Genomic DNA, 122,469 nt, shown 5'->3' on the forward strand with positions numbered 1-122,469 from the left:
AAAAAAGGCTCAAAGAAATATTACTTTGTAATAAGTCAAACCGATGAAAGCTTAAAAGTTATTGACAAGTGGGAAGAGGAACTTTTAATGGATATGAACTGGCCTAGCTTATTTATCAGAGCACACAAAACTACTCCAGACCCTAAACTTAGATGGTTTCAGCTTAGATTGCTACATATAATTCTACCTGTTAATATTTATCTACTCAAGATGCATATTGTTGACAACTGTCTATGTACTTTCTGTAACGCCGAGCCAGAATCTATCCAACATCTGTTTTGGGACTGTAGGGTAAGCAAAAATTTCTGGAAAAGATTTTCACAATGGATTGAATCCAAGTGTCCACATACTGGCAAGATAAATTTTACTTCAGACCTAATTCTTTTTGGCTTTTCAAAACATTTCCACACTGATGATATTTATGATCTGATACTCTTATTGGCCAAATTTCACATTTATAAACTAGTGTCCAAAAGAAACGATACCACCTGTTTGCAACGACATAAAAGAAAAACTAAACAATGCAGAAGTTTAGGATTGGTGTTATGCTTTTGAGAAATCCTTTCACAACATCTGTACAAAAATTTCATTTCAATAAAATCTGTACAACCAATATGACAAGCCTTTAAAGATGGGTGGGGTCGAAAAATGAACATTTCGTTAGAGCACTGATCACAGAAACAACGGGAAATGTCACACCACACGTCTCAAAGTCAAGTCAGTAGCGGGTATGTCCACCGTGAGCATCAATACATGCCAGAACACGCCTACGGACTGATGCGTTGCCATTCCTCGAAGAACATCGTTCCAAGTCCTGGACGTTGACTGGAGGCACATGGCGACGTCGGATTTGCCGATCGAGGTGGTCCCATAAGTGCTCGATGGGATTCATGTCCGGTGAACATGCGGGCCATGGCAAAACCTGTGCGTTGGCGTTGGCAAGGAAGTTCTGTGTCAATCTTGCTGTGTGTGGCCTTGCATTGTCATGTTGTAAAAGGAGTCCACGAGGCTGTTGCTGAATAAAGGGCACCACAACAGGCCGTAGGATGTCATCAAGATAACGCTGTGCATTCAGGTTTCCACGAATTACGACAAGCATCGTTTTGACGTCACCACATATGCCACCCCAAACCATTAACCCTCCACCTCCAAACGGCCGGACCTGTTGGATACAGTTAGGCGCCAAACGTTCACCAAATCGTCGGTATACAAGCTGCCGTCCATCGTTTCTGAAGATGAGAAATCTGCTCTCATCAGAGAACATAACACGTGCCCAGTCTCGCCGTTGCCAACGTCGAACTCGCCTGGCCCAGATCAGTCTGTTGTTCCGGTGTCGAGGCGTCAGGAGCGGTCCGCGGTAGGGATGACGTGGCCGGATACCATACTGCCGTAGTCTCCTGTAGACGGTCTGTCGACTGATCCTGTGTCCCAGTGCTGTAGCCGCCGTGGACGTCGCTGTTACGGTGCGGTTCCTCAGGTGTAATACCCGGATGTAACGATCTTCACGGGGCGTGGTTACTCGTGGTCTTCCACTCCTGGGCCTGTCTGACGTCTGACCTGTCTGACGTAACCGCTGCATCAACCTGGTGATAGTGATGCGTGCGCAGCCCAACCTTCTGGCGACGTCGACGTGTGACGCTCCTTGTTGGACCATTCCAACGGCTCTCTCTCTCTCTCGATGGCTGTCAAACGTGGCATATCTTGTGTTCTTTTTGTTGCTGTGATATCAACGTGTCTGATCAGCCGTTTTATACAGTTTTTCTGCACGTGCAGAACATGCTAGAGAGGGAAATGTCACTTTCACGAAATTTACGTTTTTTCCCCGGAAGTGATCACGTGTTCCCGGTATTCTTTATCGATTATGCTGTGTTTGGGATGTGCAATACGAATTGGCATGTTTCATACTTGACAATTCACTTAGTAAAAAACAATTTTGAAAATAAGTTGGTATCGTTTCTTTTGGACACTAGTTTAGATGCAAAATGAAAAATAACCAACCAACCATTACACATTTCCAAAATGAGGTTAAATATTATTACCAACTAGAAAAATATAGACACTTTAATAAAGCCAAACAGACTGAATTCTATACGAAATGGGCTCCTTATGAAAACCTTTTGAAAATATAAACATTTGCTATTCCAAAACTTTACTAAATATATATCCTGCATTCTGTCTTCATAAGTACTAAAGCTTCTAGTGAGTGTGAATGTGTGTATGGATGTGTGCGAATGATATGTACTTTCTTAAAAAAAACCTGGTCATGTATTTGGACTCTTATCCAAACATGATGTACTTTTACCAGGAACAATAAAAAAAAAAAAAAGAAAAAAAAAAAGAATAATGAAAGGGCTCTCTCATATATCACTACACTCATACAACAGACTCTGCGGCAAACTACGAGAACGGACAGGGTTAGGGTAAGACAGCAAAATATGGGTGCATGGGTTTGTACCATCAATATTCCACGCCGCTAAACAAATCGAGCCTGGACCATGAAATCCTGGGGTTGACAGCTTCAGCACGCTGTCGCCGAACGATGACACACCGTCAGTCAAAAGTGTGATTACCAATTTACCACGACCTCCACAAAGCGATCGTAGCACTACAACTGTCGAAAGTCTATGTTAAAGTATGGGAGTTACGGTCACCTTAGCGCTGAGATCTCTTTGTACAACGGCGCCCTACTCTTTATTAGTCGGCTCCCGCGACAGTCAAGAGCCTGGGGACCTATATTTTCCAAGATGGAGGTCGCTACTTTCGTATACAGTAAACTACGGTAATAACGAACACGCTTATAACGAACTGACGGATATAACGAACTTACGTTTTAGTCCCGACTATTTGCTGTAGTTATGCTGTATATATGCTTATAACGAACTACGGTTATAACGAACTAAAACTAGTAGTTCATTTGAGTTCGTTATAACCGTAGTTTACTGTACTTTCAAAGTTACAACACTGTACATGCGAGCAGAAACGTACTTACATGAGACGGTCAGTAGGAGAGACAGCAGGATGGGTCCTCCCTCCATGCCGTTATCTTGGATATCTGATGCCAGTCACTAGGACACTCATAACCTAGACATACGGACAAACATGGGGGTAAACATGACCTATATATAGGTCATGACCCGTTTTGATCGTGCTTAGAAAAAGTCATCTTCCCGTGGCAAGGTAGTTAACTGACTATAAAAGTCCAGTTTCAATCCTTGCCGAACTTGGCTGGGATTATGGAGTGAAATTTTGGCAGGACTATGCCTAGTCCAATCAAAATCGCGTAACGAAACCGACATCCGGTTTGTAAACTGCCGTGTTGATTTCCGTCGATTGCAGGATTTGTATAACATGTGTACCGTCAACTTAGCGTCAACAGATATTTCCAAATCTGTTCATGTTTTTAATCAAGGTGCTCACGTTATTTGATCTCTTTCGCGAAGTAAGTCCCGTTTTATTACATAAAGATGCTGATCACCTATCACTGTGCGCCGCAATATTGTTTGGAGAAAATGCAAGTGATATGGGTGGAATCTGATTGGTCAATAAGAGTGACATAGAAGGGACATAACTCGTAATAGCCACCGATGGCGCTACGATCAAACCCAGAAATTCCAGCCTAGTTCGGCATGGGTGGAAACTGGACTTTTACAGTCAGCTGACCCCCTTGCCTCGCGAAGATGAGAAAAAGTAGATTCTTCGTGTTGCACCCATCAGAAAGGTCGTGCTGAAAGGTTATATTTCGTTGTTTGGTTATTGCACTCAACATGGCGTCGCAGACATGACGTCATCATATCATGTGACAGGTGGCTAAAAACAAATATGTACAAACAGTATGATACATTGTACAAACAGTATAGGTATATCACCTTACCGTGTACAAGTATTTCAGAATGTCAATCTGTGGTATCATAGTCTATCATTAGCCATTATTGAATAACAAATCAAAAGAATACTTAAATACTAAATTGGAACACGGCTAACCAACTCCATAGTAATTATACATTGAATGACCTAAGCCTCCACAGTAAACAAGTAGGGAATAAAAGGCAAAAAACTGCTGAAAATTTTATGCATGGGTGAGTGAGTATGGTTTTACGCTTCTTTTAGCAATATACCGGCAATATCACCGCGGGTGACACCAGAAATAGGCTTCACACATTGTACCCATGTCGGGAAACGAACCCGGGTCTTCGGCGTGACGAGCGAACGCTTTAACCACTAGGCTACCCGACCGACCCGAGTGAGTCAGTGTGTGTGTGTGTGTGTGTGTGTGTGTGTGTGTGTGTGTGTGTGTGTGTGTGTGTGTAAGAGAGAGAGAGAGAGTTTAACGCCGCTTTTAACAGTATTCCAGTTATATCACGGCGTGTCAACTTAATGTGGGAGGAAAGCCCGAAGTGACGTTTACCACTTCGGTGAAACCCACGAGCACGGGTATGGTGCTGACAAACCTAGAAACATAATCGGGCCGAATCGGAATTTGAACCCACAATCATATGTTTCTGGCATGCCCAAGGGACGCAACTCTACACAGCGAATCGCGGCGCCTTAGACGACTGGGCCACCCGTGCCCCCTCTTCAGATGAAACCTCTTCTTACAAAAGCTCATGAAAACACATCTATCGACAGCTTTCGCATCGATGCATATCACAATTGCTGTTGATAACCCATCAGAATATGGTATACGGTCGATGTCAGAATAACAGCTTATCAAACATGATGAAACCTATTTGAAAATACACAATTAAGGAGTAAAACACTCACCTACCACTGTGTCACAAAAATTACCTCTCTCGAGTCGTCGACTGCAGATAAAATTCAGCAAGGTCGAGGTTCGTGGTGGAGAGACCGCCATTCGTAATATGTATTACTGCTGGGGAATTATTTCAAACCAACAGAAATTAAAACATGTATCTTTGGAGGGTTTATTTGCCAGCTTCTTTTTGAAAAACTGTGTGTTTTGAAACGTTATCTTAATCTTGATCTTTGCAATATTTGTACATTAATAACAAACTGTGGCACCTTTTCGAATTGTTCTAAGATAGCGGACCTCGGTACCTATGTGTTTTATTACGCGTTACAAGAGAGCACAGTTTTCAAAGCGCTCTTGCCGTTATGGTAGAACGGAGATAAACATAACTTGTTTTGAAATTTGGTGGAGTCCCACTTGAGATTAGATACGTTTGAAACTTCACGCTGAAGCACTCGTTGTTTAGTGGTGAAGACCAAAGCATGTTTAATGAGACTCATTTTATAAAGATAAACAGTTTCTAAATTATGCTCCCGAAACGATCCCAACCCTCATTTGAACCTAAATTCAATGTGTTTCCCCGGAAAGAAATATTAAATAATCTCTGTATATATATTATAAAACGTTTCAAGGAGAAATACTGGATTTATGAATGATGCTGCGGAAACGAAACGTGAACAACAGTTGGAACCCTTTTCTCAAATCCCCCGCAAACCCGATACCTGATACACATGACTGCACTTTCTAATCAGGGCGTGTGTCATATGAAATATAGTATAGGATGACACTATTGTGAATGAGTGAGAGGAATTGTAACGCCACTTTGAACAGTATTTCAGTACCATCATGGCGTGTCAGCTTCATGGTGGATGAAAGATCCAAGTGATGCATATCTTTGAGGTTTACCACCTCGGTCACGGATGACGGGGAGACACCAGCGCGGATGTTGGATTCGAACCCACGATCCTAAGTTAGAATGTATGGACTTGCGGCGCCTTAGAAACACAGAGCAATCGACCAACCTTGTTTACAGCTTTTATTTACCTTGCTTATTAACAACATTTGCCACGTAACACGTCGGGGACCATTTAATATTCCAAAAGGATGGGTGTGGGCTTTTTTAAAGATCTATGTGTTGGGCAGTCGTCGCTTCAAGACATACACGTTCGTTTGTATGGAGGAGCCAAGGGAGCTCTCCGGGTTCACAGCCACATTCTCTTGGGGATAGATGAAGTTTACTTCTTTACTTCTCACTATCAAATAGTTTAGCCTCTAAATAGAGGTTTGAGACAGTAAAAAATTATACGCTTCTTCATTGCCTGCTGCCAATGCTACCTTTGCTGCATTGAATCCGAGCTTATTGCTGAGGGTTAGATCTACAATCGCATTGAAAACGATGTATTTCACAATGTCAAAATGGGTTCCCGAACATGCAAGATGAAGTATGTTGTTGCCGTCTTTATCTACTAGTGATGGGTTAGCTCCTTTCCTCATGAGCAACTCAAATACAGCCTTACTACCAGAACATGCTGTCACCATCAATGGCGTCGTACCATTGCTTCCTCTACTGTTGATGTCAACAATGTTGCGAGAAAGGAGGAATTTCACTATCTTCCAACTTTTCATACAAGCCATATGAAGAATAGTGTTGCCATCTTTATCTAGTTGTGCCAGATCAGCACCTTTCTTCACAAGTAAATCAAACACTTCTTTGTAACCCTGGAATGCTGCAACCATCACTGGTGTCCAGTCGTTCCAACCTGTTCTGTTGATGTCCTGTAACATGTTGTCCTGTGCCAGGACATACTCCACTATGTCCACATTTCCTCCTGAACAGGCCGACTGAAGAATGGTGTTACCTGCAACATCTCTACTTGAAAGATCAGCTCCTTTACTAACCACTAAATCAAACATGTCTATGCATCCATTTTCTGCTGCCAGTGACACTGGTGTCCTTCCATCCTTGTCTGCACCGTTGATGTTGACAACGTCCTGTGTTAGGATATATTTCACCATCTCCATATCTTCACACAATAAGGAAATATGAAGAACGTCTTCACCATGACTATTAACTAGGGACAGATCAGCTCCTTTATTCACTAGCAGCTTTAACATGTCTTTGTGTCCCTTGGAGGCTGCTATCATTGCTGGCGTTCTCCCATCCTCTGTTCTGCTGTTAATATCCACACTGTTCAGCGCGAGGACATACTTAACTAACTCCACATTTCCCCCTTCGCATGCCATGTGGAGAAGGTTGTTATCATGGTCATCAGGTTGGGACAGATCAGGTCTTTTCTCCAGAAGTAAATAGAACACAGCCTTGTGTCCCCCAACGGCTGCTTCCATTGCTGGTGTCAATCCACTGTATTCTTTACTGTTGACATCCACAATGTTCTGATTGAGAACGTACTTCACTATTTGGACATTTCCTCCTCTACAAGCCGCATGAAGGATGGTGTTACCGCCATCGGTCACAATTAACAGATCAGCTTCTTTCTCAACAAGCAGGTCAAACACTTCATCATGTCCATTTAATGCTGCCAAGAACACTGGTGTCATTCCTTCAATGTCTCTGGCGTTTATGTTTACAATATTCAGCGTGAGAACATTCCTTACTATTTCGATATTGCCTCCTAGACTGGCGGCGTGAAGAACACTGTTATCGTCATCACCCAATATGGTCAGGTCAGCTCCTTTCACCACGAGTAAGTCAAAGACGTTTCTATGTCCAGCGGTGGCTGCAATTATTGCTGGTGTGTAGTTGTTTTCGTCTGTACTGTTTATGTCCACAAGTGCCTCTGTTAGGAGATAGTTAACTATCTCGATATTTCCTCCTTTGCAGGCTAGGTGTAATATGCGGGAACGGTATGATTCCGTAAGTGACAGCTCAGTCCCTTTTCCCACAAGTAGGCCAAACACGTCCTCGTGTCCCTTGAATGCTGCTTTCATTGCTGACGTTTGCTTGTCTTTGTTTGCTCTGTTGATGTCCGTCGCGTTCTGTGTGAGGAGATACTGCACTATATCTATGTTTCCTCCTTCACAGGCCAGGAGGAAAATCGAGTTGTCGTCATCATCCACGGGGAGCAGATCAGCGCCTTCCCTCACAAGTAAGTCGAACACATCTTTGTGTGCTTTCTCTGCTGCAAACATCACTGATGTCCTCCTGTGTAGCCCTGTAGCGTTGATGTTTGCCAGGCCCTCAGACAAGAGGCATTGGACTCGGGACAGGTCTCCATCCATACTGGCACTGATAAGTTGGCTGTTAGCCCGTGTCAGGAGGTGCGGCTTCTTTTCTTTTGCTGTAAGACAACAGTGAGTGAGTGGGTGGTTCGGTCAGATTGTCAGTCGGTCGGTCGGTCGGTCGGTCGGTCGGGGTGGGTGAGTGAGTGAGTGAGTGAGTGAGTGAGTGGGTCGGTGGGTGGGTGAGTGGGTGAGTGAGTGAGTGAGTGAGTGATGGAGTGATGGAGTGAGTGAGTGATGGAGTGAGTGAGTGAGTGAGTGATGGAGTGAGTGATGGAGTGAGTGAGTGAGGGGGTGATGGAGTGAGTGAATGATGGAGTGAGTGAGTGATGGAGTGAGAGTGATGGAGTGAGTGATGGAGTGAGTGATGGAGTGAGTGGAGTTATATCACGACATTAAGACATAAAAACATCGTATAATAGATCAACATAATTATGCATTGCTGCCTTTCACATGTTGGATATATTTAGCTACATTTAATGTCTGAAAATAACACAAGCGACAGATTTAATGTCTGCCAAGTTTGGAAAACACTTTAGCTAATCTATAAAATGTCAGGTTTCTATCAGGCGGGTGTACAGTCACATGCGATGGCATGTCCCCTTCACAGGCCCGGGTTCGATTCCCCACATTGGTGCAATATGTGAAGCCCACTTCTGGTAACCCCCGCCGTGATATTGCAGGACTATTGCTAAAAACGGCGTAAAACCATACACACTCACTCTAGGTGTGATACTGTTATTAGTTGACAGGCGTTTATATTATCACAGAAATACATGCATGGGCCTTATGCCAACATAACTGACGGCTGTTTTATGCTCTCATTCACTCACGCTTTTAGGACACTCGTTGATTGGTTTGTTTGTTGTTTTACGCCGCACTCAGCAATATTCCAGCTACGTGACGGCGGTCTGTAAATAATCGAGTCTGGACCAGACAATCCAGTGATTGATATCATGAGCATCGATCCACGCAATTTGGATCGATGATATGCTTCAACCAAGTCAGCGGGCCTGACCACCCGATCCCGTTAGTCGCCTCTTACGACAAGCATAGTCGCCTTTTACGGCAAGCATGGGTTGCTGAAGATATATTCTACCCCGGATCTTCACGGGACAGGACACTCGCTGAAGGCTTAAAATTCATTGCCATAAAAGCAACAAACCAGGAAAGGCGGACCTTTCTTTTGCCTTTTACGCCCAATGGAATCTGTTTCGCAGAATAATCGAGTCAGGTTATTCTGTTGCGTTGCATATAGTGAGTGAGTGAGTGATTTTGGTTTTACGCCGCTCTGAACAGAATTCCAGTTATATCGCGGCGTGGTAGCCCGAAGTGATGCAGGTCTCTGATGTTACCACTTCGGTGAAACCCACGAGCACGGGTATGGTGCTGACAAACCTAGAAACATAATCGGGGCGAATCGGAATTCGAACCCACAATCATAGGTTTCTCCAAGGGACGCAACTCTGCACAGCGAATCGCGGCGCCTTAGACGACTGGGTCACCCATGCCCCCGTTTTATATATAGAGATCCTTATGGTTGACTTCATCACAAGGCAATCTCCTCAATGAATTTGTTCAAAGACCCGGGTTCGATTCCCCACATGGTCATGTATGAATCCAATTTTCTGGCGTCCTCCTGCTGTGCTATTGCTAAAAGCGGTGTAAAACCATATTCACTCACCCATTCCATAAATGCCATTGCGAAAGATATGTTTTAAAAATATTTTAAACTAAAACAAAATATGTAATTACACATTGTGGGTTCAATGGGTGTAGATAAAGATGACAGTCTGTAGGTTAACTAAACATCATGTTTCAATGGAGACGTTAACAGGAACCGACCAAAAGACTGACATGCACAGAAGATGGATGAATGATTAGATACCAGTTTAGAAGAAAATATTTCGGCAGTTACCTTCCACACAGACAACTTTCCCTGTACGGGTCTCGAGGCATCTAACACCTTGGCATGTTGAGGAATAGCTTCCAGTGTGGGCCTAAAGAATGAAGTGATTTGGAAAAAATGGCAAATAATTGGTCTTGTTTTGACTTGGTAGATAACTCATTATTTCTCCAGCAAATACACGATTGTCTTTGCAACACACACGCACGCACGTACTCATACACTTACGCAAGCACGCACGCACACGCACGTCGCTATATATAAATGCAATAATCCTGGTCGCGACGTAAAACCCCATTTCACCTGATCTCATTATTAACAGAACACCGTCGAAAAAGCTGGAGTATTGTTGAGTGCAGCGTTAAACGACAAACAACAGACAGACACAGATACACACACAGACACACACAGACACACACACACGCACGCGCGCGCACACACACACACACACACACACACACACACACACACACACACACACACACACACGCACGTTGCTATATATAAATGCAATAATCTAGGTCGCGACGTTAAACCCCATAGTTGTTTCCTCAAAGGATATCCTTCGGTTTTACTTTGGCGTTGAGAGATTACTCACCAAACACAATAATACAGGATGACTAAATCAAACGAACTTTGAAAACAATATTGATGTGTCCATCAGTCCATCGGGTATACTGACATTTGACTGTGGAACTGTTTTTATCTACCTCGTGTACACAGCGTAGATTGTTTTTGTTGGTGTTTTTGGGATGCTACTTATCATCAGAAAAGGTGGATTTTGAACAAATGTCCCCTCTTATTCCATACAGAATATTTATATTAAATCATGTGGTTGACAAAATACTTAAATGCAGTATTTATGACACTTTACTAATGTGCCATCTTATGGAATGGAAGGAACCAGAAAATTGAATATGTTTAAAAGTATATTTCTACATGGGACCCACTGTGTCTTAAAATACTGAAATACCTCTCAAAACCATTTACTCAAGGATTTGTTCTTTTCAATAATGCCTGGTTAGGTTCCTCGACAACAACGACTAGGTATCCTGCACACACAAAACAATGTCTGTATAGCGAACATCATCTACATGTTCAAGGTAATCATTGCACTGCTGGGTCGTTGTACTCAGATCATGGAACTTTCTGCTTCATGTTGCCAAGATCAGAAAGAGAGCACGACCATTGCATCCGAATCACACAGTGTGGTGGCTCGTTGTAGCCAGGCCACATGGCAGACTAGATCAGCGAACACAGATAAATACCTTGCTAGATCATTGAACACAGATAAATACCTTGCTAGATCATTGAACACAGATAAATACCTTGCAGGATCAGCGAACACAGATAAATAACTTGCAGGATCATTGAACACAGATAAATACCTTGCTGGATCATTGAACACAGATAAATAACTTGCTGGATCATTGAACACAGATAAATAACTTGCAGGATCATCGAACACAGATAAATACCTTGCTAGATCATTGAACACAGATAATACCTTGCTGGATCATTGAACACAGATAAATAACTTCCTAATTCGTTGAACACAGACAAATACCTTGCAGGATCATCGAATGCAGATAAATACCTTCCAGGATCATCGAATACAGATAAATAATTTGCAGGATCATCGAAAACAGATAAATAACTTGCTAGATCATTGAACACAGATAAAATACCTTGCTAGATCATTGAACACAGATAAATGCCTTGCTGGATCATTGAATACCTATAAATATCTTGCTAGATCATTGAACACAGATAAAATACCTTGCTAGATCATTTAACACAGATAAATACCTTGCTGGATCATTGAATACCGATTAATACCTTGCTAGATCATTGAACACAGATAAAATACCTTGCTAGATCATCGAACACAGATAAAATACCTTGCTAGATCATTGAATACAGATTAATAACTTGCTGCATCATTGAACACAGATAAATAATTTGCTAGATCATTGAACACAGATAAAATACCTTGCTAGATCATTGAACACAGATAAATACCTTGCTGGATCATTGAATACAGATAAATACCTTGCTAGATCATTAAACACAGATAAAATACCTTGCTACATCATTTAACACAGATAAATAACTTGCTAGATCATCTCTTAGATAAATACCTTTCTAGATCATCGAACACAGATAAAATATCTTGCTGGATCATCGAATACAGATAAATAACTTGATAAATCATTGAACACAGATAAATACCTTGCTAGATCATTGAACACAGATAAATACCTTGCAGGATCATCTAACACAGATAAATATCTTGCTTGATCATCGAATACAGATAAATAACTTGCAGGATTATCTAACACCGATAAATAACTTCCTAGATCGTTGAACACAGACAAATACCTTGCAGGATCATCGAATACAGATAAATAATTTGCAGGATCATCGAAAACAGATAAATACTTTGCTAGATCATTGAACACAGATAAATAACTTGCAGGATCATCTAACACAGATAAATACCTTCCTGGATCATCGAACACAGATAAATACCGTACAGGATCATCGAACACCGATAAATACCCTGCAGGATCATCGAACACAGATAAATACCTTGCAGGATCATCGAACACAGATAAATACCTTGCAGGATTAACTAACACAGATAAATACCTTGCAGGATCATCGAACACATTTATGATACCTTATAGGATAATCGAGCACAGATAAATACCTTGCAGGATCATCTAACACAGATAAATACCTTGCAGGATCATCTAACACAGATAAATACCTTTCAGGATTATCGAATATATTTATAATACCTTTCAGGATCATCTAAAACCGATAAATACCTTCCTGGATCATCGAACACGGATAAATACCTTTGCAGGATCACCGAACACATTTATAATACCTTGCAGGATCATCGAACACCGAAAAAAACCTTACAGGATCATCGAACACAGATAAATACCATGCAGGATCATCGAACACAGATAAATACCATGCAGGATCATCGAACACAGATAATACCTTGCATGATCATCGAACACAGATAAATACCTTGCATGATCATTGAACACGGATAAATACCTTTGCAGGATCATCAATCACATTTATAATACCTTGCAGGATCATCGAACACCGATAAAAACCTTACAGGATCATCGAACACAGATAAATACCATGCAGGATCATCGAACACAGATAAATACCTTACAGGATCATCGAACACAGATAAATACCATGCAGGATCATCGAACACAGATAATACCTTGCAGGATCATCGAACACCGATAAATACCTTGCTGGATAATTGAAAAAGAAAAAATACCTTGCATGATCATCGAATACCGATAAATACCTTGCAGGATACGGCACTCGTGAAGAGCAACCTCCTCGTGGTGAGTGCTGGGTAACGCTAATAGCTCTTCCCCCTTGTGGAACCGGGGCAGAATGTTTCTACAGCACCCCATTGCTGGTCGTAAAAGCCGACCGAATTGGGCAACCAGTTTGACGTGGGTTGCGCCCCTGTGTCGGAGGAGGACGGGATTCTGGTGGTTGAGGTCACTGGAGCCTGGAACAGTTTTCCTTTTGCCCAACACACCATTTCGACCCTTACTTCACCTAGACGGGTGGTAGAATGGGCCCGATTCTATCAATCGGCTGGTCACGCCATGCCCTGTGCATTGAAATTTGAATTTCAAAAACATTATAATCACAAAAATGATCTTAAGTAATGAAATTGTTATTTTGATGATATCTATTTTGCCTAGAGTCCTATGCTAGAAGGCGGTGGCTCATGGGCCAATCTGGTTATATAGACGTCTGAATTCTGTGTTCTTGAGAAATGTGTCATGGGCCGAACCAGCCTGGCACTTGTTCTTTAAGTATGACACCTTTGTAGCCCTGATGTTGCAGACTGGCTTCCGCTGCAACATCGTTCTTGTTGTCACTCGATGGTGGGTTTGGTGAGCAAGGGTGTTGAATTCTCTTCTTCTACCATGTCTCACCACGATTCTTCTGGTTCAGCAAAGACCTACAAACGTAGACATGTCGACTGTATTTCATCTGGCGATGAAGCTAATCCTCCAAATACTGTTTCTTGGCCTCGGTTTATAGTTATTGCCTCTGCCGATGGCAATCCATTGAAATTAAACCTGTTTGCTATCTCCAAGGGCATAGAAGGTGCCTGCGGAGTAGTAAAAAATGTGACCCGACTCCGAAGTGGTTCAATTCTGGTGGAATGTTTACAGAGGCAACAATCTGTTAACCTGCTGGGACTACAGCAGTTCGTTAACACCAAGGTTGTCTCTGTGCACAGGACGCTGAACTCCTGTCAGGGTATCGTTAGAGACTATGCTCGTTGTCCTTCTGACATGAGCGAAGAAGAGATTGTTGATGAACTAAAGGTACAAAGTGTAACCGCTGTAAAGCGTTTCACCAAAAAACAAAATGAAAAAATCATCAAAACGAACACGTACTTGTTCACTTTTGACCTGCAGAAACTCCCGACTTCTCTCAAAGCTGGCTATTTCAACATCGGAGTGGGGGTATACGTGCCAAACCCACTCCGATGCTTCAAGTGCCAAAATTTTGGCCATGGTGCTAAATTCTGCACCCGCAATTCTGTCTGCGTCCGTTGTGGTGGAGCTCATGAGAGCTCCGACTGCACAACTGAATCTATCAAACTGCGATGGTGACCATGTTGCTTCATCGAAAGTCTGCACATCATATATATACGAGTCCCAAATTCTGAAAATAAAATGCACCCAAAATATCTCGTATCACGACGCAAAAAGATTAGTTCAACCGCAATCCCAAACTACTGCTGCAAAAACTTATTCTGCTACAGTCTCTTCGCCAAATCCTGTCATGAAAGTTCATACAATTTCCACTTCTTGTCAAACAACTTTATCTTGGGTGACAGAACGGCAGATCACCCTTGAGGATGTGGCTCCCATCACTAGAGCACCGTCACATGTCTCAACATCAGCTTCACAGACTGAATTCGAACATTATGACCAAGAAACAGTTAAAGAAACGGAACAAGTCAAGAGCGATGCCCACTTGACCAATAAAGGAAAAAAAAACAGATTAAGAAAAGAGCCAGGGCCCTCCAACACCTGGAGGTGCCTTCTCATACGCCTAACCCTGTTGAGGTTCACAATTCGTTTGAACCTCTGGAGATGGAGGTCACTCCTTCCAACTCCATACCTGGGAGTGGTCCTCCCTCACGTTCCAGATCACCAGTTGAGCCACCATGAGTAGCTCTCCAAATATCATCCAGTGGAAGTGCAGAGGACTTAGAAATAATTTTAATGATTTGCAATTATTAATACAAGATCATAAACCATCAGCATTTTGCCTTTTGCTTTTGCAAGAGACTTACTTGAAAACCACTGATCTAATGGATATCAGACAGTATAATTCGTATCATTTCTATTCACCTCCGGGTGCTAAAGCAACTAGAGGTTCTTCTGTCTTGGTGAGGCAGAGTATTTTCACAGCCCTGTAACTCTTGATACCCCACTTCAAGCTGTCGCTGTCCGTATAACTATGCACATTGTTCTTACCCTATGCTCTGTTTACATCCCTCCATCGTCTTCTATGACGCAGACTGACCTTCAGGCCCTGTATGACCAGCTCCCGAAGCCGTGTATTATTATGGGCGATTTCAATGGACATAATCCGCTTTGGGGCAGTGCACATACAAGTAACAAAGGAAAGACCATAGAAGATTTCATTTCTGATAACGTTTTGTGCATATATAATGACGGTTCAGACACTTATCTACATCCTGGAACAGGTACTTACTCTTCTCTGGATTTGTCAATTACAGATTCAGAAATACTGAATGAATTTGAATGGTCAGTCCACAATGACCTCTGTGGAAGTGACCATTTCCCTACTATTTTAATGCCTGTGACCCCATCTGATGTTCCTCCATCATCAAGAGGGAACTTTAATAAAGCTAACTGGGCCTTCTATGGAACTCTCTGTACAAACAAACTTAAACCTAATCTTTTTATTGGTGTTCCTGATCCTATCAAATGTTTTTCTGATGAATTAACAAAAATTGCTGATGAATGTATTCCTCACATACGAAAACCATGGTTTAATCATGCTTGCAAACAAGCTAGGAAGGCCAGGAAAAAAGCCGAGCATTATTTCCGACGCCATCCAATGGTGCATAATCTAAATAAATTCAAGATTATGAATGCTAAAGCCAGGCGCATATTTAAACAAAACAAACGCCAATCTCCATTGTCTAAAGTATGGAACATGATTAAAAGAATTAAAGGTTCGAAAACTAGCATCCACCATCTTAAAAATGGGGATGACTTGTTGACAGATACTTCAGATATTGCCATCGAACACATTTATAATACCTTGCAGGATCATCGAATACCAATAAATACCCTGCAGGCTCATCGAAAACCGATAAATACCTTGCTGGATCATCAAAAACCGATAAATACCTTGCAGGATCATGGAACACATTTATAATACCTTGCAGGATCACCGAACACCGATAAATGCCTTGCTGGATCCTCGAAAACAGATAAATACCTTGCTGGATCATCGAACACAGATAAATACCTTGCTGGATCACCGAATACCGATAAATACCTTGCAGGATCATGGAATACAGATAAATACCTTACAGGATCATCGAACACAGATAAATACCTTGCAGGATCATCGAACACAGATAGATATACCTTGCAGGATCATCCAACACAGATATATACCTTTCAGGATCATCGAAGACAGATAGAATTCCTTGCAGGATCGTCGAATACAGATAAATACCTTGCAGGATCATGAAACACAGATATAATATCTTGTTGGATCATCGAACACAGATAAATGCCTTGCTGGATCACTCCAAATTGGTTATTATAAGGGTAATGATATTTTTCAGGGCATTATCATTTGCAGAAGTCTGAGGTCTTCCATTAACTGCCAGACGAAGGAGGGCAGTTGAAAAGACCGAGGGCTTCTGCAAATGATAATGCCGTGAACAATAGCGGTACCGTTATCATAGCTAAAATGGGCCTACCTTTAGAATACAGTACCACAAACTTTTCAAACACGTGACAATACCCTATGACGTAATTTGTAGTATTTTGTTGCCAGTCACATCGGCGAAACAATGCCCTGTGACGTCAGGGGCCATTGAGTGTGCATAAGCTCCTCCCAGTGATCTTTCATCTCTACACGAAATGTCATTGAATACGCCAAGCGCTGTGGAGAGTTTTGAATATTTGTTTACTGAATGTAGCCCGCGCATTTTATAGCAAGCGCTAGTTTACGAAAGCACTTTTATTTTTTATATATTTTCTATTTCGTTTTTCTCGTAATTCAGGTGGCTAAAAGGGTTATAAATGGGAACTAATATACATATATTATTTTTTCGGTTCATTAATTTTCATTATTATGAAGAAGAATGTAGTTTATTAGGGATATTATATTGACGCTGAACCCGCTGAACACATCCAAATATCGCTAGTGTTAGGGTAGGTTACCCCGAACTCTGTCCTCAGCACTTGGATCCCCTTTACGATCAATCATCCCTTTACGATCATGAGGGTTGGGCAAATCTACCCGTTTAGTTTCTATTACAGATTCTATAGCGGCTCCTAATATTCTTCACACAAAAACGTCGAGTAAAAAGAATGAAATGTTTTTGTGTCGAATACTTTGGCTACTGGAAACTGTCCTGGAACATTCACACAAGCCACTTTCACTGGCTACATTTTTTCAGTACTGATTCAAAAGCGAACTCACCGTTGTGTCGTCACTAGACATGCACATGCCCCCCTCGTTCCTTACTATTATCCACATCATCCTTACAGTGTTCCCTACCACCCTTTTTTGTCACAAAATCCACCCGACGAATTATTAAATACCATGCCATTCATGCTTACTCGCGAGTTCGACGTCTGACGTCTGACGCCTGGAGCCGTTTTCAGTTCGCGCCATATCGGATCATTCCTCGCCACTCGGTATCTTGTAGATTCCGGAATGGAACGAGTGTGCCAAATGGCATCGGGATCATTCGTAAGTGTCGATTGACTAAAGTCACGAGACACCATGCCTACCCGTGACCTTCGTAAGGGTCCGTCACCTATTCGACCCTTTTCGTTTAGTTCTGTAACGTCGTAGGCATGACTAGGTAAATTTGCACTTTGTTTAACAGTGTGAACGTAGCTTAGTCGGTTAACAATCCGAAGGTCGCGAGTTCGCGTCCGACGGATTCTCACAAAAACTGGTTGCTTGTCTTTGAGACATGTGACCTACGGCAGAGACCGTCCTCGTGAGAAGTTGTGGTACTGTATTCTAAAGTTGCTCCCTAAAATGGATGGAATTTTGTATCAAATTAAAAGAAACAACAATATCGGTTTTGAAACATTTACTATAATCAACACAAATGTCACTGACCCACTTTTACAAATATGGAAACGTCATACAACAAACCAGATGACGCCAATATTGAACGTGACGTCACCTATGCCTACCCTATGACGTCACCTAACAACGGGCATGATAATGGCCCATCGTCAAGCCATATGAGGGCATTATCAAGTTACAGTGGCCCGCTGATTCTTGATAACATGCGGGCGGTTTATGATAATTCTATCCATTTTAGCTATAAAACGTGTTGAAATATTCTTCTGCGGACAGATCCCTGTCATGCAAGTCACATTACAGAATCCCTTAACTACTTACATTTGTGTTTGGTTTTGGTATTAAGAGAAATCTTCCACATTTCACTGTCTGCTCCAGCTGCAGTCTCAACAAATAACACATCAGGTTAACAGAATCGTAGCCAAAGCTTCTGCATAAACTTCTGGTTGTACATCTTTCATGACACAACTTGATGCCAACGCTGTCGAATATTTCTTCTGCCTTATTTTCTATCATTTCTTCCTTAATGTGAGAATGTTTCATTAGTCCATTGCTGGCACTGAAGAACCCGATTAGACAGGGTAGAATCAGATACATGATCCTGGACTGATGAGTGATTGGTTGTTTTTATATTGTATCAGATCCTTAAACCTTCTTAGGAAACAAGTGCTTGTTGTCTTCACGACGGGCACTGGTGTTTGTCCCATAACATGGATCAACATCTCAGCCTTATAGTTTATTTAATAGACTATAGTTTACTAGTATCTATATCGTAAATTTAATTGTAAATGAGCCTTATTTTAAAACTAAATAATGATAAAAAAGGATATTTTATATTCATATTTTATTTACAAATGCACTGTGATTAACATTTACTGCTCTGTGCCCTTGCAATGGATACTTTAGATAATGTGGACTCTAACTCGTCCTATGAGTGTCATAGTTGCTGTCAGCAAAGGTCATCAGACTGATAGTTCTGAGATTGTTTATAGATATATATATATCATCGCAAAATATATTTTACCACTCTGAAAGACGCAAACATGATACTGTTCAGAGTATAATCCCTGTAGTGTTGTTTAAATGTTACAAGTCTTGCTTGTAGAGCTCAAACCCATGCACTTATACTGTAGATATGTTCAAATCAAGTTTATATACATACACAAAAGATAATATAAAGGGCCTGCTCAGCTTTCACATCAGTTGAATCAATATGAAATGATAATACCGTATTCGACGTAATAAGCCCCCCGCTTTATAAGCGCCCGCGGCGATATTTGCGAATATATTGGCCAGTGAACAATCCCAATTAGCACCGCTTCCGATTGATGAATGTACACAAGACATATTTATTCGTGTATAATACGCACTCGTGTGTTATATGCACCCTTAATTATGGGCGATTAATTTCTGGAAAAATATATCTGTCGTATATAAACAGTCAGAACGTCAGCATAAACCACGAAATTTATCTTTCAACTCTGTTTTTTCCATCCAAATAATATTCTAATAAGAGCCCCCTATTTCTAATTTTGAGAGCGCCCTGGACGCTTATTACGTCGAATACGGTATGTATATAAGGTAAAAGGAGTATTTACATGAAATATCTAAATGGTGGATGGAGGCATATTTCAATACGTCTGAAAATAGCCTACCGGAGCAGCAGGACAATCTGGTTTAGTGGTAGAGTAGTCGTCCTGATATACTGCTCAAAATAAGTTAAGGGCCAAACGTTTATTCCTGCACGATCGTTAATTTGACAAATTAGAAATTTCTAATGGCAAGACCGGTTGAAATGAGTTTAATGTGGCCTAAAGCTTTCAATTGTGTGCAAATCGTATTCACTATGCAACCACATCGACTGTGAGAATCTTTTGACAAATCACCAATTCAGCCTGAAAAACATGGGTCAACGAAACTGTTTGCATCGCCCGAACGCAGTGTTGCCCGATCATTGTGCGTTTGTTTTGTCAATGCACCCGCAGTCTGTGTTCACTGTGAACAATTAGGACATACAAATCGCTACCATGGTCGTGATGTTATCACTTGAAAGTTCATCATGGTCATGAATACGTCAACTGAGCAATGTTGTGAGAGGAAGAGCCATTGCGCGGCTGCAGGAAGGTTATGCACAGAGGACTTTGGATCAGAGAATTGGTTGTAGCCAAAGTGTGCTTGGTTGACTTCACTAATTTCATTCAGAATCGTCCTCGCTCTGGTGGGCCAAGATCAATATCACAGCGCGATAACCGGTATATCCTACACATGGCATTACGTCATGCCCCGTCACAGCTAGATATCTGAGCGATGAACTGCGACATGCAACTGGTATTCGGGTATCGGACCGGACCACACGGAATCGTTTGCGAGCCCACACTATTCGATCTCAGCGGCGAGCTGTTCGACCACCGCTTCTCCAACGTCATAGGGCTGCTGTGGGGTCAGGTACACACGTCACAGAGACAGGGCGAGTCGTCAGTGGGGGCGGATAATCTTCACGGATGAATCTGGGTTTGCTTTACAATTCAACGATGGCAGAGTTCGCGTCTACTCACAGTTTGGAGAGAGATTTGCTGACGTCTTTGCTGACGTCAACGTCAGACAGCGTAATCATTTTGGCGGCGGTACAGTGATGGTTTGGGGTGGAATTTCTGTGTTCCAAGGGCTCCTCCTTATGTCGTCCAAGGACATCTGACCGGTATCAGATACAGAGATGAGAGTTTACCAATCTCATTAAAATAAAATCTTAGTTCTCGCTATCGCTAAACAAAGTTCTGAGGACATCCCAGTAGGGGTCATGTCAGAGTGACCTTTCATCCGACCAATCAGAGCGTCGCTTACCAGATCATGAAAGGGACAGTCGGAATGTGATTTCTAATCATGCATCGACGAAAACTTTAACACGGGGTATTCCGAACGAAAGTTATGTGTTTAACGACTGAATCCATACAATCTGGACCATCTATTAGCGATTCCAGAATGTTCGTTTGTTCAGGTTTCAAATTTTTAATCGAGAATTTGTCAAAATATGTTTCGAAGCGTAGTCGCCAATTTGAAATTAGTGCCGTAAAACACGAGAAAGCTGCCTTCTGATTGGTCATTCCATTGGTCAGTCAAAGTTCGCGCAAGGTCGCTCTTGCGTGACTCGTAATGGGATGTCCTCGGATCTTTGTTTAGCGGCAGCGAGAACTTAGATCTTATTTTAATGAGATTGAGATTTTACACCCTTTTGTTGTTCCCCCTCGCCAAATTGGAGCTGTTTCGCTCTTCAAGATGGTAATTCTAGACCCCATTGTGCCAGGCGCGTGAATAATTTTCTCAACCAAAATGGTATTCAGCGAATGGATTGCCCTGCATACTCGCCTGATTTGGCACCGATTGAGAATGCATGGGACGAGTTGGGCAGACAAGTGAAAGACAATCATAGACAACCTGATACCCTTTCAGAATTGGCCCAGTTCCTTCATGCAGAATTCCACAACCGTTCTTTCAACATCTGATCGACAGCTACCTGAACGGTGTGTCGACTGTTTACGAGCACGAGGTTGTTTCACTCGGTATTGACTTGGTAAACGTTGTGTAACCGAGTTCGGTTTGACTCCTCACTGCTGACGTATTGTCTGGGACTTTCATGGCGTGTCTCACGTGTTGATTTGCATGCTTCTGGTACTCACATCTGACCAAACTTTATTACAATGAATTAATAATGTTTCTCTTTCTGTATTGTATCAAAATATCATCAGTAAATGTTATTACCCTTAACTTGTTTTGAGTAGTTTATATCATGTTACATAGTAGACCCTCTGTATTGTATTTGTGGTATTAAATATGTCAGTTGATACATTTGCGGCCTCGTACAGTTCTTTGATCTGCATCTGAAGAAAAGATGTCCAGTTACTTTTCCAATATTCCCCTTTGCACCGTGCATGTTTGCACCTTTAAACTCCTAATATCAGAATCAGGTCTTATGAACATTCACATACTAAATAGAGAATACTGCACTCATTCTCGTTAGATACCAGAAAGTTCACTCGTTTCGTAAACATACATATGCCAATTTAGATACTGATACTAATACCAGTATACTAAATTTCATACTAATACTAGTACTGATGTTCATACCAATACAATTTCTAATACTAATTCTAATATTAATACTAATTCTGCCAATATTAATACTTATACCAAAAACTAATTATAAAACTAATTCTAATACTAGTCCTTATATTAATATTAGTCCTTATATTGATACTAGTTCTAATACCAATATTACTACTTACACCATTACTAATTCTAATACTAATTCTAATAAAAGTCCTTATATTAATATTAGTCCTTATATTGATACTAGTTCTAATACCAATATTACTACTTACACCAATATTAATTCTTAAACTAATTCTAATAATAGTCCTTATATCAATACTAGTTCTAATACCAATATTACTACTTATACCAATACTAATTCTAAACTAATTATATAATTCTGATACTAGTCCTTATATTAATACCAGTTCTAATACAAATATTACTACTTACACCAATACTTATTCTAAAACTAATTCTAATAATAGTCCTTATATTAATACTAGTTCTAATACAAATATTACTACTTACACCAATATTAATTTTTAAACTAATTCTAATAATAGTCCTTATATCAATACCAGTTCTAATACCAATATTACTACTTACACCAATACTTATTCTAAAACTAATTCTAATAATAGTCCTTATATTAATACTAGTTCTAATACCAATATTACTACTTACACCAATACTTATTCTAAAACTAATTCTAATAATAGTCCTTATATCAATACTAGTTCTAATACCAATATTACTACTTATACCAATACTAATTCTAAACTAATTATATAATTCTGATACTAGTCCTTATATTAATACCAGTTCTAATACAAATATTACTACTTACACCAATACTTATTCTAGAACTAATTCTAATAATAGTCCTTATATTAATACTAGTTCTAATACAAATATTACTACTTACACCAATATTAATTTTTAAACTAATTCTAATAATAGTCCTTATATCAATACCAGTTCTAATACCAATATTACTACTTACACCAATACTTATTCTAAAACTAATTCTAATAATAGTCCTTATATTAATACTAGTTCTAATACCAATATTACTACTTACACCAATACTTATTCTAAAACTAATTCTAATAATAGTCCTTATATCAATACTAGTTCTAATACCAATATTACTACTTACACCAATACTAATTCTAAACTAATTCTGATACTAGTCCTGATATTAATACTGGTTCTAATTCCAATATTACTACCATTTCCAATACTAATTCTAAACTAATTCTGATATAAATCCTTATATCAATACTGGTTCTAATATTAATACTAGTTCTTATACCAATATTACTACTTATACAAATACTAATAATTATTCTAAAACTAATTTTGATACCAGTCCTTATATATATGTAATACTATTGCTGGAACTAATACTAATGCTGATACTAAAATTACGTCTTATACTGCTACTTATTCTAACACTAATACTAATACTAGTTTTAATTTCAGAGTTAATACTAATACCAGTTCTAATCCTATTATACACACGCACGTGCACATGCATATACTTACACATATTCAAAATCATCCAGATATTTGTTTCTTGTTTCACGCTGCACTCAGCAATATTCCAGCTACATGACCGTAATCTGTAAATAATCGTGTCTGAACCAGACAATCCAGTGGTTGATATCACGAGCATCGATCCACGCAATTGGGATGCGACGATCCCGTTAGTCGTCCCTTCCGACAAGCATAGTCGCCTTTTATGGCAGGCATGGGCTGCTGAAGACCTATTCAACCCCGAAACAAGTGATGACTGTCGTGACGTCGAATACCCCAGCTAAACTATTTTCTTTGTTTGTCAATTTGAATTTCTATTTAATTTCAACTAACATGTAATTGGTATTTAAGAATGTATTGTGGGAATTTGCGTGCTTTTCTGTTAGACTCTAATTTCGAATCGATCTGATAAAACAAACACACGTAAATTTATCAGGAAAATAGTAAGTCAGACTGTTTCATCACGTTTTGGGAAGTGGTTGAATCGCACGTACAATCTATTCGCCTACACGTGATTTCATGTGTACAAGGATAATGTGTTTTTTGTTAAACGCCGCGCTCAGCAATATCCCTGCTATATGACGGGGTCTGTAAATAATCGAGTCTGGACCAGACAATCCAGTGATTGATATGAGCATTGAGCCACGAAATTGGGATACGATGAACATGCATCACCCAAGTCAGCAAGCCTGACCCGTTCCCTTCAGTCGACTGAGAGAGAGAGAGAGAGAGAGAGAGAGAGAGAGAGAGAGAGAGAGAGAGAGAGAGAGAGAGAGAGAGAGAGAGAGAGAGAGAGAGATTGATTGATTGATTATAGAACAGTTTTAACCAATATGATATACATATAACTAAAATATATGTAGTTAACTTCAAGATTCTAATGACATACTTAATCAAGTTGTCACAGATGATACAAGTAGCACACCTTGACCAATGGGACAAACACAGATATATACAGATACAAACTCCCAGACGGACAAACTGACACACACCCTACAGACAGACAGTAATACACAGACACATACTGCCACTTTTCTTACTTGAGGCAGTGGCCGAACATACTGATTTCTAACAAAAATCTAGACCTTATAGTTAAAATTGCTTTAATATATATTGCAATTAATGAAGCAGAATATCAACAGACCCAGATGAGGTATTAAAATGGCCCAGGGTCCCGATCGTAACGCTGAGGTGATCGTAACTCCTATACTTTAACATAGACTTACGACAGTCATAGCACTACGATTGCTTTGTGGAACGGGGCCCAGGTCCCGTTCCTCAAAGCGATCTTAGCGCTAAGGTCCCATATTTTAACATAGGCTTACGATCATCGTAGAGCTAAGATCGCTTTGATGAACAGGGCCCTGGGTACTAACTAAAGGGTTCGTACTGTGCAACGTTAAACATGTTGCAAGTTAAAACATGATTAGTAAAACGTTAAATATTGTCATGTGAAAGCATGGCCAGAGTAAAGACTGCACAACATATAACAGCACATGGCCTGTGTACATGCAATAAGGTAGCTGGTTGCTATCACAGTACATCTCATTAATCAGTGCCATCTGCGTCCTGTCGTAACCTTTGTGAGCACGCGCAGACCGCCAGACGTGTTCAACACGTTTTTAGAATTTATGCTTGCTATCTGAAGCAATCAAGTGCCCAAACATTGTTCTCAGGACTCCCTGCTTGTGATACGGGGTAATTATGTGGGTGGTGGTGGTGTCAGATTAAGCTTTCATTTGTTTCGTATTGTTGTATTTATTAAGTTGAAATATAAATTCTTATGGGATCACTTTCATGGAAATTTTACAAGATTATACAACACAAATGTCAGGCAAAAGAAGCCGTGTGTTGTAGAAATGACATGTTTGAAAAAGAATTCCCTTGCATGCTTTAATCGTTATCAGCTGTGACAAAATTTGATATGACAATAATGTCACAAATATTTATTAATATTTGAGAAATATGTATTGTAAATCTTTGAGCAAAATGTTTGGGTCTTGGACTCTTGTCCTTACTATTTCCTGAAGAGTTGCATCTTGAAAAGAACACTAGGATACAAATGACCTTGTTTGACTTTAAATGAAATTTGAGACATGAACCAAACTAATTTTAACCATGATACGTATTAAAATATGTCTCCAATAGCAGCATGCACCCTTACATGTCACACAATTGAAAAAAGACTACACTGCCGGGCAGAAGAAAGTATACACTTGAAAATTGGATTTGAAATTGCGACTCCATGTTCCTTGAGACGCCAGTGCACACGTATTATGAGGTTCTCATTGATATGAGGCATGTAATATTGCCGGTGGTACTCGTTTCAAATGTATCACGATCGATTAAGCATTTCTTGTTTGTTTCATTTTAGCCACCATCAAACAAGGGTGGATAGGTTCTTTTTCCCGGCAGTTTACTCAAATGCATCAGGGTCGATCAGGATAAGTTACATCTTCCCGAGGCAAGGGAGTTAGCCGACTGTGAAAGTCCAGTATCCACCATTGCCGAACTAGGCTGGATTTTCTGGGCTCGATCGCAGCGCCACCAGTGGCTATGACCCTCCTATGTCCATCATGTTGACCAATCAGATTCCTCCTCTCATATTACTTGCATTTGCTTCAAACAAAATGGCGACACCCAGTCAAAACGATCTGATCGATAATCAAAATCTATGTTGTGATAGAACTGGTCTTACTTCGCGAAGTTCATCAAATCAAGTAAGCACCTTTATTAAAAGCATGAAAAGATTGGGAAACTGTCGATTGACGCCGACTCGGCGGTACACATGCTTTTCAAATCCTGCAATCGACCTGCACGATAGTTTACGAGCCGGATGTCGATTTCGTTACGCGATTTTGATTGGACTATGAATAGACTCGTTAGTCCAGCCAAAACATAACTCCGAAATTCAAACCTATTTCGTTAAGGGTGGAAACTGGACTTTTGTAGATTGATAAGTTAATAGCCGCACTGAGAGAGACACAGAGAGAGAAAGAGAGAGAGAAAGAGAGAGAGAGAGCACCCAATCCACTCAGACGACAATCCTATCTTGCTGTGGACCAATTCTAACCCGCACGCTGCAATTAAGTATTAAAAGAACACCGCCTGCTATTTTAAAAGCCGAACTTTTACAACAAATGTTTCATGACACCAAAACACCGTCAGCAGTGACAAACAACTATCTACAAACACAGTCTCCTCCATTGTGTCAGTGAGTAAATAAATAACACACGCTGTATCTTTGATATGACAGATTTATGGTGGGAACGGACTACGGACATATGCGCTGTCATACAAACATAGGTATAATGTCGAGTACAAGGCTACACGTCAGGTTCTGGCACTCTCCAAGACGTTTACGTCTCGTACAATATACAGCAGCTAACGATCAGTCACCAGGGACGACACCGCCATGGGATTCCTGTTGTTTTGCCGGGCCCCGTTCCCACAAAGCCAGTTTAAGCACTACGACAGGCGTAACTTTTAAACATATATACTTTATAATACTTAATAAAATATACTTACGATGTTCGTAGCTCTGAATCTTTTTTGTAGTTACGATACTTCGTTCCTCAAAGCCATCTCAGAGGTATGTGTGTCGTAACTCCCGTATTGAAACACAGACTTACGATGGTCGCAGCCCTGAAATGTCTTTGTAGTTACGATACTTCGTTCCTCAAAGCCATCTCTGAGTTATGTGTGTCGTAAATCCCGATTTGAAACACAGACTTACGATGGTCGTAGCGCTGAAATTTCATGCTCATGATAAAGTCGGAAGAGAGTTCTTATGATCTCTGCTTCTAGTTTGCGACCGCCTTCGTGGTCTAATGGTAGAGCGTCCGACCGGATAGCGCAAGGTCTTGGGTTCGATCCCCGGCCGCGTCATACCAAAAGACGTTAAAAGATGGTACTTGTTGTCACCCTGTCTGGCGCTCGGCATTAAGGGGCTAAAACAAGGACTGGTCGGCTCGGAGTCAGTATACTGTGTCTGAGTGGGGTATTCATGTTAAACTGCGGCATGGTATCTCAGTGAGCTAGCACTATAAATCGGCATCAGTCCGGTCTAGTACAAGCAGCCACACACACACACACACGTACATGCACGTCGCTATATAAGTGCAATAATCTTGGACGCGACATTAAACCCCATTTCGCCTCACCACCTGCTTCCAGTTTGCAGATACGCCGCCTCATCTCAGCGCTCCGTATGCCGTAACTCCTCTACCCAAACAGAGACTTGCGATGTTCGTTGCTCTGAAATTCCTTTGTAGTTACGATACCTCGTTCCAAACACCCATACTAGATCATAGGTTTACTAACAAATTCTACAGAATACAACTGTGAGTGTGTGAATTGAGTTATACGCCGTTCTTGGCAATATTTCAACAATAGCACTGCGCGAAACTAACTTTACACATTGTATCTATGTCGACATAAAGACTCGAACTTGGCGTGGCGGACGAACGCTTTATCTACTCTGCTACCCCCATCGCCCCTCCATCTGGGAAATAAGATTACGTGAGTTATGAGGGTATCAAGCTGAATGTGTATATTGTATAGTATAGTGCAATAAAAAACTATAACTCTACCATGAATTTGGGAAATACTCGATTCTGATTGGTCAGTCAGAGACCTCACAATAACCACCTCTGGTTGAAACTGCCGATTTGACGACCGAAAAGTACATTTGTACCAAATAAAAAAATCAGATCTTAGCTCTCGCTACCGCTAAACAAAGATCTGAGGACATCCCATTAGGGGTAACGTCAGAACGACCTTTCATCCGACCAATCAGAGCATCGTTTACCAGATCGGGAAGGTTACAGTCGGAATATGTTTTCCGATCATGCCACCCAAGGGAATGTATTTCAAGTCAGCTCGGGGACATCAGAGAGCTTGATATTTTGCGCTTCCCTCTAAGCGACTGCGACGTCATATTTTCTGAGTGCAAGTCTTGCTTAAGCATTCTTTTGGGGTGTCCACTTCATGCTTGCTTACGAAGTTGTGTTGTTGGTTTGTTTTTTAACTCCGCACTCAGCAATATTCCAGCTATATGATGGCGGTCTGTACGATGACATTCATCAACCAAATCAGCGAGCCTGACCACCTGATCCCGTTAGTCGCTTCATGGGTTGGTGAAGAACTATTCTCGACCCGAATCTTCACGGGTCGACATACGAGGTGGCTGTGCTACACACTTTCTCTGGCTGACATATATGTGAGTAAAGCACATTTATGTAACAAACTGTTCAAGCACATAAAGTACCTATGTTTGTTTACAGGCAATTGTAAGTGTCTCCTGGGTTCGTGTTTAATTTTGTCCTGGTAGAATGGAATAAATGTACCGTGCTGCCTGTCGGTTCGAAATTTAATTTAGCGGGGTGAAATCTACAGATGTCCAGGCTGTATATTTAAAACATAGTATGTTTATCTCCTAATTTACCAAACTTTGTCTTAATATGTCAAGTTCCTGCATACCCGCCCAGTGGTGATTTGACCTTGACCTTATCTGCTTAAGTTTGTCTCTTCTCATTTCAAATTCAAAATAATTATTCATTTTTTATGAGCAATATATGTTTGTAGTGAATGTAAAAACGCCTCAGTGTTATTTCATATAGTTATAATGCAAAACAGAAATGGAATGCAGATTTAAAGTATCATGAATACGATGATGGTGATTAGCATTTGTGATGTTTTGTATTTGTCTGCATTTAACTGGACGTGTTCATATTTCCTGGTGGTTTCACGTCCATGACCATATTCTTTAAGGAGGACATAAGATGTGGAGGACATTTCCAAATTTCACGCATCGGTGACAAAAATTAAGTCAGATGCAATTCCCTAATTTGACTTGTACCATATGTCCCTGTATTTTCTTCATGTGAACAGTTGACTTGCCTTTGCGTGTGTTTGTGCGGGGTGTCACCGTAGGGGCAGGATTCGCTAACCATTTGATAGTGATTAAAGAAAACACATGGTCATGATACAGTCAATAGACATTGCTGCTTTTCTTCTCACTGAGATTTCTTGTGGCCATGGAAAGGTTTTTGTCGCTTTTATTATTAAGATGCTGTACTTTGAAGTCGTACATTTTCTGACTGTTATTGTCGCGAGTGTTACAGACGGGCGTTATTTTTTGTCTGTAAATGTATGTGTATGTGTTCCTAATATGGGAGCATGGTTAGCCCAGCCGCCCAAGGCGTCGCAGTTAAGCCTGCAGAGTCACGCCCCTTAGAAGTGCCGCAATCCTGTGATTGTGGGTTCGTATTCAATTTCGCACAAACAATCGTTCCTAGTTTGTCATCTCCATACTGTGGACGTAGGTTTCACTAAATATTGTAAACATCTGACACGCCGTTATGTGACTGAAATACTGTTCAAAGAGGCGTTAAACGTGCAAACCCCATTCCCTATGGAATCCTAGAAGGGAAACTGTCACGCTTTGGTAAATTGTGACACTCTTTGCCAGATTTTTGGAAGGCAACAATGCGACGATCCGACAACGGAACTATGTCTCCTCTCGGATACCACGCCCCCCCCCCCCCCCCCCCCCCCCGCCCTCCCCCGCCACACCACACACACACACACACACATACACACACACACACACACACACACACACACACACACACACACACACACACACACACACACACACACACACACACACACACACACACACACACACACACACGAGGTACAGCATTGATGCATCAACATATACATAACTATTTACAAATATACACTATACATCAACAGATTTACCCAGCACTGCTTCAGTAAACAAAGATACAGGAAAGGGTTCAGTTACGAGACATATTGATAGGGTTAAATAGCAGCATTTTATTTTTACAAAATTTGGATAATTTTCTAAGTGTTTGTAATCTTTCATTATTAAAAAGCAAATTCATTTTGTACATATTTTGTGAAATGGAAAAATATTTTTCTAATTAGCTGTTTTCTCTTCTTTTGAAATAGTGGACAGATAAATAGAGAGTGGAACTCATCACCTAAATCAAAGGATTTACCAAATGACATTTTCTTTCAGTTAAAGCGTTGCTCTCGTGTGCTGGTTTGGCTGGTCGAACACCAGATCGAGGATAAAAAGATTCATTTACATCACGAAAAGTAAATGCAAGTAGTTGGAGATGGGTATTTTTCTTTTCGAACAAACTTTTTAATATCCAGCGATTAATTCCAGCTTCTTACATGTAGCTATAATCACTCTGACAATCCGCGAACAATATCCCTTCCATCCAGTCCTTATAATGGTATAGCTCTAAACAAGGTAAGTCTTCCACAGGTTCTGAATATCTCATCTCACTGGGGCGCCTTTTCAATAGTAATGTATTTGTTTGTTTCATGTCATATTAGACGAAGGCTATAGACTACACCTTCAACAATACACCTTTCAATACAGATGTGTTGATTTTTGTTACCCACTCAGCTTGCATGATCAGTCATCACTTACAGCTTATAGGAGATCAACGAGCTAACTACCAGTCGCTCACACATGCTCTTCAATACTACCCCCCTACAGCGTTCAGAGTCACTGACCCATAGTGCACTAAATAAAGGGGAATGGTTTCTTTGTATTTCAGACTACTAAATGTGTGAAAGGGCTGAATTCGTGAATACAGGTTATTTGAATGCATCCACCATATCGGTGGTGTGTTGAGCGGGTATTGTAGTTTGTATCTTTACCAGCATAGGTGTGCAACAAGGAGCTGTTTTCTTCTTTGTATTTTAAAATATATATTTCAATAATGTGTTTATGTTCCCGTTTATATACAGTAACTTTTAAATGTGATATCATATCTCATCACACGGATTTGAAAGACAGTAAACGACAATAACAAGACTGCGGTGGAGTGCTAGACTAACATATAGTCTCTGAAATGAACATATCATACAGAAAAAACAGTTGTTCAGTTATCTTAATAAAAATCTAATAAAAAGGGAGCCCAGTGATTCTCTTCATTTTCAGATACTGAAGTAATCTAGACTTGCCAAACATTATAGACTTGCATGGGCTGTAGTTGATATAAATGTATCAGGGTCTGTAAGACAGACTAGTGGAGTGCGACAAGGACATGTAGTGTTTCTATGACTCTTTGCATGTTTTGCATACAGCGACAGACTGTCACGTACAATCCTCCCCGGCACAGTGGGGTTGGTGATACCCATCCTTCGTAAGGCAGGGTTGGTTTGAATATGAGACTTTTTTGTTTTATTGGCGTTCTAGAAGTTGGTGGTTAAAAAAAAAGAAACATACAACTTTATGAAAAAGAACTTTTTTATTGTATATAGCGATGTTCGATGTAGATTTTTCAACCCTTTTCAGACGTACCCTCTATATAATTAGTATCCAATCCGCTTGTTGCAACTTTTTAACCTTTACCCTTATTGAACATCTGGCTTCATAACCAGGGTGCTATTTGTTATCCTTACTGTACATCTGGCTTCATTACCTGTGCTCTATTTGTTATTCTTATTGTACAACTGGCCTCATCCAACCCCCTGATTGGTACTTGTTATCAATTACCTGTTTGTGTGCTGGCGATTAGGTGCCTCACTCTGGCAGCGTGGGTTCGAATCCCGGACGGGACGCAACCAAAAAAAGTACGAGAATCTGTTCTTTACTCATAACGTGTTATCCCAAATATAACATTTGTTACAATTACCTGTTGTTGTTAATGTTAACCTGCTGCTTGTCACAACATAAAACTTATCTATCCCTCTAATCACTTGGTTGTAGTCACTCCAGCTTGATAACGGTGTTAAGAATCTCCATGGAAACGTCGCTATGGGCAATAAACCAGAAGTTTCTGTCCATAAACTTGAGAGACTTGTATTACTTGTTAGGACGCAATTAACGCTCGCTTAAAAATACAAAAGAACTGTTGAATTACATAATAACAAGGTGGCCTCCATTCATGTCCATCTTCTTACCAGCATTACACCAAATACGGCGGAACCCATGCTGATATCAGAGAGAACATGTGCCTAAGAAAATATAACCATTATCATTTCATACAATGGATAGAAATAGGTATTTTTCTTTTACGATACCAGTTAAATGATATGCCTTCAGCCTAGCCGTTTAGATTGTATATTCCCTATTATTCTTTCCCTCTAAAGTGATATACACACACAGCGCGTAATGGGCTCATTCATCGCACGATCCTCGTTCTGTTGAAACCCATATTAAAACGCGCGGAACATGTCAATCATGCCGGATATTCGTGCCTTGCCTAGCAACAATATGGAAAGGTCACTACGAAAGCTACTTGTATACACTGGTTGGCTCTTATCAGCTGCTTGTTCGGACTGAAATCAATTCAGGTATGTGTTACTTTGTTTCTTTGTGAAGTGGTAGTAGTGGTGGTATTTCAACATTGTTTGCTAATGAGTGTATACACTGCCGGACAAAAGAAAGTACACATTTGAAACCTGTCGCCGAACAGTAGCCTTCGTTTGCCTTGAGACGTCATGTGCGGGGCACCTGTTGTGAGCTTCTCATTGGTATGATGCATGTGATATCGCCTATGATACCCGTATCACCATCGAATGACCATTTATTACAGTAAACTACGGTTATAACGAACACGCTCATAACGAACTGACGGATATAACGAACTTGCTTTTTTGGTCCCGACTATATGCTGTAGTTGTGCTGTATATATGCTTATAACGAACTATGGCTATAACGAACTAAAATTAGTAGTCCCTTTGAGTTCGTTATAACCGTACTTCACTGTATTTGTTTTATTTTTAGCCACCATCAAACATGGGTGCTTTTATTTGCTCTGCAGTTTGGTTGGTATTATGATGTGTATCCTGACACCGATAATGGTGACGTGGTCCGCGGAATAAGGGATTTGATAATATCACCTTTAGTGTATGTTACTGGCTAACATGTCACAATACTAGAAGATTCGTGAACATCCGGGCAACACGCCACAAACGTATTTTGGATTAACATGGAGCCATCTTCACCTCTTTTGACGATATCATCAACGTCTTGAGTATTATTTAGAATCAATTATTTGATCTATTTAAAATTGAAAACAACTTGTGTTAAATTACTTATCTGCATAGCTGGTCCCCGTTCATCAAAGCGAGTTTAGCACTATGACTATCGCCATCCTATGTCTAGATATATCTAGGCACTAAGATCACTTTGTGGAGTGGGGCCCTGTATCTTTGTGTTGTAATCAACTGAATAATCACCGCTTCCTAATAAAGAATGTCTACGTTTGCCTTATTCTGGGGGTCTAGTAGTCCGAGGCGCCGACGTTCGATGTGCAGAGTTGCGTCCCTTAGGTGTACCAGACATCTATGATCATGGGTTCGAATCTCACATTCGTCCTGCTTATATTTTTTAGATTGTCAGAATCCTACATATGCTCGTGGTTTCACCAAAGCGGTACACGTCACATAACCTGCATAACTTGATAGTGTCCCGACATCAAACTGACGCTGAAACTGAGAGAATTAACATGTCTCAAAGCGGCATTAAACCCAATTCAGTCACTCACACACACACTCACATGTTGAGACCACACGAGGTCCCTTTCATTTTCTTTCGTATTTTGGACCAAAATTATGTCCGATTCAATTCCCCATTTTGACTTGAACCATATGTTCCCGTGGGTTTTTCTTAGGTTCACAATTGACTTTGACTTTGCATGTGTTTGTGACGGGTGCCACAGGTGGGGCAGGATACGCTCACCTTTTCGCATACACCTGGTATCATCACCTTTTTTAGTGACTCATAAACACATGTTCATGATATAGTCGTAATCGTATTATCGACTCCGCCTTTTGCAAAACTATGTTATGAACATGGAAATAGTTTTGTCGCTTTTATATAAAAATGACACTTGGTAAAATATAAACTTCACTTCACTTCACTTTAAACACTTAAAACACAATACGTCGTATGTGTTCTCTCACCCACGTACAGGTTATCGGGAAGAGCAAATACAACTGCAGTATGCCTTATCAGTGTACGCCTGGGTATTTCATAAGCATGAGTACTGTGCAAAATTACGGGTGTATTTGCTCGATCTACAACACTGAGTGCCGTCTCTATTTTTTTCATTTGCGTAAGAAGATTTTCCCCTTTGACTGCGCATAGCATTGAAAACCTAACTGTCAAACATTCATTGGTCTCTCAGTACACAAACACAAGTATAATCTTTAGTAACCTAGACTCTAGCTTCATATCCAGCTAAATGTGGGAGGAAAGCCAAAGGTGATGCGTGTCTTAAACCTGACCCTTCCAATATTTCAAATGTTTGTCGTATAACGCTGCACTCAACAATATTCCAGCTTTTTGGTGGTGTACCGTAAATAATGAGGTCAGGTGAAATGGGGTTTAACGTCGAGACCTAGATTATTGCATGTGTGTGTGTGTGTGCGCGCGTGCGTGTGTGCGTGTGTGTGTGCATGCGTGCGTGCGTGTTTGTGTGCGTGCTTGCGTTCGTGCGTGCGTGCGTGCGTGCGTGCGTACGTGCGTGCGTGTGTGTGTCTATTGATAATCTGATCACACTCAGCGAGCTGCGATCCATCACAGGATTGTCAGGTTTAATGGTATACCAGTTTTGGTCACATCTTGCATTCTCTCACCTTTGACATATGTAGCTTGATTCCAAAGGCCGCGCGATAACGCGAGAATGTCCCTTACAGTATTCCATAGAAATCAGATGTTAACACACAAAAAATGAATCGACCAGGAATTTCGTCTTGTCCAGTTGAGTAGAAACGGGGATTTCAACTAAGTCTTCTTTATTCCTTCAATGCGACGTTTTGGTACAATTCTAGTGTTTTATCAAGTTTGTAATCAACAACTGGGTATGACTTGGTCGTATGACCAAGATTACCTTACTGGACATCCATAAGTCTGTCTTATCGAGAGAATGCAGTAACTTTGGGGGAGATAGTCAAGTGCAGAACGCTTAACGAGAGTCGACAGGGCTCCTGATCATCTGTAGCCATTGAGTATTCACACAACTTATCTTTCACACTTTTCTGTTTTGTTTCGGCATTCAATATATTTGTATTCCCTTGGTTCCAGTGTATTGGATAGTTTTACACCAGAGTGGCCATTTTTAAATAATTCTGCTTAGATGCCGTTTCGGGTGATTTCTAGTGCGTATCTGTTGCTGAGCTGTCTCGTGTGGCTAACAGGCCGCATAAACACACAACAGTTGTGTACATGTTTCATAAACAATAAGAGGCGTAGCCGTTTGTTTATGCATTATTCAAGGCAGTAGACTAGAGTTCGTGTATATGAGATGCATGCTATATGTATCTATTAAGAAATGCAGGCACGCAAGTGGAAATGCATACATTGTGTTATAACGCATAGTGTTGCCATACTGTTGGGGTTGGGATTATTCATGTGTTTGGGTAATTATTATCATTATTATTATCTTGGTATTTATATAGCGCTAGTTTCCAGACTGACTGCTCAAAAGCTCTCTTGAAGCTCGCACAGTTGGTATGGCCGTATATATTTTGCTGAACAAGTGTCTCTTCATATGTTTTTTTAAAACTGTTAAGTTCACTGAGCATTCTGAGTTCTTTGGGCAGGGCGTTCCAAAGAAGAGGACCAGCCCTTGCAAAGCAGCGATCCCCGTTGGAGATTGTTCTTGATGGTGGCACTTCAAGCAATGATTGATCACAAGATCGTAGGGTTCTTGTTGGCTGGTATTGTATGATGAGATCCTCCAGGTAGCTTGGAGCAAGACCATGCTGTGCCTTGAACACAAGAACGAGAACCTTGAACCCTATTCTCTGTTCTACTTTATGGTGCGGTATTTTGCGTATTGCACGCATGTACGCAGCTTACCTCGAGCCCTAGTCTGTCATACAGACCCTAAAACAAATATTTCCAAAACAGCTCATGAAAGTCTATAATTGTGGGCAAGTCTAGATTTCTGCAGTATCAATGAAAATGAAGAGTCTCTCGGCTCCTTTGTATTATATTTTATTAAGATAATTTAACAACGGTTTTTTTCTGTAATATGTCCATTTCAGAGACTAGATATTAGTCTACACTAGCCATTCCATACAATAGTTAAAGGTTTATTTGTAAACTTGTCCTTTAACCCTAAAAGCAAATTGAATGTGATGTCAGTTTAGTTGTTTGTGGAGTGATGTTCTTATCCCATATTGTGGGTTCGAATCCCGGTTCGCCCGGATTATGTTTCTTGGTTTGTCAGCACCGTGCTCGTGGGTTTCACTGAAGTGGTAAACGTCTAAGACCTGCATCACTTCGGGCTTTCCTTCCACATTAAACTGACACGCCGTGATATAACTGGAATACTGTTAAAAGCGGCGTTAACCACAACTCACTCACTCTTATCCCATATGACCACACCTTGGCATCCCTCAAGATAATTATATCAAATCGATGAGCGTTGTTTGACAATGTGACATAATGTGTTGTCTGACGACATTCCACAAGCGTTCCGTGTACACAACGAGTCAGCTAAGGGTGGATACAGTTGAATGTCGTCTATCGACATGGACTGCCTGCTATTATTAGTCTGTGGAGGAGTTCTGTTTTACGCCTCTGTGTACGGTGAGGCAATGACATGTGGTGGTGGTGGGGGTGGTGGTGATTTTTCTTGGCAACAATTTTTCGAAACCAGCTTGTAGGCATTATTTTCATCTCTGAAAGGAGGAGCTGAATCTTTTTCACAACACAATCATGTCAATCGAACAATATTTTTGGTCCTTAAAAGCCCAGCCCCCTATACACCCATGTCATCGGTCCCTTAAATCAAAGACTAACAGCTGAATTTTGGAGGAATGCCACCCCACCCCCTCATATCTCTCCCCCACACGCCAACACACCAACACACATATGTACACACACACCAACACACACCCACACCCACAGACACACATAAGTACTTATATATGTAGATGTCTCGTTTAGTGGTTTTTTATCTATAGACGTCTCGTTTATTATCACGCGTGTGGTTCAACATGACAAATAAATACGCATTATCGCTCCATAGATGCCATGTTATTTGGGCATGATTCATGACATGCAGAGGGTGGACAAGGTAACACATCACACTCAATGCATGTATAAACAAGGATATCCCGCGACAACGGCTGACACCAGGAAGTGTGTATCTACTGGTCTCGGGTAAGATTAATGATCCTGTAGGACGGGTATGGCCATTGTTATCTAAAACCACCTTTCGTCTCAAGGCGAAACAGTCTTCGGTCGAGCTTATGTACACTGCTGGTTCCGCCTTCTAGACGACACAAGAGGTAGGCTAAGTGCTGGTGCGGCGTGCATGAAGAGGATGGGGAGGATAGGAAACGTGGGTGGTATGTCATGAATGGGGCGCATGAAAAGGGTGGGGTATGGCATGGATGGGGCGCATGAAAAGGGTTGGGGTATGGCATGGATGGGGCGCATGAAAAGGGTTGGGGTATAACAGTGGCGGGGCGCATGAAAAGGGTGGGGTATGTCATGGATGGGGCGCATGAAAAGGGTTGGGGTATGGCATGGATGGGGCGCATGAAAAGGGTGGGGGTATGGCATGGATGGGGCGCATGAAAAGGGTGGGGTATAACAGTGGCGGGGCGCATGAAAAGGGTGGGGTATGTAATGGATGGGGCGCATGAAAAGGGTTGGGGTATGGCATGGATGGGGCGCATGAAAAGGGTGGGGTATGTCATGGATGGGGCGCATGAAAAGGGTGGGGGTATGGCATGGATGGGGCGCATGAAAAGGGTGGGGTATAACAGTGGCGGGGCGCATGAAATGGGTGGGGTATGACATGGATGGGATGCATGAAAAGGGTTGGGGTATAACAATGGTGGGGTGCATGAAAAGGGTTGGTGTATGGCATGGATGGGGTGCATGAAAAGGGTGAGATATGTCAGTGGTGGGGCGCATGAAAAGGGTGGGGTATTACATGGATGGGGCGCATGAAAAGGGTGGGGGTATGGCATGGATGGGGCGCATGAAAAGGGTTGGGGTATGTCATGAAAGGGGTGCATGAAAAGGGTGGGGGTATGTCATGGATGGGGCGCATGAAAAGGGTGGGGGTATGGCATGGATGGGGCGCATGAAAAGGGTGGGGTATAACAGTGGCGGGGCGCATGAAATGGGTGGGGTATGACATGGATGGGATGCATGAAAAGGGTTGGGGTATAACAATGGTGGGGTGCATGAAAAGGGTTGGTGTATGGCATGGATGGGGCGCATGAAAAGGGTGGGGTATTACATGGATAGGGCGCATGAAACGGGTGGGTATATGACAGGGGTGGGGCGCATGAAAAGGGTGGAGTATGACTGGGATGGACGAGGTGGGTAGCATGAACGGGGTGGGTAGCTGGGTAGAAAGAACCGGGTGGGTAGCATGAACGAGGTGGGTAGCTGGGTAGAAAGAACCGGGTGGGTAGCTAGGTAGAAAGAACGGGTGGGTAGCTGGGTAGCTTGAACGGGGTGGGTAGCTGGGTAGAAAAAGAACGGGGTGGGAGCATGAAATTGGGGCGGGTAGCATGAGGGGCAGCCTTCACTTACTGAAACAAGCAAATATTCACGATCGCGTTTTCAAACATTTTCATCAAGGAGCACACGTACCGAAACTCGTAACAAGAGACTACAGAGAAACCGGTAATCCTGTTAACACCTGTTGTCGTGTCCTTTTCTGGCCGACGATGTAGCGTGAAAGGGGTCAGGAGATGCGGGGTCCTGTTGCCGTGTCCTACATTGAGTGAGTACAACACTTGACAATACTTGACAATACTTGACAATACGTACTCGTATGTAACAATGACCGGCTATAACAAAGTCGTCTAAGCGTATCAGTGCCACAGTCTAAAATAAGGTATAATCTACGTAACGGATACTTACATCTACGAAGCGTATACTTACATCTACGTAGATGTTGCTACTCACATCTACGTAGAAGATACTTTCATCTACGTACATAATACAATAATGTACGTAGAAGAAAGTATCATCTATTATGAAATGTTCGACTTTGGTAACAATATTTTCTAGAGTAATCGACAGTAGTTCCGGGTCAGTATCACCTCTGGCTTAATTAATAATCCCCTGTCTGCTCTAACAGTGCTGAAGGAGAATCCCGTATGTTCTATCAGCGCTGAAGGAAAATCCCGTCGGTCCTGCAATAGCAACTACGTCACGTGTTACACTTCATGTGTACCACCTCGTGGCATCACTGATTTAGTCTGTCATACAGACCCTGAAACAAATACCGTATTCGACGTAATGAGCGCCCAGGACGCTCTCAAAATAAGAAATAGGGGGCTCTTATAAAAATATTATTTTGGTGGAAAAAAAACAGAGTTGAAAGATAAATTTCGTGTTCATGTACGACAGACATATTTTTTCCAGAAATTAATTGCCCATAATTAAGGGTGCATATAACACACGAGTGCGTATCATGCGCGAATAAATAAGTCCTGTGTACATTGATCAATCGGAAGGGGTGCTAATTGGGATTGTTCACTAGCCAATATATTAGCAAATATCGCCGTGGGCGCTTATAAGTGCGGGGCGCTTATTACGCCGAATATGGTATATCCAATACAACACATGTAAGTATATAATAGATGGCCAGTTGAGACTACTGCAGTCTCTGAACTCTGGGCTCGTTTTTATTATATTGTATTAAGAAAATTTAACAACTGTTTTTTTTTCTGTAGTGACAAGTTGTTAGTCCATCACTGATGGTCCATCCATATACTTTTCATCATTATATTGCCTATTGCGCCCCGTGGAATCTGTTTCGGCAGATAATCGAGACTGATTATTCTCTTGCGCTGACATTTTCATTTACGTTGTGGCTCTACCTGCCAAAGGCAATGTTGATCATTTCTAAAAACCAGCCGTTCTCAAACATAAAACTAACGCCTCGGGGCTGATTATATTTGTATTAATGTCTGCTCGCCCAGTCACCAAGGTATCCAATTTGTACTGGTAGACAGACTAGACGTGCAGCAGGGGTATATGCTGGGCCCTTCTCTTTTCACTTTCAGCGCTGTCATTTTGACAATTTGGTCCAAACATGACCCAGTGAAGTAACTCTTTCATCGATAGGGATTTACGCTACTGTTGCATTCTTTGTAAAATTCGAAATTAGTCATTAATATCACTCATGTATTTGCAGTAGGCGATGCGTATCTGTTTAGTCAAGCAGAGATTCTGTTGTAGGTAAAACTTTTGAAATGCATGCAAATCATATGACTTTTAATTCGCTTCATAAATGTGAAAATGTGACATCCAAAATCCATTTAGAGCCTGGACATTTGATATAGTTTACTGCCCCCACCCCCCTCCCCCATTTCATATAAAAATTACATGGACCCCCACCTCCCACCCAAATACATGTAACATGTTTTTCGTGAAGCCCCACCCCTTACCCCACCACCTGATGTTAAATGACCAGTCCTAAACTAAAATTCAAATCTAAAAAGATAGTTTTGAAAAATTACAGTTGTATCAAAATTTCACGACACTGACTCATCCGTCGCAATTGCGGAGTTGCTTCCCTTAGGCGTGCCAGACAACTATGATCATGGGTTCGAATCCCGGATTCGCTCCGACTACTTTTTCTTGGTTTGTCAGAACCATCGTGTGTTTCACCAAAATGAAGGCCTAGGCCTGCAGCACTAGGGGCATTCTTCCGACATCAAACTGACACGCCATGATTTGAAGAAACAAATCGGCATTACACCATACTCATTGATATTTAACTTTCAATATATACTCACAGTCTATCTTTCGAATAATAAATATTCAAAATCAAAATCGAAGACCACTTGCGTTTATGTCTTGATCTGATATTGAATTATGCTGAACATTTATGTACAATAATAGACAAATAGATACGCCTTAAGCATTTATATTATATATGCATTATACATCTTTCCAAATTCACTCGTGAAATTTCCGTCAGAACGTAAAGGCATGGAAGCAGATAATATGTTCCCATATATACACACGTAAGATGGCCAGAACACGTTCATGGGTGTCTCGTGACCTACTGTGGCTTTAACGACATACAAGCTCATGTGGCGCTGTAGTCGACTGGATCCGCCCTATTTACTCGCTACAACTACGCACGGTGAACCATTCACTGCCTTATTCAGTTGCCGGCTTATTCAGTTGTCAACCACGCGAAAGGCGGACGCTCTTGCCCAGGTGAGTTCAAACAGAGTAGAATGTTTAGCCTGTCTGTAGGTATAGTATAAATTGCAACGACAGATTTGATTTGCAGACATATCCGTTTGAATGTCTGGGTGATATGATTATTATTCAGCGATTAATATGTTTTTATGTGATGACATAATCAGTAATGGGAAAATAGCCAAGGAATGTGAACATGTACGGAGAACATGCATGTTTTTATGAATGAGTGCTTTCATTCTCGTCATTCCGAGTCTACATACCTCAGAGGAAAGTTTTCAACGTTCGTTAATGGGATAGTTTACCTTTGTACAATGCAAATAGGAAACACACAACTAGGAAACACACTACACCGTATGCTGGTACTATGCTTTAAAGGTGTTAAATCACGTTATCATGCATATAGACACTGATGGGGAACATGAAACCAAAAGTAACTGTAATCACGACCTGGGTGTGTTTATGTCAACTCTGACATGCCAAAAAATATTACAGAAATACTTGCCAATCCTGGATGCACACCTGGGTGTACCGGAGCTTCCCCGCCTGACAATGGCGGTATTCATGCAATACGTGTAATTACAGGTGCATTTATTTATCACTTGAGTATGTCTGGGGTATGTCGAGGTTGATGTGCTGGTTTGGTTTATGTGTGACTGATCTGCAATGATGGGGTATGTTCATAACGAGCTGTGCACCAGCCATAAGGGATATTCGGGGATATTTTATCATTGGCAATTAAAACAATAAAAAACACACCTTGGATCAATGTAATTTATGTGGCTGACAATTTATTGCTTTTCAATAGTCAGAAGCTAAAATATATTTTTGTCAAGAATTTTTGGCGACACTTTTTTTCTCTCGATAAAACCCGGCGTCTCAGAATATCAAATGGTCGGTCTGTAATATAGTTATTGAGTTGGAGTCACCATACCCGAGGTGTGAGGATCAGGTGTAGCCTTGTATGGATCCCACTGGTAGAAGAGTAAATATGTTTGAATACCTGTCTTAGAAAGCACATTCCACACCCTCGTTAGATACCAGAAACTTATCCTTATGTGGAGACCAATCACTTTGGTCAGATAGTGCTGCTTATTACACCCAGGTGTGCAGCCAAGCTGATTTCAATTGCGTGCATTCTTTCATTTTACTACCGGGTGTCAATGAAAGGCAATCCTCTTAACTTTCAATGTAACTTACATAAAGACGGACACACATTAACGTATCTGGCCCTTCCATATGCAGTTCATGTGAGAAGACGGAATGGGTGTTGGGTTACAATAGTTCATTTAAAGGCTATGAATGCCCCAGTTTAAAAGATTCGATGATATATTTGCCTAATGACTTCATGATTAATATAGTTATGACGACAATAGGTTATAAATTAATATATTGACGGATTCGACTTGAGTTCTTGGGCAAACTGGGGCAAACTGGGGCAAACTGGGGCAAGTTGGATTTTATCTTGTACTTCTGACAGGTCACATTTTCATTCGGGGCGGTCGGGTAGCCTAGTGGTTAAAGCGTTCGCTCGTCACGCCGAAGACCCGGGTCCGATTCCCATGTGAAGCCCATTTCTAGTGTCCCCCTCCGTGATATTACTGGAATATTGTTAAAAGCGGCGTAAAACCTTACTCACTCACTCATTCATTCATTTCTTTGTAATTGATCACTGCTTCAATGTCATGTTTCAATGTGTAAAGTATGAAAGTCGAAATTTACATTGTTATTATCTGCGATTCTCATGATTAATATCTTTCAATTAGTCTTCAACTCGGATGGTGAAGTGAGGTAAAATGGGGTCATAATTTATGCGACGTGCATACACCGTATACTGACTCTGAGCCGACCAGTCCTTGTTTTAGCCCCCTAATGCCGAGCACGAGCTAGGGTAACAACAAGTACCATATGTTAACGTCTTTTGGTATGACGTGGCAGGGATCGAACCTACGACCTTCCGCTCTCTGGGTCAAGTTAGAAGGTCTGCGTGTACTCATTAAAGATGACCTCCTTGAGGGTGTGTAGTTTAATACAGTCGACATTGTCAATAAACAACATATCACTTCTTCCTTTTCGCTGCAGTCACATAACTTCTGTAAATGTATAAAACCTGGGATCAATTCAAATGTCGGGTAAAATGGTTTTGTGACACAATAACCATGGTTTCCTTGACATACAAGATACGATTTTCGACCTAGAAAATAAAGATCGATGACCATCGGTGTCCGATAGTACCTGTATCTGTGATCTGACATTAAATTGAAAGGGTGGTACCGTGGTCGAATCCCAACCGTTTTAATAGACACGGGATGAGTATGACCAACAATGGTCAACCTTACTGACCAATCAGGGCCTGCTGGCGTTATAATGAAGTAGTGTTATACGTTAGTCATGACAATCTTTATTTGAAGTTTTAGGTGATGATTCAGGAAACAGGTTAGAAATGTGAAATGTACGACAATGCTCTCAGTGCCATCGGCGGAGCAGGATACGCTTCACTATTTGATATGGATCGATAAGCACACGCTCATTATGTTGCCGGAATCGTACATTGTAAGATATTTCTTATGATTATGGAAAGGGTTTTGCCACGTTTCAAAAGTGGCTGTTGGTAAAATAAATACTTCACTTTTAGAACCTGGCAAGACAACCTGTGCCTTCAAACACTTAAAACCCAATACGCCATACGTCTTGACCCGTGAAGATCCGGGGTAGAATATGCCTGTCGTAAGAGGCGATTAACGGGATCGGGTGGTCAGGCTCGCTGACTTGGTTGATACATGTCATTGTATCCAAATTGCGTGGATTGATGCTCAAGATGTCAATCACTGGATTGTCTGGTCCAGACTCGATTATTTACAGACCGCCGTCATATAGCAGCAATAGTGTGAGTTGGGTTTAACGCCGCTTTTAACAGTATTCCAGTTATATCACGGCGTGTCAGCTTAATGTGGGAGGAAAGCCCGAAGTGATGCAGGTCTCAGACGTTTACCACTTCGGTGAAACCCACGAGCACGGGTATGGTGCTGACAAACCTAGAAACATAATCTTGGCGAACCGGATTCGAACCCACAATCATAGGTTTGCTGGCGTGCCCAAGGGACGCAACTCTGCACAGCGAATTGTGGCGCCTTAGACCACTGGGCCACCCGTGTCCGCCAGGATATTTGTGGACAACCGAAATCTTATGCTCCTGTACATGAAAACTGATGACAATGATTCTGTTTGCGCGTTCGTCGTTTAATCCTTCACAACGAGTAGCACAGGGCGACATGTTTGACCCGAGTCAACACAGTGTTTGACCAGAGCCGACATGACTCTCTGTAATTCGGGATCATGTGGTGTAGGGTTGTATATTGAAGTGTAATGATCCCTGATGACACTTCAACTAGTATGACAACGCATGCCTACCAGCACTCGAGGAGCTGGTAGAGTAGCACATCCGAGATACGTGTATCACAGGTGACATTGATCGCAGAGTCATTGTTGCAATTATTGTTGGCTGTTTTCGATGGGATCGCCTCTGTGGTTTGATGGATAGAGCGTCTGCCTGCAGAGCGAAAGGTCGGTAGTTCGATCCCTGGCCGCGTCATGCCAAAACATGTTAGAAGATGGTACTTGTTACCCTGTTTGGCGCTGGGTATTAAGGGAATAATACGGACTGGTCGGTTCGGAGTCAGTATACGTGTCCGAGTGGAGTATATCACACGCATAGTGAAGCAAATTCATTGAAACTATATATCCTAGGCGATATCGCTTGTTCTCGTGGAAGCCAATTTTGGGTGATATTTTGACAAGACGCGGAGTTTTAAACTTTTGTAACCTTTTTTGATATATTTGATATCAAAAGACAGTCGGGTGATATTCTATATGTATCACGACATCCTGTAACTAATCGAGTCCAGACAATCCAGTGATGGATATTGTGAGAAACGATTCACGCCGTTGATGTACGGTGACAGGTCATCAACCAAGTCAGCGAGCCTGACCACAGAACCTGACCACTTAAATCGCCTCTCACGACCAGTAGAGGTTGCTGGGACCAGTTCTAACCCGGAATTCGCATTAAACGCTCCGGTACGTAGAACGTTGGTAATACAGACCTGATTACGAATATGATGCTTGTCTTTTATGCTTGTGCACATTTGTACGTGAATGATCCACGAGTGAGTTAAATATGTCAGATAACCCTCTGTAGTGGAGTGGAATGTCAGTGCAGATCTCTACAAGAATAGGCTAACAGTAAACTGTGTTGAAGTTTGTGTATCTGTTGCATTTATCCAGTAGTCAATACCACAGACAATGTGGTGGAAACAACGGTGTTCGTATATATAGAACGATGATATGACGGTCATGTCTGTCACATTTAAAGCGCACAGGCCACAAATCAGGCGAAGTTAAGCAATGATGGTTGCGGAGAGTAGGTGGATGGTTGACCGAGTTCGGCAACTTGAATCCTAGGAGTTCCTAGGGCTTTTTTAAAAAAAACATGTGGTGTCTCCTGCTGCGGGAGATTTTGTTTGAAAAATGCCTCTGTTCACTAAGCCATGTATTGGTACCCGGCAGGACTGTTAACATTCTAGCGCATCAGTAGGCAACTTGGGTTGTATATATAATTGGTGTTCTGACTGACGGGCAATATGCTGTTCGACGGAAACTGGTGATGATTTGAACCCAGCAACACGTTGATGGGTGTTATTCGAAGTGTCGACAGTGTTATAAAGACATAATACGATAACTGGTAGCGAGGATTTTAAGGCATATCACCCTTTATCCAGTTGCCTCCCCGACCATCTCTTACCCAATCCCCAAACAAACCCAGCCCACAATATCAAACCCCACCCTTGTCCTGCCACCCCCACAGCCTCAACTACCCTTCACCACAGCCCACATCTACCCACCTCTCCCGCTCCTTATGCCCCCCCCCCCCCCCCCCCCCCCCATCCCCCACGCCCTCCACCACCACGCACCTCTCTCCAAACCCTGTACAACGAGTTTCACCTCCGAACAATTTCATCCATAAACAGATCCAAATAGAAAGATTAGGCCCATTGACAAACAATACCTTGTCAACACAGGAAGGTTTGCATGCACCGAATACACAGTGTTCTTACAGGCCTAGACTGGCTGACATAGCTCAAACAGGCCCCTTCCATGATGAGGTCAGCAGTGTTTATAATAGGTCCTATAGTAAAGCTACAATGCGGAACAATAAACGGTCCTACCCTGAATTTCCCCCGAGATGGAGAGGGGCCAAGCCATGTCACGGTCTGCCTGCAATATACAGGTACTTTAGTCTTCCTTTCTCATATTAATTCAGTTGACTTATCAAGCATACATTTGTGTAGTTGCTGTATATATTTTCCATCAATCCTGTCACTGAAGAGGTACCCTCAAAATTATATAAATGGTAGATAGTCGTTTAAGAATATATACCACCTGCCGTGACCTCCACGCAACATAAACCGGTTTTTGTGATGCTATGGACTATAGTCCGTATGATGGACAGGCAGTGGAAATCGGGTTGGCGTTGTGATATAGATTGTGTTGTAGCGATACCACGTCCATACAGCGATAAGACACAAAGGCTTCGTGTATTTATGAGAAGGGCAATTTATGTAGTTTTAACATTTTAATAAATTATTGTGTGTGTGTAATTCGATACTGATGTGAGATGGTGTGATCGCCTGTGTTTGTGTGTGGTGGTGTGATGTGAGACGGTTTGGCGTGGCGTGGCGTGGCGTGGCGTGGCGTGGCGTGGCGTGGTACACTTCAAAAAGAGAAACGCAAAAGTGGTAATCGATTATTCAAAATTGGCCCACATCATTGACCCAGGTTCCATATGGCACAATCGGAACAATAGATTCTCAAGGTGAAGATCATCTGTTCTCAATATATTTTATGGCCACAATTAGAGTCCAAAACTGACTGACATAGACGTCCGATGGAAGCAATCAGATCCCGATTTGTGCCCAGTCTTGTAATGAATGGGGCTTGGTGCTACGTGGGAAAACCTGACTGCAGCTGAAGATTATTCTCGGCCTGTTGAGGCGTTACCAGGGGCACCCGTCAGTCGTTGCATGTTTTCGCTGTTCACTTGCTGTAAGATTGTTATGGCATGCAAATAAAAACCCAACGTGATTTTATAGCCCAACAAGTGTTGTTGCACGTGCATGTCATGTTGGTGTGTTTCGGCGCCAGGATCTCACGTGGTTATGTTTTTTCGATTTTTCCATCTTTTCACCACATTTCTGCAGTACCCCATTCTTCGACACAAATTAATCCCAATCCATGCAGAAATCCCAATTCATTTTTGATATTAATTTGGCATGGATGTCGGCAACACTCTGTCATATATTTACGATTTAACGAATTTTGCGTTTCTTATTTTTACAGAATATATATGAAGACATATCAAGTGTGTAACTGAGCATGAGATATGAAGATATCCCAATATACCGAATTACTGGGTTATTTCAGAACAAAAGAACGCTGTTGTCGATGAACCAAGCCGTACTCCCGATGACAATAAAACGGGTATTGAATGTACACAGTTTGAAGTCAGTACAGATGACAGACAACAATAGCTATCTGTCAGTCACATGTACCCGGGTGTCTGTTTCAATCTCTCCCGCTTACATCAGCGTTCAGATAAGCCAGCGACGTAATACAATCGTGCACGGATCACTGCTCCCATTGGGCGGAGTGAAGCTGGTCACATTAGAACCGACCATTGAATGTCCCGGAGTCGGGGGGGGGGGGGGGGGGGGGGGGACATGTGAACTTAATCATGCTTGTACAATCCTGCAGTTTATAAACAGACTCAATCACGTGACGTTAAACTAACTACTCCATGCGATATAAACGGGCGCTTGATTTCAACTCGAGTGAGTGAGTGAGTGAGTGAGTGAGTGAGTGAGTGAGTGAGTGGGTGAGTGAGTGAGTGAGTGAGTGAGTGAGCCGCTTATAGCAATATTCAGCAAGACCACATCTATGTCAGAAATTGGACTGAAACATTGCACACATGTTGAGAATCGAACCCGCGCCTTCGAGTGAAGAGCGAACGCTTTAACGACAATCTTAACACCCCACACACCCCACACACCCCACCCCCACCCCCACCCTCACCCCCACTCCCTAGATCGAGACCTCGTTCATGGATGCATATCGATCATTGCAACCCCCTATTAGAGTAACAGTCGCATTTCCTGCAGCCTTACAGTCTGGGACACGGGTGGCCCAGTCGTCTAGGGAGCCGCAATTCGCTGTGCAGAGTTGCGTCCCTTGGGCACGCCAGAAACCTATGATTGTGGGTTCGAATCCCGGTTCGCCCCGATTATGTTTCTAGGTTTATCAGCACCATACCCGTGCTCGTGGGTTTCACCGAAGTGGTAAACGTCTGAGACCTGCATCACTTCGGGCTTTCCTCCCCGACAAGCTGACACGGAAGGGTATAAAGAGAATACTGTTCAAAGCGGCGTTAAACTCAACTCACTCACTCACATTGATGTCGGCAAAGGCGAAGTAACAGCAGACACCAGTATAAGATTCTTGCGAAGCTGTTCGTTTTACCATGTTATTATCACGTTTCCATATACCAAAAAAAGAGAAGAACACCCGATAACCAGCCCTAACTGTGGATAAGGTAAATGTCAATCTAAAGTCTATTCAACCGCCGAAACACACAATCGCGAAATCGGTGCTTCCCTTGTTGTTCGCCGCGCTCATTTGTTCCGCCGGAGACTCTGCTCTATAGTAGAATGTATGCCGCATAGATAAGACTCAAAGGGTGATAAAGAAATCTTGTTCGGAGTCAGTGAATCGTCCACAGGCACTTGTTGACACGCAGTCTTTAATGACACGAACACGCTTGTAGACTGAAGTTATTTATTACGAAATACGAGAAGCTTGTAAGCATCACATTATGATACTTCAGACACTCATGAAAGTGTGATTTTAGTGCACACAACGCCTCCGTGGTCTAGTGGTAGAGCGTCCGCCCGGAGAGCGGAAGGTCCTGGGTTCGATCCCCGACCGCGTCATACCAAAAGACGTTAAAAGATTGTACTTGTTGTCACCCTGTCTGGCGCTCGGCATTAAGGGGCTAAAACAAGGACTGGTCGGCTCGGAGTCAGTATACTGTGTCTGAGTGGGGTAATCATGTTAAACTGCGGCATGGTATCTCAGTGAGCTAGCACTATAAATCGGCAGCAGTCCGGACTAGTACAAGCAGCCACACAAACACACACACGTACATGCACGTCACTATATAAGTGCAATAATCTTGGACGCGACGTTAAACCCCATTTCACCTCACCTAGTGCACAGTGGGCCTATTTGGCAATGATGCGAGTGCAATGATGCGAGTGCAATGATGCGGGAAATACATGCGCCCGTTGTGTGGATGAAGTCACGTGTACGTGCAGCCTGTCCCTGCCGTCACGCCACATTCCCGGAAAGAATCAAGCGTTCGTCATTGTAGCGTTATTGTGAACTCTGCTGACATTATTGCAAATAATGATACAACAGATAGGGTATGTGTTGAGTGTTGGGTTCAGTAAACCAGAAGAAACGTGATTTATTTGCCTGGTCTTAAGGTCGTACGGTTGGCAGTTGTTTCATATATCTATACGAGGGCCAGGACAAATTTACCCCTTTTTCCCCCTTTTACCCGACCCTACCCGTTGTAAGTCTCAAGTTGGGTACCAATTGTCTAATTAGGAACTGTTTTACCGGAGCCCTGACAAAAACTGTAAGATTCACGCATAAACTGATCTGAAGCTGAAGTTGACTCAAATGTTACCTTTACTCATATATGTAACAGTCAGAGGGAATGCGTGTATTGTCAGAGAGAAGTGAGAACATTTGCGACGTGTAGAGTGTAACAAGGGGTAGAATAGGTCATCAGCAACCCATGCTTGCCGTAACATGTGACTATGTTTGTCGTAAGAGGCGACTTACGGGATCGGGTGGTCAGGCTTGCTGACTTGGTTGATGCATGTCATCGTATCCCAACTGCCAGGATCGATGCTCATGATGTGAATCACTGGATTGTCTGGTCCAGACTCGATTATTTACAGCCCGCCGTCATATAGCTGGGATATTGCTGAGCGCGGCGTTAAACAACAAACAAACACTGTTGGTAGTGTTGCTAGCATCCCAGAGACTGACGACAGACTGCCATCATATATCTGGAATATTGTGCGGCGTTAAACAATAAACAAACAAACAAACAAACAAGCAAACAGACCATGGACTTTTTTGTGTTTTTAATCATGAAACGATATATCACGTGACCAACCATGGGTCCGTGTAGTGGGTACCCGGGTCCAACTCAGGACTCATCCGATCCGTGTACCCTACTTACCCGACCTAGCCCTAATTTATACCAGGCGTTGGCGAATTAATGAATAAATAAAAGTGGATTTTTCGCCGCAGGCTTACATCTATTTAATCTGTATTATTACGGCCTTCAGTGATGGTGTTCAACCAGGGTGTCGGTTAATTGGACGAGATACAACTCAGTCGGGCCAAATGTGAGTGAGTGAGTGAGTGAGTGAGTGAGTGAGTGAGTGAGTGAGTCTTGCTAAAGGACCATCGGAAAGGAGGGGGGAAATTGGGTGGGGTGGGGGGGGGGGGGGGGGGGGGGGGGGTCATAAAAGACTAAGAGACAGAGATAAAACATTATGAAGAACACAAATCTCATGTACAACAGCCAGCCCACCCATTTGATTATAGAGCCATAAAAACATGATTAATACCATAAAATATATAATATCTTTGTTCCCGCCACACAAAAGACATGATTTAATGAAATTTTATAATATAATAATATTGTAGAACAGTTTTAACCAATATGAATGAATTATCACTAAAATACATGTGCTTAAGGAGAGTGAGGTTTCCCACTATAGTAACAATATGTGGACATTTCTTGATGTCCCCGCTGTGATATGACTTGAATATTGAAAGACACGACTCGGGGCGCTACTCACCCACTCACGCGTTTACCGTCATACATTATACATACTGTAATGTTCCAATAGAACCAGAACTACCTATTTAACGGGGGATGTGGGGTAGCATATGGTTAAAGTGTTGAAGGCACGGGTTCAATTCCACACATCCGTATAATTTGTGAAGCCCATTTCTAGTGTCCCGAGCCGGGATATTGCTGGACTATTGCGAGAGTGGCGTAAAGCCATACTCACTCATTTCTTAACGAGAGAATGCCCCCGTTGGCATCAGGTGAGCCTCAGTTTATTAATATATTTTTTCATTTCCGTTTACTGACCGACCATGTCATATCTGGGCCCAGAGTCTGGGATAGTGAGATAGACTTATAGACTACTGTTGGAATGTAAAATAAAGTCTTAATCGAAATCGACGTTTTCCTAAATTTATTCATAATACAACATCAAAAGAAATGCGTTTCCTCACCCGCGCGCCATGCACTGTACTGAGTTGACACTGAAGGGAGTACTGGCACACAGATGGATAAAATAAATAATAATTGTTATTTTATTGACGCTTCAAAGTAATATCAATTATATTTTCCCCCTCCACGAACTCAATATAGTGTTTATTTTCGCCTTTTCAGGATGGATACCAACATTTTGAAGTAAAAACACCTGATCAATCAGCCCCGTTACAATCAATATTCTGCATCATCGCGAGCATGGAAGCGTTTATCAAATTCCCCATCCTAATAAAGATGAATGGTGGAACTCTGTCCCGTGTAATTGATCATTTCTCTATGTTATCAGGGAGCCGCTGATGAGAAATCTATGCTGTTGTGCGTTTCTATTTGCCTAAATCAAGAGTCCGCGTTAAGCTGGCTTGCCTCCAGACCCGAGATCAATGCCTGGGAGCGTGAGTCGTGGGCAGGAGCAGAACAGTACCGTTATGTACTGTATTAACGTTGCCCGACACAGATCTGGAGTTTCACTCAAGGATCACGTCTCATGCCTATTGTGAATACCAGAATGTTGTATCATGTGAGTGAGTGAGTGAGTGAGTGAGTGAGTGAGTGAGTGAGTGAGTGAACTTTGCGTCGTAACATCCCGTTGCAACATTATGTATCGCATCTCAATATCATAACATATCGTGACATTGCATTCCAACATCGAAACAACGCTACAGGTTAACATCCCATATTACAGCATCGAAACATCGTGCATCCTAAATATCCAATCGCATCCCAACAACGTAATATTGCCATCGCATCCCAACATCGTAACATTGCCCTGGCATCCCAACATCGTAACATTGCCATTGAATCCCAACATCGTAACGTCATGCATCACATCGCAACATCGTAACATTGCCGTCGCATCCCAACATCGTAACATTGCCATTGAATCACAACATCGTAACGTCATGCATCACATCGCAACATCGTAACATTGACATCGCATTCCAACATCGTAGCATTGCCGTCGCATCCCAACATCGTAGCATTGCCGTCGCATCCCAACATCGTAGCATTGCCCTGGCATCCCAACATCGTAACATTGCCATTGAATCCCAACATCGTAACGTCATGCATCACATCGCAAAATCGTAACATTGCCATCGCATCGCAAGATCGTAGCATTGCCGTCGCATCCCAACATCGTAACATTGCCGTCGCTTCCCAACATCGTAACATTGCCATCGCATCCCAACATCGTAACATTGCCATTGAATCCCAACATCGTAGCGTCATGCATCACATCGCAACATCGTAACATTGACATCGCACCCCAACATCGTAACATTGCCATTGAATCCCAACATCGTAACGTCATGCATCACATCGCAACATCGTAACGTCATGCATCACATCGCAATATAATAGAATTGCCGTCGCATCCCAACATCGTAGCATTGCCGTCGCATCCCAAAATCGTAACATTGCCGTCGCATCCAAACATCGTAACATTGCCATTGAATCCCAACATCGTAAAGTCATGCATCGCATCGCAACATCGTAACATTGCCATCGCATCCCAACATCGTAACATTGCCGTCGCATCCCAACATCGTAACATTGCCGTCGCATCCCAACATCGTAACATTGCCATCGCATCCCAACATCGTAACATTGCCGTCGCATCCCAACATCGTAACATTGCCGTCGCATCCCAACATCGTAACATTGCCATTGAATCCCAACATCGTAGCGTCATGCATCACATCGCAACATCGTAACATTGCCATCGCATCGCAACATCGTAGCATTGCCGTAGCATTGCCGTCGAATCCCAACATCGTAACATTGCCGTCGCATCCCAACATCGTAACATTGCAGTCGCATCCCAACATCGTAACATTGCCATTGAATCCCAACATCGTAACGTCATGCATCGCATCCCAACATCGTAACATTGCCGTCGCATCCCAACATCGTAACATTGCCATCGCATCCCAACATCGTAACATTGCCATTGAATCCCAACATCCTAACATTGCCATTGAATCCCAACATCGTAACATTGCCCCCACATCCCAACATCGTAACATTGCCGTCGCATCCCAACATCGTAACATTGCCCCCACATCCCAACATCGTAACATTGCCCCCACATCCCAACATCGTAACATTGCAGTCGCATCCCAACATCGTAACATTGCCATTGAATCCCAACATCGTAACGTCATGCATCGCATCCCAACATCGTAACATTGCCGTCGCATCCCAACATCGTAACATTGCCATCGCATCCCAACATCGTAACATTGCCATTGAATCCCAACATCCTAACATTGCCATTGAATCCCAACATCGTAGCGTCATGCATCACATCGCAACATCGTAACATTGCCATCGCATCGCAACATCGTAGCATTGCCGTAGCATTGCCGTCGAATCCCAACATCGTAACATTGCCGTCGCATCCCAACATCGTAACATTGCAGTCGCATCCCAACATCGTAACATTGCCATTGAATCCCAACATCGTAACGTCATGCATCGCATCCCAACATCGTAACATTGCCGTCGCATCCCAACATCGTAACATTGCCATCGCATCCCAACATCGTAACATTGCCATTGAATCCCAACATCCTAACATTGCCATTGAATCCCAACATCGTAACATTGCCCCCACATCCCAACATCGTAACATTGCCGTCGCATCCCAACATCGTAACATTGCCCCCACATCCCAACATCGTAACATTGCCCCCACATCCCAACATCGTAACATTGCAGTCGCATCCCAACATCGTAACATTGCCATTGAATCCCAACATCGTAACGTCATGCATCGCATCCCAACATCGTAACATTGCCGTCGCATCCCAACATCGTAACATTGCCATCGCATCCCAACATCGTAACATTGCCATTGAATCCCAACATCCTAACATTGCCATTGAATCCCAACATCGTAACATTGCCCCCGCATCCCAACATCGTAACGTCGTCTTTAACGATAGGCAGCTGCTGCGATGGGCCTTCTGCGATAGACCTGAATGTTACGTTGTATGGTACCTCGATCTGAATCTGAATCTGATCTACTTCAACGCTTATGTGGTATCTCATTAGCACCTATCCTCTTCAATTATGGTGACATTTACAAACATGCAGCTCTAGAAACTGAGAAAGTCGTACTGATCTAGTAAACGGTATATTCTGACCACACATCAACAACCCCATAACGTTAGGACGCATGCAGGTCATTTGGCTGAATGGTGAATGCATGATGTTAGGAAGAACTATAAATGCAAGAGGCAATGCTTACTGTAAAACTGAAATATAAATGACACAAAGAATTTTCGGAATATGTACAAAGTCAATTAGAATGCCGGTTAGTATTACCTAATAGCAAAATCAGATAAACCCAAGCAGACCTTATACGGTAATTTCCGCTACGAAATCGGCCCTCTAAATTAGGGCACCGACAGTGCTTGTTGTAAAGCTGGAGGTGGTCAGCTCCAACTTGTCGGGGAACTCAGAGTCGCGGAGCTGAACAGTGTGAGTAGATTATCACATATTCATATCATAATATTCCTCTTGAAACCTTTGACAAACATGAACTATGTATAACACAAATATAAGGACATGTATAAGAGGCTTTGCGTTGGCAAGACGTTTCAGACTCTCCGTTCAGCTTCTCGTCACAATGCTACTAAAGTGGTAACATGAGCCTGTGTGTCTGTGGAGTGCTTGTAGTGTGTCTGTGGTGTGCCTGTGTAGTGCTTGTGGTGTGTCTGTGGTGTGTCTGTGTCTGTGGTGTGCCTGTGGTGTGTCCGTGGTGTGTCCGTGGTGTGTCTGTGGTGTGTTTGTGGTGAGCCTGTGGTGTGTCTGTGGTGTGTCTGTGGTGTGTCTGTGGTGTGCCTGTGGTGTGTCTGTGGTGAGCCTGTGGTGAGTCTGCGGTGTGTCTGTGGTGTGTTTGTGGTGAGCCTGTGGTGTGTCTGTGGTGTGTCTGTGGTGTGCCTGTGGTGTGTCTGTGGTGTGCCTGTGTAGTGCTTGTGGTGTGTCTGTGGTGTGTCTGTGTCTGTGGTGTGCCTGTGGTGTGTCCGTGGTGTGTCCGTGGTGTGTCTGTGGTGTGTTTGTGGTGAGCCTGTGGTGTGTCTGTGGTGTGTCTGTGGTGTGTCTGTGGTGTGCCTGTGGTGTGTCTGTGGTGAGCCTGTGGTGAGTCTGCGGTGTGCCTGTGGTGAGTCTGTGGTGTGTCTGTGGTGTGCCTGTGGTGTGTCTGTGGTGTGCCTGTGGTGTGCCTGTGGTGAGTCTGCGGTGAGCCTGTGGTGTGTCTGTGGTTTGCCTGTGGTGAGTCTGCGGTGTGCCTGTGGTGCCTGTGGTGTGTCTGCGGTGTGACTTTGGTGTGTCTGTTGTGTCTGCGATGTGCCTGTGGTGTGTCTGTTATGTCTGTCTGAGGTGTGCCTGTGGTCTGTCTGCGGTGTGCCAGCGATGTGCCTGTGGTGTGCCTGTTGTGTCTGCGCTGTGTCTGTGGAGTGCCTGTGGAGTTTCTGCGATGTTTCTGATAGTCGTAAACGCTGTGTGCCATTATTGTTATGACATAGCCTTCATGCACAGAAATTGCGATAATTACACCAAGTATCCTTACTTGTTATAACATGACGCTGTTGTTTCAAATCACATGCATTCTGTTTTGTCCATTCATCTTTCTTCAGGCAATTTAAAACATGCATTTTTTCTATCATTTTAAAATATCATCTGATCGATGATGTTTTGCATTGGTCTAAATAATACTTCGCTACTAAACGTTATCGTCACAGTCCTTTATTTCTGCAAGGCATCTTTACAGTACTTTCATGATGTATGACACAATCACAATCAAATTGCTGCATCACGCCGTTATGCAACTCCCCCGCTACATAACATTGTTTTAATCCGTTATTGTTACATCAATACAAACCTGTGTAGGTACATGTCATATGTACATAGAGGTTATCAGGAATGCGTATTGTATTCAGGCAGCCTTGGTATTCCTAATACAGGTCTTTTATCATCGTTACGAACCTTTATACCTACAAGACTTCGTGACAATCCTTTATAGCTGCAATACATCGGTACAATCCTTTATAGCTGTAAGACATCAGTGCAATCCTTTATAGCTGTAAGACATAGGTACAATCCTTTATAGCTGTAAGACGTCTGTACAATTCTTTATATCTGTAAGACATCGGTAAATCCTTTATAGCTGTAAGACATCGGTACAATCCTTTATAGCTGTAAGACATCGGTACAATCCTTTATAGCTGCAAGACATCGATACACTCCTTCATAGCTGTAAGGCATCGGAACAATCCTTTTTTTTGCTGCGAGAGATCGGTGCAATTTTGTATTGCTGCCAAACATCATTACAAAATATGGTTCACGGGAATTTTCATAACCAACCAATGGGCTTTGCATTTAATTTACAGTTCGTGTTAATTCATATTATTTCATCTCACTTGTCTGTTTCCCTTCAGAACTATTGCATTAATACAGTATGTATCAGTTATTCACATACATAATATGTATTCACAAGTGATGCCAAAATCGGTACAATCCTTTATAGCTGTAAGACATCGGTACAATCCTTCATAGCTGAAGACATAGGTACGATTCTTTATAGCTGCAAGACATCGGTACAATCCTTTATAGCTGCAAGACATCGGTACAATCCTTTATATCTGCAAGACATCAGTGTAATCCTTTATAGCTGTAAGATATAGGTACAATCCTTTATATCTGTAAGACATCGGTACAATCCTTTATATCTGCAAGACATCAGTGTAATCCTTTATAGCTGTAAGATATAGGTACAATCCTTTATATCTGTAAGACATCGGTACAATCCTTTATATCTGTAAGACATCGGTACAATCCTTTATAGCTGTAAGACATCGGTACAATCCTTTATATCTGCAAGACATCAGTGTAATCCTTTACGGATGTAAGATATCGGTACAATCCTTTATAGCTGTAAGACATAGGTACAATCCTTTATAGCTGTAAGACATCGGTAAAATCCTTTATAGCTGCACGACATCAGTACAATCCTTTATAGCTGTAAGACATAGGTACGATCCTTTATAGCTGCAAAACATCGGTACAATCGTAGTGGTTGTCAATCTTAGTTGTTGTCAGTCGTAATGGTGGTTAGTCGCAATGGTGGTCAGTCGCAATGGTGGTCAGTCGCAGTGGTTGTCAATCGCAGAGGATGTCAATCGCAGAGGATGTCATTCGCAGTGGTGGTCATTCACAGTGGTTGTCATTCGCAGTGGTTGTCATTCGCAGTGGTTGCCAATCGCAATGGTGGTCAGTCGCAGTGGTTGTCATTCGCAGTGGTTGTCAATCGCAGAGGATGTCATTCGCAGTGGTTGTCAATCGTAGTGGTGGTCAGTCGCAGTGGTTGTCATTCGCAGTGGTTGTCATTCGCAGTGGTTGTCAATCGTAGTGGTTGTCAATCGCAGATGATGTCATTCGCAGTGGTTGCCAATCGCAGTGGTTGTCATTCGCAGATGATGTCATTCGCAGTGGTTGTCAACCGTAGTGGTGGTCAGTCGTAATGGTGGTCAATCGCAGAGGATGTCAACCGCAGTGGTTGTCAATCGTAGTGGTTGTCAATCGCAGTGGTTGTCAATCGCAGTGGTTGCCAATCGCAGTGGTTGTCAATCGCAGCACTTGGCTGTCACACCGTAGCTTCTAGATTCCAATAACACACATTGATCATACCTAATATCACATCCCATTATTTTTCATTCACTTTCCCCTTTGTACACACTGCGATCAACGCGTGAAGAACCTTTCACCCAATAACTCAATACTCCATCCATGTATGTGATATATGACGGACTAAGTTAATTAACTACATTATCTCCCTTGTATGCTGCACACAACGTCCCCGTCTACCACAGTGGCAATGTGTAACGTACGTCAATATCACGGCTTGAGTGACACTAACAAAGGTATTTTCCACAGGCCTTTTTAACGGTCTGCACCAAGACGAGGTTTTCCCTGTTCGGCTCGGGGGTGTTTTATCAACACTTCAAACATTCAAGTGGTCTACTGTCGGGGGTCTTTTCAACCGTTATTCACAAGTATTCCTTTGTCCTTTCATTCACTCTGTCCTTTGTGCAGGATGGCTTCGATGTGTCAGAGAGTTCATTATACCGACACTGCAAGCAATCTAGGTGACCGTAATAGAATGTCGAGTTCAATGTGTGTGGATGTGATAGTGACACTTTTTCATATTGAATGTGAAGGCGAATGATGTGGTTGCGGATGTACTGATCCTATCTCCTTCTCGTTCAATTTCTAAGAAAGAATGCAAATATTCCAATGATGTCATTTCTACTGTCGCCGTGTTCGACATACCTGACCATCCTTAGTTTCTGAAAAAGTGTTCCAAATGTGTATAAACCTATTAACATGGGGAAAATGGACAAAATTTGACAAATATTTAATCATGTTACATGCGACATATTAAGAATTGCATGTGGTGAGAAAATGTGAAATTACACACCAACAGACCATGTTCCAAAGTCATAAAGCTATGGTTATGACGTGTTAAATTCGGGGCGTTAAAGCAAAATCCGTGATGTACCCGTTACACTGCAGCCAGTGAATGATTGTTGTTTTAGCCGTACCCAGCTACTTCACAGCTGCCTGTAAATAATGTAATCGCGTGGGCAAGTGTGTTGAGCCTTGAACATTATTGCAGAGATTCAGAGTGTGAGCTTGATCTGGGAGGAAGGCCCGACGTGATGCAGGCCTTGGACCTTTACCACTTTGATGAAACCCATGCGCACGGGTATGGTGCTGACAAACCAGGAACATTATCAGAGCGAATCAGGGATTCGAACCCAGATCCGAGGATTCTGCCACGCCTTAGGCACATAACTTGAATTGAGGCGCCTTAGATGACTGGGCCAAGGTGCCCCAATATTATCGAGTCTGGACCACGGTGCCCCAATATAATTGAGTCTAGGCCACGGTGCCCCAACATGATCGAGTCTAGGGCACGGTGCCCCAATATGATCGAGTCTGGGCCACAGTGCCCCAATATGATCGAGTCTGGGTCACGGTGCCCAATATGATCGAGTCTGGGCCACGGTGTCCCAATATGATCGAGTCTGGGTCACGGTGCCCCAATATGATCGAGTCTGGGCCACGGTGTCCAATATGATCGAGTCTGGGTCACGGTGCCCCATTATGATCGAGTCTGGGCCCACGGTGCCTCAATGTAATCGAGTCTGGGCCACGATGCCCCAATATGATCGAGTCTGGGCCACAGTGCCCCAATATGATCGAGTCTGGGCCACTGTACCCAATGTGATAGAGTCTGGGTCACGGTGCCCAATATGATCGAGTCTGGGCCACGGTGTCCCAATATGATCGAGTCTGGGTCACGGTGCCCCAATATGATCGAGTCTGGGCCACGATGCCCCAATATGATCGAGTCTGGGACAGCAAAACTAGTGGTTGACAAATGTACCCAAGGCCATCAAACATTTCTGTATCATTGTGTCATGTGTGTTCTGTTTGTTTCAGCCTGCCACTACAATGGATACATGATATGAGGTGAAGGTCGACACGTTCAGTTACTCGTCCAATCTTGCCGCCATGTTGACAACTTTTTTCAAAAGAAGGCGCCGAGCGTCCTCCATCACCTTTCTTGGACTAGTAGCCTTCATGTTCCTGTGCTTATGGAACTTTTCTACAATGGACAACCCTTCTCAAACATATGTGCACAGATTCAGACTATTCGGCGGAGCTGCGGAAGAAGACCTGCCGTCTGACTTTTACAAACTACCGGCGGATGATCCTACGCTGGTGGATATAGTTCGTAGCAAGTTCCGGTCTCCATCGACAATGGATTATAACCTGACTAAACCAGACCAGCGAGACTTCTCACGCGGACCAAGTGAAGTTATTGACGGGATCCTTGGTTCAAAGGTAAAATATAGCAATAAAACGTTTAAAAAACCAAACACATAATTTAAGTAAGACTTGACATCAATGTTTTTTTGCGTTTATTGAGGGATAAACGCACAGCCGGCTTACACACTGAGTAAATCAGCTTAGCGGATTTACAGAAAGTGTGCACAATTACCGCAATTACCTATTAAAGTCAATTCTTTTAAACACGTCAACGATACGGGGTAGAATAGATCTTCAGTAATCCATGCTTGCTGTAAAAGGCGACTATGCTTGTCGTAAGAGGCGACTAACGCGATCGGGTGGTCAGGCTCGCTGACTTGGTTAGTGCATGTTATCGTATCCTAATGGCGTAGATTGATGCTCATGATGTCAATCACAGGATTATGTGTTACGACAAGCATGGGTTGCTGAAGACCGGTTCTCTGCCCGGATCTTCACGGGTCTTATATCTAATAAATGACATTGTGTTTGCTCAAGTTAAGAGGTTCTATATACTAAATGGCCTGGTACCGATTTCCAGTTCAGGTATAAACATTGGTCGATTTCACAAAGCGAGGGTAACCCAGTTGTTGAAGCGTTCGTTCGTCCGCCAAAGACCCGGGTTCGACTCCCGACATGGGTACAATGTGTGAAGCCTATTTCTGGTGTCCCCCGCCGTGATATTGCTGGAATATTGCTTAAAGCCGCGTAAAACCATAATCACTCACTCACTCAAAAAACGATTTTAGCGTTATGCGACTATCGTAAACCAATGTTAAAGTATAAGTGTTTTTCCCATAAGTGACAAAAGGTCTGAGACATACATCACCTCGAACTTCGGAAAAAAGGGGGGCACGGGTGGCCCAGTCGCCTAAGGCGCCGCGATTCGCTGTGCAGAGTTGCGTCCCTTGGGCACGCCAGAAACCTGTGATTGTGGGTTCGAATCCCGGTTTGCCCGATTATGTTTCTAGGTTTGTCAGCACCATACCCGTGCTCGTGGGTTTCACCGAAGTGGTAAACGTCTGAGGCCTGCATCACTTCGGGCTTTCCTTCAACATTAAGCTGACACGCCGTGATATAACTGGAATACTGTTAAAAGTAGCGTTAAACCCAACTCACTCACTCACTCGGAAAAACAGAAATACTGTTGAAAGTGAAGTTAAACCAATCTCAATCAAATATTTACAGCCCGCAGTGATACAGCTGGGATATTGCAGACTGCGACTTCAAACAACATTCATTCACTCTTAAGTGAAACAGCACCTGTGTCGGCTGTGTGTAAGAGGGTCGCTCGGGTTACTAAAACATAATCCTTTTTTTAAAACAAATGATTGTACAGGTCTTTATTACATGCTCGTATGTGGCAGTCTTGAGTCATGATGGGAGAACGAGGCGAGGCGTTTTGGGCTACTTACGTAATAGCACATGTCACAAGTGACAAATCACCAGACTTTAGGAAAGGATGTCGACACACTAAACTGCCTGTAAAAATCTCCATCTAGTTTTAAACTGCAAATTTCTTTATACTGTCGGAAAAAGACGTTCTTGTGATATGTTTACGGAAAGGGAGACATAGCATTAGCCTTTAATACAAAGATAAACATGCTTGATAAAAATAAATAAAATTACACAGCTTGAATGATGATACGAGGAAATTCAACTTATCAGCTCAAACTGGCTTCCATAGGACATGACGCTTGGTTAAGATTCAGCGATATATTTTATACTTCAGTGTGAAAGACTGAATTTTCTGTGGACCGCCTCCGTGGTCTAATGGCAGAGCGTCTGCCCGGAGAGCGGAAGGTCCTGGGTTCGATCCACAGCCGCGTCATACCAAAAGACGTTAAAAGATGGTACTTGTTGTTACCCCGTCTGGCGCTCGGCATTCAGGGGCTAAAACAAGGACAGGTCGGCTCGGAGTCAGTATACTGTGTCTGAGTGGGGTATTCATGTTAAACTGCGGCATGGTATCTCAGTGTGATAGCACTATAAATCGGCATCAGTCCGGACTAGTACAAGCAGCCACACACACACACATACACGTGCGTGCACGTCGCTATATAAGTGCAATAATCTTGGACGCGACGTTAAACCCCATTTCACCTCACCTGAATTTTCTGAAGTTGAGAAAAGTGTTATTTTCATTGAAGTGAACATAACACTTGATATTTCACTGCAGTGAACATAACAATTTGCCGGAACTATTGTCAGACAAGAGCTACCTCCCCGAAAATTGTCTCCCTTTATCGTAAGTGTCTGGCCCGTTTACAAACTGTTGAGTTCCTTGATACGTTAGTTCCCCACTGACAAAGCAAAATAAATACAGTTGGTCATTTATGGAGCTGATATCGCTTATTGCTGTTTGTTATTCTCTTGAAAATGTTTCTTTATAAACTGTAAATTTCACATTTAACTCGTCAATCGAGAGTGTTTATTTCGCAAAGCGCCATTTTTGTTACTTAAAGGATTCTTAAAAAGGTTTCTACACATGCTTTATATTCGTGATTAATGAATACTTAGGTATATAAGCTATACACTCAACACAGTTTGACAAGCGTGTATTCCTTCGCTTCCAACAGCGGTCTCGTATCTTTCAAGAATATATTTTTTAAAGTTGATTTCGTATACAATTATATCCAAGTGTATGATAAAGAATTTTAGTGACCTCAAATATTTTTTGTTACTTTTGTTTATTTTTGTTAAGATTGCAAACTCGGAACTACTTCTTAAGTCGCAATTACAAGGGGTGGTGAAATGTCACTGCGTGTCAATGTTTCAAGGTTTTACATTTGTAATGAAAACAAAATCCGGTTGACAACTACACAAAAAGTATATAATAAATGGGATATTCCATGTCTCGTGAAATATTATGATTCTTTCATCTCGTGACGGGTCAAAGAAGTGAAAATATTTCCTTTTCCACGTCACGAGATGAGAGAAACATGATATTTCACGAGACACATGAAATATACTCTATGTCTTCCGGGGGATATTGCTGCAATAAAATTACATCACAATGCTTTGCAGACCATTGTGGCGATACCGGTTACCATGACATTAGCGAGGGGAGTTATTCAAAGAGGAGGTTGTTATTCCAAAGGGAGTTTGTTATCCCAAAGGGGAGGCTGTTATTCAAAAGGGAGGTTGTTATTCAAAGAGGGGTCGTTATTCCAAAGGGGAGGTTGTTATTCAAAGGGAGGTTGTTATTCCAAGGGGAATGTGTTATTAAAAAGGGAGTTTGTTATCCCAAAGGGGAGGCTGTTATTCAAAAGGGAGGTTGTTATTCAAAGAGGGGTCGTTATTCCAAAGGGGAGGTTGTTATTCAAAAGGGAGGTTGTTATTCAAAGAGGGGGTTGTAATTCCAAAGGGAAGGTGGTTTTTCAAAGAGGGTGTGTGTGTGTGTGTGTGTGGTGGGGGGGGGGAAGTTGGTTATTCAAAGAGGGGGGTTGTTATTCCAAAGGGAAGGTGGTTATTCCAAGGGGAGTTATTCAAAGGGAGGTTGTTATTCCAAGGGGAATGTGTTATTAAAAAGGGAGGTTGTTACTCAAAGAGGAGGTTGTTATTCCAAGGGGAGCTTGTTATTTCAAGGAGAGGTTGTTATTTAAAGAGGAGGTTGTTATTTAAAGAGAAGGTTGTTATTCCCAAAGGAGTTTGTTATTCCAAAGGGAGTTTGTTATTCCCAAAGGAGTTTGGAATAACAAGCTTCCCTTTGAATAACAAAGGGGGGGTTGTTATTTATAAAAGAAGTTGTTATTCAAAGAGTCCCGTGAAGATCCGGGGAAGAATAGGTCTTCAGCAACCCATGCTTGTCGTTAGAGGCGACAAACGTGATTGGGTTGTCAGGCTCGCTGACTTGGTTGATGCATGTCATCGCATCTTAATTGCCAAGATCGATGCTCATGTTATTTATCACTGGATTGTCTGGTCCAGACTCGATTATTTACAGACCGCCGTCATATAGCTGGAATATTGCTGAGTGCAGCGTTAAACAACAAACAAACAAACAAAGGGAGGTTTTTATTCAAAGGGGATGTTGTTGTTCAAAGGGGGGTATTATTCTAAGGGGTGGGGTTATTATTCAAAGGGAAGATGATTATTCATATACGCTCCCTTACAACATAAACCCCAAGTATACACCTGTATTATGGTCGTGCAGGTGCCAAGTTAATTATACCTACACTCGTGTCACGTCAGGAAGACGTATGGGCGTTGTTCTCTCCAGCTTAAAACATGAAACGTTCTGCATAAAACAAGGCATGAATATTCATGGACGACGCCGAGGCCTTGGTACATCACGTGGATGAAATACATCACTGAGACAAAACAAACAAACAAACAAACAAACATGCTGAGGGTTTTCATAGCAATCACTTATGTTGTTATTAATTTCACAGGGATGGTACAACTGCATTAAAGATGAGTTTACTTCATTTAGAATTAATTTTGAATTAAAATGTTAGTGAATTTAATTCTACGATTAAGTGAGAAATGGTGTGTATTAACGGATTGCTACAATACAAATCGCAGACACTCCAGGGGCCATACTTTACGTTTCACTGTTCAGGTCTGAAACGCTTCCAAATAATAACAAGAGGTATCTACTCTACAGTGGTACTACCTCAAATTTCAAAACACGGTAGGTTTATTTCCTAATTAGTAGATCGTTTTCAGTTTCAAGAAAATCAGTAAATACGCTGTCGTTGACGTTTTATATTTAATCAGACGCATCTTTTAATGATATAGTCCATGTCTTTATTAGCGGACAACAAGCATACACTTTTAACAGAATTAATCACTCGGAAATAACGGCATTTTATGGCCCACAGGATCCGCATAATTTTCCGCATGGTGCATTGTCATGTTTTGTTTTGTTTGTTTGTTGTTCAACGCCGCACTCAGCAATATTCCAGCTATATGACGACGGTCTGTAAATAATCGAGTCTGGGCCAGACAACCCAGTGATTGACACCATGAACATTGATCCACGCAATTGGGATCGATGACATGCATAAACCAAGTCAGCGAGCCTGACCACCCGATCCCGTTAGTCGCCACTTACGACAAGCATAGTCGCCTTTCACAGCAAGCATGGGTTGGTGAAGATTAATGATTAATGCTATTCTATCCCGGATCTACACGGGCCTGCATTGTCATGAATGTTATCACATGTGTTCATATGAATGACTTTGTTCATTTCAACGGTTGCATGTACTGCTTGCTGCTATGCCTCATAATGACATGTACATCTGTTGCCAGTCTTACATACGTGCACACTGTACTAATGTCTCACAATTGTTATTGATTATTGCCTGCGAAATACGTTGTGTGTCCTAATTCCTGGTGTATGCAATCGTATTGCTATGAATCCACAAGACAGTTACTTGATATGTCTGGTGGGGACACTGGTGGCCCAGTCATCTAAGGCGCCGCGATTCCCTGTGCAGAGTTGCGTCCCTTGGGCACGCCAGAAAGCTATGATTGCGGGTTCGAATCCCGGTTCGCCCCTATGATGTTTCTAGGTTTGTCAGCACCATACCCGTGCTCGTGAGTTTCACCGTAGTGGTAAACGTCTGAGACCTACATCACTTCGGGCTTTCCTCCCACATTAAGCTGACACGCCGTGATATCACTGGAATACTGTTAAAAGCGGCGTTAAACCCAACTCACTGACTGATATGTCTGGTTGTCCATGCCTCGCTGTCTCCAGTGTCCTGATATCTCAACGTTACAGCACGGTCCCGCAATGCCTCGCTGTCTCCAGTGTCCTGATATCTCAACGTTACAGCACGGTCCCGCAATGCCTCGCTGTCTCCAGTGTCCTGATATCTCAACGTTACAGCACGGTCCCGCAATGCCTCGCTGTCTCCAGTGTCCTGATATCTCAACGTTACAGCACGGTCCCGCAATGCCTCGCTGTCTCCAGTGTCCTGATATCTCAACGTTACAGCACGGTCCCGCTTGGTTACAGCTTTTCGGGAAGCGTTTTTCTGACATTTGAACATCAGCCAGTCTTCGACCGAAGCTGATTATCATAGATGTAAATAAAACATTACAAATATAAGGTAAAAAAGTAATGTTAGGTCACGGCCTTGCTCATACTTGGATTTTCATTGGAAGTTCGAGAAATCAGCATTTATGAGTCATTTAGCCATACGTATGCCTTTACTCATGACAGGAGTCCAAAGAATGCAATGGTCAGAGGAAAAGGGCTACTTCTCTGCCATTTACACGTCTTACAATTGTCAAACAAATATAAGTTTGTTCTTCATTTGTCCCCAGGAGAACGGCTTCTTCGTTGATTGCGGGGCCTTCGACGGCGAGTCCAAGTCGGTGACTCTGATGTTCGAGAGGCTGCGACACTGGCGGGGTCTGTTGGTGGAGCCGAACAGGGACCGCTACCTCCAGATTGTCAAGAAAAACCGGAAGGCGCATTCCATCAACGCATGCGTGCGCACAGACATAGAGAACTATGGTGTAGGTATTCCTTAATGAACTATGTTTGTTTGTTTGTTGTTTTACACCGTACTCCATCTATGTGAGTGAGGTCTGTAAATAATCCAGTCTGGACCAGACCATACAGTGATTTACAACATGAGCATCGATCAACGCAATTGGGATACGATGACATGCATCAACGAAGTCAGCAAGCCCAGTGATGAGTCCTATCCAAAGAAGCACGGAGTGTAGTGGCCCCCGTATTGATATACATACAGTGTCATTAAACCAACTGGCCAGGCGGTATCCGGGGTATCTTTATTTATCAAAATGAGATCAATGTCATTGTAGATATTTCCAAAAGATACAGGGAAGTTCTAGACCACAAAGAAGGGGTGGTTCTTTTCATTTTTCCAGGTGTTTGCAGGTATTTGAAACAACAAAATTAATGAAATAAACAAAATACTTATTTCTCTCTTCTCAGCGGCCGGAGAAGAGTGATGAACGCCTTGGATATTTTGAAGGCAGACAACGCAACGATGTCAAGGCAGTTCCATGTTTCTGGCTAACGACGTTGCTCCTAGCAACGGGACAAAAGACCGTCGATCTCCTCAGCCTTGACCTCAATAGCAAGGAGATGGCCTTGCTACAGACTATAGACTTCGACAGGATCAATGTCAAGTCAATCAGTTTGGAAATTCCGATATCCTATGAGGGGAAGTCTATTATAACCATCTTGGACTACATGAAATTAAAAGGATTCTCCGCAATGCATCAGTTTACAGATCACATTCACAAAACAAAAGACCTCGTTTTGAAAAAGACAAATTAGGTCAAGGTCATGGAGAGTTGGCTGAGTGTTTTGGGATATTACAAGCTAGAGTTCGACCTGCTGACATTATTGCTATTGGACTCCTTAACACACATATCTGTACTCAGATAATCATTTCACAAATATACAAAGTCGACTTTGTGACTTATACCGGTTCCAAATACTGAGTTGACGTCTTTCAATGGAAACATGAAGTTGAGAATGGTCATGACGTCACAGTGTCGATGGAGCCGAGTTGCAACGATTTTGGTCCTGCAGCTGTGTGATGCGACATCCTTGTTCAGGGCCTTTCCCAAATAGAGCTGTCGCTAGAACCTGGACATGTAACAGACTATTGAATAGGGAATCAGTAATCTTAAAGTTTACATTTATCCTTGTGCGGATAACCATGAACAGTGTCACCAGCCCTAGACATGGACATTCATCTATGCTGTATTTTTGGATGTTTTGATGTAGTTGACACTACAAGGATATTTCAGGGTATGAAATAACGGGCTGGGTGGATCTCAACGCTTGACAAGGATTGTTTTTTTATGCTCCGGGTATTTACAATGACAATCCAGTTGAAGTAGTCAATACTTGGATGTCACTGTGTGGACGCTGATAATGTTGTCTTCCATTGACAAACACGTACACACATTTACACCTCATATTCCTCATTGTCTGCAGTGTGCCGTGCACATCATAGGAAGGATAACGCACTGTATCAACATCTAGGTAACAGGTATCTATCTGTACGTCACGGCTTAGAGAGTGTTTGTCTCATATACACGTACTCGTATATCTCGTATATACCTGACAGTAACAGGGTGAGTGAGTGAGTGAGTATGGTTTTACGCCGCTTTTAGCAATATTCCAGCAATATCACGGCGGGAGCCATCAGATAGGGGATCGATCATTGAGGGAAGGGCCTGTTGTCACTAGAAAGGCGACAGTCATGTGTGTGTGTGTGTGTGTGTGTGTGTGTGTGTGCGTGTGCGTGTGTGTTCCAGCTATACAAAAATAGAGTTAAGACCAGACAATCCATTGATTGATATAATGAGCAACGGTCAACGCCGTCGAAGTACGTTGACGTACGCTCACGTCAACCCAGTCAGCCAGCTTCTTACACCGTGTACCAATGGACAATGGCAATGACACCCGTCTTTGGCGTGAAGAAGAACGAACGCCTCAACCACTAGGCTACCCCGTTGCCCCTTTTTCTCATGAATTGATCTCACTTGCGAGTGAAGGGAGTGAAGGGATGTTGTCTCAGAGTTTAATTAAGAATAACGTTTCGTGGATGATTAAGCCATTACTAACAGGAGTGATGTCTCAAGGAGACGCATGTACACGAGTGCTTGATTTATTGCTGTGTTGCGTTCATACATAATTAACACATCATTGTATCAGATCATACCATGTTTATTCCTTGCATACGCCATGAACATTAAACGTATCCTGTTCACATTTGTTTTACCTTGAATTATTTCAAAGTGAGTGAGTGAGTTTAATTTTACGCCGCTTTTTGGGGCTTCACACATTGTACCCATGTCGGGAATCGAACCCGGGTCTTCGGCGTGAAGTGATGAGCGAACGCTTTGACCACTAGGCTACCCGACCGCCCCGAATTATTTCAAAGACAGGCGTTTCTTGAGTGAATGTGTGAGCGAGTGGGCAAGGGAATGATAACCTACGGTTTGAGAAATGTTTCTTCACCATTGTGGAAGGCCGCTTCCGTTGTCCAGTGGATAGAGCGTCTGTCCGGAGAGCGGGAGTTCGGTGGTTCGATCCCCGGCCGCGTCATACCAAACGACGTTGAAATACGGTATTTGTTGTTACCCAGCCTGGCACTCGGCATTAAGGGGGATAAAACAAAGACTCGTCGGGTAGGAGAGGTGTATCCGTGTTAATTGCGGTAGGATGTCTCAGTGGGCTAGCACCATAAAACCGGCGTTAGTCCTGACTGGTACAAGCACTGATTGTGCGTTCGTTTGTTCTTTCACGCTGCAGTCAACAATGTTACAGCTACATCACGACGGCCAAAACATAATATAGTGTCTGGGCAAGACAAACCAATGACTGATATTGTGAGCAACGTCCCACGCTTTCAGGGTGTGCGTATTATCAGTGCTACCACCGAGCCTGACCACCAGACACACAATAGTCGCCCACAACGGAGCGCTGTGAACATATTCGATTCCGCCTCAATACTGAGTGAGTGACGTTTACCGCTTCGGTGAAACCCACGAGCACGGGTATGGTGCTGACAAACCTAGAAACATCATAGGGGCGAACCGGGATTCGAACCCACAATCATAGGTTTCTGGCGTGCCCAAGGAACGCAACTCTGCACAGCGAATCGCGACGCCTTAGACGACTGGGCCACCCGTGCCCCCCTCAATACTGAGCTTATGGTGAATCTCAAAGCAAAGTTAATAGGGAATCGAAACCTAGGATGCTTAAGGGGCACAGCACTGCACGGCGAGTTGTTGTGGTGTAGACCACATGGTAGTGTTTCAGTTCACTTCGTTACTCAATTCTGGATCCGCCTCTCAGTTATCAAGTGTTTAACTGTGCTTTTACACTATGCGGCAATGACACCAGGACGGGGTTCGTGTATGGGATTAAATCGGGGAATCTAGGTGTCAGACCTTTTTGGCACCGCCACCGTGGATTTAGTGGTAGAGCGACTGTCCGAAGAGCGGAATGTTGGGGGTTCGATCCCCGGGCGCGTCATACCAAACGACGTTAAAAGATGATACTTGTTACCCTGCCTGGCGCTCGACATTATGAGGCTGAAACAAAGACTGGTCGGCTCGGAGTCGGGGTCACTGTATCTAAGTGGGATATTCATGTTAAACTGCGGGATGGTATCTCAGTGAGCTAGCACTATAACCTCGGCTTTAGTTCGGACTAGTACAAGCAGCCACATACCAACACACACAGGTTCATGGACGTCGCTATATACGCGCAATAATCTTGAACGCGACGTTAAACCCCATTTCACCTCACCTCATCTCGGAGGTTTATGATGCACTAATGAACTGAAAATAACGACCCCCTAATGCTTTCATAGTTTTGGATGACCCTTAACAGGTCAATGTACGTTTTTTCACCTCCCTCCCTGAACAGACAAAATGCAAAAAGCCCTAAATATTTTATCATAATTTACTTTTTAATGACCCTCCCCAAATATGTATATTATTTTTTATGACCCTCCCCTAGTGATGGCCATATGTTTTGCTACTCCAAGAATAGGCTTCAAACAGTGTATCCACTCCAAGAATAGGCTTCAAACGGTGTATCCACTCCAAGAATAGGCTTCAAACGGTGTATCCACTCCAAGAATAGGTTTCAAACAGTGTTTCCATGTATCGAAACGAACCCGGATCGTCGACGTGAAAACCAACGCTTTAAGGGCTATCCTGCGGCGCGGCTCATGTGTGAGTGTGTGCGTGCGTGTGCGTGCGTGCGTGCGTGCGTGTGTGCGTGTGTGTGAGTGCGCGCGCTTCAGAATATATAAATGGTTCTTTGGAGTACGACTACAAGAGCCTGATCTCGCGATTTATTTAGTCGTCTCCTACTACCATCTTCGTTTGCTGTGCAACAATTATAACCAGGAATTTATCACCACATGGGACCTTGAACATTAAGGTGAGGTGAAATTGAGTTTAACGTCGCGTCCAAGATTATTGCACTTATATAGCGACGTGCATGCACGTGTATGTGTGTGTGTGGCTGCTTGTACTAGTCCGGACTGATGCCGATTTATAGTGCTAGCTCACTGAGATACCATGCCGCAGTTTAACATGAATACCCCACTCAGACACAGTATACTGACTCCGAGCCGACCAGTCCTTGTTTTAGCCCCTTAATGCCGAGCGCCAGACAGGGTAACAACAAGTACAATCTTTTAACGTCTTTTTGTATGACGCGGCCCGGGATCGAACCCTGGACCTTCCGCTCTCCGGGCGGACGCTCTACCACAAGACCACGGAGGCGGTCCTTGAACATTAAGGGCCGGCTATGAGAACTGACAATTATATGTGCAACGAAATATAGTCCACGCCAACGTCATCACTAGCAACATTTACTATTTTGGATAAATGTATCATGAAGTATATACTTATTAGTTTCATATTTCAAAAAGTACATTTAGATCAGGGGCGAAATGCGTTCAACCCATTCAAAATAACACTTTTGAATTAAAAAAAAGGTTCGAGCGTGCCAGGATTCGAACCTGGAATCTTCTGATCCGTAGTCAGACGCGTTATCCGTTGCGCCACACGCCCGCCTGACTCACGATGTGAAAATTAAGCTATAAGTACAACACTCCAACACTAAATCCGGTCATTACATCTATAGCGAAGGTTCATCATCTGTTGAGACAACCACCGAGAATTATTCGAATATATTGATGAGGAGTTGAACTAAATCGTAAATGATAAAATCCATAGCCAGCTACACTGCCAAGCAAGAGTTATCTCCCTTGCTTGGTTTCGCGCCAAATATAGCCATGTCAGTAAATAGCGCGTTTCTATATGATCATAATCACCACATAAAACAAGCATTCACAAAGAAACTAAAAATTGGAAATATATTTGTAAAATTATCCTTTATTATTACAAAGACATAAAGTCATAAATGTGATACAGTATACATAATTAATATTGGAGACACACAATCTGTCAACATCACATTTTTCAGTGAGCCACGGACGTACATATATATATACGTCTTTGAGTGAGCCTATATTGTCTAGTGTTCAAAGCAAAAAATCACAACAAATGCAACTTCTGGCCAGACGGACAAGTATGACTTTAAAAAATTGAAAATAGGTTCCCTTTCAATTTTTGGACTGTGAAACTTATCAGAGACCATAAAATATTTCATATTTAATATTTTATGGTCTCTGAACTGAAATAAATATAGATTCTAGATCTAGACCTATAGAGTTTATGTGGGCCAATACCATACCTAGCTCCCTACATTGACTATATGTGAACAATGTTGATACAAAAGACATTTTTTTAGAGTAATGAAAGACGCACATTACTGAGGGAGTCAAAACTAAAATTTCCAAATTGAAATATTGGCATCCAGGTAAATCCACCAGAAAAATATTTCATGGTATCATAGACCATAAACATAGATTATTTAGCATCCATGATGGTACACAGGGTATACTGCAGTATGTTAGCTACAGCATATCTGGAACAGGGCTTCCATTTATAAACCAGGATCAAATGTATATATCTGTGTAAAATATCTGCTTGATAACGACACAGATAACACATGATATACATGACATACACACACAGACAGGCTATATATTTATGTTCATGTAGAGGTCTAATTAATATGTCTATGCAGAAACATCGTCATAAGTGGACAAAATGATGGTAAAATGTCATTTGGTCTGAAAATACAAAACTATTGGCCAGCATGAAAATATCTATGACGGTTTTGTGATTAAAACAATAAAATTCCTGATATATCCCTGATTCCAGGCCAGTCTTGGAATTCCTGAATTGTCTTTAAAAAAGGACAAGGTGTCATAAGTGTCCTTTTAGGACAAAATTTAAGAAACGATCACAACTTGCAGATATTATTATGAATTATTAATAAAATATGTTCATATGAATGAGAATTTGACTTTTTCTCTCACCAGAGTGCTGTCTATGTTAAACATATTGTGACATAGCAATGGCCACCTTCACTGAACATCTGGGCATACACCTAGACAACAGAGCCAATCTCAATACCTTAGGTCCTGTCACTCAGTGTGATAAATAATGAAATTAATACAAAAATCTAAAAAGAGATTGAATATTAATTCATCCTTAAATAATAAGTAGAAATATAGTTAGGAACAAACAATTCAGTCCATAGATATTGTTCTAAAACAAAATAATTTGTCCCAGAAGAAGTTAAAAGTGGTGTCATAAACAGAAACTGACATAGTAATTTGTTGTAAATTTGAGGGACTTATTTTTTCAATCAAGCATAGTATTTTTTTTTATCTCATAAGGTTTTTACAGTTCAATGTCAGGACAGCTACTAACCATGAAATAAAATCTGTTCTTTCACTGTTCTTTTCAGCTCAAGCAAGGTGGCCAACAGTTATTAAACACTACAAAACAATACATGATGTCCCATTTCCCCTATTGAGGAAACAGTACACATTAATTCAATCAAAATGTAAATATTGAAAAAATGTTTCATGTGAAAAAATGTCAATATAAGATATATTCGACAGATGACAGAATGAATCAACACAATCACCAGATATACACCAGGATATATAGAAGCAATAGACAACTGCCATTCATTCACAAATTCAGCAGTATTAAACAGGCAGACAAACACATCAAACACTGTACTAACACTAGTGCTCAAGACACACAAGACACAGAGTTGATAGGAAATTAGGGATATTCTGAAACATCTTATATTTCAGCATGTAATAGGAGTTCGTGATCTGCACAAAATTCAGGATGGTGAAACTGTACTGAGTGAGTAAGTTGGGTTTAACGCTGCTTTTAACAATATTCCAGTCGTATCGTGGCCTGTCAGCTCAATGATGGAGGAAAACCACAAGTGATGCAGGTCTCAGACGTTTAACACTTCAGTGAAACCTACGAGCACAGGCATGGTGCTGACAAACCTAGAAACATAATCGGGGCGAACCGGGATTAGATCCCACAATCATAGGTGTCTGGCGAGCCAAAGGAACACAACTCTGCACAGACAACTGGGCCACCAGTGCCCCCGAAACTATACTGAAGCTCATAATATAAGGAACAGCAACCTTATCTTTATAAGGGATATTGATACAGTATTTTACGTATTTTAAGAAAAAAGTCTTTAGTCTACAAAAGTGGGTTCAAAAATCATTTAGAGTACCCCTGCAAAATGTTTCAGTTGTTCAGAAACATTTACTTGATTTGATGAGCATTAACGTACATGATTAAATATTTTAATTATTTGCCCTAAGTTTAATCTATTTAAAGCTTGAGATATCTTTAACTTACCTTGTTAAAACAGCTCAATAAATACAACATAAAGAAGGTCAATACTACATTGAGACTCAGCCAGTTTGAACCAATATTTCACTTGCCCATTAAAAATGTTACTGGTCACGGGCTTGGGTACTGAGTTATGTCCAACACTGTCTGGCTTTCCTGTTCCTGCTTGTTATCACATTATGGCTTAGTGTTGATTCAAACAACAGAGAAAGGTTTGCACAATTATCAGACATTTACAGGGAAACACAGGTAGAAACATTAGGTGAATAAAATAGGTTTTTAATAAAATATCATCAGGAAGTTAAAAATATTTTGGCATAAAAATGTCCAGTGAGCAACAGTGAAACAGGAATGTATAGACTTCCCAGAAACAGCAACAGACTGGGAAATGTGCAAGTTGTACAAATACAGGACGCTGGCTGAGATGGTTCTACCTTGGTGCCCATGCTACTAACATGACACCGATAGCTATGCTGGTAGTACCTGATTATCAAGGTACCCATACTGTGAGTACCTGACTTGAAAACCCAAGCTAATACTCGTACCTGACCTGGGTACCCATGCTGCTACTAGTACCTGACCTGACCCAGGTACCCATGCTGCTACTAGTACCTGACCTGACCCCGGTACCCATGCTGCTACTAGTACCTGACCTGACCTGGGTACCCATGCTGCTACTAGTACCTGACCTGACCTGGGGACCTATGCTGCTACTAGTACCTGACCTGACCTGGGTACCCATGCTGCTACTAGTACCTGACCTGACCTGGGTACCCATGCTGCTACTAGTACCTGACCTGACCCGGGTACCCATGCTGCTACAAGTACCTGACCTGACCATGGTACCCATGCTGCTACAAGAACCTGACCTGACCTGGGTACCCATGCTGCTACAAGTACCTGACCTAACCTGGGTACCCATGCTGCTACTAGTACCTGACCTGACCTGGGTACCCATGCTGCTACTAGTACCTGACCTGACCCGGGTACCCATGCTGCTACTAGTACCTGACCTAACCTGGGTACCCATGCTGCTACAAGAACCTGACCTGACCTGGGTACCCATGCTGCTACAAGTACCTGACCTGACCTGGGTACCCATGTTGCTACTAGTACCTGACCCGGGTACCCATGCTGCTACTAGTATCGGACCTGACCCGGTGACCCTTGTTGCTACAAGTACCTGACCTGACCTGGGTACCCATGCTACTACTAGTATCGGACCTGACCTGGGTACCCATGCTGCTACTAGTACCTGACCTGACCCAGGTACCCATGCTGCTACTAGTACCTGACCTGACCTGGGTACCCATGTTGCTACTAGTACCTGACCTGACCTGGGTACCCATGCTGCTACTAGTACCTGACCTGACCTGGGTACCCATGCTGCTACTAGTACCTCACCTAACCTGGGTACCCATGTTGCTACTAGTACCTGACCTAACCTGGGTACCCATGCTGCTACAAGAACCTGACCTGACCTGGGTACCCATGTTGCTACTAGTACCTGACCTGACCCGGGTACCCATGCTGCTACTAGTACCTGACCTGACCTGGGTACCCATGCTGCTACTAGTACCTGACCTAACCTGGGTACCCATGTTGCTACTAGTACCTGACCTGACCCGGGTACCCATGCTGCTACAAGAACCTGACCTGACCCGGGTACCCATGCTGCTACAAGTACCTGACCTGACCTGGGTACCCATGTTGCTACTAGTACCTGACCTGACCCGGGTACCAATGCTGCTACTAGTACCTGACCTGACCCATGCTGCTACTAGTACCTGACCTGACCTGGGTAGCCATGTTGCTACTAGTACCTGACCTGACCCGGGTACCAATGCTGCTACTAGTACCTGACTTGACCCGGGTACCCATGCTGCTACTAGTACCTGACCTGACCTGGGTACCCATGTTGCTACTAGTACCTGACCTGACCCGGGTACCCATGCTGCTATAAGTACCTGACCCGGGTACCCATGCTGCTACTAGTACCTGACCTGACCCGGGTACCTATGCTGCTATAAGTACCTGACCCGGGTACCCATGCTGCTATAAGTACCTGACCTGGGTACCCATGCTGCTACTAGTTCCTGACCTGACCTGGGTACCTATGCTGCTACTAGTATCTGACCTGACCCGGGTACTCATGCTGCTACTAGTACCTGACCTGACCTGGGTACCTATGCTGCTACTAGTATCTGACCTGATACGGGTACCCATGCTGCTGCTAGTATCTGACCTGAAGTGGGTACCCAAGCTTCTACTATTATTAGACCTGACCCGGGTACCCATACTACAATACAGTACTCACCCAACCAGTGTCCATGTTTCAGTTGCCATTATGCCACACAGTTTATCACACATTCATTGCAACAGATCAGGGAACCCTGGGTCATGGGTAATCCAGGTAACACATTTTGCCGACCCACCCTGGTACAAGGAAGACCCACCCTGCTACAAGGAAGACCCATCCCGCTACAAGGAAGACCCACCCTGCTACAAGGAAGACCCATCCCGCTACAAGGAAGAACCACCCTGCTACAAGGAAGAACCATCCAGCCTCAACATTATCAACATACGTACATACATCACATTGTATAGAAGAATTTGCAGAAAGCCAACAGCTCATAACATACAATCACTGTTTACAATCATTCCATTAGCCGAGGATAAAACATCTCAATCTGTGACAGCATCCTCTACATCTACAGCTACAATAAAAGCAGCCAATAACAATCTCATTAAACATCTTGTAACTGAACTATCACAACTTCAACTTGACAGAATAACTGCATAAAATAGTAGACAATAATTATCTAAACTGGCCACAGAAGCTAAGCGCACCAACTTTTAAAAAGTATTATGATAATTATCATTATTTTATTCTCACTGCCATGCATAATGAAGCATCTGATGCAACTCACATATCACACAGCATTCACAGTATAAATGAATATCAAAACTGGGTATAATACCATGATATAAAATTCAAACAACAAACATGTATTCTACTACATGGTGCATTATTAATCATAACATTTTTTGACAAATATCTCACTTGAACAGTCAGCTGAGGTCTAAGCAAATGTTCACAGATTGAACTCATCTCACTGCAGACCTCACAGGCTTGTCAGTTGTCTCCCCTGTTTATCACAGGTCAGAGTGACATTCAAGATGCATGCATTGTCTGACATCATAAACCTCCAGTGACGTCATCCTATTGTTCTCCAGTCAGGTTACATCTCATAAACAGGGATGTGATAATATACCAGAGACTTAATACAATATCCGAAGGGTTTTATATAATATCAGATGGGCTGATTTTATTAATACAACTTCCGTTTAGATTGTAACATATGAATGTTTCTCCCTAGGAATAGATTTTGCATTTTAACAGAATGTAATGAAATGTAAAATGAAATGCCAAATGTTTTCTTTATATTCCCTAGGATCGAACACAACCAAGCGGCTGATAAATGCTTTTAAGAATGTCTTTTTCAAGTGCCATACGCCAGCAACATATATTTTACGCCCGTTTCCTTAGGTTGCTGGAAAGTATGTTGAAACATAAAAATGTTGATAAATGTTGTTTTAAGTTTTGTTTTTTTTGTTTATAAGTTAGATAAAACACTTCCCCTTGGGTCTCTTATGACATTTAAGACTCTTTTCTTTGAAATAAAACCTTGGTGCTGATGCCCTTCGATTTTATCCCATGGATGCGGGCTTTAAATATCATAACAATCCTCGAACATGCTTCATCCTACACTCAAGGCAGGTCCTAGGATCATCAGTATTTTCTGCTTCATATTTTAAATCTAAGGAAGTTTTCAAAATTTGGGCTTTGAGCAGAACCCCTTGAAGCTGATCCTTAATTTCAAACACTGCATGTATACATGAAACATTTTCATCAGTGATTTATCAAGGCTCAGGGCAAACTAAGACCAAATTGTTTCAAATTTCACAATGATTTATTCAACTCAAATAGCGAATTATTTAAATTGGATTTAAAAAATATAAATAAAAAATATTTTATTTAGTTTTGTGAAATGTACTGAATTTTTATTTTTCATGAAAATTACTCAAATACTTAAAATGAAATCTAGTCCCTAGAAAAATCTCCATACATTCTAAATGGGCTAAATTAAACTTAAACATTCCAGATTTTGACATGATTGAGATGAACAGACCAATGTCCGTGTCTATCAGTGTTCTAGTCAATTCCAATCTCCAACAAGATGCCTCTCTGATGAAGAGGAAGATCTGACAAATCCCCTATGGTGAGCATTATCAGGTGAACTCTCAAATCACCATACCCGATTTCTGTATCTAAGAAACAAACATAAACAGGCAGTTCCGAATGGAAAATATAAAGGCTGCACTTAAATATTGCAAGGGAAATTTTCTAACCCTTTTATTTCTAAGCTTCATTAATGTCTACACCCAATAGAGGGTACTACATAGGGAATACTTATGTAATGCATGGGTTTTCTAATAGGAACATTTGAATCAAGGTAGTAAAGAAATGATGATGAATCATTTTAGAAAGCTGCCATCTGATTGGCTTGAGAACCCATGCATTCTTCATTAAGATTGGATAAAGGTTGCTGACATGATCAGTGGAGGGGTTGCCAAATATTCACACACATCGGAGTAACAGATCAGAATTTTAATGAGTTTGAGGAAATTTCCACTTCTTTGGTCTGCTTGCGCTTCTAAGCACACATGTACAAATGACAGAATGGAAAATTAATACAATTACCGTATTCGACGTAATAAGCGCCCCGCTCTAATAAGCGCCCACCACGATATTTGCTAATATATTGGCTAGTGAACAATCCCAATCAGCACCCATTCCGATTGATCAATGTACGCAAGACTTATTTATTCGTGTATAATACGCACTCGTGTGTTATATGCATCCTTAATTATGGGCAATTAAATCCTAGAAAAATATATCAGTCGTATATGAATATTTCGGGCTGTCAGCATAAACCATGAAATTTACTATCTTTCAACTCTGTTTTTTTTCACCAAAATAATATTCTAATAAGAGCCCCCTATTTCTAATTCTGAGAGCGCCCTGGGAGCTTATTACGTCGAATACGGTATACATTTTATAGGAAATAGCCTACACATGCAAACTGTAAATTGTTTGAAGTCATTCAAATCTTCCAAAGATAGTCACCGGTGGAGAGAGTTGTTTTGATTTGGCTGCCGGATATAGATTGTGCTGATCTCATGATACTCTAAGTGCACTTGACGTCATAAAATCTGATGGTATATGGATGTAAGTATCACAATAAGTGTCCAAAGTGTCATGTCTCAAGTGGAAGGCACAAGATGATCACTCGACCACCACATGTTGTTATGTGGCAGTAGAGGCTGCTGTATATATATTTGTAGTGATCGTCAGTGGCAGCAACTGATTGAAGTGCTCGTAAAATGTTATTGAAGTGCTCGTAAAATGTCGTGGCAATGAATAGTCTGCCCCTTGTTGTTTTCGAACACAGGACGCGTCATCGTTTGAGAAGATTCAGGAGGAGACAGTTTCTAGAAGGCTGGCTGTTTCTTTATAACAGTGACACTAGGGCGACTCGAGGCCTTTTTCGACTTACGACTCATGTACATGCCCAGTGAGGTCTGGGTACCTATTTGTGAACACCGAATTCCTGCCAGCTTCGAACACGATTCTGGATTCAGAACGGATTCAGAATGGATTCAGAATGGAGACAGGCCTCTTTCAAGACATTCAACAGTGACAAAATTCTGGATATTCGTGAGTGCACTTTCATTAATTGTAGGGTCTGGTTGTTATTGCTGCTGTCACTTATTTCACCAAGTGTATTGCCTTTTGCAATATTTGCCTCGTAACAAATATGTAATACTTGCCTGTTACCATAACCCCAGTGTCTAGACGATGGGATGGGCAGAGTGGGATGGGCAGAGTGGGAGGTGCAGTGGTGATGGTGGGTGCATGGCTTGACATTCACAGTACTATGCCTCTTCCAGGACAAATCAATGATATCCTTACGACAGAAATGGAGCCTAATACTAAGGGATGTAACTTATTACATTAGGGGTGGGGGATGGGGAGTGGGCGGGGAAATGGGTTGGGGCGGGGAAATGGGTTGGGACAGGGGATGGGAAGGGGGGGGGGGGGGGAATGTGTGTGTGTGTAGGATTTGGGGTTGGGGGGTTGGGGGGTTGGGGGGGGGGGTATGAACATAGGACAACTGAAGGGGGCTGCCAAATTTTTTATCAACAATATTGGGTAGTGGGGAAAAAATGTTACCTAAAATAGGGTCGGGGGGTCAGAAAACATAGCTAACACAATAAAGAGCCATTCATTCCCATGGCAGGAATGAGGCATAGCGTAAGTGCAGAATTTGAACGCATCTGTGAACTAACAGAAGACTACACTGAAACAAGCTGTAATAGATATAAATATTCTGTAATGGAAAAAAGATCAAAGTACTACAAACGTGGAAAAAAATAACCCTTTGAACTGTGATAATGATACTCTACAAAAAAACTGATTCCGAGAAAAAAATATTTTTTTAATCTATTTCTTTTAGCCAAACAGTTTGGAAAACTTTGCTTACACCAAGTAATTGAAAACAAATGGCCTAAACGTGTCTAAGAGGTCTATTTGTCACTGTGGAATTACACAAAGTATTATACATGTCATATGCACCGTGGTAATTATGGTCAATGGTTAAAAACATATCTAATAATAATCATCATAAGTAAATTAGGTGATAATAATTACCAGCTTCCTTTATCTTGGACAAATATCAACATAAAATGTTAAATAAATATTTCTTCTTCCAGGATATTGTAAAATATAATTGATATATATATATATATATATATATTTCACTAAAAGTAACATAGATGAATTATCTCGTTGGGTAGTATAAACTTACGACATCAAAACACAACAATACATTTGAGATCAGTAAATTATTCACATTTTGATAAAAGCAAATACATGTCATCAAAGTCAGGAACCTTATTTGTCAACACGTACTCCTGATGTAAAAAGTCCCCTTCACTTGGATTTGCATTAAATAGGTGTACGAAAAAAATATTATTTTCTGAAAAATTTATACAGTGGTGTATGAATAAAGCTGAAAGTGAGACAATACTAATATGTTTTTTGTCCAGGGTTGTATTTGGCATAGTATTTATGGTGACAAAACCACTCTTCTCAACACGATGGTGTATGGATGAACTTATCATGTTGATAAGAAACATACAAAGTACTGTTGTTTGTGTGGAAATATTTGACTAATTATGTATGCAAATTCATGAAAATGTAAAATATATGTAGGACAGAGATCTGAAGCAGGACTCTAATCCGTGGCAGGTTCTCAGATCCATGGCAGATCCTAATTGTAACATGACGTCATGTTTGCAGTGATGTTTCATTTAAGTACGTGCCAATATCTGCCCTATTTGTGGAATCGGCCATAGATCTGAGAATCCGTCACAGATCAGAGTCCTACCATGGATCTGAGTCCTACATATATATTTCAGAAAAGAAGTTAAGCACCACCTCGACCATTCATATTACTATAGTTCATCTGTCATGGCAGACATGGCAGACATGACAGACATGGCAGACTTGACAGATGAACTACAGGAATATGAAACAATCAATGAAAGAATGGCATGACAGATTAACTACATTTGTGAAAGAATTGGGTGGTGCTTAACTTCTCTTGCGTAGTATATTACAGGGTAAAGGCTGAGTTTTACGGCCAAAATCGGGGGATGGAAATTAGCACTTGCCCGTTAGCCCGGACTGGCTTTGCTGGTGTTAATGGTGTCCAGGTTTGTAGAATTTCAAACATTTGGGGTATTTTGCCATATGGTATCACTGTTCTGGTTCTTGGTTAATTTTCATCACTGTAAAATCCAAGTCATAGAATAGGAGGTTGACCAACACCCTAGATGTACATTGTTTGAAAGTATTTTGCAGGACAACGGTCAAGGAGGTTGACCAACACCCTAGATGAACATTGTTTGAAAGTATTTTGCAGGCCAACAGTCAAGGAGGTTGACCAACACCCTAGATGAACATTGTTTGAAAGTATTTTGCAGGACAACGGTTAACAATATATGTTAACAGTTTGACCTAGATCAGCCAATACCCGTTGACATACAGTATGCAAATCATTTTCAGTGTTTGCTGACGAATGCTGTGACAATGTTTATAGAATCAATATACCTGACATAACTAAATGGTCAGGTTCAAACATCACGTAAATGATTACTGTATTCGACGTAATAAGCGCCCGCCTCTAATAAGCGCCCAAGGTGACATTTGCTAAGATATTGGCTACTGAACAATCCCAATTAGCACCCCTTTCGATTGATCAATGTACACAAGACTTATTTATTCGCGAATAATACGCACTCATGTGTTATATGCACCCTTAATTATGGGCAATTAAATTATGGAAAAATATATCTGTCGTACATAAATATTTCAGCATAAATAACGATATTTATCTTTCAACTCAGTTTTTTTCACCCAAATAATATTCTAATAAGAGCCCCCTATTTCTAATTTTGAAAGCGCCCTGGGCGCTTATTACGTCGAATACGGTATGTACATTTCTAAACTCTAAATCATACAAAGATATAAAAAAATATAACTGAACTTTGGTAACAGGCAAATTTGACTTACTTTCATGCTAATTGTCAGTATCTACATCATGTGAAAGATTATGTACTTTTCTAACTCTAAATAATACAAAGTTAAAAAAATAACTGAACTTTGGTAACAGGGAAATTCGACTTACTTTCATGCTAATTGTCAGGTATCTACATCACGAAAAAGATTATGTACTTTTCGAAACCATAAACAATTTGGCTCCCTGTAAATATGTCTTGTATTATTATCAGGGGTCAAAAACAACAATTGTTGTCAATGATATACTGACAGACTGAATACCAACTCCATTTCCTGAGGGAAGGACCATTTAATATGTAGGGGGAGGGGTGCAGGGAAGCTGTCAGAAACAGAATATATCTTTAGATGGGCATTGTCTCAAGACAATTATTCTTTTCTCACATAACATTTTTCCAGGACAGTATTTTCTTAAGTATAACTTGAGTCAAAATTCAATTTTACCAGTATGTTCAGGAACAAAAAAATCCCAGGCCCACCCCTACACCCCCGAATATAAAATGGTTGGTCTCTAACAGTAGCAGGTTAAATATCTAAAACAAACACTTTACTTCATTTAAGATGAGAAGGGCTGTGTTTTCATGTGTCAGTCAGATTAATTAACTCATCATGCTGCTCTAATTATCCTAAATAGAGAATCTAAGAGTGACACAAACATTGATGTTTGTATGCACACCTAACAATAGCACCATTGTTGTGTTGACTTACCACTAACTACATCATTAGTTCATATATTGGTATGTACAGCTAGAGTTATTCATTAGTGAAAGGAACACTAACATTCTTAATGTTTTGTTTTTTACCAAGGCGCCATTTGAATTTTGTTTTAAAATTGATTATCAGTTTTCTGTTATGCTGTTGCCTCCTGCATCTTGGCACAAGGGTTTAGAAAAAACTCAAACAAGTACCGTAATCGACATATTAAGTGCCCTGTCACCTTCTTCTTGAAGAGTACACGTTATAAGCGTTCTGGACACAGTTAGGACGGTCACATACCGAATATCTTGAAATTAATGCAAGTGGTCTTTGTTGGCATTAAAGAAACACTTATGTCTCCAAAATGACTATCAACAATAAGACTGCACACTTTAGATTGCGGAAATACCAACTTGAAAATAAACACAAACAGGGTTTATTGAGCAGCAGTTGTAACAAGTATATAACAATATCATTCAAAGAATAGGAATTACACAATAGACATCTGGTGAGTTATCACTGCTGGGGTCAAGAGTTCTACCCACTTGTGTCAAACTAGGTACCACTGACCACCCAATCAGCGAACTGCTGTTGGTTCAATTATTTTATTCCCTTTGAACTTCCAATCAACAGAATTTGTTGTTAGGAAAACACTGTTTATTGTTATTACGGAAGTGCTTTACTCAGTGCTAATAAGTGCTATTTTCTGTTTGATTGGATTAAGGTAAGGATATGTATCTTCCACTGGTGTCAAACTAGGCACCATTGACCACTCCAATCAGTGAACTGCTGTTGGTTCAATTATTTTATTGCCTTTGAACTTGTTGTTAGGAAAACACTGTTTATTGTTATTACGGAAGTGCTTTACTCAGTGCTAATTAGTGCTATTTGCTGTTTGATTAGATTAAGGTAAGGATGTGTATCATTCCACTGGGGATGGGGTTGGGGGAGTGGCATTGATTTTGAGTCACATTTTTGGCGAGGGGTCGGCAGTGGTATTAATTTGGAGACGCATTTATTTCAAGATTTACAGTAATCGTTCCATTATTATTCTATTGGAAGATGACATGATAGGGCACATTTTCTTGTGTGTTACACACATTATTACACCTGTGTACAAGGGAGGATATGGTACACTCGGAACTTGAGTTCCAACATTTATACCACGACAAGAATATTACCATAATGTGTAAACACTAGATGTCAGAAGTTTATAGATTCATTGACATTTGAACCTATTCTCTATCCCTCACTTGATGTAAGAAAAAAAAGAACCTATTGTTTAAATAAGCACACCCCTTTCTTAATCTTCTAAGCACCCAGGGCACTTAATATAATATATGTGTTTCATAAAACTGGCCTGATCTTATAGCAAGGAAAGTTCTACTGATCAAAATCCCTGGGCAGTTTGAAATGACATAGTTGGAATTTCAGTACTAGATACAAATAGTTGTGTCAAACTCTTCCATTCATTTAAATGACCATTAAAAATAGGAGTACTAAAATATCTGAATAAAAGTTTTGAAGTTCAGCATGTTCAACATAAAATACATAAAATAAACTATTACATAAAATGATAATCATGATTATGTCTGACATTTTTTGTCATCACTGACAAAACAAAACGCAACAAAATCTATAATATTGATTTTTCTTTAAAAGCGAAAACCTCAGTGCAAACTATAAACATATTCATAAACACAAATTTATGTATACATATATTTGATTTTTCAGCAATAAACAACTGAAATAAACATGATAAACGAAAACTTGAGCAGCAAGTATCAAGCCGCGGCAAGAGGAAAGAATTGACATCAAATGCAGAGATTGAGTGAGGATTCTTACAAAATTTCAAACCCAACCCCAAAACTCTGCAAAGATGACTAATCTAAAAATATATTTTCACAAAATAATTCTAGTTTGTGTCATGCGTAATGATAAGTTGAATCACAAAATTTGATCATGATCTGCAATTCTACCTGTACCCCAAACACTTCTTCACTCATGAAAGTTTACTTGAGTTTCCCCATTTTTCGATGAAGCATCTGCAGGTTCTCATTGATGGATGGGTCCTGAGGTGCTAGGCTCTGGGCCTGGATGTACGCCGCCTCGGCCGGCTCGTTCTTCCCCCACCGATGATATAACACACCTGCAATCCAAATGGAGGTCGCGTGTAACATTAGAGAAGACGTAACTATGAACATCCTTAGAATATTTTAAATTTTGGTATTGTCAAACAGGCTTCATACAGAATTTCAGTCACCAAATAGAGGCCTTTTTAGGGCTCACTCGTTCTTCTCCTACCGATGATATAACACACCTGTATATAGAGGTAGTGTGTAACATTAGGGAAGACATGTCATAATTTCGGAATACTCACCAAAATAATGCCTTTTTAAGGCTCCATAACCAAATAACGCCTTTTTAAGGCTCCGTAACCAAATCAGCCTTTTAAGGCTCTCTCACCAAATAAGGCCTTTTTAAGGCTCCCTCTCCAAAAAGGGTCTTTTCCAGGCTCCCTCACCAAATAAGGTCTTTTCCAGGCTCCCTCACCAAATAATACCTTTTTAAGGCTCCCTCACCAAATAATACCTTTTTAAGGCTCCCTCACCAAATAATACCTTTTAGTGAGCGAGTGAGTGAGTTTGGTTTTACGCCGCTTTTAGCAATATTCCAGCAATATCATGGCGGGTGACATTAGAAATGGGCTTCACACATTGTACCCATGTCAGGATTCGAACCCGGGTCTTCGGCGTGACGAGCAAACACTTTAACCACTAGGCTACCCGACCGCCCCAATACCTTTTTAAGGCTCCCTCACCTAATAAGGCCTTTTTAAGGCTCCCTCACCAAATAAGGACTTTTTAAGGCTCCCTCACCAAATAAGGACTTCTAAAGGCTCCTAACCAAAATCCAAGGCAATCCAAACTAAATATTAAATACATTTCCTTTCAGTCCGCCACAAATTTGAGTGCATTAGACTGTTAGTGGAAGGGAGATAACTCTAGTTACAGGCAATAAATACATCAAATCCTTTTTGTTTTCTTTAAAGTTTTCGACAGATTTCAATAAAGTTTTAACAAACAATAAAGTGCTTATTTTTATTTAGGTGGGGTTCGACTACACTCAATCAACTAAGTCACTGAGTCAGATAACCAAGGCAAGGGAGTTAACTGACTGTAAAAGTCTAGTTTCCACCCTTGCCGGACTTGGCTGGAATTTCTGTTCTCAATCATGGCGCCACCAGTGGCTATCATGAGTTATGACACTTCTGAGCCTCTCCTATTGACCAATCAGATTCCAACTCTCATATCACTTGCTTTAAAGAAAATGGCGGTGCCCAGTCAAGACGATCATATCGATTATCAAAATCTATATTGTTATAAAACGGGTAATTAAATCACATGAGCACCTTGATTAAAAACATGAAAAGATTTGGAAATATCTGTTGATGCTGAGTTGGCAGGACACATGTTTTGCAAATCCTGCAATTGACCAAAATATGCACAGCATTTTACAAACCGGATACGCGATTTTCATTTGACTATGCATAGACTTGTTTATCCAGCCAAAATATATCTAAAAATTCCAGTCTAGTTTGGCAAGGGTCGAAACTGGACTTTCCTTGTCAGTTAACTCCCTTGCCTAGGGAGGATGGAACCAACATGAATGAAGGAACATTACTCAATAACCGTGACTGCTGAATCTGGACAAGTTATTTGCATGGAAGACTTCACTGAGATCAGTATAAAATTCAGTTCCCAGGATACAGCAAAATTTGAATGTTGTTTTCTAATTCAGATCTCGTCTTGACTTTGATTGTGTAGGATCCAGATGACGATATCCGAACTAGAGGAATCAATAACACCTACCTAGATTCAGGTAGAACTTGGCGTTGTGTTTGTCGATCTTGATGGCGGCGAGGAAGAGTTCCTCACTCTCCCGGTACTTCTCCATCTTGCCGTAGATGTTGGCCATGTTGAACATCAGCTGGGGCTCGTTCTTCATCACCTTCATCGCTTCCTTGCCAACAACAATGGCGTTCTCATACTTGCCTGCAAGCAAGGGAAACAAACATGGCACACTCTCAGTGGAAGAAATTGTCTTTTTGTCAAGACAAGTCCAAACGACTAGGGTAAACCTTATTTCGTTTGTCCTCAGAGTTTGTGGTTAGTCTTGCTTAAATGAGACAAAAATGATGACTTTGTTTATATTTTCTGAAAGATTTTTTGCAGTTTGAGTTTGTAGCAATATTGAAGCATTGAGACCAGGGCCCACTTGCACAAAGCGATCTTAGCGCTAAGATGATCGTAACTCCCATACTTTAACATAGGCTTACAATAGTCATAGCGCTAAGATCACTTTGTGCAAGTGGGCCCTGGGCCCCGTTCCACAAAGTGATCTTAGCTCTTAGTTGATCGTAACTCCCATTCTTTAACACTGACTTATGACAATCGTAGTGCTAAAATCGCTTTGTGGACTGGGGCCCTGGTTCAGAATCATAGCCCTTAAATGCTCCTAGTCAATGGGGGATAACATCATTGGATTTTTACGTCCTCGGCAAAACTTGTTGGACTATTGTGAACTTACAAGTCTGTAAGGTGGTCACAGGAGCCTGTCCATGTTATCATAAGGGTGGAAAGGATGGGATTTTAACAACCCTTTGGCTAAATTTATGAAGGAAATATTTGACACAATGGTTTAATAATGGTGAGTGTGAGTGAGTTTGGTGTAATGGCGCTTTGAACAGTATTCCAGTTATATCACGGCGTGTCAGCCTACTGTGGGAGGAAAGCCCGAAGTGATGCAGGTCTCAGATGTTTACAGTTTTGGTGAAACCTGCGAGCATGGTATTCAGGATTCGAGCCCACAATCATAGGTTTCTAGGGTGCCCAAGGGACACAACTCTGCACAGAGAATTGTGGTGCCTTAGACATACAAAGCTAACATCATTTCTGATTCATCATGTGGGTTAACCTCTTCCTGGGTAACTGGGCGACTGATGGGGGAATGAGGTAAGTACGACTTACCCAGACTGTCCAGCACGAATTACCCAGACTGACCAGTACGACTTACCTAGACTGACCAGCACGACCTACCCAGACTGTCCAGCACGACCTACCCAGACTGTCCAGCACGACTTACCCAGACTGTCCAGCACGACTTACCCAGACTGACCAGCACGACTTACCAAGGCTGACCAGCACGACCTACTGTCTAGCACGACTTACCCAAATTGACAAGCACGACTTACCCAGACTGTCCAGCAGGATGAGGGTGTTGGTCCAGGTCCTAGTCTGTCCAGCACGACTTACCCAGACTGACCAGCACGACTTACCAAGGCTGACCAGCACGACCAACTGTCCAGCACGACTTACCCAGACTGACCAGCACGACCTACTGTCTAGCACGACTTACCCAGACTGTCCAGCACGACCAACTGTCTAGCACGACTTACCCAGACTGTCCAGCACGACCTACTGTCTAGCATGACTTACCCAGACTGTCCAGCAGGATGAGGGTGTTGGTCCAGGCATTCATGTGGGTGGGGCGCAGCTGGGTGGCGTTCAACCATGCCCGGATGGCATCAGTGTGGCGCCCCATGTCCAGGTACTAGAAACAATGGCATGCTGTTTACAGGGAGTGCAGGAGCACACTTATCATACACAACGCCTTAAATCATGTTGTTGAGAAAGAAGACACTTCTAGTTCTTAGAATGAACTTAAAGACCAGGGTCTCATTGTGACCTTAGCAGTACGACTGCCATACATCTGAAGACATGAAACGTTTTACAGGCAAAAATGAAAAAAAAATTCCGTACAAACTTTGGAAAATGAGGAAGCTTCAAGAAATGATCGAAATCCTGAGAAACAAGTCAAGCATTAAAAGAGACTATGCTATAACGAATCATAACCCACGAACAGACATGCTCATTGTCTTACCGTTATATCATTACCCTGTCGCTGTATCATACGGATGCCAAATAGAATGGATATATATAACAATATGTGGTCTTTAAGGATGCTAGAAAGGCTATCAATATCATTAAAATCAGATCTTAGTTCTCGCTACCGCTAAACAAAGACCTGTAGACATCCCATTAGGGATCACGTCAGAACGACCTTTCATCCGACCAATCAGAGCGTCGCTTACCAGATCATGAAAGTGACAGTCGGAATGTGATTTCTAATCATGCAGCCTCGAAAACGTTAAAACAGGGTATTCCGAACGATAGTTATGGGCTTAACGACTGAATCTATACAATCTAGACCGTATATTAGCCATTCTAGGTTTCAAATTTTTAAGCAAGAATTTGTCAAAATATGTTTTGAGGCGTAGTCGCCAATTTGAAATTAGTGCTGTAAAGCACAAGAAAGCTGCCTTCTGTTTAGCTAATGTCGACTTCTTGTCAGTAATTCCATTGGTCGGTCAGAGTTTGCGAAAGGTCGGTCTGACGTAACCCGTAATGGTATGTCCTCAGATCTTTGTTTAGCGGCAGCGAGAACTAAAATCTGATTTTAATGAGATTGGTTTGCTATTTGACCACTGTCCAGCCCTGGTAGCCATTGACTCACCAGGTTGCCCAGGTTGTAGTAGCAGTCGGGGTACTTCCGCCGGTGTCGGATGGCTTCCAGGTAGCTGGCCTCTGCCGACTCGTTCTTCTTCAGTTCAGCCTGCACAATACCAAGGTTCATCCACGCTGCTGCAAATTCGGCCCTGTAGAGTCAGGAGGGAGTCGGTGAGTGTTGGTTTTAGGGCTGCTATTTCAGTCATGTTCGGGCATTACAGCTTAATGTAGAAAGTAACAGTCTTGCAGGTACGAGGCTTTTATCACCTTTGGGTTCAGGCGAAATTGGGTTAAACATCGTGTTCAAGAGTAATTGTTTCTTACACCGCGATGTTGCATGCACACGTATGTGTATATATGTCCGTGTGTGAGGTGAGGTGAGGTGAGGTGAAATTGGGTTTAAACGTCGCGTCCAAGATTATTGCACTTATATAGCGACGTGCATGCACGTGTGTGTGTGTGTGTGTGGCTGCTTGTACTAGAACGGACTGATGCCGATTTATAGTGCTAGCCCACTGAGATACCATGCCGCAGTTTAACATGAATACCCCACTCATATACAGTATACTGACTCCGAGCCGACCAGTCCTTGTTTTAGCCCCTTAATGCCGAGCGCCAGACAGGGTAACAACAAGTACCATCTTTTAACGTCTTTTGGTATGACACGGCCGGGGATCGAACCCCGGTCCTTCCTCTCTCCGGGTGGACGCTCTACCACTAGACCACAGAGGCGGTTGAGGTGAAATAACGCTGTGTCCAAGATTATTGCACTTACATAGCAAAGTGCATGCATGTGTATGTGTGGCTGCTTGTACTAGTCTAGACTAATGGCAATTTTATAGTGCTAGCCAACTGAGATATCTTGCTGCAGTTTAACATCAAAACCCAACTCAGGAAGGTAGCAACAAGTACCATCTTTAAATGTTCTTTGGTATGACACAGCCGGGGATCGAACCCCCGACCTTCCACTCTCCAGGCGGACACTCTACCACAGGACCACAGAGAAGGTCGTGACCGTGTGTGTTTGGTTGTGTCTGCTTGTACTTGTCTGGTTTTATGGTGCTAACCAACTGAGATACCATGCCATAGTTTACCATGGAGACACCACTGCCAGTATACTGCCTCTGTGCCAACCTGTCCTTGTTTTAGTCCCTTAATGCTGAGTGCCAGGCAGGGTAACAACATGTATCTTTTAACGTCTATTGGCATGACACAGAAGGGATTGAGCAACTGTCCCAGCCCTACTCTCCAGGCATATACTCTATCTACTAGACCATGGAGTTGGGGTAGTACCTGATGCCGACCGCCCTCTCTAGGCAGACACTCTATCTACTACTAGACCATGGAGTTGATGTAGTACCTGATGCCGACCGCCCTCTCCAACAGCTGCTCTGCCTCCAGCACTCCCCCATTCTCCTTCAGGATGTTGGCGAGGTTGTTCATGGCTTGGTCGTACTGGGGGTTCAACCTACAGGAAAACAGGGTGACTTCAATGGGTGATCATTAGTGTCCTTTGATATAAAATATATCACACTGGGGGTTCAACCTACAGGAAAACAGGGTGACTTCAATGGGTGATCATTAGTGTCCTTTGATATAAAATATATCACACTGGGTGTTTAACCTACAGGAGGACTTCAATGGGTGGTCATTAGTGTCCTATGATATGAAATATATCACACTGGGTGTTTAACCTACAGGAGGACTTCAATGGGTGGTCATTAGTGTCCTATGATATGAAATATATCACACTGGGGGTTCAACCTACAGGAGGACTTCAATGGGTGATCATTGGTGTCCTATGATATGAAATATATCACACTGGGTGTTTAACCTACAGGGGGACTTCAATGGGTGGTCATTAGTGTCCTTTGATATAAAATATATCACACTGGGTGTTTAACCTACAGGAGGACTTCAATGGGTGGTCATTAGTGTCCTATGATATGAAATATATCACACTGGGTGTTTAACCTACAGGAGGACTTCAATGGGTGGTCATTAGTGTCCTATGATATGAAATATATCACACTGGGTGTTTAACCTACAGGGGGACTTCAATGGGTGGTCATTAGTGTCCTATGATATGAAATATATCACACTGGGTGTTTAACCTACAGGGGGACTTCAATGGGTGGTCATTAGTGTCCTATGATATGAAATATATCACACTGGGTGTTTAACCTACAGGGGGACTTCAATGGGTGATCATTAGTGTCCTATGATATGAAATATATCACACTTGGTGTTTAAACTACAGGGGGACTTCAATGGGTGGTCATTAGTGTCCTATGATATGAAATATATCACACTGGGTGTTTAACCTACAGGAGGACTTCAATGGGTGGTCATTAGTGTCCTATGATATGAAATATATCACACTGGGTGTTTAACCTACAGGGGGACTTCAATGGGTGGTCATTAGTGTCCTATGATATGAAATATATCACACTGGGTGTTTAACCTACAGGGGGACTTCAATGGGTGGTCATTAGTGTCCTATGATATGAAATATATCACACTGGGTGTTTAACCTACAGGGGGACTTCAATGGGTGATCATTAGTGTCCTATGATATGAAATATATCACACTTGGTGTTTAAACTACAGGGGGACTTCAATGGGTGGTCATTAGTGTCCTATGATATGAAATATATCACACTGGGTGTTTAACCTACAGGAGGACTTCAATGGGTGATCATTAGTGTCCTATGATATGAAATATATCACACTGGGTGTTTAACCTACAGGGGGACTTCAATGGGTGGTCATTAGTGTCCTATGATATGAAATATATCACACTGGGTGTTTAACCTACAGGGGGACTTCAATGGGTGGTCATTAGTGTCCTATGATATGAAATATATCACACTGGGTGTTTAACCTACAGGGGGACTTCAATGGGTGATCATTAGTGTCCTATGATATGAAATATATCACACTTGGTGTTTAAACTACAGGGGGACTTCAATGGGTGGTCATTAGTGTCCTATGATATGAAATATATCACACTGGGTGTTTAACCTACAGGAGGACTTCAATGGGTGGTCATTAGTGTCCTATGATATGAAATATATCACACTGGGTGTTTAACCTACAGGGGGACTTCAATGGGTGGTCATTAGTGTCCTATGATATGAAATATATCACACTGGGTGTTTAACCTACAGGGGGACTTCAATGGGTGGTCATTAGTGTCCTATGATATGAAATATATCACACTGGGTGTTTAACCTACAGGGGGACTTCAATGGGTGATCATTAGTGTCCTATGATATGAAATATATCACACTTGGTGTTTAAACTACAGGGGGACTTCAATGGGTGGTCATTAGTGTCCTATGATATGAAATATATCACACTGGGTGTTTAACCTACAGGAGGACTTCAATGGGTGATCATTAGTGTCCTATGATATGAAACATATCACACTGGGTGTTTAACCTACAGGGGGACTTCAATGGGTGGTCATTAGTGTCCTATGATATAAAATATATCAACACAAGTCAATAAAAAAGTTTATAACTCCTACGACTGCCGAGGAATTCTCAATTTGATTGGCCCTATATGACAATAATTAATTTAAGTCAATAAATGTTTAAAATTCAAAATACTGGGTGAGAGGCCATTTAATCACCCAAATTCTTTTTCCTACATTTTAAGTTTGTAAACAGTGACAATGAAGCCTCAGTTATCTATAACTGTTCTTTAAGGTCAACAACCGCTGGAACTAGACATCGATTGCCCCCACTGTCACACTTACCTGATAGCCAGTCTGTACTTGTCTATAGCAAAGTCTATATTGTTGTTGTCCGCCTGGAGCTTTGCTATGTTGTAGTGGACCTGTAATCAAGATGGCTTAATACATATAGAACTGGTTCACTTTGTGCATGTTTTGGCAGGAGATAACAGAGTTTTACCTTCACTTAGAGTGAGTGAGTGAGTGAGTGAGTATGGTTTTACGCCGCTTTTAGCAATATTCCAGCAACATCACGGCGGGGGACACCAGAAATGGGCTTCACACATTGTACCCATGTCGGGAATCGAACCCGGGTCTTCGGCGTTACGAGCGAACGCTTTAACCACTAGGCTACCCGACCGCCCCACCTTCACTTAGAAAAGTGGGGGTGCAGGGGACCTCCATAATTAATTGTAAGGGTCCTTGCGGGCCTTATGGGTCCTGTAAAGTAATGAAATGGTGTAGTGTACTGTACGTTTAGGTAATTACTTTATAGCCTGGAATGAATCATTTTTCATGATTGATGGATGAAATAACAGACACCCATAACTGCTCTTGATGCGTTGTAGGTACAATAAATGTTATTGTGCGTCTCTTGTGATGCAGTATTTTGTTTTCTGTGTCTATTCTCTACATTTGTGAGGACTGGACACACATTTGTGCGTCACATAAAACAAAGTGGGATAAATAAAGTGAACCCTTAAATTTTTAGCTTTAAACTTTTAACTTCCAAGAGTTATTTCAAGGACACTGTAGTGACCAAGATAAGGGAGTTGACTATGAAAGTCCTGTTTCCACCCTTGCCAAACTAGACTAGAATTATGGAATTATAGCGTCTGTGCATAGTTCAATCAAAGTCTCGTCACGAAATCCACATCGACATCAACAGATATTTTTCCAAGTTTTTCATGTAATTAATCAAGATTTGATGCATTTCGCTAAGCATGTCCCTCATCATTACTTTATAGATTTGGATTATTGATCAGATTGTCTTCATTGGGCGCCACCATTTTCTTTGAAGCAATTGCAAGTGATATGAGAGGTGCAATGTGACTGGTCAATAGGTTGGACATAGAAGGGACATAACTCCTAATAGTCACTGGTGGCGCTTAACTCGAGCCCAGAAATTCCAGCCGAGTTCGGCAAGTCTTTAAACAGTCTTTTAACTCCCTTGCCTCAGGAAGATGTGACATCAGTCAAACAAAGAGGGACGGTGAGACTGACCTTGGCATTTAATGGGCAAACTCGGACTCCTGATGAAAACAAGGTGATCTCCTCCCTCCACTCATTGCTTCTCTGAAACAAAGTATCATAGAGTTCCACACGAGCTACATGGAATGACTGATTGCTGGCACAGTGTTATTGAATAAGGCCTTATTAACTTTCATTTATGTAGCTCTAAGCCGACTTCACGGAACCAAAAGAGAGGAAGATGGTTTCGTGCTTTGTTGAATAGTTTTACATCATTGCACTGAATGCAATATTTAAATACAAATTAAATAAACCTCTGAAGTTTGAAAATAAAACCTTTTAAAAAATCCCAATTTTGAACATACCGTAATTCAACATAATAAGCACCCAGGGAGCTCTCAAAATTAGTAATAGGGGGCGCTTATTAGAATATTATTTTGAGTTGAAAGATCGTAAATTTCGTGGTTTATGCTAACAGCCTGAAATGTTTACATATGACAGATATATTTTTCAAGGATTTAATTGCCCATAATTAAGGGTGATATAACACACGAGTGCGTATGAAACACAAATAAATAAGTCTTGTGTACATTAATTAATTGGAAGGGGTGCTGATTGGGATTGTTCACCAGCCAATATATTAGAAAATATCGCCATGGGTGCTTATTAGAGCGGGGCGCTTATTACGTCGAATACAGTAATCATTATTTATTCCCAATACTGCTAAGCAGCATGCTAAGGGCAGTTAGTCTGGAATCCCTGTGTGTTTCCTTCTCAACACCATTTACACAATCCATTCAAACACTCATGCTTCACGTCACCCATGTCCATCAACATTTAATGAACACAAACGCCATTAATATTTTGTTTTAAATAAATAAAAACAAATAAAATTCTTGGGTGGGTCGGTGATTGATTGATTGATTGATTGATTGATTGATTGATTGATTGATTGATTGGGTGGTTCAGTGGGTGAGTGAGTGAGTGAGTGAGTGAGTGAGTGAGTGAGTGAGTGAGTGAGCGAGCTAGCGAGCATAGCCTGCAGGATCTTAGGCTGCATTTATTCCAGCAATATCATGACAGGGGAACACCAATAATGGGCTTCAAACATTCAAACCATATTTGGAATCGAACCCAGATCTTCTGCTTGACGAGCTAACACATTAAAAGCAGGTGCGAGAGTTTTGAATTGTCAGACTGTCAGTGAATGCCGAATGTATTAGCCAGGCCTACCTGCATGGAGCGAAGGATGAACACGGCGATGAGGATGCAAAACCCAGCAGACACAAGCTGTAGCACAAAATTTAAAAAAAAATAAGACGTAAGCATGGCAAGACAAGTGAATGCCTGTATTGATGGAGTCTGGACCAGGCAAACCAGTGACTGGGCTTCTGACGTGTAACAGTGCATCCAAGCAGGGCTTGGGTTAACATGGACCTAAGGCCGACGCGGACAGAAGTACCTGACCAGGGGAGATAACTCACATCTTCACTTCACACATGTATGGATGAGACAAGGAAGAGAAGCACTACGTGTATTCTGATTTAGACGATGCAAAAACAAAAGATCAATTAAATGTCACCATTTTGATATTACATTGTGATTGGGCGCACTGGTTGGGGTTGTGTTTTGAGACACGTGAGTCCTTTTTTTCTGCCCGTCAAAGCATGAGGTGAAATGGGGTTTAATGTCGCGTCCAAGTTTATTGCACTTCTACAGCGACGTGGGTGCAAGTCTGTGTGTGTGGCTACTTGTTCTAGTCCAGACAGATGCCGATTTATAGTGCTAGCTCACTGAGATACCATGCCGCAGTTTAACATGAATACCCCACTCAGACACAGAATACTGACTCCGAGCCGACCAGTCCTTGTTTTCACTCCTTAATGCCGAGCAATAGACAGGGTAACAACAAGTACCATCTTTTAACCATCTTGGTATGACATGGCTGGGGACTGAACCCCGGACCTTCCGCACTCCGGGCGGACGGACGCTCTACCACTAGACCACATAGGCAGTCTTTGTCAAAGTATGAGCATCTACCAACACCATTAGGATTTTGGTTTGGTTTGGTTTGTTGTTTAACGCCGCAGTCTGTAAATAATCGAGTCTGAACCAGACAATCCAGTGATTAATATCATGAGCATCAATCCACGCAATTGGGATCGATGACATGCATCAACCAAATCAGCAAGCCTGACCACCCGATCCCGTTAGTCGCCTTTTATGACAAGCATAGTCACCTTTTACGGCAACCATGGGTTGCTGAAAACCTATTCTACCCCGGAATCTTCACGGGTCATTGGGAACAATGACACAATATCATCCAGGACACTCATAGACCCTCAATGTAGTCAGTTCCTTTGAAGTGAGGTAAAATGGGGTTTAACGTCGTGTCACGTTCAAGATTATTGCACATATAGTGACGTGCATGCATGTGCGTGTGCCTCTGCTTGTACTATGGTAGTCAGGGAAATGCTGGTTTTATTGTGTTTGTTGTTGAATGCTGCGCTCAGCAATATTCCAGCTATATGACGGTGGTCTTTAAATAATTGAGTTTGGACCAGACAATCCAGTGATGGACATCATGGGCATTGATACACACAATTGGGATAGGAGTAATTGAGTATGTTTTATGCTGCTTTGTGGAATATTCCAGCAATATCACGGTGGGGGGCATTGATACACACAATTGGGATAGGAGTAATTGAGTCTGTTTTATGCTGCTTTGTGGAATATTCCAGCAATATCACGGCGAGGGGGCACCAGAAATGGGCTTCACACATTGTACCCGTGAGGGGAATCGAACCCGGGCCTTGGGCGTGACGAGCGAACACTTTAAACACTAGGCTCCCCCACCACGCCTGCATCAACCAAGTCAGCGAGCTTAACCACCCAATCCCAGTAGTCGCCTCTTACGACAAGCATAGTCCTCTTTTACAGCAAGCATGGGTTTCTCAAGACTTATTCTAACCCAGATCTTCACTTTATTGTGGAAGCCAACCGACACAGTATACTGACTCCTTGACGACCAGTCCTTGTTTACTGGCCAAGCACCAACAACAAGGGTTACAACAAGGACCATCTTTTAACACTTTTGGAATGATCGAACCACCAACCTTCCTCTGTTGTTTGTTTGTTTGTTGTTTAACGCCGCACTCAGCAATATTCCAGCTATATGACGGCGGTCTGTAAATAATCAAGTCTGGACCAGACAATCCAGTGATTGACATCATGAGCATCATAACACAGAATCCTCGCAGGGCTTCGACCTCGCTATTTGTTGTAAGGTGAGGTGAGGTGAAATTGGGTTTAACGTCGCATCCAAGATTATTGCACTTCTATAGCGACGTGCATGCACGTGTGTGTGTGTGTGGCTGCTTGTACTTGTCCAGACTGATGCCGATTTATAGTGCTAGCCCACTGAGATACCATGCCGCAATTTAACATGAATACCCCACTCAGACACAGTATACTGACGCCGAGCCGACTGACGCGGCCGGGGATCAAACCCCGGACCTTCCGTTCTCCGGGCGGACGTTCTATCACTAGACCACAGAGGCTATTTGTTGTAACTGATCATATCTATAAAGCAGTTGTCAAAGTCCCTCTCACAAACTGCAGTGTGTATGAGAAGGTTACCTGTTTGGCAGTAGTGTGTAGATGAAGACAGATCTGCCTTGCCCCGAGCACCACCAACATACAGAAGCCAGCACAGGACAGGTACAGGATCCTCTCTGCAATCACGAAGCCCACACGGAAAAACAGGTTGCTGGCGGGCAGGAAGGGAACTCCCAACACTGCCAGGGACGTTATCAGGATTCTGCAGATAGAAAACATCAACATGTAATTGCTATTCCAAGTGTGCAGTGAGGTCGTCTTATCAACAGTCATTTCCAAGACATAAATGTAAAATTTAATTAATCCAAGCAAAGTCCACTCGCCTTTTTCGTATTTAATTAACTCTCAGATTAATTTCAAGATTTACAGCATTTAAGCAGTATGACAGAGAACTGTAAAAAAGTAAATCACAGTCTGGACAAGACAAATTATTGATGGATATTAGAAGCAATCCCACTGCGGAGTATGATGACAAACAATCATCCGAGTCTTTGTTTGTTTGTTTGTTTGTTGTTCAACGCCGCACTCAGCAATATTCCAGCTATATGACGGTGGTCTGTAAATCGAGTCTGGACACAATTGGGATACGATGACATGCATCAACCAAGTCAGCAAATCTGACCACCTGATCCCATTAGTCGCCTTGCAATAAAATACTGGTTGCTGGAAAAGACATCAAACCTGGCATCTCAACAGGGGATTGTCAATATCACAAGTTATGATATTTCAATTTTTTTTAACTCTTAAGCAGAGCTCCAGATAAGCTGCGTATCTGCGTGAAATACGCATCAGAAATGCAGAAATATGCAGTAAAATATAATCCAAGCGTATCAAATACGCAACGAACATTACAAATACACTACAAAAATAAAACTTGTGCGTATCATCAAAATATTGTGAAGTAACCCTGCGTATTCGATTAGCAAATCAGCAACTTATTTTGAAATTATAAACGGGCATTCAGTCAACCTTGCCAAACTCCACGATGACAGTTACATCATGATCATTTGCCATTACACTATCTTGTGGAAGTATCGTGGTATTTTTGAGTCCTGTAAAGCTCTCGAACCCACACAACACCAGTTTGCAGAGACTAGATGAATAGTGTTTCTAAATATTTAACTTAAATACCCACATGTGTAAAAACTAGTGGGTAACAGAAATTTGAATACGCAGATAGAATTACTGATACCCAATGATTTTAAAATGCATGGGTAAAATACCCACAACACCAAAAGCTTATCTGGAGCTCTGCTTAAGGATGTCTGGTCATCTGTATTCAGATTACTTAACATTTCTAAGATCATCCATGATTATTTATTGTTTTAATACTAGTGTGCTATTTTTTAACAAATGTTCAAAAACATGTTCATTTTTGTATATCCCACAATTTCTAACATGCAGCAACATCCATCGATGACATCATACAGTGCTATGACATCATGACAGTAGGCTACAATGCAGTGATGTCATAGTTTAAAGAGAGAGTGAGTGAGTGAGCTGGGTTTAACGCCCTCTTTGAACAGAATTCGAGTTGTTCCAGCTTAAAGTGGGAGGAAAGCCATAAAATGATGCAGGTCTCAGACGTTTACCACTTGTAACACACGACCACAGGTATGGTGCTGACAAACCCTGACACATAATTTGGGCGAACCTGAGGCAAGTAACAATGTCATAGTACTCACTTCACTGTTATCAATTCACTTACCAATCTCATTAAAATCAGACCTCAGTTCTCGCTACCACTCAACAAAGATCTGAGGACATCCCATTAGGGGTCACGTCAGAACGACCTTTCATCCGACCAATTAGAGCATCGCTTACCAGATTATGAAAGTGACAGTCAGAATGTGATTTCTAATCATGCAACCTCGAAAACTTTAACTCCAAGCGATAGTTACGGGTTTAACGAATGAATCAATACAATCTAGACCATCTGTTAGCCATTTCAGAATGTTCTTTTGTTCAGGTTTCAAATTTGTAATCAAGAATTTGTCAAAATATGTTTTGAAGCGTAGTCGCCAATTTGAAATAAGTGCCGTAGAGCACAAGAAAGCTGCCTTCTGATTGGTCATTCCATTGGTCGGTCAAAGTTCGCGCAAGGTCGGTCTGACGTGACCCGTAACGGGATGTCCTCAGATCTTTGTTTAGCTGCAGCGAGAACTTAGATCTGATTTTAATGAGATTGTTCACTTACGAACAGATATATAATACCCTATCTGTGAGTATTTGGTTTTAAGTCTATGAATCTATTATATTTGGATGCATTGCTTTATTTGGCGACAGACTGACTTAAAATATGTCGTAAAGGACTCCTGATACACATAAATGAGCGAGCAGACATTGTTGAAGGACATGGCATTACACTTGCCATTTTGGATCTTAATGACGTCAGATCCAATCTGTTTATATGACATTTTTATTCAACACTTGCATGTTTTAGTTTAGAATTTTGGCGACACAGAATTAATTGTTACAACACCTGAAGTGTATCTTTCAGGGTGCGAGGGAGATTTGTTGATAGATGGTATCAATAGACAAAGATACTAGTATCGATGGGGGCATTATACTGTGTGATGAGTGGAGAGGGAGGGGATGATAGCCATTCAAGCGTTCACAGCAGCAGGAATACCTAACTTTCAATTATAGTTATCCATGTATCAATGTACCGACAGCAAGGATTGCTGGGCATAGTATCACTGGATTGTCTGGTCCAGCCTCCATTATTTATAGGCCGCTATCATAAAGCTGGAATATTGCTGAATGATACGTTTGAACAAACCACATGCACAGGCACATGCACATGCACATGCACAGGCACATGCACAGGCACAGGCACACACACAGGCACAGGCACAATCACACACACAAACACAGGCACACATACAGGCACAGACACAAGCACAGGCACACACACAGACACAGGCACACACAGACACATACACAGGCACAGACACAAGCACAGGCACAGGCACACACACACACATACACAGGCACATACACAGGCACAGGCACATACACAGGCAAGGGCACATACACAGGCACAGGCACACACACAGACACAGGCACAGGCACACACACAGGCACATACACAGGCACAGGCACATACACAGGCACATACACAGTCACATACACAGGCACATACACAGACACAGGCACATACACAGGCACAGGCACATACACAGGCACATACACAGGCACAGGCACATACACAGGCACAGGCACATACACAGACACATACACAGGCACAGGCACAGGCACAGACACTCACAGAGTTTGGGAAGCTCACCTGCGATCCTGGGTAAGGTCTCCTCGGCAACACTGGAACAATAAAGCACCAAAGACAGCCCAGAGAGCTATGTCTGCCAGTATTCTGGGATCAGCCAATGAGGTGATGACAGGTATACAGCCCATCGACCAATCAAAACACAGCCACCATGGATTTAAAAGGAGCCAGGAATTGATTGCATAGAGGTAGTTGTAGTTCAAAATCTGCAAAACAAATAGGAATTTAAGTGTATAACAATAACTATACTTCCACGAATGTCTGTCAGTGCCACTGTAATAATATTGTCACAATGTGTCACTGTAATTGTGCATCATTGTAATTGAGGCGAGTCCGACGTCACAAATAACATTATTGCACTTATATAGCGATGTGTGCGTGCGGCCGTGTGTGCATCCATGGGTGCGGTTTTCTACAGTTTTAACTGAATACCCCCTCAGACACACTATACTGACTCCAAGCCAACCAGTCATTGTTTTGTCCCATTAAAGCAGAAAGCCAACAAGTACTATCTTTTAACATCTTATGGTATGACACGCCCGGGGATAGAACCCAGGGCTTCCCGCTCTCTGTGAGGTGAAACAGAGCTTACTGTTGCATCCAAGATTATTGCACTTATAGAGCGACTGCATGCACGTGTGTGTACTAGTCCGGACTGATGCCAATTTTATTGTGCTAGCCCACTGACATACCATGCCGCAGTTTAACATGAATGCCCCACTCAGACACAGTATACTGACTCCGAGCCGACCAGTCCTTGTTTTAGCCCATTAATGCCGAGCACCAGGCAGGGTAACAACAAGTATGTGTCAGTGTTATCAATGGTCAGTATTATCACTGGTCAGTGTCATTAATAGTCAGTATTATCACTGGTCAGTGTTACAGGACAGTGTTTTAATGAATCAGTGTTACCACAGGACAGTGTTAATATGTGTCATATTTTGTCTGTGTTATTGTAGATCACACTTACTTTCAATATTGTGCCGTTCACAAAGGAATGTGGATTATCATGCACTTGGAATATGGGTGTTGTTGATCCCATGACCCGTAGTCGTGTGATGAGGAGTGACACGCCCGTCACTAACAGGATGAGGTGACGCACGATGAGACCCTTCACCCATGGAGATATCTCCGGCTGAAACAGAAAACAAATATACAAAACCATGACCTACCTTTGTCATATCTCAACACCCTTAAATATACATGAACCATTTAGTATTTGCATATTTGTGGTCATTGACCATTATTTACAAATAGCTGCTGAAAATACAATTGGTTGGTTTATGTTACTGTTATCAGCTGTTATAAGTATATATTACCTTAAATGGAAAAGCCAAATAAATATGACCTTGCCTGGAGTGGGGTAGAAGTTAGTTATACCATGCTTTCCTTAGTCTATCAACCATTACATCAACAATGAATGAATGAATGAATGAATGAATGAATGAATGAAGGAATGAATGAATGAATGAATGAATGAATGGTTGTTGGTTTTTTTGTTTAACGCCGCACTCAGCAATATTACAGCTATATGACGGCGGTCTGTAAATAATCGAGTCTGGACCAGACAATCCAGTGATTAATATCATGAGCATCAATCCACGCAATTGGGATCGATGACATGCATCAACCAATTCAGCGAGCCTGACCACCCGATCCCGTTAGTCGCCTTTTACGACAAGCATAGTCACCTTTTGAATGAATGAATGAATGAAAACAACAAAAATAATAATAATAAACATAAACAAAACAACAACAACAAAACAAATAAATAAAAATAACAAGCAGAAAAAAATATTATGAAAAGAAAAAGATAAACAATTCTGTTCATGAACATGATGAAGAAGCATCATCATGGTATGGGCGTCACTTCCTGTGAATATCCTCCACTCTCTTCCTCTCTGTTGTCTTACCTTGTTTTTGACATGGTTATTATTGAACCCATTATGACCATTCTCTTCAGATTTCTTTGGTTTCCTGAATGGCAGCAGCTGGAAGGGGTTGGCCCTGCACACCACGATGACGTCAAACACACTACAGATACCCTGGAAGTACAAGATGATTGGACTTTAGCAGCCATCCAAATACTGAGGCTAGTATTATTTCCTTTAGCCACTGGTAAGAAGTCCAAGCTTAGTAACATTGCATTTAGCTAATAGTATCAAGCCAGAGAGGGGTAACAATTCTTTGAGCAGCTAGAATTAGGCCCGAGTTTAGAAACATTTTTTTAGCCACTGGTTTTGAATACAGAGCTTAGTAGAGACACCAGGGAGAAGGACTCGGGACGGTAACTGACCAGGGATGAAACACTGAATACACTTACTATGACAGTGATGCCCTGTTCTTTACAGAAGGTGGACACCACACACAGACACATACTGGCCAGTAGAGACACCAGGGAGAAGGACTCGGGACGGTAACTGACCAGGGATGAAACACTGAATACACTTACTATGACAGTGATGCCCTGTTCCTTACAGAAGGTGGACACCACACACAGACACATACTGGCCAGTACAGACACCAGGGAGAAGGACTCGGGACGGTAACTGACCAGGGATGACACCCTGAATACACTTACTATGACAGTGATGCCCTGTTCTTTACAGAAGGTGGACACCACACACAGACACATACTGGCCAGTACAGACATCAGGGAGAAGGGCTCGTGAAGGTAACTGACCAGGGATGAAACACTGAATACACTTACTATGACAGTGATGCCCTGCTCCTTACAGAAGGTGGACACCACACACAGACACATACTGGCCAGTACAGACACCAGGGAGAAGGACTCGGGACGGTAACTGACCAGGGATGAAACACTGAATACACTTACTATGACAGTGATGCCCTGCTCCTTACAGAAGGTGGACACGACACACAGACACATACTGGCCAGTAGAGACACCAGGGAGAAGAACTCGGGACGGTAACTGACCAGGGATGAAATACTGAATACACTTACTATGACAGTGATGCCCTGTTCCTTACAGAAGGTGGACACGACACACAGACACATACTGGCCAGTACAGACACCAGGGAGAAGGACTCGGGACGGTAACTGACCAGGGATGAAACACTGAATACACTTACTATGACAGTGATGCCCTGCTCGTTACAGAAGGTGGACACCACACACAGACACATACTGGCCAGTACAGACACCAGGGAGAAGGACTCCGGACGGTAACTGACCAGGGATGAAACACTGAATACACTTACTATGACAGTGATGCCCTGTTCCTTACAGAAGGTGGACACGACACACAGACACATACTGGCCAGTAGAGACACCAGGGAGAAGAACTCGGGACGGTAACTGACCAGGGATGAAATACTGAATACACTTACTATGACAGTGATGCCCTGCTCGTTACAGAAGGTGGACACCACACACAGACACATACTGGCCAGAAGAGACACCAAGGAGAAGGACTTAGGACGGTAGCTGACCATGGATAAAACACTGACTACACTTACTATGACAGTGATGCCATGCCCTGCTCCTTACAGAAGGTGGACACCACACACAGACACATACTGGCCAGTAGAGACACCAGGGAGAAGGACGCAGGACGGTAACTGACCAGGGATGAAACACTGACTACACTTACTATGACAGTGATGCCCTGCTCCTTACAGAAGGTGGACACGACACACAGACACATACTGGCCAGTAGAGACACCAGGGAGAAGGACTCGGGACGGTAACTGACCTGAGACGAACCTGAAACAAGTCAAACAGAAAATATCTTCAACCCTCACTTCCATACACACAAGTAGTTTGATCTCGGTTTATGTCAGGGGTAAAACTAGAACTGATTGATCATACACGGACCTTATAGTTAGTTTATTGTGTTTGACCATTGTAGATCCGTGTTAAAATAGGTCTTCAGCAACCCATGCTTGCCGTAAAAGACGACTCTGCTTGTCGCAAGAGGCATCTGACGGGACCGGGTAGTCTTAGGCTCACTGAAAGGGTTGATGCATGTTATTGTACCCCAATTGCATACATTGATGCTCATGATGTCAATCATCGGGTTATTTACAGTCTGCTGTTATATAGCTTGAATATTGCTGAATGCGGCGTTAAACAATAAACACCAAGATAACTTTGAGGCCATAATAAATTAACTGTAAGAATTTCTTCCCCATTGCCCCACTTACAACACAGGAATTCACTTCAAATTCAGGAATATTTACTGACATTTGTAGCGGCCTAGGTGCTGAATACCGGCCTCTAAGAAGTCTAGATAAATCCCTGTCCACAGTACCCACAGCAGCGGAAGATTGCAAGAAGTGCGCATTCCCTTCCTTCACTACTTGATGGAATGCACCATACTACAGGGCTCAATATAAGGAGTGAGTGAGTGAGTCGGGTTTCAACGCCGCTTTTAACAGTATTCCACTTATATCACGGCATGTCAGCCTAATGTGGGAGGAAAGCCCGAAGTGATGCAGGTCTCAGACGTTTACCACTTCAGTGAAACCCACGAGCACGGGTATGGTGCTGACAAACCTAGAAACATAATCGGGGCGAACCGGGATTCGAACCCACAATCATAGGTTTCTGGCGTGCCCAAGGGACACAACTCTGCACAGCGAATTGCGGCTCCTCAGACGACTGGGCCACCCATACCCTTGTAAAATGTAATATGAACGTGTTCACATGATGTCAAGCCTAAGATAAGAAGCATGACAAATTACACATAATACATGGATTAGTGATGTAGTATGGAAAATAAATTTCAGAGGTATTGGGTGTGTTCATAGATCGATATTATATGAACAAGTAAGCGTTTTAATATACAATAAACAACGACCACTCATCATTTATTTCGTATATGAGATTATCAACATTTTGTACAGCCTCTTTAAGGATGTTAATAAAATGTACAAGCCTTAAAAATATTTACACATATTTAAATAATGAACATGATGAAGACTCACTTAATACAATCCAACCTCAGCAAAGTCTGACAAGTCCATTTATGAAGGGGGATTATGTTTGGTTTCCCGGATATTTTCACAATTTTCAGCAACAACTATGGGGAACACCTCTCTGGACACTTCCCTCTCAAATATGATGTCATCATCAAGTTGCTAGAACAATGTTTAATTTTTCAGAAAGACAATGTGGTATTTCGAGTCCTGAAGTAATAGTGGTGTACAGGCAATTAGTTCTGTGACTGCAACCGAAAAAATAACATAATGGCAAGGACTGACTGACTATGGTTTTACGCCGCTTTTAGCAATATTCCAGCAATATCACGGCGGGGGACACCAGAAATGGGCTTCACACATTGTACCCATGTCGGGAATCGAACCCGGGTCTTCGGCGTGACAAGCGAACGCTTTAACCACTAGACTACCCCACCGCCCCTAATGGCAAGGAGGGTTACAGCAACAGGTCAGAAAGAGAGGTATTCTGAAAACATCACAACTCACGTGGGAGGCATGCCCTGGCATACAGAAGGAATGATAGTAGGAAGGTCAAGGCACAGAGCAGGTCAGCCCGACCCACGACCCCAGCAACCTGCAACACAGCAAGGTCAAGGTTACATAAGATTACTGTTATTAAAAGAAAAAGCAGACCAATGAGTGAGTGAGTATGGTTTTACTGTTTTCAACAATATTCCAGCAATGTCACTTCGGGGGACACCATAAATGGGCTTCATACATTGTACCCATGTGGGGAATTGAACCTGAGCCTTCGGCGTGATGAGTGAACGCTTTAACCATTTGTCTACCAAATGAGCAATGATTTTGCAAGTAGACATAAATATACACTATGTACACTATGTAAATATCCACTATATACACTATGTAAATATACATTATATACACTATGTATATATCCACTATATACACTATGTAAATATACATTATATACACTATGTAAATATACATTATATACACTATGTAAATATACATTATATACACTATGTAAATATACATTATATACACTATGTAAATATACATTATGTACACTATGTAAATATACACTATGTAAATGTACAGTATATACACTACTGTATGTAAATATACACTATGTAAATATACACTATATGAACTATGTAAATATACATTATATACACTATGTAAATATACACTATGTAAATATACATTATATACACCATGTAAATATACCGATGTATACATTATATACACTAAGTAAATGTACAATATGTAAATATACAGTATATACACTATGTAAATATACATTATATACACTATGTAAATATACACTATATACACTGTAAATATACACTATAAACACTATACAGGGTTAGAAATTGGCGCTAGTCCTATAGTCCTTGCCAAACTGCCCAATGGTTAAAGGTATCATGAGGACCAGTAGAAAATTGCCATTTTTAAGGGTTTTGCTATATGTTATCATTATAAGGACCAGTGGACGAAAACTGTTAGTTTCTATATACACTACATAAATATACACTATATATACACTATATAAATATACACTATATAATACACTATATACATATACACTACATAAACATACACTATACAAATACACACTATATACACTATGTAAATATACACTATAGTTCGATGTGATGTGATGTGATGTGATGTGATGTGATGTGTTAATATACACTATGATATGATATGATATGATATGATATGATATGTAAATATACACTATGATATGATATGATATGATATGATATGATATGATATGATATGATATGATATGATATGATATGATATGATATGATATGATATGATTGTGTTCACGTTATTCCAAGACAGTACATGTTCAGACTGCCTCATGATTCATTATTGAAGTGTAAAAATGTGTGAAAATAATTTTAGCAACAGTTGGTCCAACCATCAGACCATAATTGATAATGCCTTGCCTTCATCATGTTTTACATACAGTGTACAGATTTACTGGACGTGCAATCCTGCATCATATACACATAAAATCGGAGGAAAACAAATATACAGAGTGCATCCAATAGGGACACAGAAAAATGCTATGAATGTTTATGAATGCTGCTATTTCAAAATTTAGAACCACTTAAATTTAATTTTCCTGTTTAATTATTAAAAATCATACCATACATCCTGCAACATCTTACATCACTTGTAGTAGAATACTGTAGTCAGTGTATCCCATGTTTCACCTGGGACTCCTACAGTTTAAAGATTTCAGTCCCCAAAACATGAAAAATAAGCAGCCCTGTAAATCCCTGAATATATGTTTGTAAACTGACATCTTATCATACTATTGATTTAAAACATTTCTCAACAGCCTACTCTTGCTCCAGTAAAATGCTGTATAGTTTCATTGCATGCAGCGCTGAGAAACTATATCATGGTGCACTGATAGATTGTTTTAGCTGATCACTTACTAGTGCCCAAAACATCATTTCCAGGAGATCTTAGTGTTAAGGACTTTATAAGCAAAGCTTGCCATGTCAAACACAGACTTATATATAATTACAGTAGTGCAGTCACCATTGTATATCTAAAATGAGACATCCATGTTCAAGGAAGACGAACAGCTGAAACGTATGCATGCGTGCGTGTGTGCTTGCGTGTATAAAATATATATATATATATATATATATATATATATATATATATATATATATATGCACGCACGAATATAAAATATACATATGTCAACTAATCAATCATCTCTTCTTGTTTAATGAGCTGATGAAAGAACCTGCCCGAACATATGCCTAAAGTTTTTCTCACAAAAAAACCTTTTGTTTGAACAGAACCTTAAACAGATTTGTTTTACAAAATTAACCATTAAGGCCAGATAAAGCACCCCAAATTAAAAAAAAAATCAATTATTCAAGTTTAATTTTCTTATTTATTCATGAAGAGGATATGAAACAGAATTGTTCATGTCAGCTTCCATTGTCATGGAAATGTCCAAAATGGCCTTGAAGAACAAATAACTGAAGAACTTCTAAATATCTCTAGTATGGTCTGTCTAATGTGGGAGAATTGAACATTTATTTGGAATCATAACAATTGGCAAATTAACACACACCAGGGACCAGACAACACAACCATAGAGGATTTACGGGATTTAACACCTCGCCACGGACCAGATGACACAACCTTATAGGATTTACGGGTTTTAGCACCTCGCCAGGAAGCAGACAACACAACCATATCGGATTTATGGGTTTTAACACCTTGCCAGGGACCAGATGACACAACCATATAGGATTTACGGGTTTTAACACCTCGCCACGGACCAGATGACACAACCTTATAGGATTTACGGGTTTTAGCACCTCGCCAGGAAGCAGACAACACAACCATATCGGATTTATGGGTTTTAACACCTTGCCAGGGACCAGATGACACAATCATATAGGATTTACGGGTTTCAACATCTCGCCAGGGACCAGACAACATAACCATATAGGATTTGTGGGTTTTAATACCACACCATATCTGATATATAATGGGTTCATTTGAATAATTCAAACTGAAGGTCTTTAGAAATAAAAAAATATAATAGTTGTACATGACATTTTGGAGACTCCACACTTCTTTGGCTGCAAATTAACATTATATATACTGTCTTATTTTCAGAAAAAAGAAAAAACATCTTAATTTTAACATGGTTAAATTAGAGGATTCAATGAAAACATCTATTCCCAAATCATGCATGCTCAAAGGAACATTGCTATGTTCTTTTGAAATACTCAACAACAACAACAACAACAACAACAACAACAACAACAGCAACAATCTAATCTATTTATACATGGCTGAAGTTTCAGTTTTCTTGTTCACAGGCACTTTACACCCAGCATATATGTATATATACACATGATATGCACAGACTGTTCATTTAGATGTTATTGCTACAGGATGTCATATGGAACAAGTAAGTTTTCAACCCCTTCGAAATCATGCCGGCATTTCTGATATTTTGTTTGTTATCAGTTTGTTTGTTGTTTAACTCTGCTTTTAGCAATAATCCAGCTATATGACGGCAGTCTGTAAATAATGGAGTCTGGGCCGGACAATCCAGTGACAAGAATGGGTTCCTGAAGACCTGGATCTTCACAGGTCTGTTCTGATGTGTCCTGGAAGAGACCTCCAGAGAGTTTACTGCTGCACATCTGAAACTACGTTCAACCATAGTTGTTCTGCACTGATGCTTTTGCAGAAGCTCTTCATCTTGTGACAGCAGTACTCTGGTTGGTTTGTGAGGCTTAACAAGGGTCCTTATATACACAGGTGCATATGTGGAACAGTGCCAGCTTTAGAAATTGGCACTAGTCCTGTAGTCATGGTAGTCCTTGCCAAACTGCCCAATAGTAAAGGTATCATAAGGACTAGAAGAAATTTGCCATTTTAAGGGTTTTGCTATATGTTATCATTAACAGGACTAGTAGACCAAAAATGTTAGTTTCTAACACTGAACAGCATCTTAAAAGTCATCCTTCTATAAATCTAGAAACTGGGAGCCAATGAACTTGCTTGAGAAATGGTGTTAAATGATGTTGCTTGGACGTCCTGGTGACGATTCTGGCTGCTGTTGTCTGTGGAAGCTGTAGTTTGTGAAGTGAAATTAGTGGTACTCCGTATTAAAGAGAGTTACACTTACAGTAATCAAGTTCAGAAATGAAGTGATTGTGCTAGCATCTTGGAAGCTTTTGGAGAGAGATATCAACAGAGCTTTCCAATCTGATCAAGATAGAAATGACCTGTCTTGTATAATGCTGCTACTTGTGTGAAATGTTAGAGCAGAATATAATGCCAAGATTCTCTACTTGTGCAGATGAAGTGACTAGAACGTCTCTGATTTTGCATGTGATTGTGGAATCGTCTGCAGTAGTTGACGTGATCCCACGAGAAGGACTTCAGTTTTGTCATCAGTTAGTTTTAGAATGTTGACTTTCATCCCAAAACTCACAGGGAATCATGTACACGGTGAAAAGGAGTGGGTGTTACACAGATCCCTTGCAGGACTTCATACAGCCAGTGGCTTGGTTCAGAAACAGACTTGCCAGTTGTCACACACTGGGATCGATGATGCAAATAGACTAAAACGATGCTGTGGCTCTACCTGAGATACCTAAACACATTCTCAGCTGCTTTAGAAATATGACATGGTCTATCGTATAGACAGATCTAGGACAACTATAACAACCTCGTCCTTGTCCACGGCTGACAGGATCTCATTCTTCCAGAAAACAGGACTCCTACGACAAATACAGCTGGTTGCTTAACATGACTTTGCATTGTCGAATAGTTGTTTTTCATATCTAGTAACACCAAGACTTGCCAAATGCTACATTATGGGATAGATAGCCGTGTATGATGTATGGAATTTCCCAAATGAATATACGCATTTAAGGAGCGGGATATCTCCTTTTATGGTGTGACAAATCAAAGAAATGTTCAACAACAGAAGCCATGAATTTGGGCTTGATTCACAGATCAGTTAGATGTGTGTAAAGCCGTGGGCACAGTTGAATCCCGAAGTGAATCGCGAATGACATAAGTTGAACAACAAAACAGGGTCTTCAATAGTTGCAATTATTAACTATTTGTTCTAAGACCTTGGATTATCTCAATATCAATGTTTGAAGCAAAAGCGACATTTTAAGAGCGCTGTACCTGGCCATAGCCATGTTAAAGGGACAGGACGTTGACCATTCTAAAGTTTTGTTTGTAAACAATAGCTGACAACGCAAAAGCTAACTTGGCTTTGCTCGCCTTATACAACCAGGGAATTTGTCTGCTCATGTGACCACACCTCTAGTGTAGGCTAATCATGTGACCACACCTCTAGTGTAGGCTTATCATGTGACCACACCTCTAGTGTAGGCTTATCATGTGGCCTAACCTCTAGTGTATGCTTATCATTTGACCACACCTTTAGTGTAGGCTTATCATGTGACCACACCTCTAGTGTAGGCTTATCATGTGACCACACCTCTAGTGTAGGCTTATCATGTGGCCACACCTCTAGTGTAGGCTTATCATGTGACCACACCTCTAATGTAGGCTTATAATGTGACCACACCTCTAGTGTAGGCTTATCATGTGACCACACCTCTAGTGTAGGCTTATCATGTGAACGGACTTTTCTCTTGTTTGTAAACAACAGCACTCGTTCTGAAATACGAACAGACGGGTCTAATGCAAGCCTTTGGTGTGATTGTTTTGCATATACTTCTACAACTTACACAGCGAGGTGCATGACAATATATTTTACATCGAGTGACTGTATCCGTAGGGATTTAATGGCAGTATAAATACGCAAATGAAAATAGTTTTTTACGTTCTAGGATATTTTCTTAATGAGTGAGTGAGAGTGAGTATGGTTTTACGCCGCTTTTAGCAATATTCCAGCAATATCACGGCGGGGGACACCAGAAATTGGCTTCACACATTGTACCCATGTCGGGAATCGAACCCGGGTCTTCGTCGTGACGAGCGAACGCTTTAACCACTAGGCTACCAGACCGCCCCTTTTCTTAATGAAAGTAAAACATTTCATGAGATGAAAAACACATGAACGATGTGACTATGTACGATGTGACAGAGGAAGTCGGCTGGCCGCAAGGAACTTTGGGTAGGAGAGTGATTGGCTTCATACGACTGAGGCATATTTATATTGTAATATAGGCTTTGATAAACTCTGGCTTCTAATCTAATCGGGCAGGCAACTAGAATTTTGTAACTCATGAGCTTTCTCTTCAATTTTCCTCTAATAAGAAAAAAACAACAGACTGAAGCCAGTTTATGCAGCATTTGCATTGTCGGCTTCACTGTGCAGAGCTCTATTGTTTTGATTTGAGACTTGATACATGCATGAGACGTTACACTCAAAAATGATTTCTCGTATGATTTAGAAACACAGAATCGTTGACGTACTATCCTTTAAACATCAAATTAACCCTGAAAACAAAATACAATATTTTCCATGCACATTTTGCCAAATTGGACAAGAAAACCTTCATCACAAGATTAATTTTATAATGAATTCTGAAAACTTTAAAGTTGCCATCTGGTTTGTTTTGGAAACTTTTCTTTAATTGTTTATTGGCATACTCAATTTTTAATAGGTGTCATGGCTGAAGTATTTTTGCATGTGTGTTTGGAGATGAAACTTCTTGCTTCGTAGTGTATATAACTATTAGCCCAAATGCATCATTTTCAGTAATTTTTAACAACTTCTACTCACACTCTCGGTGTGAATGGGATGCACAGCAAACAACACAGCACACAGGAGAGCAGCTCGGGGCGAGGCAAACACCGGCCTGGCAGATTCCTGGTCCACCTGGTAACCAGACATGAGGACAGAGAAGACTGCCATGAAGATGACCGACACCAAGCCGTGCAGGACGATGTTGACAACGTGGAAGCCCCGAGGATGAAGCCCATCTGCCCAGGCATAGTTCCACCTGGAGCAAACAACGGACATTGTAGAGATACAAAGATCAGAGGACATTACACTATATGACCAGAACAACCTTTAGTTTTACACACCATATTTTCTTGACTATAATATAAATAACCGACAATAGTGAAGTGCTACGCTTAGGCATGTTAGGGGCATTATTATTTTAAACATATTTAATAAAAGCTGCAACTAAAATAACAAGATATTGGAATATATTATTCATGATAAAAAAAATAGTTTCAGATCCAATTTTTCCCGGTCCTTGCATCAAAATCCTTTAAAGTTATATAATTGGGTAAGTTTTTTACCGAATCAACGGTAAATTCCAAGAAAACGTGTGTACAGCTAATTGCTGTTTCCGGCTTAGTGTACGAGAAAATACACAAGGTAATGTTAATCCCTGGATGTAAAACAATGCCTAGCAGAACAAAAAATACAATTTGAACAGTAAATCAACATGTCTGGTGATTCTTTATCTCAAATTTGTACTGACCAAGTTTCTTATCATCCGTTTGTTTACCAGAATTCGCTGAAGTGGTATGGTGGTTTTTTTTCCTGCGCATAATATTCGAATAAAAAAAATATAAAAAATATTTAATCCGCTAGAGGGGGGTGCGCAGTATACTCAAGAAAATAAGGTACTTTGACTGGCCATTTAATTGACTAACAACATTAGTCAACATTAACCATCTTTTTCTGGCATCATGGCACTAGTTTAAAAATGGTGACTTCCATTCCAGATTATGCTTTGAAAAATATTTTTTCAAAATTCTAAATTCAAAATCTGATGACTGAAAAAAATAATTCCGGAAAGTCTATAAGATGGCCGATATTGTATGTCAGTACTTTGGAATACTCAGCAATATTCCAGCTACATGACGGTGGTCTGAAAATAATCAAAACTGGACCAGACAATCCAGACGATCCAAATGGGATATGATGACATTCATCTACCAAGTCAGTGAGTCTGACCACTCGATCTCGTTAGTCACCTTTAAGCATGGGTTGCTGAAGACCTATTCTACCCCGGATCTTCACGGGTGGGACCCCCTTATGGGCTTCTGTGATGGAAGAACAGATATCCCAACTAAACAGCTTGGGATGCAAGCAATCCGTGAAGGGTGATGTGAAATGGGGTTTAATGTTGCGCAACGTGCATTCATGTACATGTGTGTGTGGCCGCTTGTACTATTTCGGACTAATGCCTATTTTATAGTGCTAGCCCACTGAGATACCATGCCGCAGTTTAACATGAAATACCCCTCGGACACAGTATTCTGACTCAAAGTCGACCAGTCCTTATTTAAGCTCCTTAATGCTCAGCGCCAGACAGGGTAACAACAAGTACCATCTTTTAACATCTTCTGGTATGACGCGGCCAGGGATCAAACCCGGACCTTCGGCTCTCCGGGCGGACGCTCTACACTAGACCACGGAGACGATCTCAATAAGTGAAGGGAAACAATCAGTACCTGTAAGTCATCACAGTGAGAGGTCTGTACGACTTGTGACTCGTCTTTGAGTCCAACTTTCTCCCCCAGAAGTCATGAGCAAAGATGGCTTGAAGCGGTGTCTCTGGAAGCAAGTCTTTGTTGGCAATGATGGCTTCACTGTCGTCAAACACAAAGTCTCCATCATGGCTGTTCGCGAAACACAGTACCGCCAGACAGAAGACGAGGACAGATGCCACAGAGAACCTGAGTTTGGGTACAGGAAGGACGTCATCCCATTGTGACTGCTGGTAGCTGCTTACATGGCCGTTGGTCTTGGAGGATCTTGAGGTCGATCTAGCTGCGGTTGCCATTATGCTACATCATTCTGAAAGAGATTAAATATGTCAGATCAGATCAATAGTAATTACAATACAACAGTTTTAGTCCACTAGTCCTTATAATGATAGTGAGTGAGTGAGTTGGGTTTAATGCCGCTTTTAACATTATTCCAGTTATATTGCGGCGTGTCAGCTTAATGTGGGAGGAAAGCCCGAAGTGATGCAGGTCTCAGACGTTTACCACTTCGGTGAAACCCACGAGCACGGGTATGGTGCTGACAAACCTAGAAACATCAAAACCGGGATTACAACCCACAATCATAGGTTTCTGGCGTGCCTAAGGGACGCAACTCTGCACAGCGAATCGCTGCGCCTTAGACGACCGGGCCATCCGTGCCCCCCTTCTAATCTTAACATGAAGCAAAACCCATAAAAATGGCAAATTTCTACTTGTCCTCATGATACCTTAACTATTTGGCAGTTTGGCAAGGACTACAGGACTACTCAGCGGACTAGTGCCAATTTCTGACCCTGCAATATCTGATAACTATCGCAATACTATTGCAATACTGTGGTGTACTATTGCAACACTATCACTAAATAGCCAAAGCAGTCACCCCTTTTTTTATGTTGCTCCTGGGGGGGTAGGGTAGCCTAGTGGTTAAAGCGTTCGCTCATCATGCCGAAGACCCAGGTTCGATTCCTGACATGGGTACAATGTGTGAAGCCCATTTCTGGTGTCCCCTGCTGTGATATTGCTAAAAAGGGAGTAAAACCATACTCACTCACTTATGCTGCTCCCAAAGTTTTTGAATCAAGGCACTAACATTAAGGCCATGACAGAATATGGTTCCATGCTCATGTTATCAACCACTACAGTTTCCTTGGCGATTTACTGACAATTATTTATACAGCTACAGAATTTCTAAATGTGACACAAAACAAAACTCACGGTCTCATGCCAAAATAAACTTAGGTAAACAATAGCCAGGATATCTTGGACGATTACTTTCTCGCTGTTGGATCAGACCAACTCTGTATCGAATGCGCTGTATCAAGTGACAGAGCTCCAGATAAGGTGTTGTGGGTATTTTACCCATGCATTTTAAAATCATTGGGTATTAGTAATTCTATCTGGGTATTCAAATTTCTGTTACCCACTAGTTTTTACACATGTGGGTATTTAAGTTAAATATTTAAAAACACTATTCATCTAGTCCCTGCAAACTGGCGTCGTGTGGGTTCCAGAGCTTTATAGGACTCAAAAATACTGCGATACTTCCACAAGAAAGTGTGATGGCAAATGATCATGATGTAACTGTCATCGTGGAGTTTGGCAAGGTTGACGGAGTGCCCGTTTATAATTTCAAAATAAGTTGCTGATTTGCTAATCGAATACGCAGGGTGACTTCACAATATTTTGATGATACCCACAAGTTTTATTTTTGTAGCGTATTTGTAATGTTCGTTGCGTATTTGATACGCTTGGATTTTATTTTACTGCGTATTTCTGCATTTCTGATGCGTGTTTTACGCAGATACGCAGCTTATGTGGAGCTCTGAGCGAATGATTTTATTACATAAAATATAACCATGATAACAATTTATGAACAAAATACAATCATGAAAGGTTGTTTTTTTTTGTGTGTGTGTGTGTGTAACGCGTCACTCAGCAATAATGCAGCTGTATGACGGCAGCCTGCAAATAATCAAGTCAGGACCAAACAATCCAGTGATTGATATTATGAGCATTGATCCACGCAATTGGGATACGATGACAAGTCAACCAAGTCAGCGAGCCTGACCACCCAATCCCATTAGATGCCTTTTACGACAGGCATAGTTGCCTTTTAAGGCAAGCATAGGTTGCCGAAGACCTATCCCACCCGGGGTCTTCATGGGTCAGTCATGACAGGAATAACATCATGTTATTGAACGATTCAGGGTTAGCAACATACATATAATTTCACAAGTCTGCTACAGAGTTGTAGTCAAGTCATTACGGACCATAAAATGTAAGACTGGGACAAAAACGTTGGAGTACTAGCCCAAACTTGGCTTCTTGCATATTTTTGTCTGACATGCTACTTGTCTCAGACAAGATGATTTATGTTAATTAAGAAAACTGCTTCTTGTTGTATTGTTACTGCTCTTCCAAACCAGGAAGTTGGTTGGTTGTTTAACGCCGCACTCAGCAATATTCCAGCTATATGACGGCGGTCTGCAAATGATCAAGTCTGGACAAGACAATCCAGTGATTAATATCATGAGCCTTGATCCACGCAATTGGGAACATTGACATGCATCAACCAAGTCAGCAAGCCTGACCACCCGATCCCGTTAGTCGCCTTTTACGACAAGTATAGTCGCCCCAAACCAGGAAGTGGTGACATGAAGTTCTCTGCTGTGTGTGCAACCTGAAAACGAAGTCACCCATTGTTCCTCATTCTACACGCTAGGGCTCCAACGAGGATTCGTGGCTGGGTCTGTTTCAGCAAAACTTAAGTCCACTATTGACGACTCGAATATGGCTGAAATATTGCTGACGTGACGTTAAATATTAACTCACTCACGCTAAGGGGACATATAACTAATTCCAACGTACTTTGTTAATCATGTTAATTTCAATGCACGACGCATAGAGATCAACATGTCCCAGAAAGTTATGACAATGGAAACCTAACACACAGGTAGGTTTGTTTTACATTTTATAAGTTATATATACTACCGTATTTGACGTAATAAACGCACCGCTCTAATAAGCGCCCACGGCAATATTTGCTAATATAGTGGCAAGTGAACAATCCCAATTATTAGCCCCCCATCTGATTGATCAATGTACACAAGACCTATTTATTCGTGTATAATGTGCACTTGTGTGTTATATGCACCCTTAATTTTTAGGCAATTAAATTCTGGAAAAATATATCCGTCGTATATAAACAGTTCAGGCCGTCAGTATAAATCCCGAAATTTATCTTTCAACTGTTTTTTCCACCAAAATAATATTCTAATAAGAGTCCCCCAGTTCTAATTTTGATAGCGCCCTGGGTGCTTATTACGTCAAATACAGTATTTGCTTTTCATAGCTGGAACAAACAAGAAAGCTTCAGAAGACTAAACACTGAACTCTTATTGATAAATATAATTAAGTCATAAAAAAAGCACAATCTTATTGGGTACTCAAGCACGAGTTGAGGGAGGATGTGTGTTTGTGAAATAGCTTCTTGTTCTAACAAGTTACACACAGCTGCATTCTGTGGCATTCGGTTGATCAAAACAAATTTCATGGATGATTTCTCTATTTATATTAACATGATAAATGCTACGAAAGAATTGCTTATTGTGTCTGGTAAGAGTAGTCACACTATATTACTTTCGAGTCGTGATCGCAATGTCAGACAGCTGTCACAGCATGGGCGTAGACGTATGTTAAAAAGTTCAACTGATGGTGAATTTCTCACCAAGCGTGTCTGATCAGCACATTTCATGCAGAACTCGGGAAGAAATATATACATACCGGCCATGGTGACATAATACACAGACTTAAAAAATCACATCACTTACTAAAATTAAATAAACATCATACCTTATTACGTTGACTTAAAAAAACAACTGAAATGAAATTAACCCACTGCGATTGAAACCGTCAACTGAAATCTCGAATTTTAACAAAATCACGCCAGCAGAACATGACAGTAGCCCGTCTTCGAAATTCTTCTGTTTACATGTGTGTTCAAATGGCTTGAGATCTCAAACTGTAATCAAGGATAAATACTGAGTGATTTTTGGACAAAAGATATGTACATGGTTGATCTATGCACACCTAAGGTTTGACAGAAATGTGTACAGATAGGAAATAATCACCGTCTGTCCATCTGTCAATCTCCACATGTAGTGTAGTTTCTTCTCCCTTTGTAGTTGTCGTAAACGGCATTCTAATAACGACATTGTCTTTTTATTTATTTATTGCGAACATTTTGTATATTTAGAACTACAGTTTGTTTCTACTTGAACTACATGGCAGAATACCGTATCATATTAACAATTGTAATTGGAAACATACGAGAATAGATTGGTTAATGTCGTAAAATTAAATACAGAGTTATGCCCCTTTGGCCATCATTGACGGCTTTTCCGTTTCGATGAGCCAAAAAGAGATACACTATTTATTATATGGTCATAACTCGTTGCGTAAATTGTGAAAAGGAAAAAAAACCAGATATGCTTCTGGTGTTGTGTAGCCAATCAAATCTATTTCTGTTTCTAAATAATATGTTGGCTCAAAATATTTATGATATGAGAACAACGCATGGCATAGAATGGCAGATATACACAGGCGGCTGGTAACAAAGTTACCATGCAGACTGGAAAAGAGCGCCTGGAATATAGCTTCTCTAAGAAAATAATAAGGAATGAATACAAAATGATATTTAGAAAGTGGTAGAATGTAACAAATGTTATATTTGGGGTAACACTTCCTAGTAAAGTACAGAATCTAGTAGACTAAAATCTAGTCTCTGAAATGAACATATCGTACATAAAAAAACAGTTGTTTAGTTATCTTAATAAAAATATAATAAAAAGGAGCCCAGTGACTCTCTTCATTTTCAGATACTGCAGTGATCTAGACTTGCCAAACATTATAGACTTGCATGGGCTGTATTTGATATATATTTGTATCAGGGTCTGTAAGACAGACTAAGATTCTAGTACTTG

General features: G+C 41.7%; 5 protein-coding genes and 1 non-coding gene across 15 annotated transcripts; 2 read left to right on the top strand and 4 right to left on the bottom strand.

The window, feature by feature from the left end:
• Positions 1-6,019: 6,019 nt before the first annotated feature.
• Positions 6,020-7,987, bottom strand: LOC124144752 (ankyrin-2-like). Its single transcript, XM_046514298.2, has one exon. It carries the CDS (start codon positions 7,985-7,987, stop codon positions 6,020-6,022), a length of 1,968 nt encoding a protein of 655 aa, XP_046370254.2.
• A 5,892-nt stretch (positions 7,988-13,879) lies between these two features.
• On the top strand, positions 13,880-14,578 carry LOC124144754. The gene has a single exon (XM_046514299.2). The coding sequence runs from the start codon at positions 13,880-13,882 to the stop codon at positions 14,576-14,578; it is 699 nt and encodes a 232-aa protein (XP_046370255.2).
• An 18,555-nt stretch (positions 14,579-33,133) lies between these two features.
• LOC124144710 lies at positions 33,134-70,188 on the top strand. 4 transcript variants are annotated; one of them, XM_046514249.2, is made up of 4 exons: positions 33,134-33,266; positions 61,106-61,510; positions 67,754-67,948; positions 68,394-70,188. In XM_046514249.2, the coding sequence occupies exons 2-4, from the start codon at positions 61,178-61,180 to the stop codon at positions 68,739-68,741; spliced, it is 876 nt and encodes a 291-aa protein (XP_046370205.1). In that variant the 5' UTR covers positions 33,134-33,266; positions 61,106-61,177; the 3' UTR covers positions 68,742-70,188. The 4 variants fall into 4 exon arrangements, with proteins under 4 accessions (XP_046370205.1, XP_046370206.1, XP_048246834.1 ...); XM_046514250.2 differs by lacking the exon at positions 33,134-33,266 and adding an exon at positions 38,111-38,219; XM_048390877.1 differs by lacking the exon at positions 33,134-33,266 and adding an exon at positions 39,656-39,676.
• A 2,754-nt stretch (positions 70,189-72,942) lies between these two features.
• Positions 72,943-73,015, bottom strand: Trnar-acg. The gene has a single exon. It is a non-coding gene; the product is annotated as a tRNA-Arg (tRNA).
• Positions 73,016-75,660: 2,645 nt separating this feature from the next.
• LOC125377424 (protein rtoA-like) lies at positions 75,661-77,990 on the bottom strand. 7 transcript variants are annotated; one of them, XM_048390667.1, is made up of 4 exons: positions 77,719-77,990; positions 77,616-77,687; positions 77,259-77,515; positions 75,661-76,867 (listed from the first exon to the last, which is right to left on the bottom strand). In XM_048390667.1, the coding sequence occupies exons 1-4, from the start codon at positions 77,733-77,735 to the stop codon at positions 76,284-76,286; spliced, it is 930 nt and encodes a 309-aa protein (XP_048246624.1). In that variant the 5' UTR covers positions 77,736-77,990; the 3' UTR covers positions 75,661-76,283. The 7 variants fall into 7 exon arrangements, 4 of the variants coding, with proteins under 4 accessions (XP_048246624.1, XP_048246625.1, XP_048246621.1 ...); XM_048390668.1 differs by lacking the exon at positions 77,616-77,687 and having other exon boundaries at positions 77,259-77,448; positions 77,822-77,990; XM_048390664.1 differs by lacking the exon at positions 77,616-77,687 and having other exon boundaries at positions 77,817-77,990.
• Positions 77,991-85,635: 7,645 nt separating this feature from the next.
• Positions 85,636-121,682, bottom strand: LOC124144712 (protein O-mannosyl-transferase TMTC4-like). The gene is made up of 17 exons (XM_046514251.2): positions 121,618-121,682; positions 117,452-117,797; positions 115,761-115,980; positions 109,007-109,094; positions 107,173-107,285; positions 105,468-105,599; positions 104,525-104,689; positions 103,558-103,760; positions 100,290-100,470; positions 97,884-97,940; positions 96,684-96,755; positions 95,484-95,563; positions 93,081-93,188; positions 91,728-91,869; positions 90,650-90,764; positions 89,024-89,206; positions 85,636-87,300 (listed from the first exon to the last, which is right to left on the bottom strand). Exons 2-17 carry the CDS (start codon positions 117,781-117,783, stop codon positions 87,164-87,166), a joined length of 2,328 nt encoding a protein of 775 aa, XP_046370207.2. The 5' UTR covers positions 117,784-117,797; positions 121,618-121,682; the 3' UTR covers positions 85,636-87,163.
• Between the last annotated feature and the right edge of the window lie 787 nt (positions 121,683-122,469).

The sequence above is a fragment of the Haliotis rufescens genome, unplaced genomic scaffold (assembly GCF_023055435.1).
Source record: "Haliotis rufescens isolate VD_foot unplaced genomic scaffold, xgHalRufe1.0.p SCAF_9, whole genome shotgun sequence".
In the NCBI taxonomy this organism is placed as follows: domain Eukaryota; kingdom Metazoa; phylum Mollusca; class Gastropoda; order Lepetellida; family Haliotidae; genus Haliotis; species Haliotis rufescens.

Excerpts from the sequence above, each read along its gene's own strand:
- LOC124144754 (XM_046514299.2), top strand. The coding sequence starts at position 13,880 with ATGTCTCACCACGATTCTTCTGGTTCAGCAAAGACCTACAAACGTAGA.
- LOC125377424 (XM_048390664.1), bottom strand. The coding sequence starts at position 77,977 with ATGGGTACCCGTATCAGGTCAGATACTAGTAGCAGCATAGGTACCCAG. Across the intron at positions 77,516-77,816 it reads AGCATGGGTACCCAGGTCAG|GTCAGGTACTAGTAGCAGCA; the intron begins GTACTTATAGCA and ends AGCATGGGTCAG. Across the intron at positions 76,868-77,258 it reads GGGTACCCGGGTCAGGTCAG|GTACTAGTAGCAACATGGGT; the intron begins GTACTAGTAGCA and ends TACCCGGGTCAG.
- LOC124144712 (XM_046514251.2), bottom strand. The coding sequence starts at position 117,783 with ATGGCAACCGCAGCTAGATCGACCTCAAGATCCTCCAAGACCAACGGC. Across the intron at positions 97,941-100,289 it reads TACACACTACTGCCAAACAG|CTTGTGTCTGCTGGGTTTTG; the intron begins GTAACCTTCTCA and ends TTTGTGCTACAG. Across the intron at positions 89,207-90,649 it reads CATCCTGCTGGACAGTCTGG|GCAAGTATGAGAACGCCATT; the intron begins GTAAGTCATGCT and ends CCTTGCTTGCAG.
- LOC124144752 (XM_046514298.2), bottom strand. The coding sequence starts at position 7,987 with ATGGATGGAGACCTGTCCCGAGTCCAATGCCTCTTGTCTGAGGGCCTG.
- LOC124144710 (XM_046514249.2), top strand. The coding sequence starts at position 61,178 with ATGTTGACAACTTTTTTCAAAAGAAGGCGCCGAGCGTCCTCCATCACC. Across the intron at positions 61,511-67,753 it reads ACGGGATCCTTGGTTCAAAG|GAGAACGGCTTCTTCGTTGA; the intron begins GTAAAATATAGC and ends ATTTGTCCCCAG. Across the intron at positions 67,949-68,393 it reads CAGACATAGAGAACTATGGT|CGGCCGGAGAAGAGTGATGA; the intron begins GTAGGTATTCCT and ends CTCTCTTCTCAG.